This window comes from Ambystoma mexicanum, chromosome 10, assembly GCF_040938575.1.
Source record: "Ambystoma mexicanum isolate Mex_15411 chromosome 10, UKY_AmexF1_1, whole genome shotgun sequence".
Lineage (NCBI taxonomy): Eukaryota > Metazoa > Chordata > Amphibia > Caudata > Ambystomatidae > Ambystoma > Ambystoma mexicanum.
In genome coordinates, this window is record NC_090932.1 from 788,697,949 (window position 1) to 788,842,127 (window position 144,179).

Genomic DNA, 144,179 nt, shown 5'->3' on the forward strand with positions numbered 1-144,179 from the left:
AAGACACGATACTGGGGATAGAGCGATATGATACCATAACCTAAAGCGCTCTGTATCACACGGTTCCACCTATGCACCAGGCCCAAGTAGGCCGCAAGCAAAAGCTTCCATGAACATTGAATGAGCAAGAGTTCGGTTGCTGACCCTGCAGAATGAGCCCAGCGAAAGCAGACAGTCAAGGGCACAACGTTGCAAACTCTCATACCGCAAGCCGACGCCAAGGTCAAACCTGCAAGATAAGCCAGGCACACAGTGAGAAATGCAATATTAATTGTGCAGAATTCTGCCTCAACTACGGTCCCACCTCACGTGACCAAGCCGAACCTGATAGGGTGCCAAGCCCAGGAGGAAGAAGGCGCCTGGATCCCCCGTCTCAAGACACAGGCAGATACAATTAAACGACTGAATGGACATCTGCGGCGGTGGGAGTAGTCGGCCTTCCTGCTTATGAATAAATCCTCACATTGTCTGCACATACCCATAGTGAAACATTGTTGCAAATGACAGGTGCACCGCGAGCTGGGAACAGCGATGGTCCCAGACTGGGGGGTTCGCGGGTGGACCAATCAGAACATGGGGCCCTTATCACTGACGCCATTAACATTGACCAATCCTCAGGGGTCTTCATGTAACAATTTTTATGTATCAAACTGAAGGGACAACCCAAGTATACCACCTGACTGACCCTTAACCACTAACAACGATCTCTATACGTATGCTATACTAACCCTACCACTCGGGGAACCAATCCAGAGTGGCGATAGGTTTTTTTGCTAACTTTCTCAGGTGACGCAAGTAGCGCGTCATACTAAGGTAAAAAGGGCCTGCGAGCCCCACGATGTTGAGAGAGTGTCAGGACGGACGGGTACGATCCTTGACCCATCCCTGCCGTTTTGTTTAATAAACAGCAGAATCACCTTGCTTCTTGCGTGTGTCTCATACTCTATCTCTTTTGGGATATACGGGAGGAGTTGGGGCCTCCCTGCCCGGAGGTCCGCGGACGGCCCAGCCGACCCCGGGAGAATTTCCCCCCGACAACTCAGTGTTCCACTCTTCCTTATTGAAGGAATACAAATCAGATCCAGCCTATGTAAAGAAGAAACTATTCGAATGTGATTGGATAAATACAATTTCTGAACTTACAAATGATTCTACATTTAGCGAATATGCCAAATATACTAGGAAGCGCGATCCTCGGTGCAATTATATAGAGATCTTTCCACGTAATAATTTTCGCAACAATTATATGCGATTTAAATTAAATCAATACCATATTAGGGAAAGAACAGCACTCTGGTGTCACCCTGTTAATCACTGTAATGAGTTGAAGTGTCGATTTACTCTATGCTGTGCCAAGATTGAAACTTTAAAACATCTTGTACTAGAATGCTCCCATTTTTAATCAACACGAACAAACTTATTGATAAAATTTGTTGATATCAGCTTTGGCGATTGCTTAATTTTACTCTGGGACAGGATGATGCAAGGTAGTCATCGTCCATTAATATTTGGCACTGGTGAGATTATTACAACATATTGAAAAATAACTTTTAATTCATGTATCATAAGCCTACTAATCCCATGAGATTGCGACAACAAACCCAAAAGGGAACTTTTTTTTAACCTACGTAATATCATGCTGCTATATTTAATATTAGTATTTTAATTGATACTGCTAAAGTGCTACATATGTAACAGAATGTTCACTCAAAAAGAAAAAGTATGCTTTATTTGATTGCCGTTTATATAATGTTTGTTTGCAATTTCTACATTTGCACTAATTCTTGATGATTTTAACGATTGGATTTTTAGTAAACTTCATCTTTCGTATGATGTGACATTCACACTATGAATTATTGTAACAGTGTAAACCAAAGTACATTCTTTGTGTTATCCCATTTAAAATGCTATATTATATCCTTTTTGAAATGCTATATTACATCCTTTTATACATGTATTTTTGTAAACGTTTTTATGAACCATAAACAAATTAAAAAAAACAGATCCTTTCTATCGCAAAGTTCCAAATCCAGAAGTTACGACTCCACCGGAAGAGGAAGAATACGAAGTCTCCCATCCCATAGATTCCAGGTACCGGAAAGCAGTACTCCAATACTTGGTACATTGGAAAGGGTACTTCAAAGCAGAACGTACTTGGGAACCTAGAAGGAATATACACGCCCCTCTTCTTATTCAGAGGTTTCACTGACACAACCCAGGAAAGCCGAGAGGCCTTCCGAGGAAGAGGGGGTATACTGTCATGCCCTCTTGGAAGATCTGGGATTGCTGATGGCGCCATTAGGTTGTTCCATCATGCTTCTACCGTTCTGTCAGTAACAGTCTAGTTGTTTTTCCTAAAATGGCCACCACCCGGCATTTACTGACACAGCAACGTCGCTTCGATGCGTAGTGCTTTGGATTCTTCAGTGAGCCTACGCTCTCTCTCTATCGCCTGCGATAGCATTCTCAGCCCTTCTCTGTTAGTGAGCTCTTCCCAGCAGTTCCTATTTTCCCTTGCTTTGTAGTGAACCTTTGCATTTCTTTCTTTTCTTTCTTTGCCCTGTGTAGTCCTCTCATTTCCTACTTCCCTTCTTTCCATTCTCCTCACGGCTCCCGGCCGCGTCTTGTTACCTTTCACTTTCTCTCTCCTGTCTTTTGTGCATTCTGCATTACTACCTCCCGGTTTTTGAGTATTCCTTTTCCGACCCTTATTCTGCTCTGTCTTTCTCTCTGGCTCTCTCCGGAGCTCCGCTTACCTGTGTTTCTGGTTCTTCCCTTGGACCTGCCCATGTTTAGTGCAAGGCGGATACTCACAAGTCCATTCCACTGCGGATCTGTACCTTCTTGTGGCCAGCCGCACTCTACTCTTTGTTTTGAGTGCTTTGTGGAGTCACCTGGGATCACCAGCATCTTTACTGTTTCACCCGGAAACCACAGTATCTGTGCAGCTTTACCCGGAATCACAGCAACATTACTGTTTCACCTTCGAACTGAGCTGCAAGTCCAGTTTTCCATCGTTGGACCTACCAGGTTTTTCAGCCAGGAGGCCTTTCCCTGCTTGGGGGCTTACTCCAGGTGAGATCACACTGTTGGGGATCTCCTTGCCGATAGTGTGGCATCCCAAGGAAAGAGACCCTCGTTACTCCAAAAGAGAGAAGAAAAAGGGAAGCACCAAGCAAAAGACTCCTAGAAGGAAGAAGAGGGATCCAGAAGAAAGCTTAGCGGAAGACCCAGGTGAGGAGGAAAGGAGAGAAGTTTCTTCGGATTCTGACAAGGCCATGCAAAATTGCAGGGATAACTTTTGCATTGTAAAAGTTCATGAGAGGTACCAAAGTAAACCAGAAAAATGTATGTGCAATGTACAGCATTTGAGCTCCAAATTGCTTCTTCTTCTTCTTGTGGGCCCTATGATATAAGGCAGTATGCAAGGGTGTACTAGTTAAAACAAATCCTAGATATTTCAACAGAAACACAATTCTTTCTTCTTTCTGTGCCTAAAGCGTATAATATGTGTGTCTAAAGCATATAATATTTGTTTTCAATGTATTTATTTTCAATTCATTTTTGATCGTATAGAGTTGGAAACCTTCAATAAGATGCTGCAAACCCAATTGGGTGTTATCAAACAAGATAATAACATCAGCATAGCTTAGCCATATGATTTTCTCTCCAGCTATTTGGGGCGGGGGGTGAAAAAAGCTACCAGGTTCAGTTGATCTCCCAGGTTTGAAACATTCAAGTTAAACAAGCAAGGGGACAGTACACCTCCCTGGTTGAGCCCCTTACTAGTTGACATTTAGCTTGATTGTGTGCCATTCCTATCAAGCCTCACTCATAATTTTGTTCTGTCGTGTGTGTTAATCAGCATATTTAATAACTCGTCTGGGAGACCCCAATTTTTCAGCTTGGACCACAAACGAGACCTGTTCACCATATAAAAGGCCGGAGACGGATCCACGCAGGCAACAAACAGTGGGTGTGCATCTTTGCCATAGGCTTTTTCAGCTAAAAGGTTAACTATGAGACTGTTTAACCTTGTACCTATGCCCTTCCTGGACCAGTTTGAAATTTTGAAAGTTGGACACTTTTACACAACCATTCTTCTACTTCATTAAGAATAAGTGAAGCAAAGATTTTGCTATCTGTGTCCAGGAGGGGCCATTAGGGCCTAGTGCCCGAGAGTTAGATGTTTTCTAATTGTTCCAAAAATATTCTCATACGAGAATTTCATATTCCATGAGCCTTCCCACTGTGTCTTATTTCATATTTCCTTCATATAAATTAGAAAATAATGTTACCCAACAGTCTTCTGCAATGGGGTTAGGTTGGGAGTCTTATTGGTAATTAGATTTAATCTGCCCATATGTTCATGGCATTATTTTTCATGATTGCTTTCAACATACCTTTGGCATCTTTTTGGAATAATAAATATCTATTCGCTTTGACCAAATTTGTATACTTTTGCTTTGATCTGATCTCTTGACGCAACCTCTTTTTCCTATTTTGAATACATTCATCATATGAGTGAAGTCAATACTGGGAAATATGATCTATCGTTCCCTTTGTTGTTTTGAGTATTCCATTATAAATAAAGGTGGGGAATGTATCTGGGTTGAGTGCAATCATCTTTTGCCATAGTATATTCCTATCGATGAACTTTATAATATTATAAAGGAACCAAAGAACTTTGGTGTTGGTTGTAAGCATGGCCCAAGAGCAAACCCAAAAAACTATTGCCCCATTATGGTGATGGAGGCGTATAGTAAGATCTTCGCGCCCATCATATTCACACATTTTACATAGTGGGCTAAAAGAGTGGTAAGGCTCTGAAAATTTCAAACAGGCTTCTGTAAGGAGCAGGGCACAGTACTAAGTAGGCTATTGGTAAGAAGACTACAGAATGTCGCTTGGTCTCATATAAAGGATTCAATCTATGTTGCCGCAATAGATCTCACACCAGCTTTGGACAAGGTCTGTCGTCAGAGGATGTGGACCAAACTCAGTGCATGGGGAATCCCATCTTCCCTGTTACAAATATTGGTAGGTCTGCATAATAATTTGAACATCCAGGATAGACTGAACATTGAGAGAGGCCTATCTAGGAAGATCAAGACCACTACAGGTTTTAGACAAGGGTGCATCTTAGCTCCCTCTCTTTTCAACCTATATGTGTCGGATGCAGAGGATTTTTTGGTCTTTGCTCCTCCCTGATTGGCAGGAAAACAAAACATCTGTACGGCATATGCCGATGATTACATCTTGTTCGACTGCACCCTTATAAGCCTGCAAAAACTGATTGCTTTGTTCTCAGTGGATGCAAGAGAGAATGCCCTCAGCAGAAACCCAAAAAAAGACAAAGATCTTAAGATTGACAAAATCTAGAAAATAGATGAAATTTACCTGGCACCTGGATAATGCCAGAGTAGAGATATTTTGTAATATGATCTATTTAGGGTTTTTAGTCCTCAATAAACCAAATAAAGCCTATGTGAAAGACTTTGTGAGGAGCAAGGCCTTGGCATTAAAAGGCCAACTGCATAAAATATATAGCAAGTACGGTACATTTGCTTTGAAACCAGTAATTATATTCTACAAAGGCAAAGTAGTGCTGAAATTGTTATATGGACTTGAGGCACTGCACCCATGGGTGGGTAGTTACTTGGAACGGGTGGAGGCACACCTATGGAGAAGGGTGTTGGGCCTACCTACTGGTATCCCAATATCAATTATCAGGTATGAATTGGGCCTGAAGTCCCTAATGGTTCAATTCAAATGGTGTACCCTCAACCTCTATCGTAGAATACTAGATCCCCCAAAATATTCTCTATATGAGCACTTTTTTTCTGTTGGGTAAGAGTATAATTCGAGTATTGCTTTGATCAACCTCAAGATCTTTATGCAGACTTGATTGGCACAAACAGGTGTTAATCGTTATGGTGTCTATTAGCATGCTGTGATCGCCAAGATTGTTATTTTTGATCAAACGATGTTCACAACTATGAAATAAGGCTTTGTTCATACAAATATAATCTATCCTAGAGTATGAGTCTCCCCTTTGCCAAGTGGATTTGCTGGGAATGTCCCTTTATAGCTTACCATTGAAACGTCATGCCTTAGAGACCTTATTCCAATGTGTATCTAACTCCCTTTTCCTTGTCTTCTGTCCCTGATCCATGACCCTATCAACAATTTCATAATTTCCAGAAATTATGCAAGTAGAATTCCAATCACCAGCAAGTATAACATCTCCATCAGGTACATTAACTTAAAAAAAGTAAAGAAGATTCCCAAGTTCTAATATGGTGCTCTCAATCGTGGAGTGAGAGAGATGCCAATATGTATTGATCAACTAGCAATTACGTACATCTTCCCCACTATGGGAGGTGATTTTTTACAACCAAGATACCCTTCAGCACATAACTTATCATTTTGGATAAGTTTATGCTAGCTTCTAACATTCCACAATAGAAGTCATTTTTTTCTTTTGTGATTGAAAAATTCACAATTTCATTAAAGACAGTTTCTCCCTCCCACCTTCAATTCATTATGCAATGACAAACTGGCAGGCAGCCACGACCAATACTCTGCCATAGGCATCTATGAACTAGGATTTTTCATAAATCTACCGTTCCTAGTTTTATTGTCAACAGAGCAACATATTTTTAGTCAGACACCTGGTTTTCTACGGTCATCAGAATTGTTATCATGGACTTTGTTTTGCTTAATAGGGGAGGTGACACTCATGGCACTACGCTGTCAATCATAGCCCGCAGTTCTCAATGTTCCAACTTCTTCTGACAGCATAGTGTATACAGCTCTAGAAGGAATCAACAATATCGGTTCTTCTGTCATCAAAGAAATAAGCCTGCTCGATGTCCTTTAATGATATAAGCAGCAGGCCTGGACCTTCACTAAAAAGCGATAAGATATTGGATCGATTTAAAGGCATTTGATTTTCCAATCATAACATAAGTTCTAATACTACAAATGGTGAACAGCTATGTGAGTCTCTTCTTAGAATCATCATTGTTACATCCCACGTTTTCCCCAGAGTCCCAGGAGCATTGCTTGTCAACTTCAGGCTTACCAAATGAGGCTAGTTCAGGGCAAACATAATTAGGAGCCACTTTAAAAAGCTAAGGCTGTGAATTAGTTTGTTGGTTTGTGTTACTTATCTCCCAATCAGAAACATTCTGAACCTTGTGTAGGTGATTTTTTGTATTGTTTGTGTCATCTGATACAAAGATGATTTTTGTCAATTCTTTATCCAAATACCCACGTGTTCTCCCGCTGGCGATTTCGGTGGGTCTATGCTTTAATACATCACAAACCACATACAATTCATTACTCGAAGTGGTTTGAATTTGCGTGGTCTGATGTTTGACTAAATATGAGTTATGCGCTTTCTCCCCCGTTTCATTTGTGGCAGCATCTGTTAGATGCCAGCTGCAAAGAAACTTTCATGAATTAGCTTTGCTTACTCCTTTCCTTTTGTGGTTTTTAATTTTCATTGAGAGTTTGCACTGTATCTGTGAGACCTGCTGTATTTTGCCATTCATCTTATTTTTAAAAAGACCAGAGGTAAGTGGTGTTATCTTACCCTGCTCTTTATCCACCCTCTCCACTTGTGAATGATTGGTATCACAGCCTGAGTTTCAGGCCCCAGACCATATCTAGTTACTATAATCTTCTCTTCCAATGCCTCGATCTAGATTTGTAGCATTACCTGGCGACAGCAGCACTGGAGTACAGTGGAGTGTTTTCAATTTTAATTTAATTTTACTTAAAACAATAGTCTGCAACCACACTCCCTGTCGGATACTGTCATAAAGATTGATGAAAGTGCTTGATACAGAGTTCATGGCAGATATTATTAGAGCAGATAGTTTGATCTGTTCATCTGCATCCCTTAACGTGTGATGTAATTGGGCATTATCCCCATTGTATCCAGGAATGGAGGTACAGGAGCTGTTTGTAGATAAGAGTTCAGTCAGCATTGATGATGTGGCCGACTGTGAGTTTACATGGATGTTATTTCTTTTGCTGTCCTGGGATGTATCCAAACAGACATTAACTCCATCACTGAAATCTGAGTTGTATCCACAGTCTCATTAATTTCTAGCATACTTGAGCAATTTATACTAATTTGTTCGATGAATGTGTACGAGCATCTGGTTTGTACAGGTCTAATCTCTTTGTGTGTTCCTGAGGGCGGGAAGAAATCTGCAATTCTCTGCCCTGCAATTGGAGTGAGGGGATTTACTTCCATGTTTTTCATTTTTCCATGGCCTTTTTCAGGCTCTTTATTAAATTAGGGTAATGTGAAGGAATCAAGGTGCCCATATTTACTTCAATGACCTCTACTTCATCTTGCTGTGAATTAAGTGCACCTTTCTGTTGATCATTTAACTCTAACACTACCTCTGGTTCCCCCAAGCAGTCCCCACTTCCAATCTGAGTACGGGATCAGGATTGATTCTCAATTTATAAGAACCTTTACCTGCCATTTGTAGTTGTGGCTGCTTGACTTCCACCCACTTTCACAGATGCTGCATGCTGCTGTGAACTGCAGACTTTTGCAGAACTCTGCAGCGTTCTTTTAGCACAGGAGTTTTTAACAGTTCCAGGCAACAACACCAACAGCCTGTTTGCCACCAAAAGCATTTCTCCGACAACAAATCTTCCACAAAGTGGTTCCACTGTAAACTGCAGACCCTAGACTGCAAAACAGGCATTGAAAAGTTAGTAAAAGTATTACAACAGTGTAGAAGAGGAGCCAAGTGCCCCCACTCCACCTGCCCCGCCTACATTACCTGACACGTATGAACCAAAATATGTGACGTATACTGAACAGGTAAACCAGCAAAGAGAAGAGCGTGGGCTCTGAGCAGTACCCATAAGAAGACCTATACCTAAGAGAATATGGGAGGTAAAGTACCCATTGAGGAAACCATACTTGCATCCAAGACAACATGATGGCCATTCAAACGAAATTGCTGAAGAAACAAAGAAACTGAATGACCAGGATGAATGGTGTTGTCATATAAAGTTAAATCGACACCTATATAAAAGATAACCAGACCAGAGAGGCAGACGATTTATAAAGAACAAAGAAGTACTAAGGATAAGTGACATCTTGGGATCAAGATGATGAAATTTATGCCACAAACCTGATGAAGAGATTTAGTTCAAACGTGAACAGATGCAATGAAATGCAAGCAGCAAAGCAATCATGAAGCTAGCCACATGCTTTTAAATAGATTAGACCACAGCAAGCACCAACATATACCTATATACCTCATAGATACATATGGATTAAGTAAAGAATGAGTATTTCTGCAACTTATATAAGCAGTCCTGAACAAACAAGAAGGCCTCATTCAGTGTTGCAGTTGAGAAAAGCAATTGAATTAAACAGAATAAAAAGCTCTGCTGAGGAGTTGACTAAGCCAAGAAAGCCAAGGTCTTATCAAAATGGAATTGGCTGACATTGGATACAATTAATGTGAAAGAACAGAAGGTCCTGTTAAAGAAGGTCAAGCAAAAACAAAAGACGTCAGAGGACTATTGCAGAATAAAATCAAATACACAAAAAGGCTCAATTCATGGTGTCTAGTCACATGATGAAAAAAAGTTGGACGGATGAGATGATCACATCTACGCACGGAAGCCGGACAGTACCCATACTCCTTAAACATTCTCAGAGAACAGTACAGACTCAAGGCCAACTTCAAAGTACTAATTGACACAGGACTATTGAGGTAATGATGGATGATATTTTAATTGGTGGGAAGCTGGTATCAAGACAAGCTTACCCACACCTGGTTGTTCGGTCTGCGTGCTGCTCACATAGGTGGAAAATTACTGACAGGGGTTAGTAGCCAACCAATTGTAAGGGACCACCTAGTTTGGGGTCCTATAGTTTGTGTATCCAATGGGACATCGTACATTTAGTGATGTTCAGAGTGGCCATTTTGAAGGGAGGGCTTAGTTTTCCCACCTGTTTTTAATTATCCTATTACCTCTCTCTATTACGCCATACAGATATAGAACCTATGCTTAGCTATTCAGTTAGAACTAATCCCGCTACCAGATGAGTTTCTGTAGTTTGCCACATAGGATGACGTTGGTAATGACGCAGGTCAACACGTCAGCTATGACCAATTGTGGGTATAAGAACCCATCTTTTTTATGAAGTAGTTAGAGTCAGAGTATCGAGTGATTGCTGATGTTCGTTGTACTCCCTGTTTTAAATACTTGCATTAAAACAGACAAACTTTTGCCAAACTATTTGTGTCATCTTGATTATTGATCTTTGATTAAAATCTGCATCCCCATCCATCTCAAGGGTACCGCTACTCATCTTAAAGGGCTGGAAGCCTCCATTTCACCATTGTAATAAAAGTTGCAGATAAAGGAAGGGCTATTGCTTTATTGAACACTGAGGACTATACAGCGAAATATCAAAGATTAATCAATCACCAAAACAGCTATAAAAGAGTAAGTGCAGACCCAATAAAGAGGCTGAAAAAGATCATGATCAAGAAAGTTCTGGAACTGAAAAGTAATGGAATCTTGTCCAAACAAAAAAGTGAGTTTTCTCATGCCTTCTATCAAAAGGGTAGCAATCTTTTATGCTCTATCTAATATATCTAACAGCCTAACTAACCCTTCTTGATAATCTAATGCCTCTGGATGATCTAAGGCCTTCCGCATTAATTGTATAGAGTCATTATGCAGACTTTTATTTAGGACAACACATTTTCAAGGAGAGATCATATGTGAAATATACAACCCATATCATTAATATAGTGGAAGACGTGATTTTACCAAAACAAACACTTGCTGACTGGTTTAGATGTAGAGTCTCTACATTCTACGACTCCATGAAGAAGAGCACTGGTGATCATTCAAGAACATCTGGATACACACCTTTCTTATTTGAATGAGTATAAGAGGATATTATAAAATGGTGAGCCTCAATGACTCTCACGGAGCATTTCTTCAGATTTGGTGATGAATATTATCACCAACTTGTAGGCACAGCTATGGTCTCAACATTGTTTCCTAATGTAGCCAAACTTTACATGGAGTATTTTGAGAACAGCCATATATATCCAGTGGACATTCCAGAAACATATTTTATGGAAGGCGTATAACGATGATATCCTCATCATTTGGGAGGGCTCAGAAGAAAAGGATATCACGTTTTTCAGATGGCTCAACTCTCCAGACCTGTACCTTACATTGAGTCATAGTGAAATCAACATTTGGATAGCACACATTTTGAAGTGGTATGTTAACTATTGTCACACCCTCTAGCAAACCTACAGATAAAACATAGCACTCAAACTTGATTAATTTAATCCAAAATCCTTAAGAGAAATGAGAGATATATGTGGAATGATTTCTGAGATTAAGGAGGAGCAGTACAAATAAACAACATTTTGAGAGAAGCTGCAGATCAGATTGAGAAACTTTACCACCCAAAAGGTCAAAGAATCATAGAACAGAGCTAGAAACAATCATAGAGAATCATTATAAGAGCAGTGTGGAAGGAATGAGCCCCATAATGAGGATTATAGTGAATTTATCATTTATAACTAGAAAGAAAACACTAACATTTCTTGAAAAGGTCCATATCATCATGAAAAGTCACTTTTCTCATGTAAAACAAATAAGAACATTAGGAATATTCTGATTAATGCTAACATTAAAAAAGGAAGTGAGAGAAGAATTATGGTGGCGAGCTTCCCGATTTTGCAAAATATGTGTTTAACAGGGCTTACCTATTGTTTTCCTAAAAAAACAATCACATACAAATGTGGTTTTCCAGTGTAGACAACAATATATCTTTTGTTCCCTCGTGAACATTGAGCATAGTTATTTTGAAGCAAAAAGGGCTGCATCAATATAATCTGTGATTTGGCTGGTTCAGATGGTTTCATGTTTCCTGCAATTGGAGGGAGGGCATTTACTTCCATGTTTTTCATTTTTCAAATGGCCTTTTAAAGGCCCTTTATTAATTTAGGGAAATGTGAACGAATCAAGGTGCCCAGATTTACTTCAATTACCTCTACATCATCTTGCCATGAATTCAGTGCACTGTGCTGTTGATCATTTAACTCTAACACTACCTCTGGTTCCCCTAACCAAGGGCTGAATGTAGTCCCCACTTCCAAGCTAAGTACAGAATCAGGATTGATTCTCAATGGTTAAATAGATTCTGGAACCTTAAAGGGCTGGATATTTAATACAACAGGAATTATGGATTGGAAATAAAAAACATTTTAACCAAACTGTACAATGATATTTTGCTGAAAACTTATCACTATAGAAATAGAATTGACCTTTCCATGGTCCATTTCCGGAAAACAGCTTGAATGAATTATTGTTGGTTGTAAGATCATTGGAATATAAGACACCATTAGATCAAGTCGTCCATTTGGATCTTCACTGACAAGTGGATAACTGAAGTGTTTCATTCCTGTAGCTTCCGGAATCCAGTAATTAACGCCAAATTGCTACTTTTTAAAATACATGGCTCCTAAAATAATTAATTATTATAGAGAACATGTATAATTTGTCCTCCATGTTCTCTTGGCAAAATAACTTATTTTATTACACTGTCCTTTCAATTGTGTTAATCATTATAACCTTAGAGTGGCCTCTGAGATAGTGCAAATGCCCAAAGGACTGTTCCAGCATGCTTGAAAGGGTCCATTTTTGGAGATAATGTTGGCCAGTTTAAGGAGTTACTGCACTTTGTAATTGGTAGGTTTGACACATCTTACTGACCAAATTTGCTTTTAAATGCACTATTTACAACCAATTTGACAACAAATATTACCAACTGCCATTTGAGGTTGAGAGCCACTTTTATATTGGTTGCTGCATTTATTGACGTTGACCCCGTTTTAAAAAACCTAAAGAAAAACAAAGTCCCAGAATGCAAAGAAAGAAACAGGAATTACCTGGACGAGTATCGCTTCATGTCTGAGGGCATATTGGAACATGTGTAGCAGCCTTTTTTGGGTTAAGCTGCAAATGTTAGACACATTTGAAGAGTCATCCTTGTGTCCAACAAAGACTATAGCCAGGTGACCTTATCAAACAGCCCCTTCTGTGGTTTGTCCAAGTCTTACAAGCAGTACAAAACAGTTAGGACAGCAGGGAGCCTTGACATGGGGACAAGTTAGGTGTGAACATGAACGAGTCCTGGATCAAAAACGCATTCCGATACTTGCAATGCTACATAATGTAAACAGGAATGCAAAGTGACATGCCCTCTAAAAGCCACAGCATAATTTGAAACTCTGTTTCTGCTTGTTTTGGGGGAAATAAGAGTTTAAAGGAATTAGCTTTAAGGGATTTGATGCCATGGGACCAGGCAGGGTGCACAAATTCAAGATGTTAGTTACTAACCAACTCAATTCTATATGCACAGCACACCACTTATTACTCACCAAGAGTCAATTATCACTAGCCAGTGAATATGGGCGAGTGAAAATTTAGCACCCTGGCACCAGGTTGCATTTGAATTCTGGCAGGGCTGTCAGAAGTTGATGAAATGATTTTCACATTGCCATAAAATTACTGGCAGTCCTTGTGATACAAAATGAAATGTATTCCTTGCACCGGGTTTAGGCCATTCTGGTGTTTATAGCAGGGTAAAGAAGCCCAATGGATATGTCTCTCCCCCTTCTTTAATGACACTGTGGGAGACCTTTGAAGAACAACAGAACTTTCTATTGTTCATTCCCCTGTCATGCCACATACTCCCCTGCACCAACCTGACCCTTGGTTGCTCGGTGCACATCCTTCACTGTGCCAAGCGCATTCTCAGCATCCCCGTCCTATGGCACGGCAGGTGCACGCAGGTTCACCCATGCATCTCACCCAAAGATTCACGGTCTAACTATTGAGGAGCCATGTGCAGCAGGTGTATGTGACCCGTGTCATTGACCCAAACCTGTTGCATGCCATCTTCATTGACACCCTGGCCTGAGCACCATAGCTATGAACTGAGAAGTATAGGGGTTGCTCACAAAATACTTACTGCTGCAGAGGCTCTACCGACAATTCAAGAAGGGTGTGTTTGTTCTCTCGCTAAGTATCAGTATCTGGTATTTAACATGGGGGCCACACATGGTTAAAATAAAAATGCAAAATATCAGCATTTTCCGTCTGCTACCACCCCTAAAGAATTACTGAGGCAGGACTACCTCTTGTCCCCGCTAAGGCTAAGCATTTCAAGAGCGTCAGCGATAGATGTTTTTGTAATGTATGGCAGTATTGTATTGAAACCTTATTTGAGCAGTGATAGCACAACGTATAACAGATATGTGTAACATATATTTTAATATGTTGCAGCAGCCACCTTCGTGCACACTGCAACAAAGTCCTATAGCAGCTATTCAATACTATCCCAGAGGTCAGCACACCACAGAATACACCAGCAGCAACCCATGGCGGTCTGAGACCTGATAACCACAGAGGATATCATTAGCAGCCCAGCTGATCCCAGAAGCCTGAGCACCACATAGGGCACCTGCATCAGAACAAACTGATTTCAGAGACCAGAGAGAGGTGACCAGAACCTTAACTTGGAAGTGTTTAACATCATCTCAGGTAAGTTGGCGGCTAGAACTATACCAACCTGTGGAAACCTTACAGTGACAACTAAAGTAGCTTGTATACAGTTTCTAAGAATCCGATTCCATTATTCTATTGTAAACCTCTTTCTTTTCTCTCTTTGGGTCAATGCTTTCAAAATACAACTATTGAACAGCATCTACATTTTAGTCATGGGTCATCATCTTCTGCCCATCACCACAGTCCTACAAATGACTCACTTCCCATGTCATAATTCCATAGGTCATAATTCCATAGGTCCTAATGCCATAATGCCATAGGTCATTGTCCGCCCGCCTCCAGCAGCCCGCCTCTTCATCTTCGTGGGACTTATCAGCTTGTGCTTAAGCCTAGCGCTTTCCCTCTGCCCACTTACTTCCTCTTCTTCCCCTTCGCACTCTCTTCTTTACAACACTCTCCTCTCCTCCTTTGTCATATGCATTGCCAGACTCCACTCTCTTTGTCTGCCCCACCCCCTTCCAACCCTCCACCCTTGACCTAACCTCATCTACCCCCCCATTGTCGAACCCTCCAGTTTCATCAATATTGCCCTCTGTATCACCGAAAATTGAATCCCCCTTCACAACTCTACTGTACCCGCCTCTCTCACCACCTCCTCCTTCTCTCATGTCTCTCGACCTTCTGGTCGTGGTGGTGGCACTGGTCTCCTCTTTCACCCTAAATGCCTTTCCTCCACCTCTTCAATGCCTCTTCCTACTTTCCCTTCCTTCGAGTAGCTGTACAAATCCTTGACTTCCCCTCACGCCATTTATTTTCTAATTATCTACAGACCTCCTGTTATGATGACCTTCACCATCTCCCCTCTCTCATCTCCCCTTCCTCCTCTCCCCTCACTGTGCTCAGTGACTTCAACCTTCATCTCCCCACTCCCCCTCAACCTTCCCCTCTTCTTTCCATCCTTGACTCCTACCTTCTCTCTCCCCGCCCTACTTCTCCTACTCACTCCTCTGGCTCCACACTCTTGACCTTACCTTCATTTCAACCACCCTCCTCGTCCTCCCCCGTCTCTACCCTACCCACTATCTAGTATGCCTTACTCTCCTTCTCCCGTACTCCTCCTCCCCCTTCATCCTCTCCCTCATCCCCCCATTTCCTTCTCTCGACGGGATCTCCATAACTTTAGCCCTTCTCTCTTTTTTGATACCTGCTCTTCTCCCTCCCCTCTCTCTCTGACTTTTCTCTCTCAGCTAATGATGCTTTATCCTCTATGTCCATTCGCTATCTCTTCCGGTCTTGACCAACATTACCCATTCTCCTCCTTCCGCCCTACTCGCAAACCTTCTCAACCATGGCTTTCCCCTCACCTGCTATTCATGCGTCGTCTCCTCCATCGCCTTGAGCTACGCTGATTCATATTCCTCTCTCTGGCTACTGAAACATCCTATTTCTCATACCACTCTCTCTATGACTCCTGCCTCAGCTCTGCAAACCGTTCCTACTACTCTAACCTTCTCCACTCCCAAGCCTCTCACTCTCGCTGTATCTTTCAGACCCTTTCTCGTCTTCTCTCCCCACCAACTCCCGATCCCTCAGCTAACTCTTCCCTCTCTCCCTCTGACTTCGCAGACTTTTTCTCTTCTAAAATACTCTCTTTATGCATAACATTCTTCACTCACCTTCGTATTCCCCTCCTCCCCGTCTCTCTACGCCCCTTCAGCTTGTATGACTGACTTCTCTCCTATTACTCCTTCTGATGTTTCCCTCCTCCTGTCCAAAACTCACCCTACTGCCGCCCCCTCCGATCCCCTCCCCACCCTCCTCATTCCCAAGATTTACCCTCTTCTCATTCCCTACATAACCTCTTTCTTCAATGTCTGTCTCTCCACTGCTACCTTCCCTTCTGCCTTCAAGCATGCTACTATCATCCCTATCCTGAAGAAACCGTCTGCTAATCCCCTTCATGCATGCAACTTCCATCCAATCTTGCTTCTTTCATTCCTCTCTAAACTACTTGAACACTTAGTCTACTCTCAACTCTCAGCTTTTGTCACCAACCTTTCTCTCCTTCCCCCTTCTCAATCTGGTTTCTGCCCTAAACACTCCACTGAAACTGTTCTCACATATGTTCTTATCTCCCTCCTCACCGCTCGCTACTCTAAGCAATCATCAGTCTTCATCCCCCTTGACCTCTCTGCAGCGTTTGATACCGTTGATCACCCCTTACTTCTCAATACTTTCTCTTCCTTTGGTTTAAAAGGTCCTGTTCTCAACTGGTTCACCACTTACCTCCCCAACCATTCTTTTGCTGTCTCCTGGGACGGTCGTACCTTCTCCACTCTCCCCTTGGACTACGGTGTTCCCCAAGGCTCTGTACTTAGCCCTTTCCTTTTCTCCCTTTACACTTCCCTTGTGGCCCCTATCATCTCTTCCTTCGGTATTTTTCATCATTTCTATGCTGAGGTCACCCAGCTCTTCCTTTCCTTTTCTTCCTTCACTCCTGACCTCCATCTTAATCTTTCTTCATGTTTTATGGCCATCAAAAACTGGATGTTATCCCACTTTCTCTCCCTTAACACTGATAAGACTGAAGTGAAGTCTTATTCTTTCCCTCCAACACTCTTCCTCCTCCCTCTCCCCCTCCTTTTATTCACTTTCCCCCTTCTAATCTCCCCATCTCTACCCATGCTCGCAACCTAGGCCTCCACTTTGACTCATCCCTCTCCTTTAACCACCATATTTCTCTTACCTCTCGTGCCTGTCGCTACCACCTCTTCAATATTCGTAAAATCCGCTCCTCACTCGCCTTCCATGCCACTAAACTCTTAATCTCTTCCCTCATCTTCTCTCGTCTTTTCTATTGCTCTTCTCTCCTCTTTGGACTCCCTGCCTCCCATCAAATCCCTCTACCATTCCGCCATCCATACCCACTGTCTTCTTGCGCCTCACAACTCCATTTCCTCTTCGCTTTCTTACCTTGGCTGGCTTCCCTTTCACTCCCAACTTAAATTTCACTTCATCTGTCTTGTTTTTAAATCTCTTCACAATCTTGCTCCCCCCTATCTTTCCTCTCTCCTCTCATTCTACACACACCCCGCTCCCTCCGATTTGTTGATATCTTCCTACTCACTCTTCCCCCGCCCCCTTGTGCCGCTTCTCGTTTTCGTTCCTTTCAGCTCCTTTCCCCCCTACATTGGAGCTCTTTACCTCTCTCTATCCGCTCCATCCCCACCTACTCCTCCTTCCGTGCCTCCTTGAAATCTCTTATTCTCCATTCCCCGCCCTGACTCCCCTCATGACCTCCATTTACTTTTCCCTTACTTTCCTCTCCCTACCCACTCCCTTTCTTCTTACACTTCCCCCCTCCCTATGTAACTTCATTTTTCTTCCCCTGTCCTGACTCCCTCATCTCTCCCCCTTATTCCTCCCCCTTCCTTCTCATTTATTGACCAAGGCAAATTGTTCTACATACTGGTTTATTGGGTTTTTTCATGTTTGTAATGTGTTTGTATCTTTTATTATACTCTATGTATTCTTGTTATAATGTACAGCATTTTGGTGTAAAGCGTATATAAACGTAATAAATACAAATACAAATAATTGACTGCTTTAAGAAACACGTGTGTTGTTCAGTCTTGTGTACATGCCAACTTACACAATATAATTCTCAGTGCACTTAAGTAGGTTCACAATGTCCAAGCTAACACAATGTGGCTTCACTGTTCAAGGGAAGAGCAAGCTTGATGACAATCCAGTTGGTGAAATGTGTGGAAATGCCCCTAAACAAGCAAAAGAAAATCCAGGGAAAAGCCTTCCCGGGTTTCTAGTGTTAACGGATGGAAAGCCCAAAACACAAAATTGTGACCTACCTTGGATTGACCTTGAGCCAGAGGAAGTGACCAGGTTATGGTGTACATTTTGCAAATTAAAACCAGACATCCTCGGGCAGTGCTCCCAAAAGGCAGGACAAATTGTAAATTTTAACTTTTACATCAAAGGCACAGGAAATATTTTTTTCAAACCTGTGAACACCATGCCGTGTCAGAGGGACATAGGCAAGCCACTGCTGCTGTCTTAGCAGAGACCTCTGATGTAGCTGGCTCAATGCAGAAGGGAATTTAAAAAATGAACAGCAAATCTATAGATAGCATGGAGAATGTATTTGAGGTTGCATACTAGCTAGCTAAGGATGAATTACCATTTACAAAATATGCTAAACTCATGAATCTAGAAAAGGCGACATGATATGATAGGATTGGGTATTTATAATGCGCTTAATACCCAGAGGTTTCTAAGCACGGACTCGGGGATCAAACCTGTGTTTCTCTGTGTCGTCTTGCTTCCAAGGCGAGCATGTTGCTCCTGAGCTATCCTCCCGAGATACGGCTGTGATCTTGGTGCAGCATACAGAAATGACGAAGCATGTGCCACATTTATTCATTTCATTGTAAAAGATTCGAAGGTTCCACTTATTCTTATTCATCATCTCCTTGAGCCAACATTCCGAATCATCCAGTGTTTATGGACGGAACAAACAGACCGAACTGCGACTGAGAAGGAGACCGTGTATGTTAAAATCTTGGAAAATGATCAACCAAAAATGAAGTTATTGGGGTTAATTGATGTTCAGTCTGGTAAAACACAGGGTTTCAAATGTGCAGTGCTCGAAGCTTACAGATCTGCTTTAATTTAGAAGAAAATGCTGAAGTAATTTTGAAAAAGCTGTGCTGCAATGGTGCTGGTGATGCATAAGTCAATTTTTGCAACAAAAAAGCACTGATGACTTTGCTCAAGCAGCATTGCACATGGCTAATAGCTGTCCATTGTGTCACCCATAGACTAGAGTTGGCCTCTAAGTATGCATTCAAAAACAGACTTCAAATTATTGATGAACTCCTACTGTCTATATTTTACTTTTCTGTAAAATCCCTAAAGCACTACAGAGAACTCAGAAGAGTTGCTGAAGCCCGACACTCTTCCTTAAAGAAATTGACACTCTTCCTTAAAGAAATTCAAACAATGCCATGGCACTCGCTGCTTTACACATAAAATGGATGCCCTTCAAGCTATTTTGCATAATTATGGGTCCATTCTTAGTCACTGGGATGAAGCTGCCAGTGAAAACAGACAACGCATTTCACAAGCAGATAAGGCAAAGGTGAAGGGCTGGAATAAGAAGTTAATGGGCTTCAAATGTATTTTATTCTCCCACTTCTACCCGGATGTACAAGTTCAAATGTCTGATATCTCTTGTGAACTTCAGCAAGAAGGCCTCTCAGTCCCATTCCTGAAGGATCTGGTCAAAGGAGTTGGGTTAGAAACTTACTAAAAAATAAAGGGCGCCAGACTTGCTGCATTCCTAAAACAAGCAATTACAGGAAGAGGCGATGGCTATTTTCATGTTCTGCAACTCAAAGTGGACATTGAATTGATATCCCTAAAAAAGGAAATGGAGCAGATAATCTCTGCAGTGATGGTTTACCTCAATCCACATTTCTCTGCCTTCACAGATTACCCCTTGCTAGAGCTGTGTATTTGACAGGGCAAATTGGCTGAACAATGTATCCAGCCTCTCTGCCTATGGTAATGATGAGGTTGCATTTCTCCCGAATAATTTGTCTCCTGTAATTGTAGAGAATGGCTGTGACATAAACAATGACATCCAAGAATGGAAGCTGCTAAAAGTAAACATATATAATCACCACATGAAAATCTCATTCCTTGAAAGGTGGAGTCCATTTTTCCAAAGGAAATCTCACTTGTTTCCAAATTGTTTGCATATCATTGCAGCCACTCTGGTCTACCCTTTCTCTAATGCAACACGTGAGAGAGCTTTCCCGTGCATGAAGAGGCCCCTTTCTGATTGGAGAGCTAATCTAAAGACCAGCACTATTGAGCAAATGCTTTTGATTTCCATGGAGGGTCCAAAACCTCAGGAATATTGTGTGCTTCATGAGTGAAACAGTGGCTTCTAGGTTACCAAACACAACATCGCTGTTTTGAAATTGACATTACTCCGCCTCAATCAGAAATTATTATTACAGAAGATTCTAATGAGGAATGTCCACACTTTCTTCCTCCCAATTCTGACGAAAGCCATAGCTTTCCTCCAGATTCAGATGAAGAAAGTCATAGCGTTCCTCCTGAGCGAGACATCAGCTCCATTCCATCAACATCTGCTGCAGTTCTGTCCAATTTACCATTCATGAAAAGTGATACAACTGAGGCCAGCCTTTCCACTCCATTAGCCCTCTGAAGGAAGCATGCAGAAGTGTTGATTAGTCCTCAAATTCACCATTTTGTTCCATCGTCCGAGTTCGCGAATACTTTAGGTGCTTTGAAATCTCAAAGTGTCTTTGTGCAAACTTCCATTAAGCTTGTGAGCCCACTTCGGGTACAAGTGCACAACTCTGGCGTGTATTACAACCAAACACTCTTCTGGTATAGTAAAGTAGGCTGACCTGTGGTCTGGGGTAGTCGGATCCATTGGTAGCAGAGATGCCGTGAGGACGACTGTCCCTCTCTGACTGCTATGAGCCCTGTAGGAACAAGGGCGACAAAGGGAACAGAAAGGGCCAAGCCCCTGATAGGGAAAAACCCCAATGTAGGGGGGAAAAACCCTGTTTGCTTGTAGATTTTTCTCTAGGAAGGGCGTTTCCAGCAGGGTCAGATATAATCTGTTATCGCCAATATTTGTTCCTTAGTGTGGCGGAGGTGGAGTGTATCCGACACACAATGCTAGATTGAAGGTGAGGTAGCTGCAGGTGGCAGAAGACAGCCGCGGGAGAATGGAATCCTTTCTTGCTGGTAGTGAAGTGCGGCCGCCGTAGATGGCAGGGGGCAGCCGCAAGAAAAAGGAGTCCAAATTAGCAGGGAACAAGGAGCGGCAGCCGCGGGTGCAGAAGGCAGCCGCGGGCACTAACAAAGTTCGTAATTCACGAAAGCTTGAATTGCAGTAGGAAGCCAGGGGGAGGCGAAGTAACGCCCCGGCAGAGAAGTCATTTCACAAAAATGCCAGAGGTAGCGGAAGTGACATCACACGACCCTTGACCCCCTGATGACATCACAGTAAGTGATGTAATTTTACCCCACCCTGAAGCGATATCGCGGGTAGCGATGGAACAGGACCTTTCACCCGTTGACAAAACAGGAAGTGGCATCACATAGCATTGTACACTTCGATAAATATGGTTACGATATCACTATAATGTGATGTACATTTCATACAATAATGGATCACCATATGTATCGTTAAGATCAGTGTGTATAAGCCCATATTACCAAATTACTGTGAATGCAAGCAGACGTCCATGGCCAAATGATAACGATGTGTTATTCACACATTTACAATAATCGAAAGAATGAGGGCGAGTTAAAGTTTCAGCAATGTTGGTTTCTTTTATGTTATGTCTTGTGTTAATTATACATTAAACATCAACTTTTACAGTCCCAGAGTTTAAAGACTAAAATTGTATGGATATTATGCTCAACTTTTCTTTTAAGTTAAGATTACTACATATAAAAAGTGAAAGTGTACAAGTGTTGGGAATTTCAACATCAGGGTTTAACCCAAAATTGAACACAGAATATTAAATAAAAGCAACATTATTGGAAACTTAACACACTTTTGAATTGGTAATGTTTTAAAGGGTGAATAGTATTTTGTGTTTTGTTTGAAATTACTGTAGTATTTGTGATTGTACTTAGCATATGAATGCTAGTTATTTTTCTGGCATGTAATAATAGTTTAAACCAAAAGACTGCCATGCCCAACATTTTTAGGCTAACTTTTTTATCAGTAGTAATCTCAATTTTAAAAACAAATATCTCACTGACTTATTCAACAGAGTTTTGCATGATTTGTATGTGAACTATGTTGCCAAATGGGTCTTGCGTATGTTTTTCAGTATATGTTTCATTTTCCTGTCTATTTGTCATGTACTTGTGTCCCTCCCACTCTACTGTGCCTGCATGGAAGCCCTATTGTGTGATTGGTGTGGCAAAGCTTTTCACGGATTTTGCATAATATTTTTCATTGTGTGCCAATTTTTCAAATCATGTTGTCTCTACTACTCCACTGCACATATACTGTGGTGCTACTGCATGCTGGATGTGGCCAATCATTTGGTGCCTTTTACTAAATTAGTTTTCAATTTGCAGTATATTTTTCATTTCATTTTGTCCCTTTGACAAATGTACGGTGGCCCTTCTTCAGGTTGGGTGTGGGCGATCATCTTGTGCATTTTTCTGAATATTTTTCATTTCACTGTATATTTTCCACTTGCGGTGACTTGGGGTGGCTGGGGGTATGGATGTAGGCCACACCTTATGCAAAGCGGCCACTGGTTATGGGCCATGGCCACTGGCCACTTGCCACTTAAGGTAGCTTGTGTGGGCTAGGGGCATCAATGAAGGACATAGGCCATGTCTTGAGGCAGATTCTGGTGGCCAGGGGCAGCGTGACCTGTGCAAAGTGCCTTGGGCTTGACCACATGGCCAGGGGCCTCTGTGGGTGACTTGTGAGAGTAATTGAAATGGCTGAAGACTGTGCCTCAGCAAAGTGGTCACAGTATATGCCCACAGGTTGCTTGCAGTGGGCACTTTTCAAGTACATCTCTCACAAATTAAACCTTAAATCACACTACACCATTACAAACACTCAGTACAAATACATTATTCCCAGATTCAGGGCTTAAAATTGATTTTCTATACTAGGATATCCCGCCAGGCACCAGCGGGAATGGGGGAGTTAGGCGGGATGGGAGAACTTTCTCACATGCCCCCAATTTGCCAATTAATCCAGAGTACCAGGAAAATAGCAGTTTCCTATAATGTTGTAAGCAAAGAATAAAAAGGTCCAAACCTTTTAAACCTATTAGGCAGTAGTTAAATATTTCCGGAAGAGTGCAATCTTAGGGGCATGACTTGAGGCGCCGGCAATGTGGTCGCCTCCTTGAGAGCTCCGTGGGATGCCCGAGAGTTTGCCCCCATACGCCAGCTTTAGCTTTAAATAAACGGGCACAAAGACATCCAGCAGCTAGTGGAACCCCTCAGGACCAGCTGGCTAGATCCGTGAGGTGATCCAGAAAAGATTAGTGGCAGATATTCGAAGAAGAAGTGAGCGCCGGATGGGTTAGCCGAGAGCAAGATGCTGGCACCCTGAACGCGTTCGAGGAGGGAGAAGAGAAATGACCCGCGCCGCTGCTGCAACCGGCCCTGGGCTGTACCAGCTTCTCGGAGGCAGCGGGGCCAAGCTGCGATTGCCAGTGCCGCCCGTAAAGCACTGGGAGATGGGACACTGCTGCTGTGACCCCGCATCCCCGGCCGGGGACGAGAAGCAGAGCCCCAGCCGGCATCAGCGCAGAGAGGCAGTTCGGAGGCAGCGCAAGACGTAAGCATTGGGCAGCGGGCCTGGCTGAGGGGCACTGGGCTGTACCAGCTGCTTGGAGGCGGTAGGGCCAAGCCGCGATTGCCAGTGCCGATCAGCAAACACTGGGAGACGGGACACTGCTGCAGAGACCCTGCATCCCCGGCCGGAGAGGAGGAGTGGAGCCCCGGCCGGGATCAGCTCTGAGAGGCAGTTCGGAGGCGGCACAAGCCGCGAGCATCAGGCAGCCGGCCCGGCCGAGGGGCGAGGGCGGCTCCCCTCACTACACACAGCACTGCCCAGAGCGACTCCAGAAGCCAACAGGAGCCCGAGGAGGAGGGGAGACCCAGCCACACTGGGAGGGGGTCCTGACCCCCCCCTCCCTCATACAGCCGCATCCCGGGTCGCGGCGGAGAGAACGGGAGTGCAGAGGGGATGAAGGGTCCAATCCTCCATATCGGTAGGGGCACAGGGGGAAAGAGGAAGGAATCAGCCAGAGACACCGGCTAGAGCAGATGAAGCTGCAAGATAGGGGGATCTCCACAAGTTACTAAACACTGGCATAGAACCTGGTGGTTCCCAGCTGCCTCCCCCCTGTGACACAGCAAAAGCGCAGCCACTAACAGGGGCCACTGGAAGAGACTCTCACCTCTCCAACATTGATCATTGATATCGACACCCTCTCAGCTACCCAGTTATAGCGGCTGGGAGAGGGGGGACCCGCGCCAGCCTACAGAGACTACCAGAATCTGGAACACAGTGGATACCTAACCCTTCCCCTCTCACCATCCTTGGCAGCTAAACCAAGCAGGTCTGCTGTGCCCTACGCACAGCATGACTGCCGGGAGCCAGCACCCTCGACCCGACCCTCTGGAGTGCAAGGAATCCGATCGGCAACCCCAATAGGAGACACATAGATAGAGAGCTACGCAGGCCCACCACACACCCCCAGGAAACCCGGAAAGCGCCAAAAGCGTGCAGAGCACCAGATCCAGAATCCTAAGCCGCTCTACTCACCACCCAGGCTGGCCACTACCCAATTACCGGCATCGCCAAACAGAAATCCACTAAATCGGCGGACATTGCCAGTATGCTACAACAGCAGGATAAACCCAAGAAAGCAGACCCCAGCTGTGTCCAAACTTCACCTCCCAAGAGATCTCTGGGCCAATGGGCCACCAAAGATGATCTACAAGACCTCCTGGCGGATATCAAATCAGAGTTCCGCAACTGCATGACAGAGGTAACCACCAAAATAGAGGGCCTGGAGAATCGAATGGAGGAAGTGGAGCACAGGGTTGGCATATCAGAAGACCAGCTCCTTGACCACTTGACGCAAATTTCAGATCTGCAGCGGAGAATGCAGAGCCTTGAGGAAGATGGTGAGGGCATGCAGCGCAAGCAAGAGGATTTAGAAAATACGGCCCGCAGGAACAATAACCGGATCAGAGGGGTGCCTACCTCAGTATCAGACAAAGCCCTGCCAGCCTGTGTCAGCGACCACTTTCAAATGCTCCTCCCCAAGTGCGACAAATCGTTACTTCTACTGGACCGCACACACAGGCTGCAAGGCCGTAGAGGCTCTCCAACAACAGGCGCATCCGAAGTAATCACAAGGGTCCACTTCTTTTCCACAAGCAAAAAATTATGTCGGCGCGTCATACCCGACGTATCAGGGGGCCCCCATTCAGATTTACCAGGACCTGGTGCCCATCAGAGTTCAGAGGCGCAGAGCCCTCAGGCTACTGGCTATCTTCCTCCAGTACCAGAAAATCAAGTACCGGTGGCTCATCCCGGCAACGCTCCAATTCTCATATGAAGGCCAAACGCGCATAATTCACTAGCTAGGGGAGGCAGGCGGGATCATGGGGGGGGGACCGGCGACTCCAGATGAAAGCTCACTTAACCCATACCCGGAGAAGGAACAAGGTGCAACCCCGAAGTCACAGCGAAACTGCTGGATGAAAGTCCCCAGGGGGGGGAAAGCTGCTTGCCACCTGACACTAATCTAGCCTCCCCCCACAAGAGGGGAAGAACCATGAAGTAACCTGTTCTCTGTGCCAGAACACACTGTCGGCACTCGGGCGTCCCACGATATGCCCCTGCCAAGTAGATGGACACACACTCTGGCTCAAGGCCCATCGGGCCCAGTTTGGTTTGGGTAAAAAAATAAAATGTGGTTCTTTGCTGGTTCACTTGGCTCCCGGGTCACGTTCAGACCCAGTTCAGGACAGGAAAGATAAAAACCTGGTCAGAGCAAGACAAGATCAATAGCCCAACATCAACAGGCAGACCTGCGCAGACAACTCCCTGCCCCCCTTCCCACACCCCCTGATTGCTGAAGGGGCTCAACAAGAGGCCTCCCCACCACACCTGAAATTGCGATATGTCTCGGTGAACATTAGAGGCCTAAACTCCCTAGAGAAGCGGAACTCTATCTGCACATGCCTAACAGACCTTCATAGCTTGGTGGTATTCCTCCAAGAGTCGCATCTGCGCCCAGCAGACTTCCCACAGCTACAACACAGAGCCTTCCCAAAACAATACCTGGCACCAGGAGATAGCAAGAGAGGAGGCACAACGATCCTTCTAGTCAAAGGAATACCATTTAGAGAATGAGAGGTCCTGCGATGCCCAGAAGGCAGATTCATAGCCTTAAAAGGGATGCTTTTCGACAAGCTGCACCCCTTAATCACACTTTATGCCCCGAATGAGGCCCAGTAATCCTTTTATGCGGATCATGAAATAAAGCTTCTCCCCTTCCTCGAAGATCAAGTGGTTGTCGGGGGCGACATCAATGGTGTTCCAACCCTCTAACAGACAAACAAACCCCCCCCCCTTCCTCGAAGGACTTTAAGATCGCCTTGAGCCTCTGGCATCTGTTTAAATCCCTAGGTGTCGTGGATACTTCTAGGGTCCTCCACCTTTCCCATGATCACCGCTCCTCCTCTCAGAAGACTTGATACGGGCCAGCCCTCAGCTTCTCAGTTTACAGACGAGGTGGAAAGAGGCACAAGGATCCCACCGGACCACACTCCAATACTGCTGACAGCCCGGATCTTCGACCCCGACCCCCCATGAGACAGCGCTGGCTCCTCTTTGAACCAATGTTACATGACACGGCAGTACGCAACAATGTAACCCAAGTAATCCATAACTATCTCAAAGAGAACCCCCCCCCGGATCTCACCTCCATGGCGACCAGATGGGAGGCCCTGAAAGCAGTAATTAGAGGGGAGCTTATCGCCCAAGCTGTGACATATAAGAGATGTCGTTGCAAAATGAGAGAGCAGCTGGAAGAGGAAGTAGTAGCAGCAGAGAATATCCACAAGAAGGGTTGGTCACCCAGGGCAGCCAAACTCCTGCGACTACCCCGCATTAAATTGGAGGCACATTACGCAGAGGACACAGCACAGGTTCTAATCATAACGAAACAGAGCTATTACGCAAATGGTAACAAGGCCAACAAATTCCTGGTCGGTAAACTGGCCAAAACACAACGAAGAAACCTTATTACTGCCCTTAGGAACCCAGAGGGCTCGACCTTACATGGCGAAGAGGCAAAACTGCAGCTAGTCACTGCCCACCTCACTAGCACATTGACGGCCTCTCCCCAGTTGCAACCACAGCGGGAGCAATTTATAACACAGGCTAAGCTCCCTCACATCTCAGAGGCTGACTGCTCCGTGCTGGAACGCCAAATCACACCGAAGAAGTTGAAGAAGTAATTAAAGCCTTGAAACCGAGTGCCTCTGGCCCCAATGGATTCCCACCTAAATTCTTCAAACTCTTCCGCCCCCTTTTACTGGGTCCTATGACGGAACTATTCAACTCATTCCGGTAGACAGGCAGCATCACTCCCTCCATGCAAGATTCCACCACAATTATGCTACTGAAACACGGAAAAAATCCCAAGGAATGCACACCATGCAGCCCTGTATCGCTACTCAATGTAGATGCCAACATTTACTCTAAAGTCCTGGCGAATAGACTTGCATTGGTGTTGCTGTCCATTATAGACCCGGATCAGATGGGATTCATCAGTGGGAGGAACACGGGAGACAACATCCGGCGGGCCGTCAGCCTCATCGAAGTGAATGCCCAGGATCAACAGGAGCTAGCAGTACTAACCCTGGATGCCACAAAAGCATTTGACTGGGTGGACTGGGCCTAGATGCGACTCACCTTGGAGGCCTTCCGGTTCGGCCCGATGTTTCCGAAAGATGTTTGTGGCCAACTACCAAGCCCGAAGACGTCCCTTCAGATGAATCAAAAGCTTTCAGCTCTGATTGCTCTCTCATACGGAACATGATAGGGCTGCCCACTTTCCCCACTGATCTTTGCCCTCATGATGGAACCATTTGCCCAGAGAATCCACCTGAACGAGAGGGTAACGGGATGGACCTGAAAGGGGAACAATTTAAGATATCTCTATATGCAGTCGATGTAATGCTCTCCCTCACTAACTGCCAATCCTCTCTTCCGGCAGCCCTGGAGGAGCTGGAATCCTTCGACCAATTAGCCAGGTTTGCAGTGAACTATACCAAATTAGGAGCACTTGGGGTGAACATGACCAAATACCTCAGAGATCCTCCGCACAACTTGCCCACTGAAATGGAGCACCACTTCCACACCTTATCCTGGGATACATATAGTGGCAGACCTAAACTAAACTCAGTGAATTTTCCTCCCCTATTCAAGGAATTGGAGGCTGACCTGAAAAGATGGGAGGGCCAGGAAATCTCTCTGTTGGGCAGAATTACAGCATGTAAGATGACCCTTTTGCCGAGATTCCTATACATATGCTCCACCGTACCCGTTCAACTCTCCCAAACAACCCCTGCTCCAGCTTCAGAAACAGCTATCGAAATTCATCTGGAAAAGAGGTAGAGTGACTGGAGCTGCCAAATGGGGAGGCATGGGTCTACCAAACCTCTGTAATTACTACATAGCGGCTCAATTGACGTCCGTCGCTACCTGGACCGAGCAGACAAACCCCCCTAAAGGGCTTTGAATCGAACAAGCGAAATGCCGCGCCACTAAGCTCTATATTACACATATCGGGCTTGGCACACTGCCTATGGCCGTCAATCTTGTCTTCCACCAGATCTACACTGAGCGCTTGGCCAAGGCGTTGCGATTGAAGAAGCTCCCCAAGGGGCTGAGCCCTCTCTCCCCGATCCTTCAAAACCCAGACTTCTCTCCTGGCATGGATAGAGCAAACTTCAGACAGCTGTTTGTCAATGGATCTCCTGCTCTCCTTCAGAGAATGTAAAAGTTGCTTTCACTTAATGGAAACCGAGAGGTGCACCTACGCCTAGATCAGGCATTGGATCTAGCAGCCAGATGTTCAACAGGGGGCCACGAGGGAACTTCACACCCTGGAACACGCAAGAAAAGAGGATCCACATTGGGGGCTGATCTTCAAGACCTACAAATTGCTACAAGAGGACATGCTAACAATCAAACCAACGTATATGGACAAATGGGAAGCAGAGCTTAGGCACCCTATAGAAGACCAAACATGGTTGGGCATTTGGACCAGAATTAACTCCGCCGACGAGATGCATCACCAACAAAGAATGCAAATTAAAAATCCTGCATCGCTGGTATTACCCCCCGTAGCGTTTACACCACTTCCAGAAATCCGTGGACCCGAACAGTTGGAGACAATGTGGTGCCCGCGGAACCTTCCTCCACATGTGGTCGGAATGCCCGAATGCACCGACCTACTGGGAGATCATACGAATAATTGAAACCATAACCCGACGCAAACTGCCCATGAACCCGGAGGTGATAATGCTGGGGGTACCAGGGTCGGAGTGCTACCCAAACGCGGGTCGCACTGCTAAACTACACAAGCAGCTGTTGCTAGCAGCCAAAATAACCCTGGCCCGTAAATGGAAGACTCAGGAGGGCCCCTCAATACCCTTGTGGTGGTTGAAGGTTTGGGAGGTCCTGGTTGTGGAAAAAGTCGCAGCTGGCAGAGCGCTTCCTGAGAACATAAAGCCCCCTGCCCCCTGCCATCATACAGCCAGAGGGGCTCTAGGACCGAGGGAATGCCATGGGACGCAGATGGCGTGGGGTGTTAGGGGAGGGTGGGCCAGGCGGATCTACTTATTGTGACATAACTGTCTGTTGCATATTTACTTCCTTGTATATACTGTGACCGGATATAAATAAAGTTGTTTTTAAAAAAAAAAGGAGTGCAATCTTAACAAGAGATTTCACAGATCTATCTATAACAGTGACAAGAGGTCTTGTGAATAAGCGTCTCACCCTTGATGCTCACAACCATGGTTCGAAATCCGGCATAGTTTAACGCATCCGAATGCACTAAAATGAATGTACTTTGCAAATGGATGTTCCCAAATCGGGAAGCCAGATTCAGCTAGACATTCACACTGCAAATTAAATATTAAGTGACACTACACCACTAATTCACAACACATTAATTAAATATTAGGTAGCTCATGTCCATACTACCACAGGGAACTTTGTTAAGAAATTTGTAGCATGATGGGCTTCACTTAAGTACTTAATTTGTATTTGTACTTTAATTTTGGCATCCCAGCATTTGTAGAAGCCACCTTTTTATACATAGTAACATTACCACATTTTTCAAACTTAATTTCTTTCTTTTTGTAATGTATTTCTTTAACGTATGGTTTTAGGGTCACATTGTGCGTGCTGATATGCAGTCCCAGTTGCAAAGTAATTCTATTCTGCACATGTTGTTCCGGTGTATTATTCTGATTGTATTGTTTTGTGAGTATTTTGAGAGTGTGTTGTGTTCAGTGCTTTACTTTTACTTTTTTTTCAGAGTGCTGTTTTGAGCATATTTGTTGTTGTCCATGGTGTGCTCATGGTGTGGGATTGTGTGCAGTGATTATTGTGATCATTGTATTCAATATATATTTTTCCAGAATGTATCATTTTGAATGAATTGTGTTTTTGTGTAATATTTTCAATGAAGGAGTGGGGGTGATGGAGGTGAGGGTGTGGTGTGGTGAATTGAAATAACTCCCCATATATGAGCTAGAAGTGGCTGGGTTGGTCTGGCTGCTACCCGGTATGCCTCCCAGAGGGTGGCAAGAGGGGGATCTTGCAGACTTTCCACTCCTACCCAGGTATGGTGGATCATCAGCACCGCTGCTGTAGATCCTGGGTTGTGAAAACCCTGAAAATATGCCATCAGAGAGTGTTGTGAATTCCCCAATGTCAACTGGCCTGACCTCCTTTACTCTTCCTAGGCTGGTGTCAGGAATGAAACCGGCGTGGAACACCTTAATCATCTCCCCAGTGGAACCCATTGCTAGTGCTGAGGAAATACAAGCCCACTGGCAGCGAGCACAGTTATGAAGCCTTTGCCGAGAAATCCAAGAGATTCCCAAACTCACATGAACAGGAACTCAGATTACTGCCTTCCCGATGGTTAGGGAAAAGCTGTAATCAGACATCAGTTTCAGCAACCTGAACATAGGGCCTAATTCTGAGGTTGGCGGTAAGGGGTTTACGGCTCCCGTAAGGGTGCCGGTGCCGTTAACCCCTTACCGCCGCATTACGAGGTCCTTCAGCGGGTCCCGCTAAGTGCGGCTGGTTTTACCAGACACCCTTAGTGGGAGCTGCTAAAGGACCAGGGAGCTAGCAACGGGCCCGTTATTATTAGCTCCCTCCCTATTCCCAATGAGCCCTATGGGGGCTCGAATGGGGATGGGTATTTTGAATGAGGAATTACCGGGTCCTCCAAGGTTGGAATGGACTGGTAATTCCTCATTCAAGGAACCCGGACCTGTATGCGGTATGGGGGTAGCTATGGCGCTAATAGCACCATGGCTACCTCCATACTCGTAATGACCCCCATAGAGAATGCCACAAATGCCACCACAGGAATTCCAAGATGGTTACAACAGTTCTAGCACCATTTGGAGATGTGGAAAATATGTGAGAGAAATCGCTCAATTACCCAAGGCAAGAATGCAGCATGAAGATTCAAATATTCCTTAAGGGCATAAGAAGAAGGGAATCAATCTGAAATTGTGACACTATACCACAATCAGCCTAATCAAGCCCAAGGGCAGACTCAAAGACCCACCCATGAAAGAAGTATAAAAGGAGAGAGAGAGAAAGGAATGAAGGAAGATCTGGATGAGGAGATCTAGAGGGAAGCTGCCTCAAATCTAGGCCATTCCTGGATACTCAGGGACTCAGTTAGATGGGAGAGGCAGCCCATGACGTGGCCAGCCTACAGAAACTATTCACCAGAGAGCTGTATAAGCATACTGAACCACAGGTGTACCAACTTCTCGTAGGAATGCAGACCAAGTCCATGGCCAAGGCCAAGCAGAAGGAAGGCTAAAGAAAGACGCTTCCTTCCCAGAAACCACCCATAGAAGAAAGGTGGCAGAATATTAGTTGCCTGTAAAGGACCCTGAATGAGTAGACCTATTATGAATGTTAAAGAAAGAATGTCATTGGTCTGGTTTGCCACAAGTGATTTTAAAGGTTGGATGGCGAGCCATGATACAATAATTCAAACTCAACATGGGCCATCAGAAAGAATTCTGAAAGTCTGAGGCAACATTGCCAATACGAGCAACCACAGGGTCTGCAGGCTTAGACCTGTTCAGTGTAGAACAGAAGGTAATTCCAGTTGGAGGTAGGGTGTGTCTTAAAATCGGTGTAGAGCTACAGCTTCCCACTGGGACCTATGACACAATAGCACCAAAATCCAGCTTAGGTCTATTACAGTTCAGTGTGGTAAATGCTGGCATCATTATTATTGTTGTATTTATTGAGGGTGGACCTAGCTTCAAGAAGCAACAGAGCGTTTTACAGAGGTATACACCAATACAGATACATAACGGAGCACTTTACAGAGTTGTAAAACATTACAGATGCATAACGGAGCGCTTTTCAGTGGTAACAGAACAGATATACAGCGGTGGGTAGGAAACAGAGGGGGACATAGGGTTACAGTTGTACTGAATGGCGGGGAGGAGAGGAGCAGGCAGCACCTAGCGAGTCAGGTGGTACAATGGGTGACGTGATGGCCTAACTGTTGAAGTGGAGAGACTGCTTGAAGAGGTGGGTCTTGAGTTCTTTTCTGAATTGTAGGAGCATGGGGGCAAGTCTGATGTTGACAGAGAGAAGGTTCCATAGTGTTGGGGCATAGGCAGAGAAGGCTTGTTTTCTGGTCCTTTCCTTTTTGCAGTGGCTGATTTCAAGTCTGCACGTGTCCTGGCTTCTGGTGGTGCTCTGCCCACCGCAGAGGCAGTGCTTCTCCATGAGGTAGCAGCGTGAATTGAGGGCGACTGCCTTAGAGATGATGCAACAAGACTTGAAGGTGATTTGTGCATGCAGTGGAAGCCAGTGAAGGTCAATGAGGGTAGGGGTGATGTGGTTGTATCTGCATAGACCCCTGAGGCATGCAGCATGTGTAGGACACTTCCCAAGAGCACAAAGGAGGATGATGGGAGGCCTTTGAGGAGTGCATTGCCCCCATCCAGTTGGGATAGGACCAGTGCTTGAACGGTGGATCTAAATCTGTCCGTAGGGAGGATGGGCTTGACTTTTCACAGGAGGGAGAGCGGATACCAAGCTGTCGGAGTTTGATTAGCTATGTGTGTCTTGAATGAGAGGTGTTTGTCGATGTGGAACCTGAGGGACTTGACGCACAGAGTGAGCTCAGGTGTGAACCCTTCACAGTTCATGGTCGATAGCCAGGTCTGTATGTCTGGGTGTTCGGTATTGTTGGTGAGGAGTAGGAATTCAGTCTTGGAGGGGGTTGAGCTTCAAATAAGCACTGGACATCCAAGACTGGATCAGCGAAAGGCAGGTTTTGAGTCTATGAATGTCCTTAATGGGGTCAATCTTGAGGTATAGCAGTGTGTCGTTGGCGTATTAGTGAATGTGGATTTGAGCGGCTAGGGGGGCTCCCAGTGGCTCCATGTATACATTGAAGATCACTGCAGAGAGGATGCAACCCTGCAGGAGTCCACAGGTGACGGGTTGCATTGGCGATCTAGTGGAGTCCATCTGAACAAACTGCTTGCGGTTGGCAATGTAGGACTTGAACCAGCATAGGACAAGGTTGCTGATCCCCATGCAACGATGTAGGGTGTGCATATGTGCCTGGTGGTCTACTGTGTCGAAAACGGTTGAGAGGTTGAGTAGGAATTTGCCAATTTTCGATGCAATTACTGCGCGGTTATACCGCCGAGGGTAGTTGCGCTGCAAATTCCCCATTGGGCCCAATAGGGAATGGGGAATTCCCGAATGTGCCCAATGGGGAATTACTGTTCTACCAAAACCTGTGATCCGGCGCTAACAGCGCTGGGGGGGGTTTTGGCAGTAACGCTATTAGCCCCGGTGGGATCCTGGTGCTAATACCGCTGGGATATTGCCCAACTCTTGTTGAGGCCCAAAGTATTTTAATTTTTAAGGCAATGGTAGTCTGTTTCTGATACCTTGAATGCAAAGTCTGAAAAAGGGTTCTCAGTGATCTTAAAAGGCAAGTCAGTCTGGAAAGGTGTTTTCAGGGGTCTTGAAAGACAAGTCAGATTTTAAGGACATGTATATACAGATCCTATGGAAGTGTTTTAAGTACCTTTCGTAGTTGTGTGGAGGGAGGTATGACAATATGCCATTAAGGCAGGAGAATGGTGGGGTATCCTCAAAAGAGAAAGCGCGATACAATATCTTGTCCAATAATGTCATGACACCACCCTGAGGGATGCCCCCCACCCCCATGTGATCCTTCTTCATATAGCCACCCCCAGGATCAGGTAGCAGTTAACGACAGCAAGGATTCTGGTCTCAGAGGTCCAGCCTGCAGCTTCACCAGGAACAGAAAATAACAATACCAACGAATACCAATTATTATGAAGCCTCAACTATAGTCTTAATAGCTACTCTATGAGAGAGGGACAGAGAGAAAGAGAAAAAGAGAGAGTGAGAGGGAATGTGAGTGAGAGAGAGAGAGGTAGAGATAGAGAGAGAGGGGGGAAGAATATGTTTGCTTTTCAATCAAAATCTGTTTCTATTCTAGGAATGAAAGTTTAGTTGTTGGCATTAAGGGCAAGTACAAGCGTACAAAGTGCTGTTGACCTAAAATAACAGGGTTGATTGAAAGTGTAGCACGTGATGCGGGGCCACTCCGCAGTTATATTTTGTATATTCCTTTTAACAAGTTCACAGATTACAGAATGAGGACAGAATAAATGGTTAGCCATCCCTATTCAGCACACTCATTAAATTGTTGTTAGTTCTTCGTGAGGGTATGCAATGTTCTCAAATTCTTGAGGTTTTATGGAAAAATAAACAATCCTGATTGTTTTCATTTGCAAATTATGATATAAACTGACCTGGTAAGATCTAACAAGGTGCAGTGAAACTGAAGACAAAAATACATACACAAAAATAATCACGACTTCCCCTTTCCCAAATCTGGATCCAGCAATGAAGAGCTTTAACGATTTCCATGTGATCAGCGAAAACGGTGTTTCATTTTGCATATGGAATCACAAAGGACTAGCCACAAAGTAAACTAGCATGTACTTTGCCCATTTTCAAGGAGTGGTAAATGTTATCTTTTTCATAAACATTTATGTTGTAACGCTCTAGTGGGGCCAGCATTTAGGGAAATCTAAACTTATCACAGAACAAGTTTCCGACTGCGCTGTTCGCTCCCTCCCCGTGCAGTTCTTGAGAGGGGCGGAGACAATAGCAACGCAAGTCATTCTGGGAACTCCGCTACCATCGTGAGGCTGGCTGCCAGGTGAGATCTGCTCGATGCTTTTCGCCACTCCATGCAGTGAATCCGAATGCATCCGGGACTGAACCAGTATTCTGATGTGGGCAGAGAGGCAGGGATCACCATGGACCAAACATACTTGTTAATGTATCCTATGAGCTAGCAGACATGATGCTTGAATGTCAGCACTCAATTGTGGATCTCCGTGGCTCGCACAAATGCACACAGTGTATACTAAAGCGGATTCCCTGAAAGATTCGGTGTTAGGCAAAGAAGTCTAGGGTACCCCGAGGTTTCCATGCTTAACACAGCATCACGCCGTGAATCCTCTGAATACCTGGGAAGGAGCTGTATCATGGAAGCCGTGGAAACTCTGAGACAGATTTCACGTCTTCAAAAACCTTGAGTGTTTCCATTTTGCATAGGTCCATAATTGTTAGTCTGATAATGCCGACAATGAAATCCGGCTACATATATATATTTATATATATATATCACGTTTTTACTGTTACCTTTAGGCTCAAACCGAGGCCAGATATGCAGTTTCACCAAGGCTCTTACCAGTTGTCCCTGCATCCAAATTGAGTTAATGCATGATCCACAGACCACAGAATCCAGGAAATCAGATCTGAAAAAGGGCACACAAATATCAATGCGGCCCCAACAAGGCTCAGGGGGAGCAGTTATGGCTAGGGAAGACCAAAAAAGTATAATTACAGAGGTAAACGTACTTTATTTTTCTAAAAACAGGAACTACAGACAGCAGGCAGGCAGGGAGTGGTCTGGCAGACCATTGAAATCCAAGATAGTGGCCCTCTCTCTTACAGCCTCTGCCTCATTGAGTGACTTGTTCTCAGAGGGCTGCAGGAAGGTAGTAGCTCCAGCCAATCACAGTGAAGCCCTTTCCTAAAGTAACTGCTGCAAACTACTGTTTTGGGAACCAGCCCTATGGAAAGGCCAGGGCACTATGAAATCAGATTCAAAAACAGTCAAGTGGTGGGTTGTTGGAGAGGAGGACAGTCAATGAGTAGAGAGGGTTTGTGTCGTAGTTGGTTCTGGAGTGTATGAGTCGGGTGATGGGTGATGTCACTGGGTTTATGGAGTAGTGTGTGGCGAGCGTTGTGGAATGTTTGTTTATGCAAGTGGGGCTGTGTTCTATTCTGAAGAGGCAGTTTGATTTGATTACCTTGCCGGCGGACGTCCGAGTGTTAACTCCATACCATCGATGTAACTTGAATAAATCGACATGTAACTTACCTTCCTGTTGCGGTCCTATTGCCGGAAGGTGACTTTACCTCACTGGCAACGAGGATGGGATCCTGCTGGGGGGGCAGCGCCTGAGTAACACTGCCCTCCAGTGGTGACGTCTGCCCTGGCCCCCCACCCTGGATTGGTTAACACTTGGAGCATTGCCTGTGGGTCGGGCAGGTCACCGGTGGGGGCCAGTTGTGGTCAACGGTGGTTCTACGGCAATGAAGAGTCCTGCCTTGAGGTTAAAGGAGTTGCCCTTCTCTTTGCCGGCTACCGCCAGTGATTTTGCTGGCTGGGGCATTGGCATTTCATTGCGCTAACAAGGTCGCACTGTTCGTTGAAGGGCTGCGCAGGAGTGCGTGCAGTGAAATAATGGCAACTCAGGAGGCTCACACCAATACGTTTTGGTCCGTGGACACGTTGGGCAAGCCGTTGTCAGAGGCTGAGGACACGGTGCGCCCAAATGGTGCTCTCGCGGGAGCGACCATTACAGCCACGGCTGGTGCTGTTTTCCGCCAAGTTTCCTGTGTTTTGCGGCAAGAGTCTGAGAACAGTTTGTGGCTGGGCTCTCAATTCGCTCTCCATATGGAACGGGAAGTCGCTACATCGGGCTCTGGTTCCTTGGAGTCGGAGTAGGATCTGTGGGGTGACGTAGACTTGTGTGGCTTTTCGGACATGTTGGATGGTCTAGTAAAGTTTCAGGAGCTGGATCGTGTCGGCGTCTCAGAGCCATGCGTGAGTTACGTTTCTGACCGTCACGTGGTTAGGAACGCTGTTCAGTAAGGCATTTCTTTGGAAGTTTGTCCTGCGTCTGCTTCAGGGACTTTGGTGTCGTTTTTTTGACGGTGCATCTTCATCTGGGTTGTCTGGAGCCTTTGTTACTGTTCCTAGGGCTCTGAAGAGGACCCATCAGAACTCCATCGAGCACGATGACAGAACTGTCATGGTCTGTTGTAAGTGGGCTTGCACATCTCTTTGTGCGTTGTGTGATGCTGTTGATGGAGGGGCACAGAACTGTTGCCAAGGATGTTGGCGATTTCTTCAGAAGGCGAAGGAATTCGATCCTGAGTTAGTGGATTTCCTGGCCGATTTGGAGGGCCTTTCTTTGATGGAGCTGTAGTTGGTGTTACGTTCTAATATTTTTAGGTGTTACTGTGGTGTAGTGTAGTTTTTTTCATCATTGTTACCTGTTGTGGTGTGGTTGCGTGTGTATCTGGGTCCTCAGTGTGTGGTGTTGTCTGGTTCTCAGAGCGGTTATGTTGGCAGGCCAGTGGGCTGGAGTGTGCAGTGGGGTGTGCACTATATATTGCTAACCATTATTTCCTTCCCATGATGCTTTCATGGACTTGTGGGTGGCGGACTGGTTTTGGAAATTGTCCTATGTTCTAATAATCTTGGGTTTATATTGCATTTTCTCTTTCAGGTGACGCGTTTGGACTTGTGAGTGGTGGTGGTTTTCTGGTGGGGTGGCATATCAAAATGACAGTGTAATATTGTTATGAGTTGTACTGTGATGTTTTGTTCAAGGTTTAACTATTTTTATTTGCAGCGCATTATCGTTTTTCCTACGGTATCCTTGTGGGAGGTAATATTTCAAATGGGTGTGGTTTCCTATAATTGTAATAAGGAAAGTAAATTTGCGTTGGTGTGGGTGATGCGTGCGAGCGGATGTTTCAGTTGGTGTGGTCCGTTGGTTGTGGTGAGCTTTTAGTTTGCTTCGCTTCAAGTTTTTTTGTGCAGGGTGGTGTTCTGTGGTACAGTGTGTGTGTGAGGTTTTACTGTCTTTTATCATAGACAGCATTTTGGGTGATGGAGGGGTTTTGGTAATCCGTTTTTGTTGGTGTCTCATGGTTTTCCCTGAGCGATGTAGCAGAGTTGTGTCTCAAGGGCAGTTGGGGTACTGTCCATAGATTGAGTGTTTTGGGAGGAGCGGTGAGGTGTTGTGCCCCAGTTTTTGAGGTTTTGTAAGGTGTGCAGTGCTCCGGTTTTAGTTTGGTGTTTTCTGAGTTGCCATGCTGTCTGGCGTCGGAGACGTTCGGGGGAGAAGTTCAGGGGGGGTGCGGTGAGGTGCTGTTCCCCAGTTTTTTGTTTTGTTTTTGATAAGGGGGTGCATCCAGGTGCTGTTCCACGGTTGAGGTTTTTGTAGGGTTGCAGTTAGGTGCTGCGTTTTAGCATTTTCTTTTGTTTTTATCCTCGTTCTCTTGCAGTAGGTGCTGGTTTTGGGTTCCTCTGTTTTTTTTTCTCGCGATCATAGTAAATTTCTGGTTTTTCTCGCTGTTAGGTGCAGTTTTGGGCCTGGTGGTGTAGTATGCTTTGGGTTTAAGGGGTTTCGGTAGTGCCTACCATTTTCGTTATGTGTTTTGGTGGTGTTTTTCATTTCCCTAGGTGTTTGGAGGTGTTTCATATTTTTCTAGGTGTTTTGGGTAGTATCCCCTATTTTGCAAGGTGTTTTGGTGTTGTCTCTTATTTCGCTAGGTGTTGCTAGGTGTTTCGGTGGTGTCTCTTATTTCGCTAGGTGTTGTGAGTGGCGTCTCCTCCCATTTTCATTACGTGTTTTGGTGGTGTTTTCTATTTCCCTAGGTGTTTTTGGTGGTATCTCATATTTTGCTAGGTGTTTCAGTGTTGTCTTTTATTTGGCTAGGTGTTGTGGGTGTTGGCTCATATTTTGCTGGGGTTCCGGTTGGGGTGCATTTGGTTACTTTGATGTTGTGTTCCTGCTTTTCCAGTTTCAAAGGTAATTTAGTTACTTTAGTTAAGGTAGAGGGTTTTCATTGGTTGTTCTTGCATTAGATGTTTTGGTAGTTGTAGTTCAGAGGGAGCTCTCATTTTGGGGTGGTTGCTGTATTGCGCTTAGCTTTGGTTGGTGTTGCGTTGTGCTTAGTTATCACGATATGTGTGGTGTGCACTTTACTTTGGGGTTTTTTTGTCCGGAAGGGAGGGTGGTGTCTCGTAGTTGGTTCTGGAGTGTATGAGTCGGGTGATGGGTGATGTCATTGAGCTTATGGAGTAGTGTGTGGCGCGCGTTGAGGAATGTTTGTTTATGCAAGGGGGGCTGTGTTCTATTCCGAAAAGGCAGTTTGATTTGATTACCTTGCCGGGCGGACATCCCAGTGTTAACTCCATACCATCGATGTAACTTGAATAACTCTACGTGTAACTTACCTTCCTGTGGCAGTCTTATTAACGGAAGGTGACTTTACATCAGTTTGGAAATGAGAGAAAGGATGGGTTTGGAAAACCCAGAGGCCCAAACTGCAGTAGCAAAAAGCAATGTTTTGTCTGTCGTACCTTGGACTTTGGGGACACAGAGATTTCAGCCTAACTCTCCCCCAATTAACAAAGAGTTAAGCAGGACCATTTTGTTCAGATGTATATTTATCCTAGTGGTCAATGGGTTAAACACCTCCCAAATGAACCCATTTTATCCTCTCAAATGACTAATTCTGAAGTTACTGCTCCTCAATTGCGGCTGCATCATTTCCTTGTCCACCCTAGAGACTTTCACTACTGATTTGCCTCAAAGTTACGGAGTCATCCTAATTTCGCATTCATTGTCATATGGCCTAACACTTATCTCCCTTTAACGATTTGCATCTTTTTGGTCCTGGTTGAGAGATTGCATCTTTATTTTGTTAATAGTCTTGGAAAATGTCTAAAAGTCTTAGAAATGTTATTTGACAAATCTGATTCAGTGTTATAGCCTTGGTCGGACACTACCCATTAGCATTGATGCCAAATTGAAATACAGAAATAGTGAATAGGGCTAAAACTCTTGATGGGAGAGGTGCCTCTCCCTAACATCTAGAACGCCCTGCCCTGTGAAATTCAAGATTGTCCCCTTAAATTTCAAAAGGTGATATGATAAGTAATTTATAACTCGCCTGTACACACGTGTTTCTAGGCGTGACAAGGAAGGGAAGACAAAAGAAGACAAAACAACGATCTTACTAGGCCTTGTGTCATTCAGATTCCGCAAGTGCGGGGGGAGGGTGGGAGATGTGCCACAGGGAGAAGTGCCGGGAGAAGGGGAGGGGAGAGTGCAAAGGAATTCATAAGTGCTGCCAGCGAGGTGGCTCATAAGTGCAGATAGTCAGGGGACTGTAGGGTTGCAGAATGCAGTCCCTAAGTGGTTGTGAGGCCCGCAGGCAGTGCAAGGGCAACTGGTCATGCAGGAGCCTAGGCCTGTAAGTTAATTAGGAGGCCAGGTAACCAGGATGCGCAGCAGACAGGGGCATAAGCAAGGGAGAGAGAAAGCGAAAAGGAAGGTCTTGAGTTGCTTCCTGAACCTTAGATGGTCCGGCTCAAGTTTGAGAGAAGCAGGGATGCAGTTCCAGGGGGAGGCCCCAGCCGAGGACAGAGATCTAACCCCCACTCTCTGCCTGGAGAAGCGTCTGACCCTCAGAGAGTTAGAGGTGGATGAGCAGAGGGCTCTAGAAGGAAGATGCTTAGGAAGAGAATGTTGGATGTTGTATGGTCCTCAGCCCCAGAAAACCCTGTGGACGATGCAGAGGGTATTGAACTTGATCCTTGCAGCCACAGGGAGCCAGTGGAGTGATTTCAGGGCTGGAGAGATACAATCCTTGGGCTTGATGCCAAGGACAAGTCTCGCCGTCTTGTTCTGATTAGTTGTAGAGGGCGAATAGTAGAGGCAGGCAGAATTACAAAGAGGCTGTTGCAGTAATCCAGCCTAGAGAGGAACAGGGCTCAGGAGACAGTGAGCTTTTGAGTGAAAGTGAGAAAAGGAAAAATACTTCGAGGAGGTGCAGCTGATAGTGTGACTTCTTAGAGACGTCAACGATGTGAGGAGAGAAGGAGAGGGTGGAGTCGAAGTTGTCACTAAGGTTCTTAGCCTCACAGGAAGGTGTAGGTAGAGGTCCCAGGGTGGGCGGCCAGAGTGAGAGGGGGAAGGTGGGAGCAGGTGTCCAATTGAGGAGAATCTCAGTCTTACTGGCATTAAGGCAGAGATCAATGGAAGCACACCATTCCTGAATTGCGGACAGTCAGGTATGAGAGAAGGAGCAGAGGAGGATGAGGGGAGCCTGAAGGAGAGCTTGGTGCCATCCGCATAACACTGAAAGTTTGAACAGAAGGTAGCCATGGGGTGGGCCAGAGGTTCCAGGTAGTGGTTAAAGAGTATTGGGCAGAGGTTAGACCTCTGGGGACCTCATGTAGAGAGAGAGATCGAAGAGAGGAAAGACCTAAGTTGGACCACGGAAGGGTAGATCTGAGAGAAAAGAGGTCAACCAGGTTAGGGCCTGACCAGAGATGCCCAGGTTGTCACAGAGACTATTGCGTAGGATGGCGTGGTTGACCACTATGTCGAAAGCAGAGGATAGATCAAGGAGAATGAGGCCAGAAGGAAGACGGTTCTGTTCTACTGGTTTAAACCCACCCTAAGGCAATGACAATTCCCACGGTTTCGATCTTTGCATCTATGCTACTGAAATTTTGTTCTTTGTGCTTTTAATAATATCCCAATTCATTCTGATTATTCATATAGTGTGTTGTTGTCCTGTATGTCCTATTGCTCGGCGCTTTGAATTCTCTGGTAACATGGGTTCTCCCTAAAGACATTTTACTAATATGTGGTAATTAAATTCTTGTTGCATTTGGAATATATCTGAAGGAACATTGCTTTTGTTCATCTCCATCTGTGATTAACAATACTCTGTTCTTGGTAGAGTCCGTGTTTGGAACCAATGTCAACAATTCACCTTCCACCCCTTTCACGGTCTGGTCAGTGAAATGCTTGCAGTTTCCATAGTGACTAGACAGAGCTCTACAACTGCACAGAGATGATTCGGTAGAGTGCTGGATTATGCAATTATGAATCTGACAGAGCAGCAGAACAAGCTTTACCTAGATCCAGCGGTATGACGGATCACTCTGTCAAAGTGTCCACAATACAAAGAACGTCAGTTATTGTGAAGTAGGACGTGAAGGGTTTAGTTGAATCCATGGAAAAGTTAAACTAAGAAGATATAGTTTTACCGATAAGAAGTCTGCCAGATTATAGAGAGGGATCATTAAGAACTAAAAGTACAACTGAAAGTATGAAGGTGAATTACATAAAGGGTTTTACAGGGGTCCAAATAATCCAATGACATGTGCAGATGTTTGATGGGAGTGTTGGGGAACAGTACCCTCCCCAAATTTGTGCTGTTCCCCATAATTTGTACTGCGCTCTCCACTGGCAACACCAACCTCAGCCTCGTCAGAAAAAGGCTCCTCTGAGTGGTCAGTAATTGCATTCTTCACCTACTCTTTGTCTTAGTACATGTTTTATTGAAGCCTACAGAGAACACTGAAGAGGATGCTTGAGTCAATGTCATTGGGATGTTCACCTAAGTCCTAAAACCAGAATTCCCATATGTTGTGACAGTTGCCTGTGTTTTTACCACACGTTTTTTACTGCATCTTTTTTCTGATTTTATTTGCCGTAAAATGTGGGGGAATCCCATTCCACCTATACCCACCTACCCAAAATCCTACCTTCATCCCATTCTGCCTCACAGGCATTGCAGTAAAAATATCCTACTGTGGCTTTTCTGAGGGGAAAAGACTTGCTACCATTGCTACACACCTGTTTGCTAAACGTGGCTTCTTACCATTTTAAAACATGCAAAATAGATTTAATTATTAAGAGAATGCCTTTCCGTAAATCTAAAGCCAACAGTTGATTTCCATATATTCTGTTTATTTCCATTTATCTATTTTTGGGAATGATCTACGAATACCCATCTGGACACATTGAATTTGATTTTCGTTAAAAAGACCCACATGGTGTATATATTGTGAGGTCCCAGACTCCTTTTCTATGTAATGGCCAAGTACAGAATGGGGGCTATACAATATCTCACTTTGCACATGCTTAGAAACAATGTAATTGAAGTCATTCCCTGGTTACATTATTGAGCAGAGTCCTGTTACTAGCACCGAACTGCTCAAATACATGGGGAGAGGGTTAAAAGACAAATGTACACTTTTTACATCATAATGCAATAGAAAAACCATTGAAGGAAACCTTGCAAATATGCCCGTTAAATATAAAAAAAAATGTTTTGTAAGCGTTTTAGATGTAGGAAATAGTCTATCTTTAAATTGAATTTTCTCGAACTCTGTTTGAAATATTAACATGTCTATTGAGTAACAGGAAGGTGTTTATTTTCAATGAATGAAAGATAGATTTAGATAGGATATTATATTTTCATTTGGTTTTCTATAAAATGAAGACTTTTTCCTGAATCCTCATTCCCTTTTCAAGGGATGGTGTATGTGCGCATACGGTACACCAAATGTACATATGGTGATGTGTCTGCTTTAGAAAGTCTACATTCAAGTTAAAAGCATCTTTGGCAAGTCACTGCATGATAATTCATATTTGAAGTAACAATTGATACTGAGATTTCATACAGAATGGTAAAAATACGAATTTGTTTATATTTGCATGGATTTGATTATTTCTATTTCATTAATAAATAGATCGTCTGTGCAAAACTGTGTGTTTCTTGTCCTGAAAGGGGAGGCAGGCTGTACGGAATCTATACTGTTGAACTGGTGTGTCACTGGTTCATAAATAAACTGTGTTTTATAATTAATAATTGTGTGTGCCTGATTTGGATTGGTTGGAAAAAATCCTTGAATTAGATGTCGCCCAATTAAAACATTATACAGAATACTAGTTTAGCTTTTGACAGGACCAGTGCATAAAAGTTTAATGTTACTGCAAAACCAAAGTTTCATTAAGAGGATATGTATCACGAAGTCTAGAAACTGCCAACAGTGCATCCTGAAAACCTGAGCTCAAACCCAGCTTCCCCACTTGAACTATCTGTGATCTAACACAAATCCCTCATCAGAATAGGTCTTATTTTTCTTGGCTATCAATATTGGGATCACCAACGATCAAGTGTGCATTACACAAATGCATGGTTAATAGACTACAGTGTTGCTCCATATATAATAATATAATAATAATGATGCTGATTTGGATAAATCACACAACAGGACAGGTCCCTTAATCCGCTCCTGAAATCTTCACTTGTCAGTTCTCCTCGTATCCTAACAAAAACGTCAAATGAGTGATACCCTACAACATTTGGTGGGAAAAGAGTTTTGATTGCTGCAGAGGCTCCACTGGGTGTAAGTATGTGTTATTTAAGAATGTGACTGGGTTTACTGAATAAAGGTTCTAACAAACCCTTCCCCACTTCTACCGCCTTCGCTTTTCCAAATTCATTTCAGTGAGTGGTATTCAAATGTTTTTATATTGTGCCCCATTGTGTATAGGTGCTATATAAATAAACTATCATATAATAACACAGTTTGTGTTAAGGCTAGTTCAACCAGTCGACACCATGAACCCTGGAAACCACTTTTCTAGCCTGTACTTTCGATTAACAGACAAATGTATTCTGGAAGATGCAGTCTTTGTTAATTTCAATAGAGCACGTTTGACTTAAGAACCAGGTAGCAGCTATTTGTAAAAGAAACAGTCAGGACTTGAAAAGCGGACTCCAGGTGCCACAATACAACACATATATTGTTACAAACAGTGTGTGATATGGCGAGTGTACATATTGCACCTGCTAACAAAAGGGGATGTCCTGTGCAGCACCGGTAAGATTACTGAAGGTTTCTTCCAAAAGATGGTTCGTGCAACACAATCAACGCATGTGCGAGCTTCCTCCCATTCAGGACTGGTACAGCATGGGAAACAGAAGTGAGAACTTCACTCGCAGGGAATAGGTACACGACAGACAATAGCAGCACAAGTTATACACACGCACACACTACTCACTGTAATGTCACTGTTGGGCAACGTTTAGGAGACGATTAGAGAGATAATGGGATCTCTGAAAGGGTGGGGGTGCAAGTAGCACTACTACAGGAAATGCACTTGAAAAAAAAGGGGTTCAAGAGGGTGCGGGCAAGCAGGGGAGGATATGTGTATGGGACACACTTCTCCACTTACTCCAGAGGAGTCTTAACATGGGTGGCCAGAGGGACTCCCTTGCAGATTACTAGGGTCATATGTGATAAGGAAGGCAGAACATTGATTCTTTTGGGGACCCTAGAAGCAATGGAGATCTGTACTATAAACTCCTATGCCCCGAACACAGATAATGACTCATATTTCCCTGGGGTAATAGAACTTTTGGGGGAGTCATTTGTACATGGAGACAGAGTGGGGGGGACATTCAATTGTCAGATGAATGCACAGTTAGATAGGTCAGGCCCTGGGGCTGGGCATACGCCCATGGCAATGAAGTCCTTCAGAAGACAGTGCTGGAGCTCTACCTGGTTGACCTGTAGCACAAGCAGAGAGGAGCGGGCTTTTGTCCTTACTCCCAACCTCACGGCACCCACTCATGCATAGATATTATATATGTCATTAGGGATCACTTCATGGAATACCGAGATACATCTTATTTGGCTAAAACAGTATTGGACCATGGCCCCTTATGAACCACGAGGATGTGGGGAAGTTAAAGAGGTTGGTGCCCACGTGGAGGCTTAGGCAGACATAGGGAAGACATAAGTCATAGGCAGACATAGGGAAGATATTAGGCAGGCTATTGCTAACTATTTTGCCTTCAACGAGAAGTCACTGGAGGACTGTGGGGTTCTGTGGGACACATTTAAGGTAATGATTCAGGGGTGACTGCATAGCCACCACCCACGGGTTGAGAACAGAGCTCCTGAGCCATTTGAATGACTCCAAGACTTGAAAGCAACAGCTGGAGGAGGGCCTTGCTAGGTCTCCCTATGCAGCGCAGAGCTATTGCGAGAGTGGGGGCTTAGGGCTGAAGCACAGGAAAGGCTTGTTGACCACAGTTATGCCCAGTATATCAAGCAAGTTCATGGAGAAGGGGATAACGCAGGGCATTTGCTGGTCTGGCTACTGAAGAAATATGTCAGATTGTTACCCAAATTGTCACTGAGGGGTTAGGAGTCACCTAGATGCAGGGGGATAACAAGGCATTTTGGAGCTTCTATGCTGAGCTATATACAAGCAGGGGGCCACCAGATATGGATGACATAGGGAGGTACTGGATCAAGTCCACCTGTCGACACTGCCGGCCACAGTCACAGAGCAACTGGAGGACTCATTCACACAGGCGCTCTAAGGAACTCGGGCGATTTTGCGCTATACAAAAACCAATATAGATAGATAGATAGATAGATAGATAGATAGATAGATAGATAGATAGATAGATAGATAGATAGATAGATAGATAGAAGATTTGGGGGCGATCAGGTTTCTGCGCACAGGGAAGTCACCAGGAGGGGATTGCCTCCTGGTGGATTTCTACTCGACATTTGTGGATCCACTGGTCCCAAAATGTAAGTGACTATGACGCAGCCTTTCAGAAAGGCATACCGACTGAGTCCATGCACAAGGCCATAATTGTTATACTGTGGTAACCCGGAAAGACCCATGCAGATGGAAATCCTACCGCCCCATTTCCCTGTTAAATGTAGATGGAGAAATCCTAGGCAAGGTCCTAGCTAATAGGCTGACGGGGCAGGTAGCAGGGTTGATTAATCATGATCAGTGTGGCTTCATGGAAGGGTAGAACACCACGATGAACCTAAGAAGTGGGAGTGGTTTTTTCAGGTATTGGCGAGAGTGGGCATAGGCTCGACCATGCAGATAGCAAGGATGCCTCCCATCCCCATTCTCTTCACGCTCTCATTAGAACCCCAAGCAAATAACTTTAGGGCCCAATTCTGGTATGCTGGCATCACGTTAGATGGGGGAAAAACACTCCATTTCTCTGTACACAGACTATGTCCTCCTCTATGTCCACAGCCCAGGTCTGTATGGCCCCTATATGTTATAAGTAATGACCAACAAAGAGAGCTTGTCTAGGTTCAAAATAAACAGAAGCAAATCGGTGGCATTCTCGCTGGGATCCTTGAGGGGGCCTAGGGGGAGTCGCAGGATAACCTACCGCAGTGGTTATACAATGGGAGACGGACTCGTTCAAGTATCTGGGCGTGCAGTTACACCATGGTACTGCAGACATCTTTCAGTATAACGTGGGAGATCAGTGAGAAGTCTAGAAGATAGGTTGATGTTCTGGGGCAAGCTGCCTCTCTCACTCATGGGGAAAATAGCGGTCTGCAAGATGATCATTCTTCCGCAGTTCTCTTTTGTTGCCAATATCCCCTTCTTGATTAGGGCCCCCCCCTTCTTTAGGGGGTAGGACAGCCTGCTCTCAGGATTCTTATGGGCCGGGGGTAGGCGCAGGGGGACCCCAGACACACTGAGGAGTTACTCAGACGGGGGGCTCCCGCTCCTGGATTTTGAACTGCATTATCTGGCCTCTCAGTTACAGCATAAAGCCAAATGGGATTCCCAGATGGCTGGGGTGGACAGCCAATTGATAGGCATACCCCCACGACTTAACACAGGGATGGAAATTCTATGGGGAAAATCAGAGGGATCCCAGATGTCATGTATTGTGATGGTGGTCCAGCAGGTATGGAGGAGAGTGCGCATTAAATTGGGTCTGGGGGAGGGATTTAGCCCCAACATCCCACTGAGGGCGGACCCTGAAATTGAGAAAATCCTGGGGGACATGGGGTCAAACAGGTGTGCAAACGCTCAACTGAATACTTTGGGTGACACGTTCAAAGGGGGGGTCTTGATGTAATTCGTGGAATGGGCACAAACATTTCACATGCAAGGATTTCAATTTTTGTACTTTGCGAGACTGACTAAGACCCTAGCTAAGAAGTAGGATTCTATACGGGAGGAACCCTGGACGATGCCAGTACTCCACACAATTCTCACAATGGGGGTGCAACGACATGCCATTACACAACTCTAGGCAGCGCTGCAGGTGAGCAAAACACTGCCCCCCTTAAAGGAGGAGTGGGGCCTGGTATCGGCACTGGAGGGAAAAACATCGTCCAAAATCTGTGCTGCTATCCCAAAGTTCTCACGCAATGTACATCTCAAACTGATTCAATTCAATGTGGTACGCCAAGTCTATGTCACGCTGCAGAAACTGCATATGATGAACGCAGAAATTCCACACACAGAAGACCTCTGGCATATGGTCTGGGGATGCCCACAGATAATGAGGTATTGGCAGGCAGTGGCTGACTGGCTGAACAACCCGTTTGGGGAGGGACTTGAAATGCACACCCTGGATATGCCTGTTGGGTCTTCTCCCAGGGAGGGGGTAGGGGGAGTGGAAAGGAGGCGTTCGAATAAAATAGCAGCCTTCCCACTTGTTTTAGCAAAACGCTGCTTAGCCATAGCGTGGAAGAACCTGAAAGGACCCTTGTTGCAACAATAGCTCTAGGACATAATGAAATGGGCCACATCAGAGATGGATATAGCAAAGGAGCAAAACACAGAGGACGACTCTGGTGAGGTGGAACTCCAGTGGAACACACTCCTCAATGACCTATAGTCGTTGCCGGATGACCTCCTGTCGTGAGAAAGCACAGGGGTGCACGCAGACATCTGGAAAATGATATCAGTAAGGAACTTACAAACCTGATGGCCCAGAGGCATGAGATAGCCCCACGAGGGGCAGGACATGTAATGTATCAAGGGCTATCTGAGTTGGAGGGGAAGGTAAAGGGGATGTTGAGCAGGGGTGGAGAGGTGGATGGGGGATTAGAGGGAGGATGGGGTGAGGTTGGAGGGAAGGGGGGATTGACGTTGGTATGTTGTATACCTTGATACAAAATGCAGTAAACATTAAAAGATGTGCACTCTTCATTCCTCCAGGTATGAATGAATTGAGTTTGCCTATCCAAAAACATTATCTCTGATCTGATAAACGTGATAAGTCTGTTCCTCAAGGTCCTTCCTGTACCACTTCTAATATCTGGAATCTCATTTGTGAAATTTGGTGTCCTAGTTCCAGGAAATGTTGTACCAGAGGTGATTTCAAGTTGCGTGTATGTAAATTAGATCAATGTTCATTCAGCAAATCTTGGCCTTCCTTGATTTTTGTCCCAAGAACAACGTATACAATAAATAATATTTGGTGTATCGCATGTTGCATACAAATGTAATATAATCCTCTGTCCTGTATTGGGCTAGTAAACTAAATTCCCTTTTGTTGCAAATCCACATGGGCCTCATCATGAGTCCGGCGATAGCCGTGCTGGCAAATACCGGCACGGTTCCCGCTGGAGTCATTTTTTCCGGCTCCCAGCAATGTGGATCTACCGGGGCATTACAGCCCCGGCAGTCCTGGTAATTCCCTATTGCTGGGCGCCAGAAAATATTACTCCACATTCCCATTCGAGTCCCATTGGACTCGATGGAAATGGATAGGACGGATGCACCAGCACGATTCATGAATGGTGCCTGTGCATCTTTCAAGGTCGGCGAGCGGGTGCCGTTCCACCCTCCAGATCAGACCTGGTGGGCAGAAAGGTACCCGCTCGCAGACCTGAGAGTGTGCTGGTCAGGTAACAACGGTGCCGGTAGCTTACCGGCACCGTTGTTACCGGACCAGCACACTCGTAATGAGGCCCACGGGCCTCATTCCGAGTTGGGCGGGAAGGGTTTACCGGCACCGGTAAAACCTCACCGCCCTATCCCGAGGTCCCTTTGCGGGTCCCGCAAAGGGACCAGGGCGCTAATAACGGGCCCACTATTTGCGGGACCGTAATTAGCACCTTCCCCATTCCCATTGGGGGCTGAAATGGGAATGGGGAATGGTTTACTGAATGGGGACTTACCGGGTCCTCCAAGGTCGGAATGACCCAGTAAGTCCCCATTCAGCAAGCCGGACACGGGTTTGGAGGCAGCCATGGTGCTGGGAGAGAGAGTGTGTGTGTGTGTATATATATATATATAATTTTGGTTAGTCACAAAATAATGAAAATCATTTGTAAATATTGGCTCTAATCTTTCACAAGATGAGATATTGGGGAATGTGTTCAATGACATACCAAACAGTACATATACAAGAAGTAAACATAATAAATATTTATTAATACATAATAATGTCATGGCACCAAGAGAAAGAACCAAAAAGTCTGGGACCTTTCCCTATCAAATAGTCTCCATTTCATGAAGTTGTCTCTAACACTCTTCTTCCTCAAAATGACTATCCGATATTTAGCCCACACCAGAAATCCCCTTACAGTGGGGATCCATTAGAACATCAGAAAGAATACACTTGCTACTGTTAGTGACCGGGTGAACCGTGAATGCCAATTACCAATTGCTTATAGTATGTGTATATTAGCATTCGAAGAAACAAAATGCAAACTAAAATGGTTCGAGCCAAAACGGTTTGCACAATACACCTACTTCTGTTCTTTTTGCTATAGTGTGCATGCGAGGTAGACTAGAGAAACGCTGCTCCTTTTTGGGAAAGCATCTACATGTGAAAAACCATGTGGTCATGTGCGTTGTTTAAATGGTGGATATGGGCCTCATCTGGGAAAACATGCTTTGTTGTACTGAGCATATACATGTTAAAAATATTGTCTCAGGCGGATAGCTTAGGAGCAATGTGCGCGCCTTGGAAGCAAGACGACAGGAGCACCACAGGTTCGATCCCTGGGTCCGCGCTTAGAAAACCCAGGGTATTACGTGCGTTATAAATAGCCTATCATATCATAAGAAACATGTGGAAATGGGTTTTGCTGAACATTGAAATACCTCTGTCGGCAGGTTCCTCGAAAGAATAATCAAAGCTTGATGATGCACATCAGGGTCTGGGTGGGTAGCCCACGGGTTAAGTGCTGGCTTCTTAAATGACGCTAGCCAACACTGAGTTTCAATCCTTGAATCCAACTCAGACTTTTACCCTCACAAGGTGGGTAAATTGAGCACCCTTAACCCGGGTAATAACGTCAACGGTTATTACAGCACTTAGAAGCAGGAGGAATCTGTCATGGCGTGTTATTATATGCATGAGTAGGCTTTACAGTGGTGGTCAGTGTACATTTTAAAGGTCAAGAAGATGAGGGTGTAGGGAGTGCATGCGAGCTAGACATATTTCATGCCATAGAGGCAGCAGGGTGTCAGTCATAATGCAAGGTTGAGAGTTCCATGTTAGCCACAGAATAAAGTCTTCAATACCACACAGTAGCAAACATACCATGACTGCACAAGCATCAAATGTCAAAATTCCTGCATACAATTCTAAATATTGCATAGCATAATACAGCGCAGCACACCATAACAATGGAAAGCGGTCCATAGGGGATGACAGAGAGTGAGTATGAAGGTTCATGTACATTGGTGGATGGGGAATACCCAGCAACATATTCCAAGGTGTCAGGGACAGAAGTACCCTTTACTGTTAGGAGCAGAGGGAGATGAAAGGACGCTTGGGTGATTTTACTGCACCATAATTGAAGATAGAAAAGAATGAGTGAATACCTCAAAAGTTGTAGCAGTTCCACCAATACACCCATGGGTTGTCAGAAAGTAAAAAAGGTATGCTGAGCCTACTTTCATCGGGAAGAACCCTTGACATCTGTGTCTCCATGCATTCTTTCCCCTGATGAGAGAGTAATCTGCCCAAGTACAGCAGTGAAATGTTGCCATCCTCTTTCAGCAGAAGTGTTGATCAGTCACAATTATTTTTGCCCAATATGACCAAAACATGTGTCTGCTGAACTTGTTCTTAAATGACCAAATCTCAAACCTCTACGGTCAAGGACATATCAGAAATCTTCTCCAACAGGCTAGTTTGAAACATTGAAGGACAAAGTGCTATATGTAAAGAAATGACCACTTTCTAATAGGCCAGGAACCAAAGGATGACTCAGCCAATTAGTTTTCTTTTTAAGTCTATGTGTGTCTTGAAACCTGGTTTGGTTGTTTTCCCTTTATGGTCAGTGTGAAGATCCAAAATTGAACTCATGCATGTGCTCACATCACTTGTACACTTGCAGGAACATGCCACTATGAGCAAAAGGAGCTGCTTTGTACTAAGACAGTATTGAAGTGGGAGAATGGAACAAAAGACTCCCACCAATCCCCTCACGCCCCTGGCCTAGAGGATCGCGGCCCAGACACCCGCCACGAGAGGAGTTTGCCTATCTACCAGACGACCAAATACCCTGGTACAGGAACATACGGATGTGCCCACCAGCCTGCCCATCAGCCTGCCCTGCCCAAGCCGACACCTGCGGCATGGATGAACTCGACTGAACCATTCAACAGTAAATGAACACATTGTTAGAGATGCCATGACGACCTAGCCAACGGTCAGAACACCCGTGCAAACAGGCACACTGGACACTCCCACATCAATCCACACAAAGAACATATTCAGTTCTATGACGTAGGTGACGGACACACCCACTGACGCGCATCTTTATTATTTTTCACATAGGTTTTGCAAATGCAGAAATGCAAGACGCACAACAAACTCATCTAAAATGCTTGCTGACGCTTCTCCTAACCCATGCATTGCAATGAGAAATATAACGAAGACATGATACTGGGGATAAAGCAATATGATACCGTAACTTAAAGCGCCGTGCTTCAAACATCCCCACCTATGCACCAGGCCCAAGTAGGCCGCACGCAAGAGCCTCCATGAACATTGAACGAGCAAGAGTACACTTGCTGACCCTGCAGAAAGAGCCCGGCGAGAACAGACAGCCAAGGGAACAATGTTGCAAACTCGCATACCACAAGCCGAAGCCAAGGTCACACCTGCAAGCTAAGCCAGACACACAGTGGAAAATGCAATATTAAATGTGCAGAATTCTGCCTCAACCACGGTCTCTCCTCACGTGACCAAGCCGAACCTGACAGGGTGCCAGACCCAGGAGAGAGGAGGCGCCTGGGTCCCACATTTTGAGACAGAGGCAGCAACAATGAAGCGGCTCAATGGACATCTACGGCGGTGGGAGTAGCCTGCTTTCAAGCATATGAATAAATCCACGCATTGTCTGCACAAACACATAGTTACACATTGTTGCAAATGGCAGGTACACCGCGAGCTGGGAACAACGATGGTCCCAAGCTGGGGGGCTCACGAGTGGACCAATCAGAACATGGGGCACTTATCACTGACGCCATTAACATTAGCCAATCATCAGGGGTCTTCATGTAACAATTTTCATGTATCTAATAGAAGGAACAACCCAAGTATACCACCTGACTAACCCTCAACCACTAACAGCGTTCTCTATACGTATGCTATACTAACCCTACCACTCGAGGAACCAATCCAGAGTGACGATAGGTTTTTTGCTAACTTTCCCAGGTGACGCGAGTAGCGCGTCATACTGAGGTAAAAAGGGCCTGCGAGCCCCACAAATTTGGAGAGAGAGAGTCAGGATGGACGCGTACGATCCTTGACCCATCCCTGCCGTTATTTAATAAACAGCAGAACCACCTTGCTTCTTGCGTGTGCCTCATACTCATTTTTGGGATACGCGGGAGGAGTTGGGGCCTCCCTGCTCGGGGGTCCGAAGACAGCCCAGCAGACCCCGGGAGAATTTCCCCCCCGACAAGTTGGAGGCACTGCTGAGATCTGTTTAAGATCTGCTTTTATTATATTTTTCCGAGTGCTCTCGTTGCGAGGAGGCCCGGCGGCGCGGCCCCCTCTGCCGCTGCCCCCTTTTTGAGGACTACAGGACCATCGCGGAACTGCGAGAAGACCGGACAGCGCAATCCGGATATTGGCCTTCGGGAGCCGGTTGAGAAGTATCCCGCCCGCGGTTGGCGAGTGTCCAGACGTGGTCCAGACGAGGGGAGGTGGCGAGCCACTTGGAGGGGTGCACGCAGTCGAGCGGCCCCGCGTCAAGAGAACTTGGTGAGTATGCTACGCCCAACAAGCAATGTGAAATTGTGAGGGAGGGGGGAGGAATAGAATACGGGAGGTGGGAGGTGTTACACAGGTGCGCGGCGAAGGTTTGATAAATTAGTGTTGACGGTGAAGTGAATGGTAGCTGGACAAGTGCGAGAGCAGTCCGCTACGTTACGGAAGAGGAGGGGGCGGAGCACGGAAACATCAGGTGCGACCGCTCGTAGGCATTGATTGGCCTAGTTCGCGACCCCCTGTAAGGGTGTGTGTGTGTGTGTGTGTGTGTGCGGTTTCCTACGATTTGGTGATTATTGATCAATGAGTAGATGAGGATCCCTATTGATCGAGCAGAAAACTCGATAGATAGATGACGTTTCCCTGTAGGCGGTAGCTAGTTGGTTGCCTAATACGGAAGATAATTGGCTGGTTAAGCCCTCCTGTCGAGGGGCGTTTCACACGCGAGGCGACGCAGCGTGCGCAGTCCGATTATATTGTTGGTTACCTTGTTCCAGGCGTGACAAGAAGACCGCTGTGGGGTTAACGGGGGTAGATTGCAAGCGTATTTTGAACTTTTAAAAACATGTAAAGAACTTACCGGTAGTTGTGGAAGAGATCGGTGACATCACCAGTAGGGCTTTCATAGGACATCTCGAGCACGAGGCATTTTTTCAGAGAGTGGTGGGGAAGAGAATAATGGTAAGGGAGTGGAGACGGAGATAAACGGTAATGAGTAGATCGGGGCAAGGTGAAAAGGGGGACGTGGCCGCGCACGGAGAACGCCGGCCACGACAAGTGAAGAAAGAGGAGGAGGGGTAAAACAAAGTGGGACGGCTGTATAAGAACGTCACACAGGGCACGCAGCCGCAGGGGGCTACGTGCGCCTCGGCCGTAGGGGGCCTTAAAGGTGTTCGGTAAAGGAAGAAAAGAAAGAAAAGAATATACAAATGTAAATGCTATATTTTACTATTTTTTCTTAGCGGACAATCGCAAGTCCCCAAAAATACGGGGCCAGGTAAAGATCTAAGGTTGTATAGCGTACACTGTTAGCAAGATAACCGCTACCAAATAGGGGTAGGATAACAAGTGAAGTGCTACTATGTCATACGGGACAGGATCGGGAGGGTGGGGGGGGGGAACACCCTCACTACCCCGCTACAGCATATATGTAAAATACTGTCACCCCATAGGGAGAAACTGATCAAATATAGCATAGAATGGACACAGGGGACGGACAACAAAATGACGACACCATGGCCGCCTAAAGGCAGTTTCGATCCATATACCCAACATTCACTATTAACCCACCTGCATAACACATACAAGGGGAAGAAGTTGACACACCACGTGGAGGTGTTTAACTTATGGAGGATGTTCCAAGGGTCCCGACCAGGACCAAACGGAATGTTCATTATGGGGGAAACAACGGAAGAGAAGAAGATTAAGGAGGAAGGAGAGAATGGGGAAAAAGAGAGTGAAGGCACACAGAACACGGGGAACGGACAAGAGGGGGGAGAAAAGAGTAACAACCTAAACGAAAAGGAAATAAAAAAGGAACAGAGCAACGATATGCCCCTAGCGAAGGTAGTGAAAAAGGAGGAAGGGGGGTTATATCCTTTAACAGAACTACGAGAAATAGTACAATTAAGGGCGGCTGAGGGGTACTCGAACCCGGCATACAGCCCGCCACCATATACAGCTACAGGTGGCCACACGGGAGGGGTGCAGACTAGAACGACGGGATCAGCTCGTACGAAGATGCCCGCAGGGGAGGGGAGGATTGGCGAAGAACAGATCGCGGAAATAGGACATGAGTGGGTAGCTGCGCAGGTACTATTAAAATTACGAGGTTCATTAACAGGAGAAGAGAAGGAGGTAGTAAGGAAAATGGACGAGGATAATACCAGAAAGAGTGAAATGAAAGGGGAAGAGGGGGAAAAGAAAGGAGGAAGAGCTGTTACGACAAAAGGAAGAGATTTTGGAGGAACGATTAGCAGAATTAAGGGATGAGCAGAATGCACTGATCAAGCAGCTCGAGAGAGAGGAAAGAGAGAGAGCATGGGAAAGGAAAGAAAGTGTCAAGTTGGGAAGCCCGAGAGGGCCGCGTACCTGATGTCTTGGAGGTCGATCTCGCAGAGGTCGCCAGTCTGGAGCTCGTGAAAAGATGAACAAGTGGCACGAAGAACCAGCCTCTCCACCACCCACGATTTGAAATGGGTGGAGGATGGACCGACTCCCAATGTCACGAAGGCACTCTTCTGATAACTGTGACAGTGGGACTGTGCAAGCACAGACAGGTGAGGCCAAAGTCTTGGTGAAGATTGCTGGCAAGACGAAGTCCAATGACAATACTCCGAAGGCTCAAGAACTGCAGTAGTAGTCAAAATGTCCGACGCGGCAAGACAGGTCTATACCGCAGAAAGAAAAGATCTTGGCAGATGCTGGTGGTCCGACAGGAGCAGGCCAGACAGGAATGAGGGAGACCAGATATAACTAGCAGACTGGCCCTAAAAGGAGCCGAGTAGGCAGACCCAGGGTTGACCCGGAAGAGTTGCTTGGCAGGACCCAGGTCAGTGATTGGCAGGCCCAGGACGGGATTATAGCAGGAATGAGCAGGCAGGCCCAAGACAGGACCCAGGTAAGAGTAGCAGGCAGGCCCAGGGCAGGTTCCTGGTAAGTAATTGGCTGGCCCAGGACAGGACCCAGGTAGGGGTAAGCAGGCAGGCCCAGGGCAGGTCTCAGGTAAGTAATTGGCTGGCCCAGGGCAGGACCCTGGTAGGGGTAAGCAGACAGGCCCAGGGCAAGTCCCAGGAAGGTAGAAGGCTGGCCCAGGACTGGACCCAGGTAAGTACAGGAGCACAGGAACAAACGAAGCGGAGCGAAGCAAACCGCGTTGAGACGCGGCTTGCATCGATTTGTGGCCTCTTTTATGGGTCGCCGGCGCCCGAGAGGCTTGGAACGGAAGCCGCTTCGTCTCCGGGCACCGGCGAACCCATAACGAGGCCTGGAAGGCAAGCCCTTCCAAGGAGGCGAGCCCAGTCCACGGCGCATGCGCGGAACCGCGACAGAGGTCTCCCGCGCATGCGCCCTAGGCCGCCGGGCCCAACACCCAACGCTCCTCCCCTGGCGAGTCCCCAGACGCGAACGCGCGGGTAGACTCGACAGGAGGAAAAGGGAGCGGCAGACTCCGGTCTCCCACGTGACATGACAGAAAGTAAGAACGAGTTGGAAAAAATGAGGGAAAAAAAAACTGAGGAGCAAAAGAGAAGCCGAAAGGGTAAAGGCAGTAGCAGAAAGGGTATCCAGAGCAGCACTGCGTGACAAGAAAAGAGAGGAAGAAGAGAAAGAAAAAGAAATGGAACTATTGAAGAGGAGATTACTATCAGAAACGACAAAGAAATACGAAGAAGGGAGGATGATAGAGAGTATATTAGAGCGGGAAAGAGCGAGATGGGAAAGGAAGAGAGAAGAAGAAAGGATATTGGAAAAGATGAGTAGTGAAGTAATGGAGGAATTGAAAAAGAAAAGAGGAAATTGGTAGAGAAATAGCGGAGAAAAATGAAGGGGAAAGAGAAGATAGGAGAGGGGAAAGTGAAGTAAGGAGGTATGTACAGAGAGACACAGAAGTAGCAACAACATCAGCACAAAGGGGAGCAATTGGTAAAGAAGAAACGGGAGGAACGGATCTAATAGACTTAAAAACAGTAACGATTAGGGGGAAAAAGACAGATTGGGGGTTGTCATTCCTGGATGACTTTTGTAGTGAGGAAGAAGAAGGAATGGAGAAGGAAGGAAGAAATAGTGAAAGGGAAAGCCTAGATAAATTATACATCACCCGGACAAACAGGGAATCACCATGGGCCTGCAGGAGAAAGGAAGACCTGGAGGGAAGTGAGGGGGAAGAGCAAGGAATGGCGGGAAGGCAGACACGTGCAGCTACACCCTCATCATCCCGTCCAACATGCTCCACCACCCCACACTCATTACGTGCAACATGCCCACCTACACCCGCACCCGCCCCTCACGAACTGACACCCTATGCAGGCAGGCTTAGAGATCTCCCTGGACGCAGGCAGGGAGAACGAATACACATGCCCACATTAAATAAAGGAAATGATAAAAGAAGGGTAAGAGATGGAGGAGAAACAGTTACGAGCAGGGGAAATATGGACTCAATTGACGATGTAAACGACACGGAAGAAGAGGAGGGGTACACGGACTCGATTTTGTGGAACCCATGGGGTCAAACAGGACACCTTAATGCCACTTCTGGAGAGGGGAGGGGTTAGACCACAATACGTCCCTTGGAAGCATGCAGACAAGGAAAATATAAAGTGCAGGCTCCCATCATTAAGTGGAGGTGTGGGAAAATGGATATATGAAATGGAAAAACACACCGCAGGACAGAAACTGGCAGTGGGGGATGTAAAGGGCCTTCTAATATCAATATTGGGAGATGCAACAGATGACATCTGGAAGAGAGCAGGCTTCCCCGGGGTCACAATAACAAACACATCACACGATGGGGCACCATTCGCAAACTGCAGACATGCATTATGGCAAGCGCTGAGGGTACAGTACCCAGACACATCAGAAATAGGAGCAATTACATCGTGCAAGATGCGTGAGAACGAAGATCCTGTTGATTATATCCAGGAAATTCAAGAGAAGTGGCGTATGGAAACTAGAGAACAATGGGACAAAACACCAGCAATATTTTATCATATACTAATACAAGGGCTCCCAGAAGCAGTTCAGAAACAACTGAAGAAGGTAGTGGGGATGGAAGCAAAAGCATGGCCAGAAATTCAACTGACGATAGTACATCATTGTAGGACATGGCAAGAAAAGATGAAACAAAAGGAAGAGGATAGAAAAGCGGAAGAGGCTAAATTGGTACAGAAAAAACTTACTAAATACACGATGGAAGGTGCACTAATAACTACACCTGCAACAATGACTCAAAACCCCACACAAGTAGTGGCTGCACAAGATCCCTCCCAAATACAATCATCACAGATTGTAGCACAACAGCTGCCACCACCCCAACCATACACGACTAACATGGGAGGAGGATACTCAACGCCAGGAGCTGGATATTATAATTATAACAGGGGAAGGGGAGGAATGATGAGGGGGAGGGGATACGGCTATAACACACAACAGCAAGGGGGAGGATTCAGAAATTTCCACCCCACCGGGCAACCAGTATACCAGGACAATTCAGGGAGCTTTCCATGGCAGAACAGGGAACCACCGGTATGTTGGGTTTGTGGATTACTAGGGCACATGTCACGCACATGTAGAATGAGACCAGGCACACCATCATGGGGAGAACAGGGACAACAAGGGCCTACAAGGGAACAGCAGGGCATCCAACAACAGCAGGCACTGCAACCGGGAAATGTGCAGCAACAACTAGTAACACAACAACAGCCATAGACATATCGCTACCTGTTGTTGTGGTAGTGAATAACACAACAACATCAAGTGCAGCAAGTACAGCAACCTGCCCAAATTCAAGACCATAAAATAACATCTACCAATACACAACTACAGCAAACACAATTGGGAAGGGTGACGGTCCTGGGACACAACCCTTACACAGGAACTGGTCAATCATTATACCCACAATAGGACAGCCCACAGACGGCCTTGGTGTGTCCCATCCTGTCGGTAACACCTAATAGTGCGGAGGAACCACGCATAGAGGTATCGATAGGTGACAAAAAATTGTCATTCCTTGTCGACACCGGGGCGACCCGGTCTTGCATAAGGGAAGGTAAATTTAAGATGTCAGGTGAGGCCATGAACACCCAAGGATTCTCTGGGGCTAGGGGGTTGGTTCCCTTTACTGATAGCATTCCCTTATCGATAGGGGATTATGACATGTCGGTCCGGCTTTTATATTCTAGGGACTCACCAGTAAACATACTTGGGAGAGACATAATGAGCAGGTTGAATATGACGATCTCCTTTACGGAGGACGGCATAATTTGCTCCACTCCTGGAATAAACATGCTCACTGCACGGCAAATTATGCAAGCATACTGTGGACAGACAGTGATTAGGGCTGAGCCAGTAGATGGCGAACTGTTCCAGTACGTAACAGGCATGGCATTCGCATGGATGCCAGGAATAGAAGGAAAGATCTGGAGGAGGCCAACAGCCTATTTGTTTAGACCAGAAACACCAGCCAATGAACCAGAAGGAAAGGTGATTTCAGTGAGCATGGAGAGCATTATAGCAACTGCTGATTATATCGCAGTACATGCCCAAGACAGGGAAGGAAGAGCATGGAGGGCAGTGATAGCCCTAGCTGAGGGATGCAGGCTCACCCAGGTGTCAGACGAGGAGCTCTTTTCAGAAGAAAAGGAAGAAGGTGAAATGGTATTTATGATGAGTGTAGAGATATGGCTAAGAGTGACATACAAACAAGTGGCACAGAAAATTGCAATGGCACTTGAAGCACCCACATCCACCCCAGTTCCCTTCTTTGAGGAGGACATGGCAAAAGTCTCAACATCATTATGGACTACAAGTCCCTATGACGTGGGGTGCATAAAGGGTATAGGGGGAGTAAGAATAAAAGTGAAAAAAGGTGCAATACTCCCTAGAGTGAAGCAATACCCACTATCAAAAGAGGCAGATGAGGGCATATATGAAACAATAACGGCCCTTATTAATAATGGCATATTGGTACCATCAGAATCACCATGTAACACAGCCGTATATCCAGTGCGCAAAGCTAAAGGAGGGTCTTGGCGTTTCATCCAGGACCTCAGGCCCTTGAACAACATAGTGGAAGCAGAATACCCCATAACAGCAAACCCGGCCACAATATTGTGTGGCATTCCGGCAGAGGCATCACGATTTACAGTGATTGACCTCAAAAATGCCTTTTTCTCAATACCCCTGCATCCAGACTCACAAGATCTAACAAGCTTCACGTACAGAAACACAAAATGGAAACACACCAGATTGCCACAAGGGTACTGCGAGTCACCCTCAATTTTCAACAGAGTAATACAGATGGACTTGGGAAACATTGAATTGGAAAGCACAGTGTTGCAGTATGTTGACGATATAGTCATTTGCAGCACAAGCGAAAAAAAATGCAGAGAGGACTCATTGAAGATGCTGACAATATTGGCTGAAAAGGGTTACAAGGTAGACAAAGAGAAGTTACAGTACTGTCTGGAACAGGTACTATACATTGGTCAGCTCATATCCCAATACGGAAGAAAGATTGCACCACAAAGAGCACAGGCCATATCAAAAACACCGTTGCCACAAACAGTGAGGGAACTGCAGCAGTTCCTGGGACTGTGCAACTACTGTAGAGCATGGGTATTTGATTACAGCTCATACATAGGACCCCTACTTGAGGCATTAAGAGAAGCTAACAAAGGGGAGAAAAAATTGGGGTAGACAATGGAAATGAAAGAGGCCTTTGATGAACTGAAAGATGCAATATCAACTGCTCCGGTACTGGCCACCCCAGATTATGAACGACAATTCTTTATATTTTCACATTGCGACTCAGCAGTAATGAAAGCAGTGTTGGCTCAAAAAACAAGCATGGGTTACAAACCAGTAGCATTCTACAGCGGTCACTTGGATCCTGTAATGTTAGGACATTTCCCTTGCGAACAAGGTCTCGCCACAGCTGCCTTCGCGGTAGAGAAAGCATCATCAATTACAATGGGGTGCCCAACCACACTATTTGTGGAACATGCACTATTTGCAATATTGAATAAGCCTAAGTCCACACTAACCACGCAGAGGGCGTCAGGTTATGAGATCATCTTATCTAGATCAGAATTATCAATTGTTAGATGCAGCACAGTTAATCCTGCAAGGTTTATAGCGGAAGATATTGAGGAAGGAGACTATGCACATGATTGTACGCAGACTACCGAAATGTACTCATGTACTAGAAAAGTTGAAGAGGACGCGCTAAATGGAGGAGAGCTCTTGTTCATTGATGGGTCATCTACAATAGACCAAAGTGATGGGATAAGGAGAACTGGGGCAGCAGTGGTAAAAATGACAGAGGAATTGGCGTGTGTGGCGGTGAAATGCGTACAATTACCACAACACTACTCTGCTCAAGCAGCAGAATTGGTTGCACTAATCTTGGCGTTGAAGGAAAGCTTTGACAAAAGAGTGACTATATATTCTGACAGCGCATATGTCACGTCTACTGTCCACTCAGGATTGTCCAAATGGAGGAGAAGAGGGTTTAGGAGAGCTGACGGCACCCCAGTGCAACATGCTCTCTTGTTAGCTGAGTTAATTGAAGTAATAAATGATCCCCAAGAACTAGCTTTGGTCAAATGTCTCGCACACACTAACGGAGAAGATCATATCTCAAAAGGAAATGCAGCAGCAGACGCACATGCAAAGTATGCCGCATATTTTGGTGAGATATGGAATCCCCCAGAGTCAGAGAGAGGGAGAGGGAAGGGGATAGCTAAAGAGATGTTGATGAGAGAAGGGTACACCCATCTCCCAGCCACACAGATAATGGAGTTACAAGCGGCTGCACCAATGGCAGAAAAAGAAATATGGGTAAAAAGAGGATGTACGATGTCACCAACTGACGCACTATGGCGCCAGGGTAACACTGGAAAGATGGTAATGCCATTGGCACTATTGAACACCGCCCTGAGCCAGCTCCACCACCCAGCCCACACAGGCAAGGAAGTTATTGCAGCACGAATTAGGGAACATTGGTTCTGTCCGAGGTAAATTCCCATGTGACAAATTTTATCAGCAATTGTCTCACATGTCAACAGTTTACGGCCGGTCACACGCTGAAAGTGATAAAGGTACTATACCCCGGCCAGAGGGACCCTTCCTGCACATCCATATTGACTACGTTGATATGATCAACGTATGTCAAGGAAATAGGTATATGATTGTAGTAGTATGCCCATTCTCCAGGTGGATTGAGGCAGGACCCTGCTCACATCCAGATGCATTTAGAGCAGCTAAATTTCTAGTGAGGGAGGTTTTCCCCAGGTGGGGAGTGTGCGAGGTACTGCGGTCGGATAACCGCCCGCATTTTGCTAATGAAATGTTCCAACACATCACATCCTTACTGAACATCAAGCATAAATTTGCATGTGCATATCACCCGCAGGCCAACGGTATATGCGGACGCCTGAATGGCCTACTGAAGGAGGCAATTGCAAAGATACAGCAAACAACAAAGAAGAGTTGGTTGTATTGCCTTCCGCTAGCTCTATTTGAGCTAAGGAATAGACCGAGCTCCGACCACCACCTCACTCCTCATGAGGTGGTGACCGAACGTCAAATGCGCCTTCCTCTAACGCCAACATCAAGGGCATTCACAGACTATGAAAACACTGCAACTGTTCTTGGTGATGAAATGTACCAATATGTGTCTTCTTTGGTTACTAGTGTAGTGTTTGTGTCTCAACAGCTCGAGCGCACGCGGGGCGGGTCTAAGAGTTACCAACAAAAAGACGAGGACCAAGGACCGGAAAAGGAAAAACTGCAAAATTGCTAAAGGTGACCACGTGCTACTCCGCAATTTCAATAGAAAGTGGAACAGCCCACGCTCCACTGGTCCCCAACGTGTAGAGGAGGTATCTACAAGAGCAGTAAAGTTGCAGGATAAGCGTGCTTGGAATCACCTACACGACGTAAAGATCTGCAAACTCCAGACCCGCCCTAGCGTCACCGACAGGCCAATTGGAAGAACAGCGACAGCGTCACCCACGGAGGAAGAGACTTCTACCACAGCTGACGACATAAGTGTCTCCATACCCTGCCACCCCCCAGATTCCCCAGAGACAACTACTGAGATAGAAACTGGTAATTCCCATACCGCCCACCCCATGGTCACACGATCAAGGAGTAAAGAGACTTCCGCCAGTTGAGCCCCAAACCCTCTGCCCATCGACCTCTTACCCACTACAGTAACCACCCAATTGAAGGACATGGTCTTGCACATATACACATGTAAACACTTCAATGTTCTCTTTTTTCTTGCACATGCAGGTACCGCGTACTATTGTATTGCTAAGAAAACAGATAACTAATAAAGTTCATTGCCCAGGAGTAGATGCTACCCTCAGACGATAACTACCCTGAAGCCCTATCACACCAATTTATCTATCACATTAAAAGGCCAAAGTACCTAAAAAGAAGGAGGGTACGGGTCTACTACACAGCATTTATCTTGGCCATAGAACAATCAATGCCCCATCTTCACCAACACTTGCCTGCCCTAAGAGATAGATCGCTTAGATTGGCGTGGGAACAGCTTTTCGCCTGGGCACTGAACGACTACTTGATAGGGAGAGCTTGAAAACAACGACTAACACTAATAACAAGCATATTGAGAATTTTCAGGCGGGCAACTTTAACGTCGCAAGAATAAGCTGCCGGACTGCAGCAAGGAAAGAGCAAAATGCCGGTGAGACTAGCTTCTGTAATAAAGAGGATAGGGATTTTGATGATCACTGGGTTTTTGGCTGCCTCTGTATGGCCGAAAAGTTATGCTATCAATATTTTGGCTGTACCCAAACCTAATGTACCCCCACCCACGGCTGCAACAGGTGTTACGTCAGGTGGTACTAGCAAGCCTCCACATAAGGGAAATAGAGTTAAACGTAGCACATACTCAGATAATAAAGGTATTGATAATTACATAACAGATTCAGCACACGTCTCGAACAACATGTGGTACCAACACATGACCCAAATAGGTAAGCAGACAACAGAAGACAGCTGCTACGTCTGTTCATTGATCCCATACGCCATGAGCGCTTCTCGAACATTCGTTGCCACGGAAATAGATGAAGACAGCACGATGTATAATATACCTGGCACTGTTCCAAACGAAAGGGAGATTTCAAGGGACAGTGGTGAAACTGGTGTGCAAAACGCGAGACACGTATCCATACGAAAACAACTTCAAGACTTATTTGAGTTACCACAAAAGCAGTTTGCATGCTGAAGCATTCAGATACGTGACACGTGGTCCTGAAAAGGGAGAAACAAAGAAAGTAACACTACAATACCTACCATGTGACTGGTACGCCACTGAAGTTCCTGGTAAACAAGGATGTTGGGAAAGACCACTGGTAACAAAAACAGGGAAGGTGTACATGGACAACAAATGGGACATAGGAGTGATTGGCAGCAACATGGTAACAAGAGAAAATATTACAACTATTGATGAACACAATAACAGATGTTGGACGATTTGGGGCAAGTACGTACCCATGATGACGTGGATGGAGAAGGATGAAGACCCAATAAGCATACTGCCGCTGTCTGCACCTAAGATATGCTACCAACATAGAGGAGAAGTGGACGTGGGATACAACACCAACTGTGCAAGCGTGACAGAGTTACCTGAGGGGGGAGCAGGAACAGCAGTATTAATGGACCATTACTGGGCCTGCGGAAACAAGGCATACCACACACTGCCCCCGCTGTGGAATGGTATATGCACAATGGTACACGTTAATGTACCATCACTAGTGGTGCCCCAGAAACATGTGAACGTGGCGAACTTCCCTAAAATGGATGAAGGAAACAAGAGGAAGAAGAGATCTGTAAAACCTCAGAAGGGATCAGAGAACGAAAACAACAACAACAACAATGTCCTGAATAGAAAGAAAAGACAAGGAGAACCTCTGACAGGAAATTACCTATGGGGAAGGTCGGAAACAGCACTCACTTCAATCCCACCAGAACACAGACTATTCAGCAGAGCAGCAATGTTCTTCTCGTCAATAATACATCCGGGACTACAAGCTTACGCAAACGCAAAATGGCTCCAGATAACTCGATGGGAGCTAATGATGACAATTAATTGTACAGTAAATGGATTCAACGCAATAAAAGAGGAACTGCGAGCAGTGAGGATGGTAGCACTACAGAACAGATATGTACTGGATCTCCTTACAGCAATGGAAGGAGGAGTTTGCGCAAGAATAGGACAATCATGCTGCACATTCATTCCTGCTAACGATGCTGACAATGGTACATTGACAGAAGCAGTATCACAACTGGCCCAGATGCACTCCAAAATGATGGAAGAAAGTAAAGGAGTGAAGAAGGATAACAGCTGGTTTTCAATGTTATGGTCATGGATGCCATCTTGGCTGTCGGACGGACTGAAGATTATAGTTGGATGCATAATACTGGCTGGAGCTGCACTGATCATAATAAGATTTTGGAAGGCCCGGAAGGCACGCACTACAGACGAAATGATCGAAATGATTGGTATGCACCCCTTGATGCCGACAGATGATGGCCAGCACACAGGCACAATAATAAAAGAAAGAGAAAAACTGCGCAAACAGATCATCACCAACCACCTGGACCCACCATCTGTGAAGCTCGAAAACCCAAGAAACCCAAGGAGCTACATAGGGAAATGGGTATACTGCACACCTGGAGGAACCTGTGTATATATGTATTGGTCATTTGAAGACCATGTCAACCATTATGGACACTTGGGAGGAGTAACTAAAATATGGAGAGTAAGAGGAGATAAGGAAAAAGATATGTTTGTGGTCGACAAGTCGACCAGAGGGGGGACTGAAGTGGGAGAATGGAACAAAAGACTCCTACCAATCCCCTCACACCCCTGGCCTAGAGGATCGCGGCCCAGACACCCGCCACGAGAGGAGTTTGCCTATCTACCAGACGACCAAATACCCTGGTACAGGAACATACGGATGTGCCCACCAGCCTGCCCATCAGCCTGCCCTGCCCAAGCCGACACCTGCGGCATGGATGAACTCGACTGAACCATTCAACAGTAAATGAACACATTGTTAGAGATGCCATGATGACCTAGCCAACGGTCAAAACACCCGTGCAAACAGGCACACTGGACACTCCCACACCAATCCACACGAAGAACATATTCAGTGCTATGACGTAGGTGACGGACACACCCACTGACGCGCATCTTTATTATTTTTCACATAGGTTTTGCAAATGCAGAAACGCAAGACGCACAACGAACTCATCTAAAATGCTTGCTGACGCTTCTCCTAACCCATGCATTGCAATGAGAAATATAACGAAGACATGATACTGGGGATAAAGCAATATGATACCGTAACTTAAAGCGCCGTGCTTCAAACATCCCCACCTATGCACCAGGCCCAAGTAGGCCGCAAGCAAGAGCCTCCATGAACATTGAACGAGCAAGAGTACACTTGCTGACCCTGCAGAAAGAGCCCGGCGAGAACAGACAGCCAAGGGAACAATGTTGCAAACTCGCATACCACAAGCCGAAGCCAAGGTCACACCTGCAAGCTAAGCCAGACACACAGTGGAAAATGCAATATTAAATGTGCAGAATTCTGCCTCAACCACGGTCTCTCCACACGTGACCAAGCCAAACCCGACAGGGTGCCAGACCCAGGAAAGAGGAGGCGCCTGGGTCCCACGTTTTGAGACACAGGCAGCAACAATGAAGCGGCTCAATGGACATCTGCGGCGGTGGGAGTAGCCTGCTTTCAAGCATATGAATAAATCCACGCATTGTCTGCACAAACACATAGTTACACATTGTTGCAAATGGCAGGTGCACCGCGAGCTGGGAACAACGATGGTCCCAAGCTGGGGGGCTCGCGAGTGGACCAATCAGAACATGGGGCACTTATCACTGACGCCATTAACATTAGCCAATCATCAGGGGTCTTCATGTAACAATTTTCATGTATCTAATAGAAGGGACAACCCAAGTATACCACCTAACTAACCCTCAACCACTAACAGCGTTCTCTATACGTATGCTATACTAACCCTACCACTCGAGGAACCAATCCAGAGTGACGATAGGTTTTTTGCTAACTTTCCCAGGTGACGCGAGTAGCGCTTCATACTGAGGTAAAAAGGGCCTGCGAGCCCCACGAATTTGGAGAGAGAGAGTCAGGACGGACGCGTACGATCCTTGACCCATCCCTGCCGTTATTTAATAAACAGCAGAACCACCTTGCTTCTTGCGTGTGCCTCATACTAATTTTTGGGATACGCGGGAGGAGTTGGGGCCTCCCTGCCCGGGGGTCCGCGGACAGCCCAGCAGACCCCGGGAGAATTTCCCCCCGACAGTATTATCTGCATTGATAGTAGAATGCAGTTTGTGGATCCTGCAGGAGCACAAAAGAGATCTGCAAATCTGTACTTCCCATACAAAGCAACAAGGAAAATAGAAACACAGCAAAAACACTGTGCAAATGTTTGCATACTTGTTTAAGTCATTGCACCACGAGCACCCACGCCGTTCTCCAGGCCTCCCTGACTTTGCACTAATCCCTACCTTTGTGCCTTCTTAAAGCACTCTGTGAATTCGGAAAACATGTGTCGACAGCACTCCTCAATAGTGTTCTTTTCAAACGTAATGAACACCCTCGGCCTATAGTCCAACAAACTTTGAACCGTGCTGCAAATTTCCTTCAGGCGCTACGGTGCTCATACAGTGTATCCTTTAAGCACAAGTACACATTCCCTGCTAAGCACTGGCCGAGTCCCCAACACTATATTCTGCCTCCAAACTATTACTCCAACCTTTGGGCAAGTACAGCCCATGCACATCAATGGGGCTCTGTAATTTGTGCATTTGGGGTTCCTGTACAAAACAATTAGAACATAGGGAGGACTGTTAAGGGTCCATTTGTATCTGTTAGAAACCAATCTTTTCAAAATTATACTTTTCCTGCCAAAGTCTGAGGAACATTGGGGTTGGGTAAGGCACATACATTGGCTGAAACCTGTGTAGGGCAACACCGCAGTAACCAGACCAAGAAACTACAATCCACTAGGCAAAGAGGAGAGGTGGACCGTTTTTCTAGAAAAACAATAGCTTTATGTGTATACAAAAAGGTATGGGTGATGGGGTATTACAAATCCACTGCTGCAGAGCTCTGAACTCCTCCAACATGGCAACCACCTTATAAACGTAATAGTCATTCATGACGCACTTAGTATATAGTGCTATTCCCCTACCCTCATTGGCTGCCACCTATATGCATGCTAATAATTCCATATGATATTGAAAACATTATAGGGATTTTCCCATTAGAGTGCCTTGTCTTTTTCCTTGAATTACATCAAGGAACTCTTTCATCAATAATTTCATGTAGGCCATCTTCCAATTGGTTGCAATGTCTTCTCCTCCATCTTCACCACATGTGGGTAATTTCCTCACCCCGTCTCGATGGGTTAGGTAATTGGTTAGATTCGACTGGCACCACCCTACCTTTTCTCCTAACCATGTGATATGCACATGGTCATTAACATGACCTTGGCATATATCTTCTAGGTCAGCATGGTCCTTACGAACAAAGCAATCCTTTTCTCATCCCAGACACACTGGCGCCCTCCCCACCCACCCCATCATGCCACCCCACTTTATGGGCATCACTCTTGGCTCTCCCTGGCACAAATCATGGATCCTATTGTTCCCTGCTCCCCCAGTGTCATCTCCCCCCAGAAAGTAAACCCAAAGTCCCACTAATCAATCCAGTTTGCGAAAGATTCAAGACCCATCTTCCTGCACATCTGGTAGTTCAAATAGAATGGCCATCATTCTGGTGGTGCTAGTGTCTTAAATCTTGGTTCATGTTTTGGCAACCCAAGACCTGTGCCTCAACTTCCAGGAGTATGACCTGTGTGTGGGGCTGCTCCCTTTGCATTTTCTGCTGCACACATTCTTACCTAATTGTTCAAAGGCCTAACTGAATATGTATGTGTAGGTGTACGTGCGTATTCGCTGCCGTGCCTGGGAATCAAAACGTGATAACCAAGCAAGAGATGAGGCCTTGTTATTCTGTTTTTTCCAACATGGCCAGCAATGATTCAGGCCTACTCTTAAGCACAACACCAATTTACGTACTAGTTACCATGTACGTGTACTGTGTTCTCGAGGACTCTATTGCAAAGCAAATGATTAACTGCCCCCTACATGACTTCCCATTCCTGCCAATTATTTCTATCCATAAAGCAGCCTCCCACCCCCTACACCATCCTTTATCAATTCTCCTAGTTTTAATTCATTTTTCGCAATCTAAATCATCTAGGAGGGGCGGTAATCTGAACATGCATCCCAACACCTGCGCCCTTTTCTGTATCACAGCAATTGTTGTTACCAAATTCCTGGTGGCATCTATTTTCTTGGGCTCATCTCCTGCCCACTGACATCTTCTGCAGACATCTCCAGCCTTGGTTACGTGTTTCACACAATGGGTGGTTGTGGTCTACTGCTAATAACAATAATAAGGGGGTGATGTATATTGCACTTCATGCCGGATTCTGACAGCTTTTAAAGATCATTGGCCCATCATAAAGATCATTGAGTATGGAACACTTGGCGCATGGCATTGTCCCAAAGCAATGTGTTGGGCTTTATTCTTCTGGCTACTAAATGAATTAAGACATTTATTAGTCGCACAAAAACAATATCATGGCACACATACATAAAACGAATAATTCAAACAAATACAGAAACCACAGACTGCATAATATAGACCTCCATGAGATAATATAAACCTCAATAACAAGAACAGTTTCCAAACAGGCCTATAAATAAAAAATATTTGCAGTCAAAAATCAATTTCAGTTGTCAGCGAAATTAATACACAAGCAACTTAATTTTGTCACTAAACTCCATTTATATAGCTGTTATGTCACTTTCTCAAACACCTAACAAACACTTACGAATTTTCCATTGCATATTTTGCATGCTGTCATCCTGTTAGCTCACCGGCTTGTTGATTTCCTTTTTGTAAAGGTTGACTTGAGGTCATGAGGTGAAACATTTATAATGTGTGAGTGCGCTGCACGGTCTAAGTTTCACCTGCATCCGAAGCATGCAAATTCAGGGAACAGAGTGTCCCAGATTGTTAAATACATTAGAAGGTGACTAGTGACCAAACTAGTTTATCGTCTTGTGGCTATTCTGGGAAGAAATACCAGCTATGGAACTTTTATGGTAACTCATTAGCTCATTTTGCTCCCAGGCGTAATTTGATGGCGGGTCCTTGCTACGTTTACACTGAAGTGTATCACCGGTGGTGGCACTTGAACTGCTAAGTGCTATGCATCCCTGTCCCTGAAAAACAAGGAAAAGGGTGCCTTTTTCAGGTGTAAAGTCATAGCTGGCTTCACAGGCCATTCACCAATTCTATTCCTTTTAAGTCTTTTGTTTATTGCTAGGATGGGGTAGACACGTGTTGCGTGCTAGTGCCCCCCTTCTCTGTTAAGTCACATCTCACGGGGAAGAGGCCATTAGCATTCCAAAGCCCCTCATCCTGTGTACACTCCACAATACATACCTTTGCCATATAAACCCTTTTTTTTTTTTTTAAACGTAAAAATGCTGACTAGTCTGATCTGTCTAATTTGAAAACTGTTAACAATGTATTGCGTGCTTGTACATTTTATACACAGTGGGCCTCATTACACGGATGGCGCCAAGGGATTACTGGCACTGGTAAGGGCACCTGTGCCGGTAATCCCTTAGCGCCATACTACGAGGTCCCTCAGCGGGTCCCGTCCTTAACGTGTGGCCAGACCACACGTTAAGGAAGGGACCCGCTGAGGGACTTCAGGGCAAATAAAGGTACCGCTAATAGCGGTACCGTTATTTGCTCCTTCTCCATTCCCATTGAGCCCTATGGGGGCTCAAATGGGAACGGGGAAGGGCCTTGGTGAATGGGGAATTACCGCCCCACCAACCTTGGAATGGGGCGGTAATTCCCCCATTCACCAAGGCGGACTCTGTAAAATACCGGCGGCAACCATGGCGGTAATAGCGCCATGGTTACCGCCGTCCGTGTAATGAGGCCCAGTGACTTTTGTGTTGTGAATGCAAAAAGGCAGTATACCGAGATGTCTGGTTGTCTCTTGGAAGGTAAGACATTACCAAGCATAAGGGTGCTGTAATGGTTTTACTGACGCCTTGATTTCGGGTTAAGGGGTGTTTAAATTGAATGTTAAAAACAAGTTAACGGGGTGTTTTTAAAGAAATTGTGACGAGCCTGGGTAAAACCTTAGACTGAGAGGGCCACCAACAGGGGCGTGGCCAGGTCTCATAGCCAAATTTTAGACACTGCATGGTGCAACTGTAAATGATAAAAGGCAGTGTACAAGCGTATACGGCCCTTTTGTCCTTCACATTTGCATTCTGCAGTGCAAAGTGAGTAAATGCTGCCAGGTTTGCTGGCATGCCAGGCAGCGTTTACTTTTCATTGTGAGCACCACTTGCCATGCCCGCATGGCAATCAGTGTACACAAATACAATTTAACCCTCCCAGACATGCTGGCATGTCAGGGAGGGTTTAATTTCAATTGGAAACATTGCTTACCATGCTGGCATGGTAAGCCGCATTCACAAATACAATTAAATGCTGCCAGACATGTAATGTACATACAACTTTCCATGCATGCATGGCAGGCAGCATGCACAATGGATCCCAATGGGGCAAGCCTGCTTTATGCTAATACATAATGCATGCGGATCCCATAGGGATCTCAAGCTCCATGACGGCGCCAATGCTGGAGCATTTGGATGGCAGAGAAGAAGGGAGGCGCCAGAAATGCACAGTGTGTTCCGCCTCTGCTCCCTGCAATACAAATGCTTGAAAATGAGCCGTGGCAAGAATGGAAGGCGTTAAAGCCTTACTCAAGGCTTTTACACCTGGCACTCATGTTACGGCTCTGATGAACATGAGCCCCTTATTCTTACCAGCTACACAATATGCAATTTAAAGGCACCTTAATAGGTAGACCCTGGTGTTACCAGATATGGAGGATTCCACCGATAATCACATTTAGGGGAACCCCTTACTTTACCAATTATATAATATACTACTTACAGGCACCATTAGAGCTAGTCTTTAGTGTCATCAGTTATGCAAGATACCACTTGAATGCACTATTAACAGTAGTTTTACCATTACCACAAAAAATACTTGCAGGCGCTTTTAATTGTAGCCCCTAGTCTAAGTATTCATGGTTTAACTTACAGGCACTTTTAAAGGTAGCGCTACTAAAAACGTGAATGATCTTTCCATAGTCTATACATGGCTGCAATGTAGATTGTATATTTATTAGCATTGCAAAGGTATACATATGTATGTGGGTTTACAGACATGCAAGGATACAAAGTAGTTTGGCTTGCTCGTTTCTTCCTGTAGAGCATTCATCCAATTAAGTTTTTGCCTGACCCTTGCAACAGACAGACAGACAGACAGGCCCTGATGGATGTATACTCCTGTCACTCAAATCATAATACTATGTCTGGTTCCTTTTCCTTTCCTCAGTCCCATGCCTGAAATAAAGCCACATTATTCATTCATACAAAGTTTATTTTGGGATTTAACAAATAAAATTCCCACCAAAACACATACATACAAAAACAAAACAGTGAAACAACATAATAAACTGAAAAAGAAACCTGCAGGACAGCATAAAGATACATCATGCCTAGCATACAATAAAAGACTAATATAAAAATGAATAACTATTTAACGATATTCTAAAATGTCAATACACATTTCTTAAGTCCTAAGCATGCCTCAAGAATAATAAAAGAGCCGAGCCTATTCTGAGGGGGTTAGGGTGTGGGGGAGGCCGGGGGGTGGTGGTGGGGGGAATTGGCTAATAACAAATAAAGCAAGCAGGTTTGTATTGCACAAAACAAACTCATGCACGAGTAGCCATATCATTTTTGCTCTTACCTCAGTAAAAGACGAGCAAAAAAGAAAAATGGGCCACCCTAGGGGCATTACACAAAAGACAGAACTGGCTATCAATTTTGTTTTCCCAAGCCGCCACGACGACTCAAGGGAAGACTATTAAAACGTGCCCTTGTTATCAGAACTAGCTGAGAGAGGTTCTCAGCCTATAACAAATACTTTTGAGAGCTCCATGGAATCCCTTTTTTCCATAAAATGAGAATGAAATCGAGCTTTTACAGCTCTGGCCACAGTAGGAGACAAAGGGGGTCATTACGAGGTTTGAGGTAATGGAAAAACGATGCCGGTAAGGGATTACCGGCACCGCATACTGCTCCAGGCTATTCCGACTCAACAAGCCGGTATTAGCGTCAACGCTGACAGCGTGCTCCCCCGTACTGGCATGCGCGCGGGCACGCGGCCCTTGGGCCCTGTAATAGCGGGATGGCGCTAACAGGAGGACAACACAAGTCAGGCAGACATGCAAATACCAGCATCATGAAGGTGGTAATGAGGCAAAACCGGGATGCCGGCAATACCGGCATCTCAAACCACCCGCAAACAGCAATGTGCCGTGTTCCCAACTGCCACAGGTGCACACAATCAGCACAGGTGATGGCAATGGAGTCTGGCCCAGCACAAAGAGCACAAAAGGAGAAGGAGCACACCCACACACCATATCCCTCACCACACCCAAATGATTCCACTTGTAGTAGCAATACTGGTGCTGGAGGACATGCTTGCACTGCTACACCAGCAACAACAACAGGCACCAAAGACGAGACGCAGGAGGAGAAGGAGGGTAAGACAGGCCCAGATAGCCCCACCAGTGCAGCCAGTGGTACCACGCAGGCAGCCCCCAATCCCTCGCATCAGAGCCAGTCCATTCAACCTAACCCCTGAGTAGATCCACACTCTGTACCGTCTGGACCGGGACACCATCACCACGATTGTGGACATGATACGTGACAACATTGTCAGCCTGATTGAAATACGCACCGCCATCCCACCTCTACGGAAGGTAGTGTCTGTGCTCCACTTCCTGGCCACAGGAACCTACCAGCACACAGTGGGGCACATGCATGGCATATCACAACCCTTATTTTCTCGCATGCTGAACCAAGTGCTGGATGCCCTCCTGAAGCACACAAGGGACTACATATCCCTACCACGGACTGCCCAGGAGATCTTTGACACTAAAGTTGGCTTCCATGCACTGGCAGGCCTGCCAAATTGTATTGGTGCACTTGACTGCACCCATGTGGAATTGGTGTCCCCGCATGCAGAGGTGGTGTACCGCAATCGTAAGATATAACACTCAAACAATGTACAGATGGTATGTGACTCCAGCAAGATCATCACACATGGTTGTGCCCGATTTCCCGATCAACTCATGACTCAATGGTCCTTCGGAACTCCATGCTTCCACGCTACATGGAGCGACATGCAGGACGACGTGCATGGCTGCTTGGTAAGTTGCATGACAGGCACATGGCAGTGAAATGGGGGGAGAGATGCACACACCACCATGGTGTCATTGTTGTGGTGACAGCATGATGTCTACATCCCAAAACACTGTGCCCCAAAGCATCCCAAAATGAACATGACTACCAATTCCCATAGCAATGAAGTAAGCTGCACACCTATCACAACATGGCAAACTTTAAACCACCCCACATCCCACAACACGTGCACCACCCATCATCGGACCTCACCCTCCATAACTCAATCCAGCAACATGCTGGGAGTATTCACAATGTAAATATCTGCAGCAAATCACCACAAAGGACAAGCATCCAAGAGAGTGCACAAAACAAAACCACCAAGGGAATCCACTGCTTGTCACAGGGCCACCACCACAGTAGTGCAGCATGCCACCATGGGAATATCCCGCGCTCAATGCCATATATGCAGAGACTACTGCCAACGCTGCCAGTAAGAAAATCATGCAGAACACTACACATCACATCAATATCACAAACACAGTGGTATGCGTCCACAATGCATGAGCAACATCAAGGCAGTGTACACATTGTATCATCTTGAAGATGCAATCCACACCATAAGACCATGGGACAGCAGACATTGAGGCAAGGAAAAATCTGTGCATACAACCAGGGACATGTGCATTTGACCAACAAATATCTGCAGGCATGTGTGATAAGTACAGCTGTCCATTATGAATCGACTAACACATACCTTATTTTGCAGGCGATACTGGCTATCCCTTGAAGCCGTGGCTCCTCACCCCTGTCCGAAAACCACAGAACAGGCATGAGGAGGACTACAATCGCTCCCATTCCCGTACCTGTGTGATCATCGAGCAGACCGTTGGCCTGTTGAAGGCATGTTTTCGCTGCCTTAGCCGGTCGGGTGGGGCACTCCTCTACAGGCATGAGAAGCTGGCCAAGATCATCATGGCATGTGTCATGCTGCACAACATGTGTATCCGACGGAACGTGCCCCTGCCCCCTGACATTGAATTGCAACCACCAGGTGATGAAGAAGGGGATGAAGAAGATGTGGGTGCACATTGCGCTGCTGATGCACCACTCTGTGATTGGACAATATTTCTAATACAAATGGGTGCAGAGGGTGTCATGAAAGTGGAACAGAGGGCACTGGCTGTGGGAGTACATGTAGACCAATAAATGACACATATACAATGAGGAATGTCCACTCAAGTATTTTTTCTGCTACACAACGGGTGTATTAAACTGTTAAATAGTACAAAGTGCTCATACCCTCCACCTCAAACACACCCTCTCCTCTCCCCCTCCCCCCACAACTCCCCCACACTCCCTCTTCCCCCTCCCCCTCCTCCCACAACTCCCATACACACCCTCTCCCCCTTCACCTCCCCCCACAACTACCCCACACTCCCTCTCCCCCTCCTCTCACCCCACAACTCCCCCACACACCCTCTCCCCATCCCTTTCCCCCCACAACTACCCCACACATGGTGTCTAAGCAAATGCTGCAGGTTACTGCGTCAATTGCCTTTATCAGGCTGCCCCATCTTCTTCTGTCCACTTCCCGCATCTGGTGGCGGCATGTCCGATCGCCGCAAGGTGCGCGCAGACCTGCGAAGGGGGCTGGTCTGAGTTGAGCTAGATGATGATGCCGTGCCAGCTTGCTCCTGTCTCGGGGCAGGACGCTCTGCCTCCATGGCATTCGCTATGTGGCAAAGGACCTGCCTCAGAGCAGACACCTCCTCACAGATACGCGTGGTACTGGCCTCAATTGCCTGTCTCAGGGATGCAGTGTTGTCCTGCCCCTCCTGCCTTGCCTGGGCACCGTCGGAAACAAACTGCCTGACTAGGGCTGTCAGCTCCTCCTGGCGCTGCACCGTATGTTCCATTTGCTGCACCCCCATCCCGGACACCAGTGGAGGTGGATGCTGCATGTGTCAAATTTGCAAATTCGTGTGGCACCTCTGTGGGGCTCATGCTCCCTTGACCTGGCTCCCCTCCAGACTGCTCCTATGTGCTGTCATTGGTGGAGTACAATGGTATGACCTGGGTTGATGGTGGGGGACTGTGTGTGGCAGGTATGTCTGATGAGTCATCCTCCACAGGGACACACACCTGGCCTTGGCTCTGCACATCCTCATCCGTCTCGGGTGCCGTGGCTGCCGCCTCCCCAACAGAGCTGTTCACAGCTGAAAGGGCCCCATCGGCCACTGTCTCCTGTGCAGACGACACAGATGTTGTGGGGACTGGAGCTGCAGTAGTGGCCCTTAGGCGCACCAGTGATGTGGCATCCTCTGGTGCCTTCCCCTTCTGTGCCAGTCGTGGCTTGCCTGGCCCTTTTGATGTTGAAGGCCTGTTGCCTTCCTCCCTGCCCCCTGCCCTCTTCCGGGGAGTTGTTGCCTTTGCCGGTGAGTCCCGGGCCTCACTGTCAGGATCTGAGCCTGTGGGGGACCGAGAGAGGGACGGCATCAGTGATGGTTCTACAAGCATCATGCATACATAGGTATTATTGCTGTTCTACACATTAGAGGGGAATAGGTACTGGAGTTTTCACAATCAGGTTACTTGCTATACGGGTGGAGCATGCAGGCATCCGTCAGGGTCACACATGTTGGAGGTGGTGTATGCTGTGTGACATGCATTTCTGTTGTGGACTGTGTGCAGTGTGACTAATGTCGTTTCCATGTTTGTGGGGTGTGTGTCAGGTATGGCATTGGCATTCTGCATGCATGTGGATGTGTCAGTGCTGAGGACGGCATCTAGGCAGGGATGTGTCCATGTGTCTGTAATGGCCCATCCACTGCCTCATGGCACGGTCAAATTGGTGGACTAGCATCATACTTTGCATTACAGTGTTTTCTTAGGGCACTCACCTCCATCTGCCGATGAGGTGGCGCCACGTTCCATCTCCCCCACACCTTCAATCGCCTCAATGCCAATGGTGCTGGCGCAGATTTCCTCCCACTGGCTTAGTTTGATAGGGGAGATAGGGCCACCACCAGTAGCCAGGCCTGGCTCCGGTTGGCCGACATTATGTTTCGGACTCTGAGGCGCAGGTCGTCCCATCTCTCGTGCACGTCCTTCACTGTGCGGGGGTTGTTCCCGACTGCACTCACTTTTTGGGCAACAAGTTGCCAGATCTCTTTTTTTTGGATCTGAGCTTCTCTCTTGAGGTCGTTGACAAAGACAACCTCAGCATTTTCTGCCAGGGTCTCTGCGAGCATTGTGAGCTCGTCCTCTGTGAAGCGCTCTTTACGCTGCCGGGCTGCGCCTTTTTTAACTGCCTTTGGCATGATGCTGGTGGTGATGATGTATTTTTGCTGTCGCAATGAGGCTCCAGGTCCTGTGTAGGGAGGATGGCAACGGATTGTGTTTTTCAAGATGGCCGCTGTGCCCTTTCCTGTTCCGGCGCGATGACGCTACTTCCGGTTCCGCTTATTAGCGGCCACCACTAGCGGTGGGCACTAATAGCAGTGCCCACCAATGCTGTATACATTGATGCCGGCCACGTTATTTAGGGGTGGACGGTGGCAGTAGTGCTGTCTGTGCTTTGCATGATGCCGCTAAGGGGCATTTTTGGGACTTTTGCAGCATACCGGTACTGTCGATACCGGCATGCTGCTACGCTCATGCACGCGTGCTCTTAATAGCCCACTGTTAGCAGCCTTTTTCTGACACGGACACAGTATTTGCTCCATGCCGGTAAAAACAGTTTTTTACCTCCTACCTCATAATGACCCCCAAAGTCTCTAATGATTAAAAATGTTGGGCTGCGTTCATTTCCACCAGTTTGGATTTGACAAACGCCAACCAAGGGATCCTAGGATTCAGATCTTTAAGAACTAGATACCTAATCAACTTGCGGGTCTGATCAGCCTTTGTATTATTGCACCGCAATCGTAACCAGTGATATAGAGGTTGTGCCAGACTGGTATCAGTAATGAAACTCTGAAGTTGGGGGCATCACGGGCTAGTCCCAGCACCTTTTTCAAAAAATCTTTTCAACAATCTGGATTGAATTTACATGACTATAACCCCAAAGCTCCTTGCCATATTTTACTACGGCTTCTGCTTTTTTCATTATATATTTTTAGAGCCATATCGACTGGTTTAGTTTTGAACATGTCCATGGCTCCAACCATGACTTGCCTGAATTTTGCAGCTTTTTTGATGACATGAGGGTCAGGGGAGACATTTTACGCAAATCTAACCCCCAGATAGTCAGATTCGCTGACTCTGGGAAACCTTGCTGTCCATAGCAGGGAATTTCGGCGAACTCTTCTCCTTGAAACAGATGATAACAGCTGATTTCTGGGCATTGAACCCAAGACCCAGGTCATCCATAAACAAGGTATTTTCGTGAATACATTTCTGCAATGCACGAGGCATATGTGCCACTAAGACTGTATGGTCCACACATTATAACAATTTTGGGAAATATACCACAAATCCAGATTATAAGCACTGTAATAATTGCAGTCACTGTTTTTACACACTCATGGTACTCAATTTATTGACAACAGAATGATGAAGGGTTGAGTCAGGCCACCTGTATAATCGAACCCATGATAGACAGCATCAACCTATTCTAAAGGCTAACACATTGTACTTGAGCATTCCTCCCGACATGTAAAAAAGCCTCTCTCTCTCTCACTGCCTCCTTTCTTTCTCTTTCTCCCCATTGCACCCAAATGTTTCTAGATGAAACACAGAGTGAATGAGGACATCAGACGATGGAGCGCTTAGGGATCTAGTTCTCGCCGACTCACAAAGCAAATTGAAGATGAACATGATCCTGCCTTTGAACCCAATCAGACATAAGGTCTACGGTTTGGATTTGTGGTTAGTGAAGCACAGCATACCACTATTTAATCCGCACAGATGGAGGCCTGCTTTTTTCTTTTGTTGAATAGGGTAAAAACATAAGCACTTTTCACACTTGTCAAATCAACTGTTGTAGGGTCTGATCGGACAGCAAATATCACATGTTAGGTACCACAAGACAAAAATCATACATCAGTCTGCTGCACACTCCTAAACAGTTAAATTTAAGTGAGGCGGAGCAACAGAAGATAACGTTCAAAGTGAATATTGGCTGTGTGAGACAGGCATGGTATCAAGAGAGACACAGACTCAAAAGGACTTGTTTGAAAACCTTTATTAAAGGTTCCTGGGTTGGTGTAATGCCTGAATGGCCCTAACTCTAAAGGGATAATTCCCTTAATTAATGTTTCTGATGGCCGTAGCTGTCGAAGAGTCCAAAATCAAAGTCTGTCTGTGTCTAAACCTATGCTTGCCCTCACTCTGTACATAAATGTGATAAAAAAAAGTATTTTCAAAATGAAGAGGAATAGTGCTTCAACACAACGAGGGAATTGAAGCCTTACAATGGTTTTTACTCAGACATGACAATACCATTATAAGGTGTTTGCTATTAAACTCATTCATATCATCCTATACAAAAACTAGTTCAGGTTTAATGGACAATACTACCTTCAGATAGCCGCAACATCAATGGGTTCCTCAGTGGGCCCTTCATATGCTAACATATTTATGTATTTCTTCGAACATACCCATGTTTTGGATAGGCAACCTGGAGCAATAAGATCAAATGCTGGAAAAGATTTATTGACAACACCTTTTGTATCTGGCCAGGAACAGAGGATGAACTACAACATTTTTCTGGCTATCTTAATGGCTGCAATGAGAGGATTACATCTACAATGGAGTTTGAAAAAAACATCAATACACTTTGTTAATATTGAACTAATCGGACCCACATTCAAAACCAATATTTACAGAAAATCAACAGATGTCAACAGCACTCTGCATTTCAACAGTTTCCATCCTAAGCATCTAAAGGAAACCCTTCCATATAGCCAATTATTAAGACTCAAGAGAATCACTTCTGACTCCACCAAATTACAAGAGTACGATGACATGAAGTCAAGATTCACAGAGAGGGGTTACCCAGATGACATACTTAATAGAGCTACTGTAAGAATGGAACCACTAAAAAGGGATAAATTACTAGAAGGCAACACGAGAAAGGAGAACAAGAGCCTTATTCACTCTCTCAAATACTCCAGTCAAAGCTATCTAATCAAGCGGATCATATATAAAAATTGGGACTTTATTAAATTGGACCCTAACCATAATCACTTGTTTCCTGAACCACCAATGTTGGCCTACAAAAGAGGCCAAAACCTTAGAGACAGACTCATTACAGCTGCAAAACCTAACAATAAGGACAAACCACCTTGAGTAAACAGAAACATGTCACTTTTTTTAGCCTCAATTGCCAGCATTGCTCAAACATAATTAAGGGTGACCATATCTGTCATCCTAATACTGGCAGAAAAATCCCCTTGAGGGATTATGCTACTTGTGATTCTCGGAATGGTATCTATGCACTATGCTGACCATCTGGCAAGTATTATATGGGAAAACAAAACGAAAGTTCAAAGAGAGATGGACTGAACATAAGTCCAGTATAAGAAAGGCTAACACCAAATCACCTGTGTTCAGACACTTTAAGGAAAATCAGCACAATATATCACTACTTAGATTTGTGATCCTGGAGATCATCCACCCACCATCTAGAGAAGGGGACTTGCCCAAAAAAACATGCACAACGTGAACTATTCTGGATTCACAAATTAGATGCCATGACACCGTTAGGGATCAATGAAGATTACTACCTAGGTCATTTTCTTTAAGCATAGATACATAGGTTGATGCCACCCCTTTCTAAATCATATGATGGGCTTGCCAAAGAGGGAGTTACTATTGAGATTTAACACAGAATGTGAACTCCGATCAAGGCAGAGAAGGTACATTGAGCAAGTTTGTTTGTGGAGATTTCAAAACGTTTAAATAACTTTTTCTATCTTTGTTTGGTCAAACTGGGGGACAAGTTATCTATGTCATGCTTTACCATTGTAATTAGTCATATCCCATTATTATTGAATGTACTCCTTTGAGGGGTTAAGAATGTGAACTCGCTCTTGAGGCAGACACCTTTTATAACAACTTTGTAACAACATGCAACACATTGTATACGTTTCTTGAGATAAGATTGTACCTTTTCTAACCAGTGATGGTATACATACACCACAAATCAATATGGGAAGTGAGTAACAGGTTCCTGTTAATCAGTTTTTTCAGATAATAGTCCTTTCGACCATATGCCCTTACCTTTTGACATTGGTTACCTAGCATCAGGGTAATTGCCAAAATGACTAACTACGTGTTAGAGGAGGCATCTCTGACCCTTATTTTTAAGGTTAACAGAAACTTGGACTTTAGCCATCCGTTAACAACATTAGTAATGAGGCATGGGAATGAGTCTATGACTGCAGACCTTAGGCACTTCATTTTCGCATTAGCATTTCTTTACTGGTAGATCTGGTTGACATCACAAGCTTTGTAGGTCTTGCCCATTACCACACGTATGACTGTCATTTTAAGGCTGCTAACACTCTTATGTTGAACAAATAAATATCAGAATATTTTACTCAATTGATATTTTCGTCATTTTACACACGTGAGGTGTTCTCAGAATTAACTAGACTATGTAGGACTGAACCCTTCCAAGTGACAGCTTATAGCCAGCATTCCTCCTTTCAGATTTATGACAGTACACATTACAGTTTGAGATTGCTTACAGTGTCAGATACGCTCATCTCCGCGCATGTATACATTCATGAATTAACCAATTGGGGCTTATATACATATGACGTCATGCGCGCATCTGCGTGATGACATCACGGGTAAATGCCACAATAAATAGCGGCCATCTTTTCCAAACCAAAACAACACGCACAGAGTCACCTCTTTGTGCAGGCTGGTTTGCGGATGCCTACTTGACCATACACCTTATGGTAAGTTTGTCCCTAAACCATTTGCTGTTTGCCACATTGCTTTTAACTGACACTCTGTTTTAAACTGCTTAACACTTATTTTTGGATGATTGATTAAGGATATTTATCCTTTTCATTCACAGAGAGACCAGGTCCATTTTGGTCATTTAGCAATCTGCCAAACAACTCCAACTCACTTATAAAATTCTGACAACTTACATGGAGACAGATGGTAAGCACTTCTAATATTACTGACTTGACGTTTTATGACCACGTTGGCTAATCAGTCAGGACCCGGGGCTCTAGGTGTGTTCATATTACTAATGATCTTAAGAATATCAGCCTCACCAAATTCGAAATACATAGCATTATACTTCGACCTCGATTTGTGACCTATTTGCCTCATATTTCTCATAGTAAAGGTATCCCACATAGGTTTTCCATTCCTCCACTTGTATGATATTAATGTCTTTATCATCATATTCCATTAGATGTGCTCTATAGAGGGACCAGAATTTCCTGCCATCTGAGGTTTTACATAATTTAAAGACGGTTCTCTAATTAGCATTTGTAGTGCTATATCGATAGGCTTTGAGCCAGTTCTTGTATCTCATACGGAGGGTGGCTTCCCCTGTACGTTTTTGTTCCACGTCCAGATCCCTTGCTGATTTGACAGCCCTAATATCAACATTAAGTTTCTTTTTTCTGTTTTGGACAGTGTGGTCATAAACGTTAGAATATTTTTTCCCTGAAGCTTGGGTAATACTGGCTCTTTTAGTAGTCATTAAAAATCAAGTCACTTAGCCCTGACAAACCCAGCAATATCCTCGTTATCTATGGGGAGGCAATTAAACATATCATCAAATTTAGTGAGATGCCTTTCCGTCCAGTTAATCCTATTCCCTCTCACTGATGTTTCAATATTTAGAGCATTACCAATAGTGTGTGTTTTTTGGCACTTTACTGCTTTAAGCGTGCATTTTAATACAGAATCATCACTTTGAAATGAACATGTAGTCCAACCGATGACTTACTATACTGTTTGTCCATGTCATTTTATGTGGATCAGAGTTATCAATGTCTAAATAAAAGAGTCTCTAATATTTGAACAATTCTATCCAACTCATTCCGTTAGCCCTCTTTACCTGAGACGTGGGAATTTTACCCTCCCTACTCAGGGTGGCTGGAAATGATCAATGAAAACTCCCCACATAGATCTTCCCAGTTGTTCACCGCTATTTGTGCCTCATCGCAGTGGGCGTTGAAGTCCCCTAACACCATTACCTCAGCATTAGGGGCTTCCATAACCCACATCTCTATGATATTCGAGATCAAACTAGCAATACACTCCACATATACCCCGTCCAGGTGGGAGTACACATTGATCACCAATGTCTCTTTAAATATGTCAATTTTTTGGACAATTCCACAGAGAACAAAGGAAGAGTTTCATATTTTATCAAAACAGGGTGGTGTCTGGGAAACTCTCTACCAGCACAAACACAGCCCATTGACTTGTTCTTGGGTGGATGGCCCCTGGGAGAGTCTCTAACAAGTCTTTAGCTCACTGTTCTTTTCACAGAGAAGAAATATCCCCACATATCAGTCTTTGTTCTGCCCAGGGGCAGTCCAGCACCGAAATGCTAGGCAATTCTCCTCTGAACAAGAGTACCACAGCAACCCCATACACATGTTTCAGCCTAGTTGGGCATCATCAGGGAGGTGAAGCTATGTCTCTAAGAACAGTGAGCAAGGGGTCCACGTCTGGAATCCCCTGCTAACTTAGGGTGAGACCCAAAGTTACTTGGTATGCAAAACAGGGTGGTGTCTGGGAAACTCTCTACCAGCACAAACACAGCCTATTGACTTGTTCTTGGGTGGATGGCCCCTGGGAGAGTCTCAACCAAGTCTTTAGCTCACTGTTCTTTTCACAGAGAAGAAATATCCCCACATATCAGTCTTTGTTCTGCCCAGGGGCAGTCCAGCACCGAAATGCTAGGCAATTCTCCTCTGAACAAGAGTACCACAGCAACCCCATACACGTGTTTCAGCCTAGTTGGGCATCATCAGTGAGGTGAAGCTGTGTCTCTCTAAGAACAGTGAGCAAGGGGTCCACGTCTGGAGTCCCCTGGTAATTTAGGGTGAGACCCAACGTTACTTGGTATGCAAAACACAGTGGTGTCTGGGAAACTCTCTACCAGCACAAACACAGCCCGCTGTCATGAACCATCGAACTCGCCCCTTCTGGGCCTCCTGGTCCCTGGCACGTCAGGCCTTACACTCCATAATACCACCAACATGGCGGCAAGCTCAGAACGCTGCTCGCCAGTCTTCACGTTCTACGCAGCGTCCTCTATAAAGAAGCCACACCCCCGCGGCCCGGCGCGTCTCAACGCTGCTACTAGCTGTGATCGGACATGTTCTCCGAACCTTCTCTAGTGCTACTTGCTATACCCTGGCCCCTGGATCCCCTTCTCCCGACTTCTTCCCTAACTTCCCGGAATCCCTGCGCCGCTTCCGCGTGCCCCCAACTCCTTCTTGAATACTCTTGGAGTTTCCCGTAATCCTGGACATCGAAGCTGAATATAATCTGGAAGCCGAGGACGGCCGAGCGGGCTTATTTAAGTCCCGAACCATACGAAAGAAGACTCCACCTAAAGAGGACATCAGGCAACAGACAGGTGAGAAGGGGGGAAACCTGTGACAGATTGAGACGCGCCCTGACCGAAGTCGATGCAGACATGGAGCGGCCATCCAGGATCTTATGCGTGGCATGCAAGAACTATCGACTGAAGTACAGAACTTGAAAGCGGAGAACGCCGCGCTGAAACAATTGGTACTTTCACGCGACTCTGCCTCAAAGGACAGAGTGCTATTGGGCGGCATCGTTGACAAATATAACGGCTGTGCAAAAACCTTCAGAGGATTCCTGGATTCTTGTTTGGTCCACTTTACCTTTAAACCTTATTATTTTTCCACCCCCAGGGCTAAAGTGGGCTTTATTATTTCTCACCTCTCCGGGAATGCCTTAGCCTGGGCCACACCATTAGTTCACACCGGAGATTCCCTTTTGGATGATTATGATGGATTCATTCAAGCACTAAAGACTATGTTTGACCGCCCAGAACAGGTCTTTAGTGCTCAAGAACGTTTACTCGATTTCCAGCAAGGCTCTCAGGACCTGCTTACCTACGTAACTCGATTCAAGCAATTGGCTAAAGAAGCGGGTTGGCTTTCTGAAGCTTGCTTCACTCTCTTTCGAAGAGGGCTAAATGAAGATGTTAAGGATGAATTAGCCAGGGTAGCACGTCCTAGTTCTTACCAGGCACTTATGGATCTTGCTCTACAAATTGATTTCCGCATCCAGGAAAGAAAGGCAGAGAAAAGGAAGACCAAGTCAACCATCCAAAAAAATCCTCTTGTGAGCCCTTCAAAATCCGAAGATTCTTCTGTTCCTACAAATGAACCCAAACCCATGCAAATAGGGGCCTTCCTTGGACCCATATCCCCCCAAGAAAGGCTAAGAAGGATCCATACTGGCTTATGCATGTACTGTGCCTCGGACAGGCATTTAGTCAGAGAATGTCCCTTAGCCCCTCCACGGCGTTCGGGAAACACCAGCTCCCGATCCTAGATGGAGCTCAGTTTCGGGAGAGAGATGCAGGCTCCACATCTATACCATCCTTGAACTCTCCTGGACAAAACTCCCTGGTAGTATTACAGGCTTTTCTGTCGTCATTTAAGAAGGAATCCTACCACATTCTGGCACTAGTGGACTGTGGGGCCATGGGAATATTCATAGATCAGGAATGGGTCCTTAAACATCATATTCCTTACGAATCCCGAAACGTCCTGCAACCTGTAGAAGCAATTGATGGAAGACCTTTCTTCTGGACCCATAACCCTTCAGACTAAGGAAACTGAGCTTGCTATAAACCATCACTGAGAAAGGATAAAGTTTGACATCATAAAATCTGCCCATTACCCAATGGTTTTGGGAATGCCCTGGCTACAAAAACACAACCCATACATCAATTGGACAGCTGGTTCCCTGTTCCTAGGTTCCGAATTTTGCATGTCCCGTTGTCTGCTCCAGGATCCTTCACCGACAACATCAGAAGCACATTCAACAACTCAGCAAGATCCTCTTATGGTCTCCAACATCATCCAGGTTCCTAAAACCTACCAGGAATACGCTGATGTGTTCTCTTCTGCTATTGTCCAAGCCCTACCACCCCATAGGCCTGAGGACTGTGCTATTGAAACCGAACCTTCAGCCGTGATTCCCTTTGGAAGGATGTTTATCCTGTCTGAACCAGAGAAAAAGGCCCTTTGTGAATACCTAGATACTAACCTAAAAAATGGCACCAAACGCCCATCCAAGTCTCCGGCTGGAGCTTCATTATTTTTTGTTCCTAAAAAAGACACCAAGGAACTCGGACCTTGTCTTGATTATCGAGGTCTTAATCAGTGCACCCTTAAGGATCGTTATCCATTACCCTTGATCTTGGATATCCTGGAAGCCGTAAGAGGAGCCGTAATATTCACCAAATTGGATCTCAGGGGTGCTTATCACTTGATTCGTATTAGAGAAGGTGACGAATGGAAGACAGCCTTCAGAACACCCTTTGGTCATTACGAATACTTGGTCATGCCCTTTGGACTCTCTAATGCTCTGGCAATCTTCCAACGTTTCATGGACAGGGTGTTTTCGGCTATATGCTATTTCTTTTCGTCATCGTCTACTTGGACAATATTTTGATATTCTCTAAGGATCCTCTCAAGCATGAAGAACATGTTAAATCAGTGTTACAATGGCTACGTGAACACAAGCTTCTAGCAAAACCCGAGAAATGCCTTTTTCATGTTTCCACTGTTCACTATCTAGGATTTGTCCTTAGCCATGATGGCATAGGCATGGATCAATCCAAGGTTAAGGCCATACTATCCTGGCCAACTCCGACCTCCGCAAAACAGATCCAATCTTTCCTGGGCTTGGCCAATTTCTATCGGACGTTTATACCATCCTTCTCCGAGATTGTTCAACCGATCATCTCCTTGTTGAAGAAAGATACTCCCTATCATTGGACCCCAGCCCAGGAGAAGGCCTTCCAACGCCTGAAAACAGAATTTACACAAGCCCCCATCCTGGTTCGTTCTAATATAAATGGACCATTCCTAGTGGAAACAAATGCCCCCAACTATGCCATCGGAGCAGTTCTGAAACAGGAACTAGATGACGGGCTGGAACATCCTATTGCCTATCTTTCACAGACATTGACCTCCAGTGAAACTCATTACTCAGTCTTAGAAAAGGAACTTCTAGCCATCCGTCAAGCCTTCACAGAGTGGCGTAATTTACTTCTAGGAGCTAAACATCCTGTCCAGGTTCGGACGGACCATCGAAATCTCCAAGTGTTACAGGCCCTGGAATGCAGGAACAGCCATCAGGCACGTTGGGCATTCTTCTTTGCTCAATACCAGTTCCAAATTCACCATGTTCAGGGAACACAAAACATAATTGCTGACGCCTTGTCTCGGCGCCCTGACTATGAACGCCCTGACTATGAACCTCCTGATGACCGAACATTTCCCAAGATGTTTCCCCGCACCACAATTGTAGCCCAGGCGACCAGCCTCCTAGATGAAGTCTGCAGTCAGACTCAATCCTCGAACTCTGGAAAGATATCTCAGACAAGAACCAGTGGAAACTGAAGACCAAAGATGGATACTTGTTCAAAGACAATGCCTTGGTCATCCCAACACAAAAACTAAAGCAAAGGATAATAAGTCTCTGTCACAATACTCTTTACTCCGGGCATCGCGGTACTACCAATACCCTCCGATTTATACAAAGGCAATTTTGGTGGCCTGGAGTGAAAGCTGATGTACAAAGGTATATCCAGGCATGCTCTGTCTGTAACCAAAACAAACATGACAACAAGAGACCAGCAGGTCTATTGCAGCAACCTCCACTTCCAACAAGGCCTTGGGAATTCATAGCAACAGACTTCATTGTGGAATTACCACCTTCCAGGGGATACACAACCATCATGGTCACCATTGATTTGTTCACCCATGTGGCCCATTTTACACTTCTGTTTAAACTGCCATCCTCGTCAGAACTTGCTGGAATTTTCCTGGAACACATATTCCGACTGCATGGACTTCCTTCCAAGATCATATCAGAAAGAGGGCCCCCAATACATTTCTCAGTTCTGGAAACATCTTTGCCAAATACTAGGAATCCAACGCGCTCTTTCCTCAGGATATCATCCCCAAACCAACAGAGCCACAGAGCGCGTAAACCAAACCTTGGAACAATACCTCTGTTGCTTTGCTACCAAGGTCCAGGACTATTGGTCCCTCTTAATACCAGTGGCAGAATTCGCCTATAATAATTCGGACCACTCTGCTATTAAGACCAGTCTTTTTTTCTGTAGCCAAGGATTCCACCCTTCGGTTCTACCCTCCATCCTTCCTCATCATACACCAGTTCCAACAATCGATTCCTGGATTGAAATGCTCATTAATGTTCAAAGAGAAGCCAAAGAACAATTAGAAAAGGCCAGGACCCAGACCAAACTGTATGCAGACTCCAACCGAAGACCAAGCCCCTCCTACACAATAGGGGATAAGGTTTGGCTGTCCTCAAAACGGCTACCACTGCATTTGCGACCAAATAAATTGGCTCCTCTATATTATGGACCATTCCTTATAAAGGAAATCATCAACCCAGTGGCCTACCGACTCAAGCTTCCAGACTCCTGGAAGAAAATCCACCCAGTCTTTCACACGTCCTTAATAAAGCCATATGTTCAGACCTCTCGAACTAACCTTCGGCCCAAACTAGTACTCATCAATGACCAACTGGAGTATGAGGTCTCCAGGATTTGCGATTCTAGATATAGACGTGGCAAACTCCAGTACCTGGTGGAATGGAAAGGATATCCCCCAGTGAACGCACTTGGGAACCTATCTCAAATCTAAATACCCCCAGGCTACTCAGAAGGTTCCATCTCATACACCCGGGCAAACCCGGTGGAACGAGTTTCCGGAGGAGGTATGCTGTCATGAACCTTCGAACTCGCCCCTTCTGGGCATCCTGGTCCCTGACACGTCGGGCCTTACACTCCATAATACTACTAACATGGTGGCAAGCTCAGAACGCTGCTCGCCAGTCTTCATGTTCTACGCAGCGCCCTCTATAAAGAAGCCACACCCCAGCAGCCCCGCGCGTCTCAACGCTGCTACTTGCTGTGATCGGACGTGTGCTCCGAACCTTCTCTAGCGCTACTTGCTATCCCCTGGCCCCTGGATTCCCTTCTCCTGACTTCTTCCCTCTTTCCTAACTTCCTGGAATCCCTGCGCTGCTTCCGCGTGCCCCCAACTCCTTCTTAAATACTCCCGGAGTTTCCCGTGATCCTGGACATCAAAGCTGAACGTAATCTGGAAGCCGAGGACGGCCGAGCAGGCTTATTTAAGTCCCGAACCATACGAAAGAAGACTCCACCTAAAGAGGACATCAGGCAACATAGACCGGTGAGAAGGGGGGGGAAACCTGTGACACCCATTGACTTGTTCTTGAGTGGATGGCCCCTGGGAGAGTCTCAACCAAGTCTTTAGCTCACTGTTCTTTTCACAGAGAAGAAATATCCCCACATATCAGTCTTTGTCCTGCCCAGGGGCAGTCCAGCACCAAAATGCTAGGCAATTCTCCTCTGAACAAGAGTACCACAGCAACCCCATACACATATTTCAGCCTAGTTGGGCATCATCAGTGAGGTAAAGCTGTATCTCTCTAAGAACAGTGCGCAAGGGGTCCACGTCTGGAGTCCCCTGGTAACTTAGGGTGAGACCCAAAGTTACTTGGTATGCAAAACAGGGTGGTGTTTGGGAAACTCTCTACCAGCACAAACACAGCCCATTGGCTTGTTCTTGGTTGGATGGCCCGTGAGAGAGTCTCAACCAAGTCTTTAGCTGTCTGTTCTTTTCACAGAGAAGAAATAGCCCCACATATCAGTCTTTGTCCTGCCCAGATATGATATGATATGATATATGATATGGCATTTGTAACGCGCCTATACACAAGTGTTTCAAGGCGCGACGAGGCAGGGGGGGAACAAGGGGAGACAGACAATGATCCTACTAGGCCAGGTATCATTCAGATCGCGCAAGTGCAAGGGGGAAAGGGAGAGGGGAAAGTGCAGTACAGGGTTATTAGCATACAGCATACAGGATAAATAACAAGGGCCAGCTGGTGGCAAGTGCGAGATAAGTGCAGACAAGTGCAGGGAAGGGGGGCTGTAGGGATACAGACACAGTCCCACAGTGCAGGGGTTGTCGGGGAGGCAGTGCAGGGGAGAGTGGCTGGGCCAAGGACCGAGAACGGCGAGTGGCCCAGTTGCAGATTCAGTGCAGTTTCAGTAGTATTAGCAGGGGAGAGGGGGAGAGAAAGCAGAGGCAAAAAGGAAGGTTTTGAGGTGCTTCCGGAAACGGAGATGGTTCTCCTCAAGTTTCAGGGAGGCAGGAAGGCTGTTCCAGAGGGAGGCCCCTGCAGCGGAGAGAGATCTGCCCCCAACTCGTTGTTTGGAGAAGCGGCTGACCTTGAGGGAGTTGGAGGCGGATGAGCGAAGAGCTTGAGAAGGAAGATATTTAGGAAGAGAGAGTTGAAGGTATTTTGGCCCAAGGCCCCAGACAGCCTTGTGGACAATGCAGAGGGTTTTGAACTTGATCCTCGCAGTCACCGGGAGCCAGTGTAGTGATTTCAGTCCTGGAGAGATACGGTCCCTGGGCTTGAGGCCAAGGACAAGACTCCCAGACCTGTTCTGGAAGAGTTGCAAAGGGTGGAGAGTAGAGGCAGGCAGATTTAGATAGAGGCTGTTACAGTAGTCCAGCTTCGAGAGAACCAGGGCTCTAGAGACAGTGAGCTTCTGGGGGAAGGAGAGGAAAGGAAGGATACCTCTGAGGAGGTGTAGCTGGTAGTGTGACTTCTTAGAGACGTCGGATATGTGAGGAGAGAAGGAAAGTGTGGAGTCGAAGATGACCCCGAGGTTTTTTGCCTTGCAGGTAGGAGAAGGAAGAGGGCCCAGAGAGGCCGGGCAGAGAGCTGCAGGGAAGGAGGGAGTGGGAGTGCCAATGAGTAGAATCTCAGTCTTACTGGCATTAAGGCAGAGGTTGTTGGCGGCACACCATTCCTAGATAGCAGAAAGACAGTCAGAGATGAGGGAAGGAGAAGAGGAGGCTGAGGGTAGCCTGAAAATGAGCTGGGTATCGTCCGCATAGCACTGAAAGTTGGGGCAGAGAGCAGCGATGCAGTGGGCGAGAATTTCCAGATACTGGTTGAACAGCCAGGGAGAGAGGTTAGATCCCTGGGGGACACCACAGGTAGAGAAAAAGATGTCAGAGAGGAAAGACCCCAGTTGGACCTTGGAGGATCGATTGGAGAGGAAAGAGGTCAGCCACGCCAGAGCCTGACCAGTGATACCCAGGTTATCACAGAGACGGTTGAGCAGGATGGTAAGGTTGACAGTATCAAAGGCAGAAGAGAGATCAAGCAAAATGAGTTCACATGGAATGTTAGAGTCAAGGTTCGAGAGCAGGTCCTCACGGATGTTCAGGAGAGCAGTTTCCGTGCTTCTGGCAGCTCTGAAGCCAGACTGATGGTCATTAAGACTACCAACAGATTCAGCATGGAGATTAAGCTGGGAGATGGGTAATTTCTCCAGGAGCATGCCCAGGAAGGGAGTGATAGAGATTGGGCGATAGTTAGCTGGGCCGGAAGGGTCGGAAGAAGGTTTCTTAAGAAGGGGGTGCACATGGGAGTGCTTGAGAGGGGATGGGAAGACTCCAGAGGCGAAGGAGTGATTTCAGAAGTCAGCAAGGGCAGGAGCCAAGGAGTCGATGTGGTCCTTGATAGTTTTGGAGGAACAGGGGTGGATCGGTTTTGACGAGACTTTCATAGATCGGACTTGCCTTGAAACCTCGTCAGCAGAAAAAAGGGGAAAGGCAGAGAAGGAGAGAGGAGGGGTGGCTGCAGAAGGGCCAGAGGAAGGGCAGGGAATAGAGGGGGGGGGGGTGATAGGAGGAGAGTGAGGACAGGATGTCCTGAGTTTTTGAAATGAAGTGAGAGGCCAGTGCCGTGCAGAGGGCCTGGGAGGGGACAGGAGAGGTAGAGACTGCAGCAGGGTTGGCCAGCTCCTTGCAGATTTTAAAGAGTTCAGCCGAATCGTTGGATGTCGCAGAGATGCGGGCTTGGATAAGGGCTCTCTTCTTGGTGAGAACGGACAGCCGGTATTGCCTTTGGAGCAGGCGACAGGCCAGTTTGTCAGAGGATGAACATGAAGCACACCATTTCCTCTCTGCCACCCTGCACTTGCGTTTAAGGGTGACGAGATCCGAGTCATACCAGGAGTTACATTTGGCTTTGGGCTTCAGGCGGATTCTCATGACAGGGGCAAGGATATCAAGAGTATCAGATATAGCAGAGTGGAGAGGGCTGTGTCAGGGTGGGAGTCAGCCGAAGGGGGAGGAGGGGGGGGAGAAAGCCTCAACTGACAAGCGCTTCATGGGTCGGATGACCGAGAAGGAAGGTAGCAGTGATGGGGGTGGGTTTGCCTGTGGGGTAGGGAGGGTGAGGTGGGAGGAGAGGAGAAAGTGATCACTCCAGGAGAGAGGAGTGGAGAGACGGACAGAGAGGGGAAGGTCCGAGGAGATCAGGGCATCAAGAGTGTGCCCTGCAGAATGAGTCGGCCCAGACGGGAGAATAGAGAGTGAGCGCGAGTCACAGAGTTTGCGAAAGAGTCCAGAGGGGGCACAGGAGGCATCCAGGTGGATGTTGAAGTCTCCAAGAAAGAGGAGTTGAGTGGTTGAGGACCGGAGTGAGGAGGAGAGGTCCGCCCACTCGGAGAGGAAGGTGGAAATTTGACCAGGTGGCCGATAGATAGTAGTCACGGTAAGGGAATGGCTAGGAGAGAGAGAGAGAGAGAGTCGGCAGACAAGACATTCAAAAGAGGAGTAGGTCTGCGTGGGAGTAACAGTGGCAGGAATCGATTCAGGGAAGATAAGGGCCACACCCCCCAGCACGGTTGCGCCTGGGCACGGAGAGGATCTTGTAGCCGTCGGGTAGGAGTGTGTCAAAGCTGGTCACAGAGCTGGCCGTGAACCATGTCTCAGTGAGACCGAGTACGTCAAGGTCAAGTTCCACAAGAGTGGCAATGTGGAGAAGGTTGCCATCTTTGAAGGACTTCCGGGGAGGGGTACAGAACAGAGGTATGCCCTGCGGAGGTGAAGAAGGAGCATGAGAGGGGGTGGGGAGGGAGGGTAGAGGCAAGGTAGTCGAGGACAGAAGAGGGGGCACAGCAGGAGAGGAAAGGAAGTTGATGAGGCGTGGGAAGCGTCTATCGAAGAGGTGAAGGTTGGCCTGAGGGCAGTCTAGCACCGAAATGCTAGGCAATTCTCCTCTGAACAAGAGTACCACAGCAACCCCATACACATGTTTCAGCCTAGTTGGGCATCATCAGTGAGGTGAAGCTGTGTCTCTCTAAGAACAGTGAGCAGGGGGTCCACATCTGGAGTCCCCTGGTAACCTAGGGTGAGACCCAAAGTTACTTGGTATGCAAAACAGGGTGGTGTCTGGGAAACACTCTACCAGCACAAACACAGCCCATTGAATTGTTCTTGGGTGGATGGCCTAGTATTTCAGTGCTGGACTGCCACTGGGCAGGACAAAGACTGATATGCAGGGACATTTCTTCTCTGTGAAAGGGACAGTGAGCTAAAGACTTGGTAGAGTCTCTCCCAGGGGTTATTCACCCAAGAAAAGGTCATTAGACTGTGTTCGTGCTGGTAGAGATATTCCCAGACCCCCCCTTGTTTTTCATATTTTATCATACTCATTGATGGTTAACGGGCTCCTAACACCAATACATTGACACCCCACCGGGTGGCCCACCCCACTACAAGCCGCAGGTTTGACCAGAACATTAAACCCATTAATCAAAATTGTTCAACTGACCCAAGTCTCTTGAAGAGCAAATATATCACAATTATCAAGACAAATATTACCTACACCATTTATGAAGGAGCAGAACCCTCTGGTGTTCCAGGATAGAATAACCGGTTCATGTGACAACCTAGACACTCAATTCTCCTCCAAATATGCAACTCAGGTACCCACATTTCACACCTACATATACCCACCTTGGATCAACTGCCTCGCTGACCCAGCGCAGATAAATCCCACCTTTTTATTAGCCTTTTCCTCCACCTTATTATATATCACCATTTCATGCCTATTGTTCCAAAGAGTCTCAGCATGGATACAAATAAGTTCCACTCTCACTGGCGTAACAAAATGCACAATGCCCAGTTCTCCCAACTCCCATATTCCGGTAGTGTCACTTTCACAATATCAGCAGATGTTATCCCACCTAATTCCCTAATTCGGGGACCTTATGTAGTTGTTCCAGGAACCATTTCTGGTTCAAATAAGGGATTATCTCATACGTAATCATTTCAATTCGTTTCGGGAATTTTCCCCATACACATTCTTGATCACTTGAACCTATTTTACCCTTGTTTGCGTTGTGCATAGCTAATCTCTCCATCTCGGCCATATAGGCCCCCATATCCTTAGATGATAGTGTATCCATAATCTTATTTACAGCTATGTTCACAATTTTCATACAATCTGCACCCTGTAACACACCCTTCGGACTTACCTCTGAAATGATTTCAATTTCTGTTACATTCAGCTGGGAGTCACCCACCATCTGAGTTTAGCTCACCGTCCCATTCAACCAATTATCCAACCCTCCCTGGTTATTGTTTACGGGTACCTTCAGTTCTTTCTTTGCCTCATTTAAATTGTATCTATCACCCTTAAGCTCACACATAACATCCTTTTTCCGAGTCTCTGCTAACAAGGCACCATTCTCTCTACACACCACTTTCCTTCCACTTTCCCCCTCTTGCACCTCTGCTTTTTATAGTTACGTTCCCGTCGGGTGCGTTTTTTACTTCCATAGGTGATACTATGTTCACCCTCTGACACAATATCCACATGCACATTCTCCCCGCCAGATTGTTCTCCCCTTTCAACCATAGTTATACCATTGACGCAGTCGTCCTCTGCTAAAGCTAGGCAAAGGTCACTCAAAGCATCGGCCTCATCACATGATTTATCCATCTCGACAATTATCTGTTCCACCACACTGCGTCTTTTATGCCCATTGCTTATTGTGAAGCCCATAACCAATGCATTCAAATCCTGTTTCTCTTTCATAATGTTAGAGCACAGAGCGAATACCACATCCAGCGTGGCAACAATGGCCTCTAGCTCACTTGCCATGTTCAGTGAACCTTCACAAATTTCCTCACTCACATCCCAATCACCATTTCCATTCACAATCGGAGATTCATCTTGTGCCAACAGTTCAAGGTTAGGAGTCCCAGAAAGATTGCTTCCAATAATATTAGCCATATTGGCTATCGGTTCCATGTTGCCATCCAGCAAACCTTGACCAGGTGCGGCTTTCACTAACAGATTGATGCCGGAATTAATGGCACATATTCAACAAAGAGTTGTTATCAATCATGGAACTATTATTTGGCAGGAAAAAAATACATTCATTCAACCCCTCGCACAGAGCCATAAACATCTCCCCCCTCTGCACCAGATTATACCCCTCATTGGTACTCTTTACCGTATCCTCCCAGTATTAAGCCGCTCTGCTCCCACAGTTATAAAGCCAGATATTTTTAGTTGAGTGAAATCTGATTTCCTATTTCCACAAGTCCCTGCTCCCCTCCTTTTCTTTTGACCTCTTGGCGGGGACAGCAATTCCGGCGGTGTCATACTATGATCACATAGTTTACTTTTGTTAAACTGAGAACGGAGTTTAGAGACCATGTTTCAAACAGCAAAATAGAACAGAGGAACTGATATTTCCAGCACAAAGGAGAAGGGAACAGGAAAAGAAAAAAAAAGGAGGATGAAACACAATAAAAAATTAAAGCAAGACTACTCCCGTAAACCGGCCTTTCTATCAAGGCCCACAAAATGCCAGAGGAATATCGATGTTCACAGTATTAGCCTCTAAAAAGGAAGGTTTTTCCTCGCTCAATAGACCCAAGAACGAGGGTAGGAGCATATGCTGTAACCTCACGGGGTAACAAAAACAACATGTGAATGAAAAATCCACCTCAATCAAAGCTATCAGTGTGTAATGCAAGGGGCGCAATACTATAAGGCAAGGCAGGGAGGGGGAGAAAATGTGCCCTGTAATAATTCACAGATCAAACAATAGGTGTTATAGGCCCACCCTAACCAGGAAGTGGACAGCTGGACCCACAAATATCAATGGCGGTAGTACAAATCTAAAAGAAAAGGTTTATTACTCGATTATCCAGAAAGCGTCAATTAGAGATGTACCAGGTATCCTCATAAAGTGAGGGGATCGATCAGTATTAGCAACATGCAATGCAACCTAAGTATGAAAAGTATGTGTGAACATGAGTAGACAAGAAATGGGGCCACGCCACACCCTTACCCGCAGCCCCAGCAAACAGCAATCTGCAGGTACACTCTTGCTGATGTGGGCCCAGTGCAATATATGTTGCTTTCTGGGAAGGGTTGTGTCCTCATGTTCTGTGCGAGAAATACAGAAAAATGGGATTGTAATATGTCCCAGAAAAGTACAAGTTCTCTTTAGAGGCCGTTGGTGTATTTTAGAGTCAAATTCTGCGATAGGATACCTTTTAGCAAATTTTAAAGTCCAGAATTAGCACTCCAACAATCCTAATGACAAACAACAGGCAGGCAGCAAATAGCATTCTGCAGATGCACTCTTGCTGATGAGTGCAACCAGTGAAATATATGCTGCTATCTTGGAAGGGGGTGTGGCCTCACGTTCTGTTAGAGAATACAGAACAATGGGATTAGTAATATGTGCCAGCAAAGTACAAGTTGTCTTTAGTGGCCGTTGGTGTATTTTAGAATCAATATCTGAGATAGGATACTTTTAAGCACATTTTCAAGTCCAAAATTAGCGGTCCAACAATCCTGATGGTAGCCAACAGGCAGACAGCAAACAGCACTCTGCAGATGCACTCTTGCAGATGCGCACGCGCTAATGGGCACGCACAGTGCATTAAATGCTGCTTTCTGGGAAGGGCCTTGACCTCACATTCTTTTAGCAAATTTTTAAGTCCAAAATTAGCGGTCCAACAATCCTGATGGCAGGCAACAGGCAGGCAGCAAACAGCACTCTGCAGATGCACTCTTACATTGTATACACCTCTAGTGTTTCAAGCATAATTGTCTCTCCACATTTTCTAGAAAAACTAGAGTATCTCCTTCCCACTGCCATAGAGTAAAACTACAACGGGTAATTTGGCCCGCCCACTCCCCCAAGTCCTATTCCAACAATCTAATACGGAGATAATCAAAGTTCTCAACTCGCATACTTGTTTACCCTTTACATTTAAAAGATGCATTTTTCTTATGTTTTTTTAATGGCAAAACATGTTTAGCCAAGTTGACCTCCAGCATACACTAGCTACAGTATGATTGTAAAAAATGTAATTGTTTTTTTCATCCCAATAGGTGATTGGGAAATTAATACTAAGTCATGTGTGTATAGTAATAGGCCAATTTTCACATTGTCCAATAATGGTGCGTCCGTTGCAATCAAGTAACTCTAGTTGATCTGCAAAGAATTAATATAAAACTAAAATAAAATAGGCGATAAAACGTAGGCCTCATGTACACCAATATTTATTTATATATACACAGGAGGATCAATACCCTTTTGATCACAAAAGAATGTAAAATAGATACAAAATCCGATTTAAAGGGAAGCAGTGAGCTTCTTACAATGGGATGAGTTTGAGTGACATTCTGACCAGGTTGTGGAGGGGAGTAAATGGAATAGTCACCGGGGACAATGCATAAGTGGACATTCATAGACTAAGGACAACCAACATGGGACATTTTTAATTGCAGGTAGGCAGTATGGCCGGCTGTGCTCAGGATTTGACTATGATGGGTGAAGTGCTAGAGTAGAGGCAGTGAAAGTGAGGAACAGGGGCAGGTTAGAGACGAGGGAAACATTTTAGCTAGCAGGCAGCTGAGAGGTAGCTTAAATGAGTAACTCAGAGGTGAGGAGATGGGTTTTTAGTTTGGTTTTGAACAAAACTGTGTGGACTATTTCCCGGATGTCCATCAGATGAGAATTCCATGCAAGTGGAGCAAGAATAGAGAAAGAGCAGAAGCGAGAGGAAGCACAGGGAGGGTGCAGAGCCACAAGGGTAGTCAAGGAGGCAGAGCCGAGATTACCAGAAGGCTTGTAGAGTTGGATAGAGAAAGATAGATACTGTGGTGCTTACCATGGAAAGATTGTGAACCAGGAGAAGACATTTTAATCTGGCTTTGCTTTGCATTGTCAGCCATCCAGCCTGGTGATGGTACTGAGAAGTAGGTGTGAAGCAAAGGAGTTCAAAGAATCCTGGTAGCGAAGTTAATGATATTGTCGAGAGAGCAGAAAGCCTATTTGTGGAGACCAGAGAGGTTGCTATGCTTGGCGATGTTGAAAGGAAGGAGATGCCTGATGTTCCTAATATTTAGGAGGATGAGGCGGGCTGCTCTTCCAGTTTTGGAGATGAAAGTAGGGAAGGTGTGAGAAGGGTCATAGATAATGCTGACGTTTCTAGCTGAATAAGAGTAGGGGAGAATGGCAGTTGGGATTGGGAAATAGATAGGCAGAGGAAGAGATGAGAGAGAACTTTTCGCAGGGACAAATAGCACCCCTGTTTTGGTAGAGTTTAACATCAGAGAGTACAAAGCCATTCAATATTTAATGGCAGAGAGACAGTTGTAAATATTGATAGAGAGATCAGAAGAGAGTTCAGCAATGGAGAAGATTTGGGTGTCATCCTCAAAGGAGGAGATTAGTGCCCCAAGAGCAGAGGTGTAGTGTGCAAAAAGGAGCGGACCCAAGATATAGCCTTGTGGAACACCAACAGTTAGAGGTGTGAGTTGAGAGCTGTTGTTGATCCATGACACAGAGTATTGACGAAGTGCGAAGCAGGATTAAATCTAGGCAAGGGCTCAGTCGTGAATCCCAAGAAGAAAGAGGATTAAGGAGATCAGAGTGATCAACAGTGTCAAAAGCAGCAGACAGATCAAGAAGAATTAGGATATAAGATAGGTTGGAGTGTTTAACAGAGGCAATGAAGTAATATTAACCTTAGAATCTTTTGTACACTCACCCCACATCTAAATCAAGATTTGTTATTACAGTATAGTGCTTTAATAGCTGCAAATAATGGGGAGGGAATATTCAGACACACCGAGAGCAACCATAATATACTCCCATATAATTTATCAAAGGTGGACTTAAAATATATAAATACTAAATAAAAAACATATTTTTCTGATTTTAATATTTCACAAGTAAGGCACAAGAAAGAAACCCTGGATCAACTGTGTGCCCTGTAATATTGAGATAGGTTTGTTATCTGTGACCCACTGTTTAACCCTTGTTAAAATAATTTGGCAATACATCTTTGCCATACTGTCTATGAAGGAAATCGGTCCATAGTTTTCTGGCAGAAATCGGCATAATCTCTGCAGAGAGCCAGCTCTTCTGTATGTTTTGTTTTTTATTGATGGCATAAAAAAGCACAGTAATTAAAGGCTCGTTCAGTAGGAGGTCTACTGGAATGTTATCAGGACCAGGAACTTTGTCTGGGTTTTGGGATAATAATGCCATCTTTAGGATCATATTCACTAAAAATGAATTTACCCATGGCACTAACTTCCATATTCTGCAAGGCACGTTACCTCTGCTGGTCCGGAAATGCGCGGGTAAGCAGAATTAGCAGCATGTAAATTCCAGGCCGGCAGAGTTCAAAAAGAGGCCCAATGTGTCTATCTGGTGATACATACAGTACATATAGATTATGGGGTGGGAACAAAAAGGGGGTCCGAGACAATATAAAAGTTCATTTACCTAGTCATATTTTGACCCCCATGTGCCAACACTAAACAAAGTCACAATAATCTTAAACCGCTAGGACATAGTACAATGTATAATATATAATACAAACGTACATAACAGCAAATGCAGGCCCTCAGGGGAGAAAGAGGCGCACACTTCAGAATACAAAGCCAGAGGCCACCAAAAGTAAGAACATGCTAAGACTCATTAGAAAAGACTCCTTGAGAAAAAGTTACAGTAGTATTTTTCATTGATAACATGTACATAGACCCCCTTCATAGGCAGGAGCGTGCTGCGAGATTTTAAAAATACATATTCAATCTGTGGCACTGGCTAGAATTCCAGTCTATGGTGTGAAATTCCATGGACCCAAGGGAGACTCAGTAAAAATGTCCAGAGGCATGCAGGGATGTCAATTCACCAAAATGCCACAGGTAGCGGAAGTGACATCACACAACTTGTGACATCACAGGAAGTGATGCCATATGACCTTTGACCCTGAAAAATGTTTAGATACAACCTGCTTTTAACTAGGGTTCTGCCTTGATATGCAAAAAAGGGTGTCATGTTGTAACAGGGGTAGGCCCAAGAGAAACAACATTGGTCAGGGGCATAGCCATGAATATGCCACTATAGCCTCAAATGGCCATTTAATACCAATTATAGCTGCACGTCTTAGGTCTAGAAATCATGTGGCAAGTAAAGCCCTACATTCCCAGGTGATATATGATATGGTATTTATAATGCGCCTATACACAAGGTGCTGCCATATTACTGTATGCAAAATGATTAGCCTCACATATCCAATTGTTGCTATCATATTTGTGGTGCGGCCTCCAATGCCCCGGTAATGCCATTCAATGCATTTTATGCATTGTATAAGCTACCATATGAACAGGCTCACAAGCAATTGATTCACTAACGTGCCAAGCGCAGCCTAAAATGATCCAACACCACATAGTTTCTTTTATGCATGGTATGTTTACCAGGACTATTGTGCAGTCTCAAATGCCCTAGGAAATGACAGTAACCCAGTCTCATTCAGCTTCAGTCATGCCAGTAGAAAAGAAGATCCACACGTTTCTCAGGGATGCAAGAAACACTTTTTAAAGGAACACTAATTTAAGACTATGACATTCTGAGCTTATCCTTGGATTTATTCATGCTAACATTTAGGAATTCATAATCATCCAAAAATGATATAGCACTCTCGCCAAAGCACTTTACATAAAACACGCTTATATAAAATGGTTACCCACCAACCAAAATTAATACTCATTTGTGGACCTCAGAAGGGTGAAACCTTGAGTATACGTTGCTAGGATTCAAACCTGTGACCTGCAGAAAACTCATTGATCCCAGCAGTGAGCACTTAACCCACTGAGCTATCCTACCAGAAATGTCTCCTTAAATATGCATACCACAGCATTCGGTAATACAATGGCTCTTGGGGTTACATTTCGTACTAACGTAAAACTCATTCCTTCTGCTTCAAAGCACTGTAAAAATGTCATGGCCCACTAGTAAACCTGAAAAGAATAGTGTTATGTTTTATTTTAAAAAGGAGTGGGGTGGGCGGCAGGAGAGGGGTGTGTAGATAGCATAATAAATGTTTCTTTGTACCTGCACAATTGATTAACAACATATTGGGCCTCGTTACACGGTATGCGGTAACCATGGCGCTTTTAGCGCCATGGTTGCCGCTGGTATTTTACCGTGTCCCCCTTGGTGGATGGCGGAATTACCGCCCTACTCCAAGGTGAGCGTGGGCGGTAATTCCCCATTCACCAAGGCACTTCCCCATTCCCATTTTTGTCCCCATAGGACTCATTGGGAATGGGGAAGGAGCCAATTACGGTACCGCAAATTGCGGTACCGTAATTAGCACCAAGGTCCCTTTGCGGGCCCGTTCCTTAACGGCTGGTAAAACCAGCCGTTGAGGTCGGGTCCCACAAAGGGACCTCGTAGTAAGGCGGTAAGGGTTTACCCGTAACGGTGCCCTTACCGGTGCCGGTAAACCCTTACCGCATTCCGTGTAATGAGGCCCATTGTGTCACAATTGGATAGCTCAAAAACAAAGAGGTGATGGCTGGAAGGTTTAGACTGAATCTTAACCACTGGCATTGCTCGGGGCAACCCTCCAGACCATCGTTCTTCGCCTGCCAAGCCATTACAGAAGGGGAAAGACCATATGCAAATCAGGCTTGCCCCCACCCCAAAAGGGGAAGTCCAGCCCGAACTGATAGGTCACATCCCTTCTGCACGAGACCACAAGCATCCCCAAACATGTTTCACCCTTGTTGGGGCTCATCAGTGAGGAGTAGCTTGGGTCTCTAGGCCCAGCAGGCACGGGACCCACGTCTGGGCATACCCGTCCCACTCGGGGTGACAAAGCAAAAACAAAGAGGTGATGGCTGGAAGGTTTAGACTGAATCTTAACCACTGGCATTGCTCGGGGCAACCCTCCAGACCATCGTTCTTCGCCTGCCAAGCCATTAGAGAAGGGGAAAGACCATATGCAAATCAGGCTTGCCCCCACCCCAAAAGGGGAAGTCCAGCCCGAACTGATAGGTCACATCCCTTCTGCACGAGACCACAAGCATCCCCAAACATGTTTCACCCTTGTTGGGGCTCATCAGTGAGGAGTAGCTTGGGTCTCTAGGCCCAGCAGGCAAGGCGGTAAGGGTTTACCCGTAACGGTGCCCTTACCGGTGCCGGTAAACACTTACCGCATTCTGTGTAATGAGGCCCATTGTGTCACAATTGGATAGCTCAGCATGTTAAAAGCTCAACTCTGAAATGTGCCAGCCTGCACTATACACGTTCATATAATAGCATGGTTGAATCAGCCTTTCATGCCGCTGAGGTCAATACATTAAGTACTATTACATTTAGTAGTAATAACACCTATTTTTACAGTGGTTGGCTCAGGGGCAAGACCCTCGTCTTAGAAACAAGATCCTGGCAGCAAGGGTTCGATACCCTGTCCCAAGCTTAGATGCTCGAGTCCAGCATGACGCACAATATTTAATAAAAAAAAAACAATTTATTACAGGACTTAAATGGAGGCAAAATCAGGAGTCAGAGATGAAGTGCTATACATACACATCATATAGATTTTATTTTAACTGGATATGGGAAAATGTGGGCCACAGTAATATGAAAACATGGAGTATGTTTTAACAAAATGATAGGCCTGAGAAACATACAATAATCCAGCCAAATCTAAATAAGAAACTCTGGGTCAGCCAGTTTGCCCATCCTATATTTGCAAACTCTAATCTCCAGCTGCGCCTTTGTTACTAGCATATTAGACAAAGCCAAAACTTCACAGAGCGATTTCTGAAAATAAAACGTGTTCTAAGAACCTGTGTTATTTTCATTTCCACACTACCTCTGCACAGGGAAGTCACCAGGGGTCACAGCGGCAACCTCCTCTGGCGATCCCCAAATGAAGTCCATGGGGGCAAGTATTTACCACTTAAGTCACTTTAGGACTTCTTAGTTCCAGGTGTACTCAAAGGTTTCCCATAGGAATTAACAGGACAAAGTCAGAAGGCAAAAGGAGCAGTTATTGAGTAGCTATTGAGGGAAGAATGTAAGTACCAGTTCCATCCCACAAGTGCAGATAAGACAGCATCTGACCACTGGGGATGCCAGAGGAGACCCCTTTTAAGAGCACCTGTGTCAGGTTCAAGACCAAGCAGCCCCAGGAAGATATGCAGCCAAGCAGGATTCAGGCCAATGCGAAAAATGGTAAATCACACTAGAAAGGGAACTGCAGCGACCCTCCACCACGAACTGTGGTGATGCCTTACGGCAAGTCTCTCAACTAACCCACCAACTCAGGGCCCAGAGGTAAGTAGCCATGGTCATGGTTCCCGAAAAGACATTTCAAGACTGGCTAAACAACTCAGGAGTCCAGCTCTTCTTTTCCACGTGTGCTTTACAGAATGCAGTCCTCACCCAGGGCCTTAAACGCAGACCAACAATGACCCAGATGGCCAAAAAGAAGAAGAATGAGCCTTTCTAGGTGTGGGACTCAGTAGCCAGAAAGGAATTTAATGGCAGATAATGCTTTTAGCAAATGCAGGAACTTGGCTACGCATATTCTGTTGGCTCAAAGGACAAATAGGTAACCAGCAAGACCAGTCTATTGCTGAACAGGACTGTAGAAGCAACCCAGGACTACTCAAATGAACACGAGAGGTGGGTTTATTGGTGTGCCAGTGCATCTCTGGGTGACATTAGCTTTCAATGCCAAGATGGAAACCAAGGAAATAAAACCAGAAAAAAAGAGCAGAACGGCCCACAGAGGGTCTCAGCATAAAAGTACCAGCCCAGCAAAGGCCAGAGGGGGAGGCGAATAATCCTTGAAGGACGTCGAGCAGCCAAGAATCCAAACCAGAGTTTTGATAATGAGGCTCAAGCCCATTCAGTAGAGCCAAACATGATCTCAAAATTGCAGCAGCAGCTTTTCGGTGCCAAAGTCTCTCAGCAAATAGGTTAACCTGCTCCTCTGAACTCTAATGAAAACCAGCAGAACAGAATTAATGCCAGGGTCTACCCTTGCTATACTCTTAAACCAGCCCTTCCAATCTGTTTTATTCTCCCTTCTTTGAACAGATGTGACATTATCCCGAATACAGGGCTGTTTTCCCAGTGCTCTGATGATTGAGCATGTATGCCCTCTATTAGAGAAAGCTAAACTGGATGCCAATCTTTTGAATAATTACAGACCTGTTAATTCTCTCCCTTTTTTGGACAAGATTTTAGAAAAAGCCGTTTCCGTTCAATTAAACGAATGGATTAGATCCCAAGATCTGCTGGCTATTTCTCAATCAGGCTTTCACCGAGGACCTAGCACTGAAACTGCAACTCTGAAGATTTTAGATGACATTAGGAGGATTTTAGATGAGGGGTCTTGCTGTATTTTGGTTTTATTAGATTTGACAGCGGCTTTTGATACTATGGATTATTCCATCGGCATTGGCACACTGAATCAAAGAATGGGCATTAAAGGTATTGTCCTTAAGAGAATTGAATCTTTTTTCAAATCTAGGCGCCAACTAGTCTTAACAAATCAGAAGCGCTCACATCCCCTACCTTTTGGAGCACCACAGGGGTCCATTTTATCGCCAATGCTTTTTAACCTCTATATGGAGCGTTTAGGCAAAGTTGTAGTCAGGCATAATGTCTCGATGCATCAATTTGCCGATGATACACAGATTTATCAAAAACTTTCTTCCGACAGTGATTTTGTAAAACTGGCAGAATGCTTGTCAGATATTGAGGGGTGGATGGCGTCACATTTTAAAATTGAATCCTTCAAAAACTCAATTTCTTTTATTTTATCATACTAAACCAGATCCTGTTTTTATTTTAAAAGTTGCAGAATTCAAAGGTTTCAGGCACCCCTTTCTCAGTTCTCCTCCTCGGCAAAATCATTAGCTTTTTATTTAAATACTAGTCTGTCTTTTAATACTCCTATTAATGCTATGGTAAAACCTGCACATTTTCAGCTATTTACGTTAAGCCCGTGGAGCCTTTCGCCCCGAGTGGCACTTCTGCACCATAGTTCAATTGCTGGTTATCTCCAGAATAGATACCAGTAATGCCTTGCTAACTCGGCTTCCCAAAAATACCTTGCTTCCTTTGAAGTCAGTCTTCAATGCAGCAGCTCGGTTAGTCAGTGGAGTTCATAGATTCAACCATATTTCTCAGATTTTAATGAAACTCCACTGGCTTCAGTTCGATTTTAGGATACATTTTAAATCTCTTCATGCCTGATCTCCTTTAATGCAAAATCTAAAAATCTCCAGAAATCAAAGAGGGCTTCGGCGTCAAGAATGTCGACTACTAGTGGTTCCAAGATGTAAACGCTCATTCACACGTAAAAGACCCTTCTCTGGTAGTGGCCATTAAACTTTGGAACATTCTTGCAAAACACATTCGACAGATTGGAAACTACCTCACATTTTGGAAGAAAGTTAAAGCTCTGTGATGGGTACAGGCTTTTTAGTGAATGAGAACTTAACTAGCCTCTATTTGAATTGTTTTAAGATAGTTTTTCGAGTTGTGCAATGTCTGTACTTGTCACAATGTTTTTATAATATCACTTCAATCTTGTGCGCTTCTTTTATTGCATACTAGCAAAAAGTACCCTTTCTCCGAACGGGTTCTGTGGACAGACATGACAACACTCATCAATTGTTGTGCTTTGCACTCTGAGGTAAACTGCACAAACCACAAACGCATTTTAACTTCTGGGAACAGGGTGGAGTGTCCAAATGTCATGTAGCCAGTACTGTCCAGAGGGTCCTAACAGATAACTATGCACAATTTGGGCAAGATTAGTGAAACGGTGTGGAATTGTATAAGGAACAACACTTTGCCAAGCCACAAACCCACAAATGTTCACTTTTATAAATATAGATGTTTTTGTGAAGTGCTCTAATGCTCTTGTTAGCCATGTTCAAGCTATAGAAAATTGTATAAGAAAATTAAATTAAAATAAATCTCGCACCAGGGTGCACAACAAAGACTTTGGCAGCCAGCCAACAAAAACTCCGGTCCACAACTAAACCGGTCCAAACCGCAATAGAGGGCACAGGCTGGGCTCAGAATGAAGCCATGTGTGCAGAACAGCTTTGTAGGTCTTGCTCGTGGTTTTGCAAGACAAAGGGACGGGGCAACCAAAAACAAAAAGGCTGAGCGCGGGACTTAAAAATTCGTTAGTAATGCAGTAAAACGGCTTGCATCCCTGCTGAGGCCAAAACAAATTTCAAATTGTCACCAGCCTACAACTTACAAAAAATGCAGGGTGATAAAATCACCCTACAGCAAAAATAGGGTACTTAAAAGCACTGCTGTTCTAGTAGCAATGTGGACACACCATAAGACAAGGGTCTGCAACCTATGGCTCTCCAGATGCTTTGGACTACAACTCCCAGGATTCCTCACTGTTGAATATGTAGGCTAGGGCGGATGGGAGCTGAAGCGCAAAACATCTGGAGAGCCAGAGGTTGCAGACGCCTACATAGGACTGTATACTCACAAAGAGTTGCAGTGGCAGCCGGGCAGTGTTCAGTAGAAGTCCCTCTGACCAGAAAACGAAGTCAGGGATCCTAAAAGCCAACGTGGAAAAAAGACGAGATTTAGGGGTCAACTAAATGGGACAGCAGCAGAGGCATAGACAGGGTAGGACCAGAGTGGGCACGGCCCACCCAAAATATGTAAATGCCCACTCAGCAGCGCTGTGTGTGGGCATTTCCAGATGGTAATGTCACAGCAGGCACCAACAAAGGGCACTTGATCCAGGCTATTGGACCCAGAGTTTCAGTTCTAGCTTTCTAACTCTGTTAGAAGCTCTTCAATTGCTTTCCTTTCTGGCTCCTCCTCCCCAGCTGTGCGTGATGCTCATTGGCTGGCTGGCTCAGCTCCCTTTTTCAAATATGTGATGCAATCACATCCCACTGTGTATTCTTGCACTGCCCGATGCAGGGTGGAAACCGATAAAGCTGGGGCCACTTCTTTGTAGCTCGCCACCGTCAGAGTATTTCCTTTACGCCATGAACATTTACACTGTGGTCCCACAATCCACGCATTGGGAAAAACCGGGTGACAGCAGGTTAGGCGTGTTGAAATACTCTAAGCCATTAAAGAATTGAACACACAACAGGCACACTCCTCAAGCAAACCATGGAGGGCAATACAAACACTATGCTGTCAGGCGTTGGACATCCGAGACACTTTGCATTAAATTGACATCTGCAGCAACCATTCCAACTCAGTTACACACACACACAGAGTGTGCACCTTTCAGCAAATCACAATGCCAGATGCTTGCAAAAGGAGCAGATGATGACACATTAGTAGGACCGTTGTGTTTTTATTCAAGCCGGTAAGATAGCTCAGCGGGTTGAGGGCTCGCTGTTGCGATCGCAGGTTTGAATCCCGGCAAGGCCAACTCAGCCTTTCATTCTTTTCGAGGTCGCTAAATGAGTACCAATTTCGGTTGGGTGATATTGTATGTAAATATGTGCTCTGTAAAGCGCTTTGGATTAAGGTGCTATATAAATAACACATCATTATCATTCATGTTGCCTTCTACGTATTTTCACTATCCGGCCATACATCCTGACACTATCATATATATATACACACACACATATATATACACACACATATACATACACACATACATACATACTCAAAATATCTTGTTCATCTCTTCAGCAGCATACACTTACTCATTCATCCACACATCCCTCCTCGCTCTCATTCATACATTAATCCTCACATGCATATTCATCCGACCCTCCTGCAGTCTCTCTCAATCCTCTACTGTCCCCTTGGTATTGTACCCATCTGCCTGCGGCCATGAACTCAGAATAGGGTTTTCACAATGCAACAGTCACAACTATTGGCCTGCTCAATGTTTGTTTTCACGCTCTGTAAGCTTGCGTGAAGTTTCATTCAAAAGCACCTTGTCAAGTGAGCAACAGATTAGAGGCTGGCAATTTGAGTGCAATTACATTGCTAATTTAGACGTTTCTTCGTGCGACATTTCTTGCATAAATGTGTATTCCTGCATGAGAAAATAAATTAAGAAACTCGATCCAACTGTGCAATGAGTGAGCCCCTATGGCCACCCATCCAGTGCACACAAATGATGCACGATGGCAAAATGTTGTAAAAACAACCCCCCACCCCGCCCAAAAGCTTTCAACAGATCCGATTGTTTGTCAGGGCATGTTGGCCAGATTTCAGACCATAGATATTCCCCCGAGTTATGGACTTGCAAGTTTGTTGATCCAAATGTTTTTGTGTAGTTGTGTTATTTGTATAAAGGCAAACGCGCCAATCAGGAGCAACATGAATTTGTCAGTGGCGCTGAAGAAAAAGCAGAACTTCCGTGAGATCTGCAGCCCATGCTGTGATGACGTCAGCGAAGACTAGGCCCTCTGCGCCTTCAGGCTGCTTAGCGTGCATTACAAATCTCCTCCAAAAAAGTGCATTACATATGCAGCTCAAACTACACAACACAACTGAGGACATACACAATACCACAGCCCACCATAAGTGCAATAAAGAGCCATGTTATAATAAGCAACACGGAGGCCATTCTTTAATCAATCACTATTGGAGCCCATCTTTTAGTTAGCAAGATTTAGTCCCTTTGTACAATAAGCATTATTGAAATCCATCTTTCTTCTTAGAGTTTTCCTGGGTGACTGCCGTCAGTATACTCACGAGTTGCACTCTCAAATCCATCCCATATTAATCAACATTGAGGCTCCACTCACAGTAAACAGCAGTCTTCTAGTAAACAGTATTAAACGCCTCTTCGTGCAGTGAGCAACTAGGTCCTTCATATAGTAAGTGCCACTATTGAAGCCCACCGTAGAGCGATAAGGCTGGAGGCCCTTTTTATAGTAAGCACTATTGAAAGCCATCTTATATAAATCAACATTGAGGCCGATCTCAAAGCAAGCACATTTTAGGATCCCATAAAGATATACGTGGATCCTTCTAAGCAACACCGAGGGTGGGGGGGGTGTTCGGCGGCCATGCTTCTTCGTGCTCCCGCAGGATCCTGCGTTGATTTGCCCGACAAAAACAGCTAGCTCTGAAGCAGGATGAAAATTGGTGATTTATTTTATAACTGGTGGTTGCCATCCCATGGAGCGCTCAGTGAGACCCGATCCTGACGGAGCACTCGAGCGTGGCACTGGAAAAGTCCTGGCGGTACCAGTAGGGGAGCTGCATGCGCTTAAGGTTCGCACGCAGGGCGGTTGAGTGATGGCAGGGCATGCTCCTGGGCCCCGATGCAGACTGCTGCGGGCACAGTGGGGAATCGGAGCAGGGGGCTAGTGGGGCACAAGGGAGTCACCAGCAGCACTCATTGTTGTGGGGCCAGCAGCGGTCACGCGGTCGGCCTCACTGGTGCTGGGGGGGCTAGCACCATGCTGGTGTGCTGGTGTCACCCAGACTTATAGGTTGTTGCGCGGGGGGGAAAGGGAGGAACTGTGAGGCTGTGGGTGCCGGAGCACAGTGGATGCCTGGAACATCCTGGATGGTGGGTGCCTGGGCTGGACCCAGGGCACCAGGCTGGTCTGGGGGCCCAGACCAGCAGGGATCTGCAGGGCTGTGGTCACATGGCGTGGGGCCTGCAGGCCAGGGCTGCAAGATCATGATCACATGGTGTAGGCCTGGAGGCCCACAGTGAGAGACGGAGACAACAGGGGTTCCATAGTTGGAGTCTGCAGCAGTTCTTCTGCACGTGCGTAATACACATTGGAGGGTCACACATTACAGGCCTGAGCCTGGGCTGCTGTGGGGCTCTGGCGAGAGCAGTTGCAGCCTGTGCTGGGTGGTGCAGGACGGCAGCCTGCCGTGGTCGGTGGAGATTAACAGACACTGGGCTTCACTTGGGCAGACACCCTCGGTGACTGCGTCTCTTGCCCGGGGTGGTGCCCAGGAACTGTTGGAGCACACAGCAGTCGGCTAGGAAGTCTGGCACGCCAAGGGGCAGCCTGGGGATAGCTTGCCTGCCTGGGGAAGGGCAGCTGCAGTGGAGAGAAGGATCCTTTCCACCCGGGAGGTAATACATCCGCTGCAGGCCTAGTGAGTACCCAAGGCGCCCCCTCAGAAGACCCGTGAGAACCCAGAGGACCAAGATCCTGTCCCTGTGAAAAGGGTGCTGCTTGGGGTTAAGGAACACAGCACGGAACCCTGCGGCTGCTGAGCCTCAGGTGAGCCCTTGTATTGGCTGTAGTGCCCTATGAGGGGTCTCTGCAGCAGCAGCCGTCGTCGTGCAACTGAAAGCATAGAGCATTGGAGCAGGGCTATGCTGGGAGATCCTTGTGGCAGGCGATGCAGACAGACATAAGAGGTGGGGGTAGGTGACGCCGGGAAGTAAAGCTGACGATTGTTTATTCTGCAGCCTGCTGCCCTATACCTACATTGTTTGATCAGGTGCACACGGCGGCAGAATTCTTTTCGTATACCTCCCTGCTGTGGTGGTCCATTTGCACAGAACCCAGGACTGCTTCTGGTATATTCTGCGGCCCAGCAGGGGACGATGCAGCTCGCTTGTCGCTGGCAGCTGTATTTCCACGCACAAACATAACTGGTGAAATCGACATTTCTTCTGCACCAAACACCAATGGGCACCACTTACAAATGCCGGAGAAACACGGCAGAGGCAAAGCCGAACAGACGTGTATGGAGGCCTTTGCCCAGCAAGATGGTGGGTGCACTGCCCTGTCGCTTGCGGCTGCTGAAAATGAGTCTGCTTTGATATCCTCGGGTCAGCAGGGAGGTCAGATCCTTGCAGCCATTGCAGCTCTGCAAGCGACCCTCAACACAAAATGAATGCAGTCATTTTAGATGTCAGCCTGCTCAGACAAGATGTGTGTTCACTGGCAGACCGGCTGGGTACAACAGAGGAGAGGCGCATGCACAGGAGAACAGTACTAGGCATCACTCGGAAATAGCAGCATTGACCACGACGTTGCGAGTGTTGGAATGTCGAGTCGAAGATGCTAAAGGCAGAACGAGGAGGAAAAACGGCAAAGTAGGCAGCGATCTTACTTCATGTGTTGAGAGCTTGCTGCTACAAGAAGTCTGCCCGGGCACACCGACGCAGGGCTTTATGGTGCAGCGAGCCCACAGATCTCTAGTTAAAAGGCCTCCGCCGGGTGCCCCTCCAAGACTGCTAAGGCATAGATTAGCGTTTGGCCCTACAATCAACGGCTACGCCGGGCCAACGTAGGCTTTCATACGGGAGGGAAGGGGAAATAAGATTGCTCTGAGTACCTTGCAGGGAGACTATAAGAATGGTGGGGGTCAGGTTACCCCCACTTTGAATTACATTATCTTGCAGGACAATTACAGTTTGAAGTGGGTTGGTTTGCAGACAAGCCCTCTTTGGACACTATTTTGTTGCACCTTCTACAGAACAATATTTCGTGAAAGAGGCGCTGCGGGTACACAAGACTCGATTTGCTTATTTGCCCCACCTTTTAGCATTGGGCTAGACTTTGTGGCGTAGAGCCCGTAGACTGATGGGAATTGCTGATCCTTATTCCCCTAACATCCCCTGGTAGCATTATTAGACGGTTCCATGTGTTAAAATCGCAGCAAAAATGGCTGTGGACACAAAATATTGCGGCAAAAAGGCAGTGGTTTTGCCGCCGCTATCCATGTAAAGGATGTGGGGGACACCCCCGCAACCCCTGGACCCATTATACCATTTAAGGGGAGCAGGAGACACCCCTGCAACCCCTGCTCCCCTTAAATGGTGTAATGGGGTACACCTTTAACGCAGCAAAGCACGGCATGTTTGATGCCATTTTTTTTAAAGGTGACATTTTTGCCGCAATTTTATCACTGCATACCTATTAGACACACAGCTCATCTCAGTGAAAGTGATCAGGATGCATTGGGAGATCAGCAGGGTGGAAACACTGGGTGATTAGCTGCAAGAGGGGAAAGTGATTAACTTTGAGTCCCTAGTACAGATTTCCGGCATGTATAGAGGCCAATTTGTACGAGGGGCTGCTTAAAGCGATAGAAAATAGATGGCCAGATTATCGAGATGGCATGGAGGGCGATCCAATACTGGAAGCTATGCATGACATTGTCTCCAGAGTATATGAGTTGCTCTCAGACAAACTGAATAAACCTGACCTGGAAGCAGTGGTCGAAGTGTATGAAAAGAAGTAGTGGAACTATGTTCCCTACATGTCTGCCCCCGCTCCTCACAAACCCCATCGCCATGCCCCCTCCCACGCACAATACAAACCCCCAAACACATGCACCTGCTGTTTAAGGGAACAATGCACTGAAGTACAAGCCCCAACTTCTTCCTACACTTTTATTTGAAAGCTAAACCCTTCTGGAATGGTTTCTTTTTAAAATAAAAGTATAGGAACAGAAAAACATAATTAAAAAAAGTAGAGGAGCACCGCTCCCGACCGTTCCCACCCACTTCGACCACTGCCTGGAAGTGCATATGCAATGGGAAGAAGATTTGGGTAGGTCCTTCATTGGTACGGAATGGGCTTGGACCTTGCTTTATACAAAGACTGTCTCTAGGAATGCCCGATTTAAGTTAGCGCAACTGTATGTGGCACATAGCGCATACTTGACTCCACACAAAATATCTCAGTTCCGCGGAGCAGGCCAGCAGGATTTCCTTAGATGCGCGAACAATAAGGCAGGTATTATGCACATGTTTTGGACTTACCCAGTGGTTCGAGGCTTCTGGTCAGCAATTGTAGATAAAGTATCTAAGGGCGGAATAGAGATGCATGTGTGACCTCCTGAGGCCTGTCTACTGGGGATGTTCCCGCGAGGGAAGAAACAAATGATTAATTTCTCCAGGATGAAAGACCTGATTTGTGGGATTGCAAAACACAGGATTGCAATGGCTTGAAAGGCAAAAGAAGGACCCAGTGTTAATGCTTGGTGGAGTGATTTGCATAGATGGGCGATTGCAGAAACCTGTCTGGTACAGAGCAGTGTATAGAGGCATGACAGAGCGACGATGTGAACGCATGGAGCACCTTGACGCAGGCAATGTTTGCCCCTTGGGACGAAATGCCTCCATAGACGACTAATACTGAATTATGTAGGTTTCTGTAACCTATGGTACATATATGAGTTGGCTTGGAACATAGAAGCATGCAATCTCTGGAAAGATGTGGGGTATATAGGACTGAAAGTGTACAAGCAGGAGCTATTGTAAGTTTTCTTTTAGGTTGTTTCTGCTTTCATCGTTTGGAAGGCCTTATGTGCATTGCATTTACCACTGCGACCGTGAGAAGCTAGTATACTGCAAGGTTACTGGTCGCATTTGTTGCATGTTAAAATGAAAATCCAAATGTTTTTTAAAAAATAATAAGCAACAGGGAGGCAAATCTTGTGTAGGTTAACATTGTGCTCCATGTTTACATCTTACACTGCGACGTCCAAAATAAGTCTGCAATTAGCGGCAGAGTAACATAAAATAAGTTTATATACTTGCTAGGTCTGCATTTAAATAGCAATATGTTAGCAGGGGGCAGATCCATCTTTCAATGTAGTCTATGAAGAAATCAAGGCATTGTTTATGTGTCACTCTTGGGAGGTGGTTATCTGTAGAAAATAAATCCACGTTGGAAATATCCTTCGCAGAACTAATCTATACACTGACCCTATTTGCAGGTTTTAATAGACACTGGCTAATTCAGTGAAATTACAACTCTCATTCTCAATTAGATCCAATTGAGATAGGCAATGTCCCTTTGTTCTCTTAAACCCCGTAACAGTGAATGTTAGAAAATAGATTTGAAAAAACAGGACTTATAAATGAACAATATTGCACAAGTTATATTTTGCATTCTGAATAGTCACCTCCTTTCCTGTGAGACCAGTGCTGTGGGAGGGCACTGGAATGGAAGAAAACCTGAAGTGGAGCATTGATGTTCTTTGCAGAAGGTAGCACCCCACATTTCAAGAAGCGTGCCTTTCGTTGAACATGGAAGCATAACATTACATGTGACCTAGTATAAACTGGTCTCAGTAAAGGGGATTCCTGTAATTATTTCATCGCTAATAAGCAGTAGTGAAGCCATAATTTCGCCACAGGGTTGCCGTGCACCATTTTCACATGGGCCTAGCGCAGGCATCCCTAAAAACTAAGGGATATATATATAGTTTTTTTCTCAGACACTCCCACAACCATGCAAAAATGTAGGCTTTTGTAGGCTTTATGATATGGTGTGGCATTTATTCATTGTGTTATCAATTTAAGGTCTTACCCAACTAAGAGGTACTCATTTTATCGACTGTGTAGGATGAAAGGCAAGAAGGATCCTGATAGAATTCAAACATTTACATAAAGATTCCACAAATATGTCTGTAGATCTACATATAGGTGAACCTGACGGCCTGAGATGAACCTTCACAAAAGGCCTACACTCCCACGTCACTGTCGTTCTTGCCGTACATCATCGACAGCGCCCCATAACCTGGTAGCTAGGCTTGCACTTTATAAACCACACTGACACCAAGCTTCATAAACAGTTCATTATTTTCTCTACTGCCACACAACAGTCATTTGCATGCAAAATAGCAACTGTGTTTGAAAAGGCAAAAGCTAGTAATGTACACAAACCGCTGTCCTTTTTCTCATGCAAATACTTTGTTCATACTCTTGATCTATATGAATAGGCTAGAAGAGAGTTCACTCATGTTTTGTAAGTTCCGAGTTTGTTAGCACATGTCCTTTTTCATTTCTGTAACAAAAATATGTACAGAAATGTTTCTGTTTAAAAATATAGAGCTCCAAGTACTAGAATACCATACAGTTTCAGGCCTAAAAGTCAAGAATAACTGAATATTATGCGTCTGGCATGTGACATCTTTCAAATCAGTTGTACTACTTTCAAGACATAGACAAAACCCAAAATAGCATGTTTGATAAGGTCGCATTTGTGGTAAGGTCGTATGTGTGTAGTCATTTTCTTAACACTTTCATGTTGTTGTGCATAAAATTAGCATTTCCATTTAAAGAGTGAACAATTTCTGTGAATCAAAGAAAATTGCATGCACCCACTCAGCTGTCCGACGCATAGAAGCCAAATGTTTATGTATATGCTAGTCATCGCCTTTTTAGTAAAGTATCTGACTGTGCCGTGCTGGAATCCGATGTCCCAACCAAGTGGGAGAGTCCGACAATCTGGCCAACAGCAGCAGATTTAGTTCTCACAAGGCAAGATATATTGTTCCCAAAGCCAGTAGGGATGATGGCATAGTGCAATCAGGTGGCTTTACAGCAACATTAATTTCCCAAACACGATGCACAAATAACACCAGATCAAGCAATAACCGTTTCTCTACTTGCTTGTTACTTGGCTTAACCACAAGCACAGATTCCCAAATTAGTCACGGGCATGAGAACCCAGTAGTAGGGTTAAGGGAGTGGACCATTCTCGATCTTAAGGGCAAGTTGATCCAGCATTGTGTTCTGTCAGAGATTCTGAAATACACCACAGAAAACCTATAATTTCAGATATTCCAGATTTCCACGATCAGAGGAAATTGTTTCAGCAGTCTAGCAGAGATGGCAAGGTGTTGCCAATCTACAAATATTCTGGTAATGGAATGGACAGACATTGAAAAACTAGTCTTTCCAATATTTATGGAAACATGTTACCAATCACCAAGGTTGCCTCGCTACCTGTGGTTCTGTCTGATTTCTCTCAAGTGGCCTAAGAAGAGATCACACCTGCCAAACACATTGAAAGGACAATTGACGTGGTAAACATATCCAATGCTACCTTTAACTTTAACAGAACTATGCTTTATGCAGAAATGACAGTACAGACCTAATCAAGGATTTTCAACATGTGTTTGAATTCTCACAAGATACCTTTTATTGAACAAACTAAAAATACTATACAGAGATGGAACAAAGTATTATCTTTCAAAGGTCCCACAGACTTCTCCATCAAATTCTCCGTCAGATGGTGCAGTGTGAAATGATTCGTAAAGAGAAAGCCACAGCACAGATGGTTCACAAAAGTGAAGAAAAATACATTTTAAACTTCAATGGCTTAAGGAATAGTGTGCCTGAAATGTGGGACTGAAAACAACTGTCTTATCTGAAAGATCATAAAACTCCTGGACGCAGGGAGCCTCCACTAGTTTCCAAAAATTACTGATGTTAATTTAAAAGGCGTTTTGAAATGAGGTGTTTAAAAACACAAAACTAAGAAACATGGTCACTATTTCCTCACACAGTATCCAACACCGTGTTCTACAGCCTCGATGTAGTGTCAGGACATTTTAATGATTTCAATGCAGCTGCTAATGTTTCCTGGCTGGTATAGAATGTGCCACTACACAATATGCTCTTGTGGTTTAGCTTATGCAGTCTCCAATATTACTTCAGTGTGCCTCGAGCTTCACAATGGTTTCCTTGCTTGCATACAGTGTGACAAATGTTATTTATTAATGATGCAATGACCGCTATTATCTCAACATATGCCATGCAGAGTACAGGTGCCACACATATGAGCTTAGATGCACAAGATTTCCATTTTCAATGTCCTGTGCCCCTCCCCCAATAGGGGTCCTGGTGAGAAGTGTCCAACAGTTGATGATTAGAAATGGCACTGGAGGGTTGTTTTCTTTTGTCGGTGTGATGGGATTGCTGGACCTGAGCTCAACGTTAGCCATAGTGTGTCAAATATACAATATAAAACCTATATCTATGTTCAGACCACTTTCTTTTAGGTTTAAGCATCTTCAGGTACTTGAGCTCCCATATCCTATGTGTCATATCAGAGAGGCCACCATTCAACACCATCATTGATCAACCCTGCAACGAGTGCCCATCCTGTGTGAAGTGTCGACTCACTGGTGTTTCCGTTTTGTGGTTCGAGATGGTGCATCTGTAATAGGTTCATCCATTCATACAGCTCCTTGTAGGTCTCACCTACATAACTTTTGTGTGCACATTTTTTGCATTGCATGAGGTACAAAAGACTGGATGATCTGCATGTGTATGTCCCTTGTGTAGTAGGGTTTGGTTCTGCCAGGTTGCTATGGTTTGTTACGGCAGATCCGGTTCAGATGTGTTGGCACATTTTGCACATTAATCCTGCTGTTGCAGCGGTATGTTCCTGGTGTTCTTTGTCCTTGATCTACTAGAAATGTATTCCTGCTCAGAGACTGTGCTAGGTTTCTCAGTTGTTTGTATGCAATTAGGGGAGCTTCTCTGAAGGTGTCTCTTAGCTCATCTTCCTTGGTGAATATGGGTTGTAGATTCTGAACAATCCTATTCAGTTGTGTTAGTGCTGAGTAGTAGGTGACAACCAAAATGAATTCATTATGTGTCTGTGTTGTTTCTGGGTATTCTCAATGCATGGTCAAATTCCCTGTCAATTTCCCTGGCTGCATGTCACTTCTGAAAGAAGAATGCATGGAGTGTGGCAAGTTGGCTGTCATTTGAGCTTCCTGTTGGAGCATATGTGTTGGTATCAGATGGCCTGGCTGTAGATAATGGACTGCTTTGTGTCGCTTGGTTGGAAACTTGCCCTGTGCAGGTATTTGTTCCAGTCGATGGGTTTCTGGTATATGATATGGCATTTGTAACGCGCCTATACACAAGTGTTTCAAGGCGCGACGATGCAGGGGGGGGAACAAAGGGAGACAGACAACGATCCTACTAGGCCAGGTGTCATTCAGATCGCACAAGTGCAAGGGTAGGGGGACTGGGAAAAGTGCAGGAGAAGGGGAGAGGGGAAGTGCAGTACATGGTTAGTAGAATACAAGATAAATAATAGGGCCAGCTGGTGTCAAGTGCAAAGGTAAGTGCCGGGAGAAGGGGCTGTAGGATACAGAAGCAGTCCCGTAGTGCATGTAGGCAGTGCAAAGAAGAGTGGCTGGTCTAGGACATGAGATCGGTGAGTGGTCCAGTTGCAGATTCAGTGCAGGTTCAGCGATTTTAGCAGGGGAGGGAGGGAGAGAAAGCGGAGGCAAAGAGGAAGGTTTTGAGGTGCTTCCGGAATACAGTTGTTTCTAGAAGGCCATTCCTTCCAAACGAGATGGTTGTATCCAGGAAATGCATGCTCTTCTTGGAGTATTCCATGTTGAACTTGATGCATTGGTGGAAGCTATTTAGTGAGTCATTAAATTGTTTAAGAGAGTCTTCACCTTCTGCCCAAATCAAGAAGAGGTCATCAGTATAACGCAGGTATGTTAGTGGTTTCAGAGATTGTTGTTGTAAGAAGTCTTGTTCGAGGTCCATCATGAAAAGCTTAGCACACTGAGGTGCTGTTTCTGTGCCCTTGGTCACTCTATTATTTTCTACCACTGAAGCAGAAATGTATTTATGCCAGTATGAATCTCATAAGATCTGTGATAGCTGTGGTTGGCGCGTCTATCTTGGCGTTTGCTTTTTGCAGGAATTTCTGGTATATAACAAGTCCATCTTCATGTGGAATGTTGGACTAAAAGTACAGTGACATCCAATGTTGCCAGGAGTGCATCTGTTGGTACGTAGTCTATTTCTTTAAACATTCAGAACAAATGTGTTGCGTCCTGTAAAAAATGTGTTTCCCCTTCACCAGAGGCTTTACGATGGATTCAATATATCCAGATTAGTGTATTCACTCCAGAGATGATTGGGCGGTGCAGATTTTCTGGCTTGTTGATTTCTGGGCGCTAATAAGAAGTCCCATTAGTTGGACCATTTGATGTCAGCTGGTGCTCAACAACAACTGAATTGAAGACTGGTCAGTAAACATATAGATTGTTAAGCTTTTACCCCACTCATCCAGCCCCTCTTAGAAATATGTCTTTAATTCAAATGGGGCCCCATCAGTCAGGGTATGACTCAAGGGCCCAGTTTGGCTTTTCAAGGCAAGATCGTGGTCAGAGGACCTTCCTGTCAGATAACTTCTGACCATCACTGCAGACATCAGTTGCTCAAACACCATTTCTTCCTCTGCAGCCGGTCAGCCCTTCTTCCTGTGTAGGCTGCCTTGCACATTTCAGAACACAATGGTAATCCTGTATAACCAATCTGTGTGTAGGGTGTCCACGGGTCGAGGTACTCCACAGAATCAGTTAGTCCAGCCCTTTTTCCCAGGTGCACTGAAGGCGAAGTTCTGGTTCTAAAGGGGAAAAGGACAGTGGAAGTGGTGTCAGTCCAGCAGAAAGACAGAACATGACCCTCTTTTTGGTTTAGAAACCTTCGGGGTACACCGACCTGTGTTCAATTTAAAACAAATTAACGCGTTTGTACAGTCAAAACCATTCTGTACGACATCCCTCCAATCAATCCATCCAACTGATCTGCATATTTAGTTTTACCCAGATCATTCTCAGTTTCTGAGCTTCCATTGGAGAATGGACCTTTTCCAGTTCAAGGTTTTGCCTTGTGTTACCCTCTGCCACACATGTTATTAACAAGGAATTATCTCCTTTGTTGGGCTGTTGCATGAGATGTGGAGGGGATACCAATAGTATCATACTTGGATGATTGGCCAAAAGTTGCAGATTCCCTCCCTAAAGCAAGGCAGAGGCAGCTACCCAAATACATTCACATGGATAGATCATCAAGTACAAGAGGTCCCAACTCTAACCCACCACGGACTTAGAGGGGTTTCATTATGAGTTGGTTGGATTTTGTGACAGGAATACCACCACAGGTGGTACTCCTGCTAGCTTCCTGAAAATCCACCCAATTCAAAGTTTAGTTCTGGTAGAATGGTAACAGTATTAGTATAGCTGGAATATGGTGGTATGCATTCCAGCAATACCAATTTGTATATTTTTATATTTTATCACCTCTTTTTAGGGGGTCACAGCTGCAATCTCTCCAGGAAGGAGGTCCACGAGGCTGCCAAAGGCCAATGGAGCAACGCAGTCAGGAGGTCCATGCAACAGGGCCAATACCTAGGAGGCACAGGGACTGGCCAAACATGCCTGGTGAGCCAGTCGCTCTTCCGGATACACCCGTACGGGATACAATCACAGAAGGATACACATGCTCCCCAGAACCTCCATATTAGGCACCGGCTCCCGGGCTTGCCTCCATCATGCAGGGTAGCCATTGATAAGGGCAAACAAACGGCGGCCATGGAAGGGGGCAGGCCGGTCTAATAGAATGGGGAAGACGCTCTCAGCAGGAAGGGTTCTGATTGGAGGGAATCGCAAAGAAACCGTAGAATAGGGAATGGAAACTCTGATACATTGTTGCATTTGTTGCCTTGCAGGATGACAGGCAGCAGAAAAAGAGCTGAGAACTGGTGGGCCTACTATGCTGTAGAGAAGAAGAGAAGCGATCGAGTTACTCTTATCCAGCCAGAGGGATGACAGAGGAAGGTTTTAGAGGCTGAAGAGGGTGTAGTAACCCGATAAACGAAGAAACCATTCTGTAACCAATAGTTTTCCAATAAAAGCCAACCTTTGAACCAACTTCTGGTGAGGTGTCGATCTGTTCACCTTACAAGTGGTGGCAGTGGTGGGATCGACTGCGCCATGGGAGGCTCGAAACGGATGGACAACAGCAGTTACAGCAGCTGATCCAGATACCATCCCAGGGGACAGTGTGTCAGGAATCGAGGGTGGAAGCTGTGGGATCGCTGGACGCTCTAGTCCTCACCCATCATGCCTGCCTCCACTATAAGTCTAGGCTCCGCCCCCAGCTCAGCGCGTTGTATCTGTGTATTGCTTTCACTTCTATCAACGCTCCGAGTTGCTCGTAACTTTCTTCGTTAGTTTTTTTTCCTTCTCGCCTTCGGCTTCATTGTGAGCTGGTGTCTCTTTCCGTGTCCCTGTCCGCTCTGTGTTAGCTCTGTGTGTACTTCGTGTTCAAAGTTCTTTCTTTAGTACTCTATTTATTTTTGCCCTGCTTACATACTTGCAGTTCCTTTCCTCTTTACCTGTGTTCTGCCTTTCCTGCTTGCGATCCCTTTCGCACTCTGCTCCTAGCTTTGCCTTCCTGTTTACCTTTTCTCCGCTCGCGAACCGTTGCGCGCTCCGCTCCTCGCTTTACCTTCCTGGTTACCTTTTCTCCGCTCGCGAACCCTTTCGCACTCCGCTCCTCACTTTACCTTCCCGTTTACCTTTTCTCCGCCCGTGAACCCTTTCGCGCTCCGCTCCTAGCCTTACCTTCCCGTTTACCTTTTTCCCCGTTCATGGCTCCTCTCAGTTTCTGTGTCCGGAGCACTTGGGATCCCCAGTCCTTAACAGTTTCCTGACATTAGAGATAGCCTTCGTTTCTCTGACCAGTATCCTGCATCTTCATTCATTCAGCCTGGGAGAACCTGCCATATACTTACCCTTTGGAACCACACCTCATCTCGCCTGCAGATCTTTATTCAAGGGTTTTTTCTGCCGTTCCGGCTTTTTCCCTTGGGGACCAAGGCTGGCCCACTGGAGGCCCACCACGGCAGGTTTCCATCACTGCCAGACCTTACTTGCACGATAAGAAGGTTAGAACACCTAAGGATCTTAACTCTACAAAGAAGAAGGAACGTCCCCGAACTCGGGTTACAGTAAAGGACTCTGTTTCAGAAGATTCAGGTGAGGAGAAGGAGGAGGTGGAGCCGAAGTCTGACACAGTGGCGGACCAACAGGCCATACAGATGCAGGGGAACCTGCAAACGACGGCCCAAGGCAAACAGCATGAGACAATTCTTTGTCTCACTGACGCAGTCGCCAACACCCGAAGTCACCACATTGTCCCGTCATCCATTCGGCAGAAATATAAGGAAGGCGAAGATCCTGCATTTTTCTTCACTGGTTTTGAAAGTATAGCCTGAAGCAGCAATGGCCACTAGAGAGATGGGGACAATATGCGGCACCTTTACTGTCTGGGGCAATGCAAGGAGCCTATCAGACAGCTAACCACAATGGGGACACCCCTTACACAGAGATTAAATGAGCTGTGCTGGACCAGCTAGGTCTCGAAGAGGCATATTGTATATATTTCCATGAGCCCCGACTCAAACCAGGCGAAAGCCCATGACAGCTGTATTCCAGGGTCAAGGACCTAGATGAGAAGTGGCTGCAACCCACTTCAGTCGCTGTGCAGGAAATACTCGACAAGATCATACTGGAACAGTTTTTGGATGCCTTGGCAGGGCCTATACAAAGCTGGGTCAGACAGCATCATAAACCAAGCCTGGCAAAAGCCACCGATTTAGCATCTGCATATCAGAAGGCTGGGTACAGCAAGATGCCGGTTTCCCGAGTGCAGAATAGGAGAACCACCCCTACGGTGGAAGCAGAGCTGACAAAGCTGTAGGTAGGATATACTACGTGCTTTGTGGGTGATACTATCGCACCCGTTGCTGCATGCACGTTTTAGAAACTTACGTTTAAAGCAGCGTTTGTTCAAATAACGTTCTTAGTAGCACTGGTTATTTTTCCTTGTCGGGGAAACGACATTTCCCAGAGATCCCGGCCCTCTATTAACTAGGCATCCAGGCGCACTGGCACACCAGGGGCAAGCCTGGTCTTCGCTGGTATTTATGCAGTACCTCGGCTCTGCGATCAGCTTTTCTTGTAACCATCTACGTAGCACTGGTTATTTTTCCTTGAGTGGGAATCTACATTTCCCAGAGTGTCCGGCCCTCTACTAATTGGGCATCCAGGCGCACCAGCGCCAGCACACCAGAGGCAAGCCCGGGTCTTTGCGAGTCCTCAACGTTCTTCTGCGTTATTTTTCCACGCCACCATGTAACATTTTATTGTGATTAATGATTATTTCATTGCTTGATCTCTCTGCGCAGCTGTACACTTATTAATTATTTTTATTTATCTGTTTGTCCTCCGCTTCTCACTTTCCACTTCTCCCCCTTCCATGTACTTTTCCCCTCCCCCTGTCCCATGCACTTGCGCATTCTCAATGTCACTGGGCCTAGTAAGATCGCTGTTTTGTTCTCCCCTGTTCCCCTCGCTTGCCTTGTCGTGCTCCGAAACACTTGTGTACGAGCGCAATAGAAATGAAATATCAATATCAATACACGCAAACCCAGCCTGACTGGCAAAATGGGGTATCTGATAAACTCAATTTACTGCTGGCGGCAAAGTGAGCAAGCTGCCTTGCACTTGTGAGTAAATACAAGCACCTGATACTGGACTTAATTCAGGACCTTTCCCAAACTTTTGGAATCCCTTTGGTCAAAACTCTGTCTCGTTTTCTAGGAGCAGTGAGTCCCACCAAATATTGGAAGCTTCAGCTGTCTGTCTGCGGTACCTGCCGTCCATTAAACAAAGGCAGACAAAGATACAAGACATAAGCGCCGTCCAAGGCCATGCGCCTGAGAACGCCAAGAATACGATCATGCACTTATAATAGAAACATACTTTTGCGGTAACTGCACTACAGGTTGATCAAGTATCGAGCCTTCCTGCCATTATGAAGATATCAAGGAAACAAATCACCTGAATGCCTGGAGGCAGGCACAAAAATTAAAATGGCCCTTCTCAATAATAGGCCCCTGAATAAATACGCGCAGGACATACACTATATTATCTTGGATAGGAACCTGGATGTAATGTGTCTACTGAGACATGGATCACTGAGGCCAGTGGCCCTACGATCGACTTAGCGGTCCCTGTAGGTTACTCAATCTTAAGTAAAAACAAAGAACATTGTCGTGGTGGGGGAGTAGTTTATCTTCAAGAGCAACTTGGAATCCTTGCCCTCACCTTGTTACTGCCATGATTGCGAGATCTAACATATCAGGGTAACTCCAACTCACGAGAGCTGCATTAACTTTATCTTGCTATATCGCCCTCATCTGCCAGATTTTAACAGTGAAATCTCTCAATTATCGAGTAATTTCTCTGCCTCAAATTGTGCCACACTTTTTGTGGGCGACTTAAATCGGTGGAGAGGAATTCCAGCAGACAAGGAAGCTTTACACCTGGAATTGGCACTTATCAATTACCATTTCTACAATTTAGAGCCCACAAATGTAAATAACATTATTGATTGGGTGACTGCCAAAAACCTAACTATGTGCATTGAGGGTACCACACCATGCATATGGTCGGTTCACCACATTATTGTTTTTCATATCAAACTAAAAAGCCCCACTTTGAAACCTCATAATAAATGTTACCAATTGGAGCTACAATATGATACAAACTGCAGATCTTCAAATGTGTCTGGATTTAATTATGTTGAGAACAACAGCCTCTGACTCAGCCGAGTCCATGGTAACTATATTTTCCAGCCAGTTTGAGGAAATGCTGAACAGGACAGCCGTTCTGAGATCTAAAATGGTTAGGCCCAACAGTGGGCACCAAAAGTGATTTACCTCCCAACTCAGAGCACAGAAAATGGACAAACGTAAACTGGAAACACGCTGACTAAAATAACCCTCAGAAGAAAACAAATTGGTGTTGAAAATAGCTTAGAAAGACTATAAACATAACATTGTGGAGACAAAAAAGAATTACTTCAACAACCAGATTAATGAGGCCTCAAATAGGACCGGTAAACTCTTTGAAATCCTGAGGTCATTGGAAAAGCCCAAGGCACTTTCAATACCTTTCCAGCTCACTAATCAGGATTGTGAAATAGTGCGGATGGCTTTCGAGGAAAAAGTATCAATGGCTAGAGACAAAATATGAACCCTTCTGATCACATCTGGCCAAATTAAGGAACCAGGGGTTACGAGCTCTACAACTGTGACTATCCGAATTTTTCTTTTTCGTCAATATCAAAACTTGATATGTAAACTATGTTGTCCTCTATAAAACCAACCTCCTGTCCTGGGAATATACTACCATCTAAGACCATACTGAGCACAAAAAGCTTTTTGCTCCTTTTCTTGCCAGGCACAGTAAATGCCTCTTTTCTGGACTGCTCTGTTCCATCCTCGATTAAGGCGGTTGCAATCAGTCTTCTTAAAAAACCTGGATTGCACCCTAAAGATCTTAGTAGCCTCAATCTAATCACAAATTGTAACTTTCTCCTAAAAATCCTTGATAAATTTGCTACGGTTCAAATGCAATCCTTTGTGGAAGCAAATAATATTCTCCACAGTAGTGAATCGGGATTTAGACCCTCCTACAGCACGAAGACGGCACTGCCCGATCTCCTATCCCACATGTAAAAAGTGATGGACAACAGAAAGGCCGGTATCCTAACGTTGCTTGATCTATATGTTAGATCATGATCGCCTGCTACATACACTTAATAACCTGGGGAATTTTCAACAGAAGCTCCCATTGGGGGTGAGGTGTCCCCCAGGGGGCATGCTTGTCTCCTCTACTGTTCCATCTGTATTTAAAACCACTTTGTGCACTCCTAGAGGTCTCAGGCATTTTCTTTACAAACTACACCGATGACACGCAGTTAGTGCTCAAAGTCAGTGGTAATTATGCCTTAGACTCCTCAAACCTCATTAGTACTTACAACCTCATCGAGGCCTGGATGTCCAGAAACTGGCTCTGTCTGAACGGCAGTGACTCACTCTGGCAGTGAGACAGAGTGCCTTATCTTTGGGTCAGAGTTTGCTTTGGCCAAATTGACACCAGATTTTAAATGTTTCAAAATAAAGGACTGCATTATTCCAGTAAAAAAAAAAGTGAAATCCTTGGGTATTCAACTGGAGGCCTTTAATTGCGATGCTTACCTTAAATCAGATTAGCAAGTACTATCTTCGACTGCTCAGAAATATTTGTCCCTATTTGAATGAGGAAAACTTTGAAATTGTACGCCATATTAATTGGTGCCTCTCAGTCCTGCCTAAAGAAATGTCAAATTATTCAGAACGACTCTCCGAGGATCATTAAAAGGATACCGAGCAGAGAACACATTTTAAACCACAGAAAAGCCCTTCACTGGCTACCGATACAAAGCTGTATTAACTTCAAAGTGGGTACTTTTGTGCACTGCTGTCTTTTTGGAAAAGCCTCTTAGGCCTTAAATCCTTAATGTCCTACTACTCTCCAGCAAGAGCACTTCGTCCTTCGAATACAGCCCTGGTGACTTGTCCTGGCCATAAACAAGCTAAGGGGCTGGGAAGATCCTTTCCAGTGTGCGCCACAAAGCTTTGAAACTCCCTGCCACTGGCGCTCAGATTAGAGGAAAAAACAAGGGGTTCCGAAAAGCATTAAAAACCACCCCGTTTCGGTAATCACCGCTGATTTCTTTCAGCAGTTTCCTTTAGGATGTTAGATCTCATTCCCATCTGCTTATTTTATTGTGTAAATGTAGTCCTGTATTATTGGTTTGTCAGAGTGTGTTTTTGTTGTGCCCTGATGCCTTTGGGTTTTCAGCGCACTAAAAACAAATACAAAAAAAAAAGCCTGTAAGGCCGGGGTTTGAGAGGTGGAGAACGGCTGAAGAAAATCCCTTTGAACCCGAAGAGAAGAATGTGAGAACCATGGAAAAACGACCCCAGTTGGTCTGGATATAGGCAACCCCAGTGTTTTGAGTGCAGTGACTGGGGACACATTGCCTGCATCTGTCCAAAATGGAAGGGAGTGGAGGCTATGGAGATTTTGTGAAATTTTATGCGAGGAGAAGCCAGCTCTGCGCCAAGGAATCCATATACAGTGGACATACGAGTGGACGGAACCCCAACCTACGCTATGTTGGACAGCAGAAGTCAACATGCCGCAATCTCCCCACAAGTGAGTGATCTTTTTATTCAAGCCGCCGATTATATACCTATTTGTTGTATACATGGGGACGTAAAGGCATATCCGACCAACATGGCACACTTCGAGATACAGGATAAGGCTGTGGACTTGAGGGCAGCCATTCTCTCTTCTCTACCTTCCACAGTTGTGATAAGCTTGGATATGCCACACTTCAAGAAAGTGTTGAAAGCAACCGAAAAGAGATGGTTGAAGGTATCCCCCTTCTCCAAGGAGGAAACTGAAGCCCTGGTTCCTAAGACCAAGAAGACTAGGCGAGAAGTTGTGTGGAGTCAATCGATGACATCAACCATTCGATAGGGTGGAAGGTGAAGGAGCATAAGGAGCCTATCAGGACTGAGACACTCACACCCTATGCTGAGAGTGACCAGAGAAAAGGCAAACCAAGAAGAAGTTCCCAACACTGAGAAGGGATCCGGATTCACCTTCAGACATGGGTTACTGTACCAAGAGCATAAAGCTGATGACGGAACGGATAAAGAACAGCTGGTGTTACAGAAGACACACAGAACTAGTTATCCAGTTGGCAGATGAACACCCATATGGTCTCTTTTAAAACACAACAGAACTTGCTGAAACGTTCCTATTGGCCTGGACTTTTTGTCGATGTAGCCAAGTACTGCGAGGAGTGTCCGACTTGTCAGTTAACCAGTGGAACGATACCGACGAGGACTCCCCTCCAGAAAATGCCTTTGATAACTGTTCCTTTCCAAAGAATAGGGGTTGCCATTGTAGGACCCCTGGAGCCAGCGTGTAGTGGACATAAGTATTTATTAGTGGTAGTGGAATATGCTACAAGATACCCAGAAGCCTTCCCACTAAAGGGTACGTCAGCATGACAAGTATGGGATCAGCTGATATCATTCATTGCCCGAGTGGGACTGCCAGATGAAGTACTAACAGACCAAGGCACCAATTTCATGTCTACGGCCATGTATCAAGTTGGTCAGCGGCTACAAATCACACAGTTAACATCGGTCTACCATCTGCAAACTGATGTGTTAGTAGAACTCTATAACAATATTATCAAACAAATGTTGAGGAGGAATTGAGATTGAGCATTACCTCTAGTCCTCATGGTACTGCGAGACACCCCTCAACAGGGTTTTCTCCATTTAAGTTGTTGTTCGGAAGACAACCCAGAATCCTTCTGGATATTGTGAAGGAGGAATGCGATCAAAGCAAAGAGATATCCTTCACTGAATATGTAGAGGACCTATGGAAACACCTGGACACTTAACGTACGGTTGCACGAAGAAAACCTTAGAAAGGCAGAAACTTCCCAGGAAATATAATACAGCAACAGGAGTCGAACATTTAAGCCCGGCAACAAGGTTCTGGTTTTATTACCCACCAGTAACAAGCTACTAGTCAGGGGTAGGGGCCGCTATGTAGTAAAGGACTGTGTAGGACCCTTTAACTATAGAATAAGTCAACCAGACAGAAAACAGTCCAAAAAGGTGTATCAAGTCAACCTACTAAAGGAATGGTTTGAGCCCAAACTATGGGTCGACTAATTACCTGCCAAATGGAGGAAGCAGAACAGTTTGCGAGGAAACCAGTGTCCATCCTGAAGGATATACAGCGGGGTACAACACTGTCAGAGAAACAAAAGGATGAGACGGTGAAGGGGCTACAAAGGTTTTCAAGAATGTTTTCTAGCTTTCCAGGGAAGACCAGGACTTACTGAACATTGCATCAACACGACTGTGGGCCAGATCATTAGGCTAAGACCATATTGAATACTAGAAGCCAAACAGCAGTTGGTAAGGGATGAACTAGAAGAGATGTTGTGTTTGGACGTAATAGAATCATCTGTCAGTCCTTGGTGTTCTTCTATAGTCCTGGTGCCAAAGCCTGATGGATCCACAAGGTTTTGTATGGATTTCTGGCAATTGAACAGCATTTCACATTATGAAGCCTATCCGATGCCCAGATTGGACAAACTCCTGGAGAAGTTGGGCTCCGTCTGGTACCTCAGCACCATCGACCTCACAAAGGGGTATTGGCAAATCCGTTTGAGACAACAAGATAAAGAGAAGACTTCACTTGCCAGCCCACAGGGTCTGTATCAATTCAAAGTGTTACCCTTCAGACTACATGGGGAAGCAGCTCCATTTCAATGATTAATGGATGTCCTCCCTAAGATCTCACAAGCAGTATGCTGCAGCTTATCTTGACGACAGTATCTTTATTGACTCCTGGACAGCTCATCTATACCACCTGCAAAAGGTGGTGGTGGCATTGGACGCAGCCGGCCTGCACATAAACCCTAACACGACAGTGTTGGGCATGGTGGAAACCAATTATTTAGGATAGACCGTGGGGAAATGCACTATTCGACTACACGCAGAGGTCATTGAACGTATACCTGTGCTCAGCACAAAGAAGCAGATAAGGACCTTTACTCAGCTTTGTGGGGGTACTACTGTTGTTTTATACCCCAGTTCTCTACCATTGACAGCACCTTTAACCGATTCTTTGAAATCCAACAGGTCTGGGGAGCTTTGACAAGACCTGAGGGCCCAGGAGGCGGTTACCAGTTGAAATAATGTATCACTACCAATCCGGTATTACGATGTCCACACTTCAAAAGACAATTCTTTTTGCAAACCGACACTTCAGGAAAAGGGCTGGGTCGGTTTTGTCACAAGAAGGCACCAAAGGACTATAACCAATATGCTTCATCAGTCGCAAGTTACTTCCTCATGAAACAGCATATTCTACAATTGAGAAGCAGTGCTTGGCCATTAAATGGGTGATCGAGGCCCTTCATTATTACCTCCTTGGCCGACAGTTTACTCTTTTCACAGATCATGCCCCGTTACAGTGGCTGGCCAGACATAAGAATTCCAACTACAAAGTGTTAAGCTGGTTTCTTTCATTCCAGCCATTCAACTATCACCTTGCAAAGACCCGCTTCCAGGTGGTGGGGGACTACCTGTCCAAGTACGATGCCATGCCTGATCGGCCTGGGGCTGGTGCGGGGATATGTGGGCATGACAACAGCACAGTGTCACATACCGAAACAGTGACACTCACCAAAGACGATACAGCGGGTGCAGCGTCCCCCACCAATGGGGAAGCAGCTCCGAGACTGACATCCCAGAGTTCCGTGGCCAGGTCCGATGAGGAGACAGCGGCTCTGGCACATGGCTGCAATCTCTCCAGGGAGGCGGGCCACGAGCTGCCAAAGCCCGACAAAGCAACGCAGTCAGGAGGGTCATGTAACAGGGACAATACCTAGGACACTGGCCAAACATGTCGGGCGGGCCGATCCCTCTTCTGGGTACACCCTTACTGGATACAAGCACCTCCAATATATGCAGCGGCTCCAGGGCTTCCCTCCATCCTGCCGGGTAGCCATTGACAAGAGCAAACAAGTGTCAGCTATGGAAGGGGGCGGGGCCGGCCTAGTAGAATGGGCGGAGGATGCCCTCAGAAAGAAGGGTTCTGATTGGATGGAATTGAAAGGAGACAGTATAAAAAGGGAACAGGAATTCTGAAACATTGTTGCATGTGTTGCCTTGCAAGATGATAGGCAGCAGGAGGAGAGAGCTAAGAACTGGTGGGCCCATGGTGAATAGAAGAAAAGAAAAGGAGCAGGCTACCTTTATCCAGACGAGGGGGGGGGGGTTGAAGCAACCCCATCAATGAAGAAACATTTCTGTAACCAATTGTTTCCCAATAAAAGCATACTTTTGAACCAACTTCTGGTGCTGGTGTCGATCTATCCACCTTACAAGGACACATGGGCAGAGGACGAGGACTGCAGGGTCTATCCAGTCTAGGGTTACTGGTGAAAGGTGGCACCCAAACAATCCACACGAAATGGACAAAACAATGCGTTGTTGTACGTAAGCAGATGTCATCAAGGGGGTGGAGGACTGAGGATGCGAGACTGGAAGCACACCTGTTGGAAGAGGTACCACCTTCCATCAGGTCAGACTTCGCCATAAAATACATCAGCATACATCAGTTCCATTCAGGACATTGCAGACAGACAAACTGTGGATGAATAGGGTTGTTTGGCAGGAGACAGGATGAACATGCCACAATGCCTATTAAGAGGTTTTCTCAAACCTTCCTTAGTCAGGTGACTAGTAATCTATAGTGATAATGGGTCTGAAAGGCAGGTCAGGTCAGGACAGATAGGCAGGTCTCAGTTGGAGGTAGGTTGCTTTGTTCCTTGACTGCAAACCAATGAATAAATCAGCTCTGTTTACTAAGAACCAAAATGTGAGCCTGGTTTCTCCAACAGTTTTAATGCTCAAATGAATTTGAAAGTTTTGAATGCTAATGTATCAAGTGCTCCAAGTTGTGTGCATTTAAAAATAATTTAAGGACCAGCACATTAATTGTATAAAATGGTCACTTGCACTTAGTTAGTACTGCAGCATTATCTGTTTGTGGTATTGTGGGCACGTACCTGCCACTCTTTTGGTAGATGGAGGTATTTTTTTAACATTTATTTAGACAAGGAACCTTTGTTTGTATCCCTCTCTTGGTCTCATCACTGATGGATTGAAATGCTCCTTAATGCCATTAGGGAGACATCCATTTATTAACCAAAGGGGTGACACAAACAATGTTAAGTTAGGGACATTTCTCTAGCGTGCGATCACCTGAAGGTATCCTGGCACTGAATGGGACCAAAACGTCAGAGAAGACAGACTTAGAAAATTCACTTAGGGAATAAAAAGGTTTTAAGCAATTTTCAAAATTTGAGAAATCCAGAGTTAATCTGAGAGGTGAAGGAAGTGACTTCCACAAACGAGGCACAGCTACAGAAAAGGCCCTGCCACCAAAAGTAACTTTCCTAAATTTGGGACCTACCAACAAGCCACGTTTAGCAGAGTGAGGAGTCCTGACCAGAGTATAAGGAGACACTTTCTCATGAAAAAATACATCCTGCTTATGAACCATGCAGTGAGTCAAGCAAAGATCCTAGAACTTAATTCTGCTTTCAACAGGCAGCCAATGAAGCTGAGCCAAAATGGGAGAAGAGTGAGAATATTTAGGCAGACTCATAGAGAGTCTTGCGGCTGAGTTCTGTAGAACTAAGCCTTTGACTATTTTGGCCGAGCCAGGAAAACAGTGTTACAATAATCGAGGACTCCAGATATTGCTGCGACAGTCCTAGGACCCCGAATATGCAAAGGCAAAAAAGGGGTCACTTTTTTCAATTCTGGCGACAAGGTGGATGTGATTTTAACACCAAGATGTTTTACTGAATCCACGGACACAGGCAGGTTCCCCAGGTTGGAAGGCCAAAAATCCAGAGTCCACAACATAGCATGAGGGCCAATTAACATAACTTCAGACTTCTCACCATTGAGCTTCAAACCAGTTTATGTCATCCAGCTACCTATTGCAGCAAGACAAGATGTAAGGTGCAGAGAAGAGTCAATTGGATTCTGAGCCACTCTCTAAATAAGATGGGTGTCTGCAGAGGAATAAAAATGACAACCATGAGAGTGGATCAGATTAGTCAGAGGTCTTATGTAAATGTTAAATAAGAATGAGGGAAATTGCAGAGCCCACGGGATCCCCACAGGTCACAGTAGATAACTCTGACCTAAACATGGGGAAGAGAGAGAAAGAGCTAGAGACTAAACGGTTAGATAGAAGGGAAACCAATCATTGTAGGACAGTTCATGTAATGCCAACATCCTTAAGTCATTGACACAGAGAAGGGTGGTCAATAGTTTCACACACGTCTCTAATCAAAGCAATATCATTGAGAACTGAAACTAATGCGGACTTAGTACCCATCAAGTGGCGAAATCCTGAATGATATGAATCGAGAATACAATATTTCTCTAATACAATCTCTCAGTAGTGGAGTGACAATATCCTCAAGAATCTTCATAAGAATCCTTAAAAGGGAGATAGGTCAAGAATTGACCAGAGTCCAGGTCCCAAATGAACTAATGTCATTTACCCAAATTAAACGGCCAAACAGACTCTAATGGCCGGGTAATTGGAGAAAAAAGAATAACAGGAACAGACAGTGCCACCTGATACCTTCGATGCTGTAAATAGAAAGCACATGGATTAGTAAAAGTCTAATGGACCATCCCCTTACAGGTTCCCCAAATTAATGATACATACCTGTAAGACTCTAGAATAGCCCTTAATGATTCCAGGAGGTAACAACTGGGAGGGCAGCAATAGTCGAAACAGATCCTGGGAAAGAAAAGTCAAAATCCACTATCCAGGAAACAATATCCAAACCAGGTGCAGAGTCACAAAGGACAGAAAGTGCTGTAGACAAAGTTCCAAATCAGAATCCGGGGCAATCCATAAGGCGTTCTAAGGGGTTTCAGAAATCCAGGTGATCAATCCAACAGTTCATCTAATCCGAGTGGAAAATACAAGGCAGTCCCTGAAACAAAAGCCAGTGTCTAAGATAGCAAGAGAAGGATACGGATCGAATGCAGCAATGCTAGCCGACAAGCAGAGCAGCCGGCGTCCATATCGCAGTCATGGGGACAGACGTAACCACGTCATATGGAGGAGGAGATAAGGTCACGCGGGATGCAGAGAAATGTAGTTTTTGCTTGTGCGGCCGGTCCCTGATCCACCACAGTAGTTTCCACGTGTGTACTGTCGATACAGGCATGCAGCGCTTACTCAGCATGGAGGCCGAGTTGATGGGGGCAGGGATTGCGACTCTTGACCCAAGATGGATTGAAACCAGGCCCTGATGAAAATAGGGTCCTGAAATAGAGCAGAGCAAGACGTTTAGATAGTGATAAGATAACTGCAGGAAGGCAGGAAGCTGAAAAGCCCTAGTAATTGCTTCTACCACTGCTCATCTGGATGACCCTTTGTCCAAGAGATCTGAAGAATATAAGAAAATAGGATGTACGACTTATTCATGCAGCTTCCCCACCAAGAGTGCTATAGTCAGTTAAACGCCCTTGATGCCGATCAAAGACTGAAGGTGAGTACTGAAAACTTAAAATGATGAACGCTGGTGTGCTATTGAGTAACCTTACAATGTAGTTGCAGTGTGCATCAGCTCCGCAGATACCTAGAAAATATCCTGCATTTTACTCTCTCTCAGAATGTCAACCAATTCGAATTGCATGCTACTAGACTGAAGAGCTGGATTCTGGCAGAGGAAACGGTTACGACCATCATTCAACAGATTAAGGGTTGGTCTACCCCTCACAGTGAAGCACCAATAGTGCACAGCCTGTTGTGTCTGGCTCAACATGAACGGTGTGGCAACAGAGGTTGTGCGGTTATCTCTTTTACTTTGCGTTGCCAGGTGAGTGCATCCAATTAGAATATCCTCATGGGCCTTTGCCGAGTGTTTTGTATTTTATTTCAGTGCCCCAGCTCTATTTGTGTCCTCTCCCTCCGATCCCTCTCCCACTTCCTCGTTCCCATTACCTATGCCACCCAGCCGGCCCACCTCCCCTGATTGATAGATTCGCCTGTGTGCTGTAAAGCGCATTAGCCTAGTGAACTCTGTGTGTCTTTTACTTTGCGTTGCCAGGTGAGTGCATCCGATTATAATATCCTCCTGGGCCTTTGCCAAGGGTTTTGTATTTCATTTCAGTGCCCCAGCTCCGTTTGTGTCCTTTCCCTCCGATCCCTCTCCCACTTCCTCGTGCCCCTTTCCTCCTGCCTCCCAGCCACCCACATCCCCTGATTGGGGCATCCACCTGGTCATAACTGACCTTCCCAGGGCAGCCCTCTACCCGTGCAGCCCCAGCGGCTAAGGGCGGCTCCTACAGAGGCTGCCCCAGACAGTGTCTGAAGGTGTCAGCAGGGGAAGCCAATAGCCAGCCATCAACCAGCAGCTACAGCCAAGGTAGATGTGGCTGGGGTGGGAGTAGAGCAATCACTCTACCCTGGAACCCCTACGACTTTCCAAACTATCCTTGCACTGTCAATGTTAGCTTGTGTCGCACTTTAGGGAAGTGTTCAGATTGACTTGATTCGCATCTGTTCTCGCTGCATTGAGTCACTTCTAGAAAGCGCCCACTGTGATAGTACACTAAATTTGCCTATGTCACACACTTAGAATGCATTCTTGTTAGATTGACTCACACCTTGAACGTTACACTGAGCCCCATCTAGAAAGTGCCCACTGGTTTCTAGCTGCCCACTCCCTGTGCAAAATTGTTATCGTTAGATTGAGTCGCATCTGGAAAGCTACGTTGATTGAAATTTAGAAAGTGCCCACTGAGATGGTACTGTAATTTATTTGCCTGCGCCACACACCTAGAATTTGTTCTTGTTACATAGATTTACATCTAGAAATTACTCGCTGTGATATTACTGTAATTTATTTACCTAGAAACTGTTCCTGTTAGCTTAATTCGCTTCTAGAAAGTGCCCCTGAGTTAATACTGTGATATATCTGGCCTGTCCAGCACACTTTGAAATTGTTCCTGCTAACTTAACTCGCATCTAGAAGGGGGCCCACTGAGACAGTACTGTAATTGTACATTTAGAAGATTATTCCTGTTAGCTTGATCCGCATCTAAAGTTCCCTCTGATATAGTTCTGTGATTTATTTACCTGCGCCCCACACCTAGAATTTGCTCTTGATAGCGTGATTCACATCTAGAAAGTGCCCACAGAGATAGTACTGTGATTTATTTGCCCGTCCCTCTCACTTAGAACTTGTTTGACTGATTCACTTCCAAAAGGTGCCCACTGTAGATATCTCCGATTTACTCACCTGCGCTTAGCACACTTAGAACCTATTCCTGCTGCATTGATGCACTTCTAGATATACACACTAACATTTCTGTGATTTAGTTGCCTCTGCCGCTCACTTAGAATGCTTTCCTGTTACATTATGTGAGAATAGTCCGTTACATCAACAGTGACTTAGAAATTGTTATTATTAAACTGACTCACACCTAAAAAGTTACATTGATTCTCACCTAGAAAGTGCCCACTGAGATAATACTGCGATTTGCTTAGCTGTGTCCACTGAGATAGTACTGTGATCTACTTGACTGTGACGCTCACTCAGAATGTGTCTTGTTACATTGATTCAAATCTAGAAGGTGCCAGCTGTGATGGTACTGTGATTTACTTGCCTAGCCAGCACAATTAGAACTGCTCTCACTGGTTACACTCAACTAGAAATTGACATCCGATATTGAACTGTGATTTATCTGTTGCACACACTTAGATAATTGTTCTTGTTGCATCGATTCACACCCAGAAAATAATCAGACCGAATCCGCACTGTAACTTATTTTGCCTGTCCCACACAGTGAAAAATGATTCCTGTTAGCTTAACCCGCACCCAAAGTGCCCACTGAGATAGGTCTAATTTGTCTGTCCCGCACCCCTGGAATTGCTCTTGCTGGTCTGATTCACCTCTCGAAGGTGCCCACCGAGATAGTACTGTGATCTGTTTACCTGTACCTACCGCTCACCTAGAAATTGTTCTTATTAGATTGATTCACATCTAGAGGCTGCCCATTGTGATAGCACTGTGATTTGCCTGCCTGTGCCGCTCATCTAGAACTGGCCTTGACACATTGATTCAAATCTATCTAGAAGGTGCCTGCTGTGATGGTACTGTGATTTACTTGCCTGGGCTCTGCAATTAGAATTGCTCTCACTGGTTCCATTCACAACTAGAAATTGACGTCTGAGATTGTACTGTGATTTATCTGTTCCACACACTTAGAAATGTGTTCTTGTTGCATTGACTCACATCTAGAAAGTGCCTACTGTGACTTGAAAATTGTTCCTGTTAGTTTATTCCGCATCTAGAAAGTGCCCAATGAGATATTACTGTGATTTACTTGGCTGTATCCACTGAGATAGTACTGTGATCTACTTGCCTGTGCCCCTCACCTAGAATTGGTCTTGTCATATTGTTTCAAATCTAGAGGGTACCCACTGTGATGGTACTGTGATTTATTTGCTTGTCCTACACTCTTCGGAATTGTTCTCGTTAGATTGATTCACATCTAAAAAGCTACTTTGAGTCATATCTTGAAAGTGCCCCCTGAGATGGCACTGTGACTTACGTACGCTGCACAATTAGAATTGCTCTGACTCGTCTGATTCACAACTAGAATGTACCGCCCAAGATAATACTGTAATCTACTTGCCTATGTTTTAGGTGCCGCTACTACATCTAGACCTCCACCCTACCGCTACCCTCTTTGGCCCTCTCCCACCGCCTAGCGTCCAGAATCTAAACGCAGGTTGTACATATAGGGGCCCTACATCTACTATTACTACATCAACAATCTCTAGGTACTGCCTTGACCTCCCACGGGATGGAGACCCCAACTCATCATATACCCCCTCTCCAACCCGTCCTGATCCCTAGCCCCCCTGCCCCCAATCGGCCACCCCTCGCGGCACATGGCCAGGGCTCTAGCACCCAACTTCATGACCCCCCCTTTATTCCGCACTGGATCGCAAACCAAGACCCACCCCTGTACATCATTACACTCAGACGCCAACCACCCACTCTCTGACCATCATCCCTCATCCAACTCCAAGATCAGAGGAGCACTCTGGTGCACCAAACACCTGCCTCCTCAGGTGCTTATTCCCCCATCCCACCCTAACACATCGACTTACACTCTCCCGCTGACACCCTGATACCCCCCGCCAATACTCCTCACCCTTTATCGAACTCCCAAGCCAGGGGAGCCCTCTGGAGTTCCAGACAGCGCAAATCCACTGCCACTTCCTCTCCAACCTTGTGCCCTCCGAGGAACTCCCCTCCTTCTTTTCCGACCTCCCATGCCGCTGACTCCCATGAAATGCAGAAAACGTGACTGGTCCTCTCCCTTGACTCCTCACCACTTCTGCTTCAGCCCAACCTCCCAGCCTCTCCCCTACCCCCAAACACTCCCCTCTCTCCTCCCCCAGTTTCCACCCCCTTTCTCTCAACTTCTCACCCTGTACACCTAAACCCCCAGCGCCCTCCAGACTAATTCCAAAATCAACCCGCCTAAAACCCCCCACACCAACTGATCCATTCACCGCCCTCCCAAATCCCCCTTGACCATCTCGTCTCTCACATACCTACCCCCACCCGCCTTCTCTTCATGTCCCCCATCGATGTTACCCTCTCACCTGACACTCAAAGTCCACTGGCACCCAGCCCATCCCGTACCCCACCTCAACCTTCTCAACCACCCTGAATGTTCCTACCACACCCACCACCGTACCGGGCACCCATATCCCTCATGCTCCTACTCCGATGACCACCATGAAAACCAAATCCCCTCACAAAGTCACTTGCATCCTCTTTAATGCCCGCTCCGTAGCAAGAAACAGACACAGCATCTTTGACCTATCTTCTGACAAGCCCAACCTCATTTTTATCACCGAAACCTGGTTCTCCAATGACTTTGCCCCTGTTGCACATGAAGCCTTCCACCTGGCTACTCGTGCATTGCCCACAATAGACCCTCCAGAGGTGGTGGAGTGGCAGTCCTCTTCAATCCTCCTTTCTCTGTCTCACTCGTCGAATCCCAGACATGCATTGCATCCTGTGAATCCCTTCTTGTAAAACTCTCACTACCACCGAGGTTCTCCCACAGCTTCCTACTCATCTACTCATCTACAGATAAGACCCCTTAGATATGACAGACATTTCGCCAACTACCTCTGTGATTCAATAGCTACCATTCAAGTAAATAACCCTTCTCTTACACTCCTAGGAGACTTCAATATCTGGTTTGATAGCCCCAACAACCCCATGACTCATCCGCTGGTTCACAGTCTTGACGCGCTCAACCTCTCCCTTCATACCACTGGTCCAACCCACACTGGTGGGCACACCCTTGATGCAATCAATGTTCAGTTCCCATGACCTGGTTTATATATCCTGTCCCAAACCACTCATCTGGACCGACCACTATGCCATCCTTTTCTCTATCCACTCTCCTGCCCCTCCTTCCACATCTCCCCCGGCAACCCTCTCCCCCCCGGATCTCAAATGCTGGAACAAAGTTAAGATCCTTCCCAACCTAGCCGAAGTCCTGCTCCTTCATCCCCCTACAATGCTTCCCCCTGATAGTCCATTAACCATCGACTCCTTTGACTCCTGGCTTAAAGACTCACTAATTTCTCTCACCCCCCTCGTGCCCCGCTTCCTCCCACTCCCACAATGGACCGTCCCCCAAATGGTTCACGCCCCACCTAAGGAATGGCAAAAAAACAAAATAACTCTTGAACGCAAATGGCGAGCTGCTAAAACCAATCATAGCAGATCCTTGTTCGCCCAGCACCACTGTAACTACAAAGCTGAAATCCGAAAGGCCCGGAAAGCCTACTACAATAAACAAATTCTCAACTGTGGCAACCGCAGCAAAGAACTCCACTTCATCATATCTGATTACTTCAAACTCACTTGCACCTCTCCCAATCCACCCACACACAATCTCTCTGCGACTCCCTCTCCCTACACTTCATCACCGCACTTGACAGGACGGCCTCCCTTAACACCAAACTGTCCTCCCTCTCCCCCCTCCCATCACCGACCGCTCCTAATCCCATTGCCACGATGGCCAATTTTCCTACGCTTGACTCCTTCAAACTCATCTCCAGAGACGAATTCTGCGACCTACTATCAGCCAGCAAAACCTCTGGACCGCCCCTCGACCCCTGCCCTGCCTCTGTCCTGAAAGAAATATTCTTGTCTACCTGCGCAGGAGAACATGCAAGAGCCATACTAAATGACCCCCTCACTTCTGGCATCTTCCCTGATGCCTTCAAAATAACACATGTCAAGCCACTTCTGAAAAAGGCATCCTCGACCCGCTTGACCCCAAGAATTACAGACCGATCTCTAACACCAGATTTCTCACGAAACTCAGACTGGACAGCATATTCCAGCTCAACTCCTTTGTAGAATCCAACTGTCTCCTCGATCCCACACAATCAGGCTTCAGACCACGGCATGGAACAGAAACCACCCTGATCTGTCAAGGAGTTCCCCCCTTCTCACCTGAGTTCGATCTTTGCTGGATTTCTTGATCGATGCCTTCTTGCGTACTGCTCGAATCTTGAATAAGGCTACACGAGTCTCTTCCGACTCCAGCGCGCGTTCAAGCACCGGGATGCAGGGATCCAGGAATCCAGGAAATAACAGGGTGCGCAACTAGCACACAAGTCAAGGAATCAAGAAAGGAAGGAAAGGGACTAGAATTGGGTTACAGTGGAAGAAGCAAGGGAAACAATACCGCGAGCTAGGAAGAACACGTCTGGTCGCTACTTCGCAATAGCATTGAGACGCGTGGGGCCGCGGGAGTGTGGCATATTTATGGTACGTACTATGTCCGCCGTGAAGGCTGGTGCGAGGCGTGTCACATGATACGGCCATGTTGGGAGAAACAATGAATGCAAGGCCCGCCGTGACAAGGACCAGGAAGTCCAGAAGGGGCGCGTTCTGTGGGTCATGACAGCATGCCTCCTCCGAAAACCTGTTCCACCAGGTTTGCCCGCGTGTATAAGGTGAAATCTTCCGAGTAGTGAAGGGGTCTTGAGATTAGAAAGTGGTTCCCAGGTTCTTTCACTAGGAGGATATCCTTTCCATTCAACCAGGTATTGAAGCTGACCCCGTTTATACCTGGAGTCACATATTCGAGATACTTCATATTCCAATTGGTTGTCGACCAGTAGAGGAGGAGTTGGGTAGGATTTCCGGGAGGATTGGTGGTAGGGTTTTAATAAGGATGTGTGGAATACCGGGTGAATTTTCTTCCAAGAGTCTGGTAGACTAATCCGGTATGAAAAAGGGTTGATAATTTCCTTGATGGGAAACGGACCATAGTACCGAGGGGCCAACTTGTTTGGCCGTAGATGCCGGGGTAGTAATTTCGAGGACAACCAGACTTGATCACCGATTGCATAAGAAGAACCTGGTCTCCTTTTTAAATCTGCATACCTCTTAGTCTGTGTTCTGGCCTTCTCTAAATTTTTTTTGGCCTCTTGGTGTACGTTGATGAGGGTTTCAATCCAGGAGTCGACAGTAGGTACTGGTGTAGGATGAGGGAGAACAGAGGGTAGAACTGATGGATGGAAACCTTGGCTACAATAAAAGGGGCTGGTCTTAATTGCTGAATGGTCAGAATTGTTGTAGGCGAATTCAGCCACGGGTATCAGGAGCGACCAGTCATCCTGAACCTTGGTGGCGAAACATGAAAGATACTGTTCCAGGGTCTGATTAGCACGTTCTGTGGCCCCGTTGGTCTGGGGATGATAACCAGATGAGAGGGCGCGTTGGATTCCCAAAATGCGACAGATGTTTCCAGAATTGAGAGTCGTACTGAGGTCCTCGATCAGATATGATCTTGGAATGGAGTCCATGTAAACGAAATATGTGTTCCAGGAAGATTCCAGCAAGTTCGGACGAGGATGGTAACTTACACAGGGGTGTAAAATGAGCCATATGATTGAACAAATCTATGGTAACCATGATGGTCGTGTACCCTCGGGAAGGTGGTAATTCCACAATGAAGTCTGCAGCAATGAATTCCCATGGCCTTGTTGGCAGCGATGGTTGCATTAGAAGACCCGCCGGTCTCTTGTTATCATGTTTGTTTTGACTGCAGACAGCACAAGCTTTGATGTATTGCTGTACGTCGGTCTTCATTCCAGGCCACCAAAACTGTCTTTGTATAAAACGGAGGGTGTTGGTTATGCCACAATGTCCGGAGTGAAGGGTATCATGACAGAGGTTTATCATTCTTTGTTGTAATTTCTGTGCAGGAATGACCAGTGCATTGTCCTTGAATAAGTATCCTTCCTTAAGTCTTATGTTCCATGGATTCTTCCTTGAAATATCCTTCTAGAGGTCAGAGGATTGGGTTTGTACTCGAATTTCTTCCAGGAGGTTGACTGCTTGAGCTACAAAGATCATGTGGGGAAACATCTTAGGATAGGCCTGGTCTTCAGTAGTTACATAGTCAGGACGTCGAGATAAGGCGTCAGCAATCATGTTTTGTGATCCGGGAACATGAGTGATTTGGGATTGGTATTGGGCAAAGAAGTAGGCCCAACGCGCCTGATGACTGTTCCTGCACTCCAATGATTGTAGAATTTGAAGATTCCGATGGTCCGTGCGGACCTGAACTGGATATCTAGCACCCAGAAGTAGATGTCGCCATTCAGTGAAGGCCTGGCGGATGGCTAACAGTTCCTTTTCCAGGACGGAATAGTGTGTCTCACTGGGA